The sequence below is a fragment of the Perna viridis genome, chromosome 1 (assembly GCF_037379345.1).
Source record: "Perna viridis isolate PV_CMFRI_1.1 ecotype Kerala chromosome 1, ASM3737934v1, whole genome shotgun sequence".
In the NCBI taxonomy this organism is placed as follows: Eukaryota; Metazoa; Mollusca; class Bivalvia; order Mytilida; family Mytilidae; genus Perna; species Perna viridis.
In genome coordinates this window covers 516,838-641,516 of record NC_142445.1, presented here as the reverse complement: position 1 = coordinate 641,516, position 124,679 = coordinate 516,838, and the positions used below count along the sequence as shown (strand labels likewise).

At 33.0% G+C, this 124,679-nt stretch overlaps 2 protein-coding genes and 2 long non-coding RNA genes across 16 annotated transcripts; all 4 read left to right on the top strand.

Moving 5' to 3' along the window:
- Positions 1-67,680: 67,680 nt before the first annotated feature.
- LOC148626761 (uncharacterized) lies at positions 67,681-71,868 on the top strand. The gene is made up of 4 exons (XR_015919293.1): positions 67,681-67,740; positions 68,268-68,407; positions 68,988-69,104; positions 70,558-71,868. It is a non-coding gene; the product is annotated as an uncharacterized LOC148626761 (long non-coding RNA).
- Positions 71,869-80,940: 9,072 nt separating this feature from the next.
- LOC148626760 (uncharacterized) lies at positions 80,941-83,503 on the top strand. Of its 5 annotated transcripts, XR_015922492.1 has the most exons (5): positions 80,941-81,171; positions 81,986-82,064; positions 82,406-82,464; positions 83,124-83,209; positions 83,451-83,488. XR_015922492.1 is itself a non-coding variant. In XM_088585087.1 (4 exons), exons 1-4 carry the CDS (start codon positions 81,114-81,116, stop codon positions 83,465-83,467), a joined length of 213 nt encoding a protein of 70 aa, XP_088441213.1. In that variant the 5' UTR covers positions 80,941-81,113; the 3' UTR covers positions 83,468-83,501. The 5 variants fall into 5 exon arrangements, 4 of the variants coding, with proteins under 4 accessions (XP_088441213.1, XP_088441109.1, XP_088440934.1 ...); XM_088585087.1 differs by lacking the exon at positions 83,124-83,209 and having other exon boundaries at positions 83,451-83,501; XM_088584983.1 differs by lacking the exon at positions 83,451-83,488 and having other exon boundaries at positions 83,124-83,444.
- A 19-nt stretch (positions 83,504-83,522) lies between these two features.
- On the top strand, positions 83,523-111,502 carry LOC148626759 (uncharacterized). Of its 5 annotated transcripts, XR_015922448.1 has the most exons (11): positions 83,523-85,181; positions 88,628-88,756; positions 93,467-93,650; positions 96,268-96,895; positions 98,203-98,338; positions 99,444-99,578; positions 100,695-101,322; positions 102,632-102,767; positions 103,874-104,008; positions 105,121-107,184; positions 109,539-111,498. It is a non-coding gene; the product is annotated as an uncharacterized LOC148626759 (long non-coding RNA). The 5 variants fall into 5 exon arrangements; XR_015922455.1 differs by lacking the exons at positions 93,467-93,650; positions 103,874-104,008; XR_015922453.1 differs by lacking the exons at positions 99,444-99,578; positions 103,874-104,008.
- Positions 111,503-112,183: 681 nt separating this feature from the next.
- On the top strand, positions 112,184-123,584 carry LOC148626758 (uncharacterized). Of its 5 annotated transcripts, XR_015922297.1 has the most exons (4): positions 112,289-112,656; positions 113,733-113,771; positions 115,971-116,236; positions 119,112-123,584. XR_015922297.1 is itself a non-coding variant. In XM_088583699.1 (2 exons), exons 1-2 carry the CDS (start codon positions 118,594-118,596, stop codon positions 119,363-119,365), a joined length of 324 nt encoding a protein of 107 aa, XP_088439825.1. In that variant the 5' UTR covers positions 116,260-118,593; the 3' UTR covers positions 119,366-119,396. The 5 variants fall into 5 exon arrangements, 1 of the variants encoding a protein (XP_088439825.1); XR_015922247.1 differs by having other exon boundaries at positions 112,184-112,656; positions 113,733-116,236; positions 119,112-119,396; XR_015922302.1 differs by lacking the exon at positions 113,733-113,771 and having other exon boundaries at positions 112,293-112,656; positions 115,971-116,165; positions 119,112-119,396.
- The last annotated feature ends 1,095 nt before the right edge of the window (positions 123,585-124,679 follow it).

The window sequence follows — 124,679 nt, the reverse complement described above, 5'->3', positions numbered from 1 at the left end:
AGAAATGATGAGCATCCTCAACATCTCCGCATCTACATAAAGAACTACTTACGATATTGACTCTATATAAGTCATGGTTTAAAGAAGAAGCAGAACATCTTAATTGTGTCCACATAATATTCAATTTTCGTTCACCAATATAATAATAATTAGGCACCAGTGGTTTGTGTGTATCCTTCTTTAACTTTAAAGTTGGAAATAGTGTCTAATTGTGGATACATCAAGTTTATTCCATTCTTTAATAGTAACAGGGAAAAACGACTCGCTTGTTACAGATAATCTACAAAATGGCTGTGCTATGTCATCTCCGTTTCTAAGGGGATAATTAGTAAGGGATTGTACTTTGGGTGGTATTATGTCAACCAAATAAGATGGAGCATTTTTATGTTTAATGTTATAAATCATTTGTAACTCTCTTCTTTTGCGTCTAATATCTAGTGGTTCCCACTTAACTTCTTGATATATTTTTTTCTATCTTTGTAACAATAGGTAAACCCGTGACAACTCTCGCTGCTTCTAATTGAAGTCTTCCGAATTTGGAAGTATTACATACACCACAATTATTCCAAACTTCAGGTGCATATTCAAGTAAAGGTCTTATATATATTAAATATAACTTCTCTAAAGTGTTTCTAGTAAGTTGATACTTCAACTTCCAAAAAATATTTAGATGTCTTTTAACACTAGCAATAATATTTTCTACATGGTTGTTCCACTTGGCATTACTGCTAAATGTTACTGCTAAATGTTTATGTTGGTTTTTGATTTGAATGTCTATTCCATTCAAGAAAACGTGAAATTGGGAGTTTCATAATTGGAGAATATCATAATTTCGGTTTTATCTGGATTAAAGGACATCAGTTACTTTTTGGACCATTCATCCAATTCACTCAGATTGTGACTGATTACAGAGAGGATCTGTTCACTGTCCGAATCTGAGTAATTGAAGGAAGTGTCGTCTGCGAAAAGTCTGCACAAGGATGTCAAGGATATACAATAAAAAGAAGATGTTCAAGTACAGATCCCTGTGGAACACCAGCTGAAAGATGGCAATCATCTGAGGATGCTGTATTCAACATTACCTTTTGACGTCTATCATCTAAGTAACTTTTAAACCAACTGAATAAATTTCCTGAAATACCATATGTTTTAATCTTTTTTAATAAACCTTTGTGCTAAACTTTATCAAACTTTTTTCAAAAAATCACAAAAAAAAAAAACAGTTCATTTTCTTTTCTCAGGAGAATTTAAAATGTTACTGTATATCTCAAGAAGTTGATGCACGGTAAAGTATTTTGGCAGAAAACCAGATTGGTACTGATAAATTAGCTTATTACTATATAGATGATTATATGCATGTTTAAATATAATTCTTTCCATGACTTTGCCAACACAACTTATTAACGATATTGGTCTATAGTTTGAAGGCAAAGAGGGGTCTCCTTTCTTGAATAAAGCAGTAACATTTGCCATCTTCCAGCTAGTTGTTGGATTGATTTATTAAAAAATTTCTTTAAGGGGATAGCGACTTTTTCTGGACAAAGCTGGAGCATCCTATGACTAACAATATCTGGTCTCGATGCTTTGTTGGGTTTTAAGGTCTTTAATATATCAACGATTTAGTTGTCATCTATTATAATATTTGAAATACAACTATTTGTCCTACTTTCGAAATCTGATAACTAATGGTTTTCCTCCTCTAGTTTTGAGAAAATATTTATTCAGTTATGTACATTTTTCATCATCTGTGTATACTATGTCACTTAATGCATCATCGTTTATTATATTTTGAAGGGGCGGGATAGAATTTGTACCTTTGTTTGATTTTATCAGCATTTTCACAATCTTCGAATACGCTTTAGGATTATTTACATTTTCTAAGATATAATTGTCAAGATTACTTTCAAATTTACCTATGGCAGCTTTTTTTAAATTATTGACTCTGTTTCTCTGCTTCTTGTACCTCAGAATATCACTTTCAATTTTTGATTTCAACGCTTTTTTTCTAGAACGGTCATGCTTTCTAATTTCCTTTCTAAGTTTGTTATTAAACCAACATTTATCATTTTTTTCTAATGATAACTGCTTTTGTTGGAATGCACTCCTTCGCGATGGACAGAAATGTTTCCGTAAACATTTCTGTGATAACATCCACATCTGCGCCATCGGGAAGGAGTGTATCCCAATCCAAGGCCTCTTGTTTCTCGGCAAATTTTTGATTGTCAGTTTGGTCGTAAACCCGGACAAGAGACAGGATCTTTGCTTGGACATACCAAATATACAATACATGCGTCGTGGTCACTTACAGATCTGGGAATATCAAAGACATCGGCAATGGTGTACGATGCTGTGTCGCTTATAATAATAAGATCTAATAAAGATCTTCGATTATCAGTTGTTCTAGTAGGCTTGTTAATCACATTTGTAAAATTAAACAGATTTATTTTGTCAACAAGTCTATTGTTATCAATCATAAATAGATGCGAATTTAAATCACCCGTGACCACAATGTTTTCAGTGAACTGGTAGCTCAACCCTATCGCATGATTTAATCGTGTAAAAAAATCAACATCAGTTCCCAGGGCACGATAAATATTACAGAGTACAAATCTTTGACCCTTTGCGCTGATCTCAACCCAAAGTGTTTCGTCGATATCATTTTCTAAAATATTCTGTTTTTTTACACGAATATCGCCTTTTGTATATATTAATATACCGCCACCAAAGTTACTACGATCTTTTCTGATGACGGATTTAGAAAAGGATTCAAGAAGTATATCTTCATCTTTTATATTTGGATCTAAGTGTGTTTCCGTTATGGTTATGATATCCAAATCCTCACAGAACATGTTTAAAAAATCTAGTTTGTTCCGAATACTTTGTATACTAATGTTATATAGTGAAAGGGAGTTGTCGTTACTGGAGGAGCTAATAGAAAACTTTGAGGAATTAATTATAGGAACTGGATTTATTTCAACATTTCCTTTAATGAGAATGAAGTGTAGTACAAAAAGCAGGAAAAAAACTATGTCTACTTTGGGGTGTACTGATTGAAGAAATGAAAGGCCGATGACGAAAAATGTACAATTAAAATTAATGAGAAGCTGATCAAGGTAGGTTGAATTTCTATAATTTAGGGATATTGATTTAATCAGTTTTCTGTTGTTAAATAAACCAATGGCTGCTCTGTAAGATCATTACCTGCCATCTAACACAGAGACAGAAGTTGCAGATATGATGATATAACAGCTACTGTCAAAGAGTATTAGACATGTCAATTCACCATCACCAACTTTAGAAACATAACATAAAACCCATACATTATATACAAAGCAAATTACAAAGACTTGAAGAAAATACATATATAACATATACGTCGTAGAGGCTGAGTGGGGATTGGGATTTGACTATGTAATATATTTACATATGTATTTAGGGACGTATCATTGTTTTAGCTGGGAGGCCTAGGGGATAGTCATTTAGAATTGAAAGTTGGAGAAAAAAACAAAGAACCACTCGCCTAAATATAGGGATATTTTTAGGTCCCCCCTCTTCAAGCTAGGGAAAATACTTTATCCCTCTTTTTCATTTAGTTATTGTACAGATATGTAAATTGCGGTAAACCCAAAGTAAAAATTCAGCGTCAATAATATGATGGGTGGACAGATACCGAGTGTGTTCCAATATTGGTAGCCATGTCATATTTGTTGGTAGCTTCATTACAATGAGGACATGCAAATATAAGACTTTTTATATAATTATACACTGTCATGAGTCTTTTTATATAATTTGCATCTCAGCAATTAGGAAAGTTTTGAGAAATGATCACCATCTATAGAGATAGATAAAAACCTGTACTCTCCTTTTCCATCAAAAGAAAACAGTGATATGCCCTATTTCTTGACCAGCCCCCCTCCCAGACAAAAAAATGATACGTCCCTTACGATTAATATGTTAACATTTTGTTGCTTAAAGTACATCAAATCTTAATCGACGATCGGAACGACTGTTTTATTACTTGAAGAGATGAACTGCCCTTATCAGAAATGTAGCATTCTGTCTTTCCCTGCCAAATGAAACAAAATAAAACAACCGAGTTCTTTGAATCGGATCGTGTCTTGGAGTCCAGTAAGCCAGGAAGGTTCATGGTGTGCCAGAGTGTGTCCTGTATGTCCGTATATGTTTGTATCTAAAACACAATAAGTTTAGTAAAGTTGTTGATGAGTGTGAACATCATTTTAATGTGAAGTTCGGTGTGATTAATATACTTGTAAATGAATAAATTCGCATATATCCACAGGAAATACAATAACTGATACCAAAATCTTATTATTTCATGTAGATTTACTGAATTCTTGAAAATAAACACCAAATTACCCCCAGCAAATACTAGCAAATACAATTTCTGATACCCTGGCAACCCCCTTATTAGGCACGAGACCGCAATTAATTTTCAAGTGCATTTCAATATACACATTTGAGCAGATTAAAAAAATTCCACCGGCGCAAACTTAATAAAACTTCTCTGGCCTAAAGATATGTACAAACAGAATTTTATATATATATATTGTAGAAAATTTTACCGTCATTTTCTGAAATTAATACATATAATTCGGAGATGGGGTAAACATGACAAATGAACTGAGTTAAAAGTCCTAAATTTTAACCTTCTTCCACTGAACCAAATCACAACTTTTAGTCAGAATTGATTAATGAAAAAAAATCCCATGTAATTTTAACCTATTTTCTACCAATTAGAGGCAAAACTTCAGCAGATAAGTTTCCAGTAAAAATATGAAAAAATGTGGAAGGTACCTACTACCAAAGTTGGAACTATACAACGAAAACCAAGGGGAATTAATTGTGTTCTCGTACCTAATTTATTAGTTCAATAAATGTGCTCAATTTGAATAAAAACTGCACTCATGTCAAGATGAACCTATTTTGACTTCAAGTACAAAGTTTCATCATGATTAGTTGAAAAATATATAAGTTATAGCAAATTTAGTATCAGTGGTACATTGCATGACTCGCATGTCCAATGGTCGAAGGAAATAAGGCCCCACTAAAATGTACATCTTTTTTTTTAAATGAAATATTTTTGTGATTTTTTACATTGGTTGCATCATATTATGTGTATTTGATGCAATACAGTTCAGTTTACTCAAGTTCCAGCTGCTTTAAGGCCAAAAATTGGGTTTTTATACATGCGGCCATGGTCAATGCACTTTTAGACCATGTATAGGGGTACACATATGAAAACTCATTTTATGATGCTGACAATGACTTAAATTGATCAACTTCAAACATAAAGTGCTCTACACATATCTAATGTACATTGAAAACAATAAGAAGTGGTTTCAAAGCTAAAACTGTCACTCCAGATCAATTTAAACCAGACCTGTACAGAGCTTGTTCAAGTGCGATTGTGTCCGATATTAAAAGTTAGCCTTTATTTGGGTTTTGAATGATGAAAAATCTGAAACAAATGTAAGATAATGTAAGGTTCTAGGCTTATCAGGTACATAAGCAGACAGTCAGCTGTATTTTTCCAGTTTTTCTACAAAAAATTTCATTTTTGAAACCTTATAGTGTATGCGGAACTCTAAAATTAGGTGTTTTTGAGACATCACAAGGTATATACATGTAGTGACTTACATTAGATGCATGAATATCAATGGAATGAATATATTAGTTTTTTTTTCACATTATTTATATTATTTACTAGCAAATACAAAAGATTCAGACCAATAAAACACATATCTGTGATTTTATAGATCCTAAGACAAGGCTGTGAAAACCCCTGATTTTGCCATATTTCATTGACTGGGTTCATAAAAATTACACTAAATTGTCAGATTTCTGCCTAAACCTTGTTCATAAAGTATGTTTTTTCTTGATTTGATGTTCCTAGTGTATAGTTAGAGGAGAAAAACTCAAAGCTGTACAATATTTTCCCCACTGGTCTATATTTCATACCTAGCACCTTAGCAAAAGTGCAATTTCAATGGAAAATCCCATAGAAATCATATTTTTTATTTTAATTTCAGAAAATAGAGAATAAAGGGCCAAAATCTTATTCTTTCATGTAGATTTACTGAATTCTTGAAAATAAACACCAAATTACCCCCAGCAAATACTAGCAAATACAATTTCTGATACCCTGGCAACCCCCTTATTAGATCAATAAATGTGCTCAATTTGAATAAAAACTGCACTCATGTCAAGATGAACCTTTTTTGACTTCAAGTACAAAGTTTCATCATGATTAGTTGAAAAATATATAAGTTATAGCAAATTTAGTATCAGTGGTACATTGCATGACTCGCATGTCCAATGGTCGAAGGAAATAAGGCCCCTCTAAAATGTACATCTTTTTTAGTAAATGAAATATTTTTGTGATTTTTTACATTGGTTGCATCATATTATGTGTATTTGATGCAATACAGTTCAGTTTACTCAAGTTCCAGCTGCTTTAAGGCCAAAAATTGGGTTTTTATACATGCGGCCATGGTCAATGCACTTTTAGACCATGTATAGGGGTACACATATGAAAACTCATTTTATGATGCTGACAATGACTTAAATTGATCAACTTCAAACATAAAGTGCTCTACACATATCTAATGTACATTGAAAACAATAAGAAGTGGTTTCAAAGCTAAAACTGTCACTCCAGATCAATTTAAACCAGACCTGTACAGAGCTTGTTCAAGTGCGATTGTGTCCGAAATTAAAAGTTAGCCTTTATTTGGGTTTTGAATGATGAAAAATCTGAAACAAATGTAAGATAATGTAGGGTTCTAAGTTTATCAGGTACATAAGCAGACAGTCAGCTGTATTTTTCCAGTTTTTCTAAAAAAATTTCATTTTTGAAATCTTATAGTGTATGCGGAACTCTAAAATTGGGTGTTTTTGAGACATCACAAGGTATATACATGTAGTGACTTACATTAGATGCATGAATATCAATGGAATGAATATATTAGTTTTTTTTTCACATTATTTATATTATTTACTAGCAAATACAAAAGATTCAGACCAATAAAACACATATCTGTGATTTTATAGATCCTAAGACAAGGCTGTGAAAACCCCTGATTTTGCCATATTTCATTGACTGGGTTCATAAAAATTACACTAAATTGTCAGATTTCTGCCTAAACCTTGTTCATAAAGTATGTTTTTTCTTGATTTGATGTTCCTAGTGTATAGTTAGAGGAGAAAAACTCAAAGCTGTACAATATTTTTCCCACTGGTCTATATTTCATACCTAGCACCTTAGCAAAAGTGCAATTTCAATGGAAAATCCCATAGAAACCATATTTTTTATTTTAATTTCAGAAAATAGAGAATAAAGGGCCAAAATCTTATTCTTTCATGTAAATTTACTGAATTCTTGAAAATAAACACCAAATTACCCCCAGCAAATACTAGCAAATACAATTTCTGATACCCTGGCAACCCCCTTATTAGATCAATAAATGTGCTCAATTTGAATAAAAACTGCACTCATGTCAAGATGAACCTTTTTTGACTTCAAGTACAAAGGTTCATCATGATTAGTTGAAAAATATATAAGTTATAGCAAATTTAGTATCAGTGGTACATTGCATGACTCGCATGTCCAATGGTCGAAGGAAATAAGGCCCCATTAAAATGTACATCTTTTTTTTTAAATGAAATATTTTTGTGATTTTTTACATTGGTTGCATCATATTATGTGTATTTGATGCAATACAGTTCAGTTTACTCAAGTTCCAGCTGCTTTAAGGCCAAAAATTGGGTTTTTATACATGCGGCCATGGTCAATGCACTTTTAGACCATGTATAGGGGTACACATATGAAAACTCATTTTATGATGCTGACAATGACTTAAATTGATCAACTTCAAACATAAAGTGCTCTACACATATCTAATGTACATTGAAAACAATAAGAAGTGGTTTCAAAGCTAAAACTGTCACTCCAGATCAATTTAAACCAGACCTGTACAGAGCTTGTTCAAGTGCGATTGTGTCCGATATTAAAAGTTAGCCTTTATTTGGGTTTTGAATGATGAAAAATCTGAAACAAATGTAAGATAATGTAAGGTTCTAAGCTTATCAGGTACATAAGCAGACAGTCAGCTGTATTTTTCCAGGTTTTCTACAAAAAATTTCATTTTTGAAATCTTATAGTGTATGCGGAACTCTAAAATTAGGTGTTTTTGAGACATCACAAGGTATATACATGTAGTCACTTACATTAGATGCATGAATATCAATGGAATGAATATATTAGTTTTTTTTTTCACATTATTTATATTATTTACTAGCAAATACAAAAGATTCAGACCAATAAAACACATATCTGTGATTTTATAGATCCTAAGACAAGGCTGTGAAAACCCCTGATTTTGCCATATTTCATTGACTGGGTTCATAAAAATTACACTAAATTGTCAGATTTCTGCCTAAACCTTGTTCATAAAGTATGTTTTTTCTTGATTTGATGTTCCTAGTGTATAGTTAGAGGAGAAAAACTCAAAGCTGTACAATATTTTCCCCACTGGTCTATATTTCATACCTAGCACCTTAGCAAAAGTGCAATTTCAATGGAAAATCCCATAGAAACCATATTTTTTATTTTAATTTCAGAAAATAGAGAATAAAGGGCCAAAATCTTATTATTTCATGTAAATTTACTGAATTCTTGAAAATAAACACCAAATTACCCCCAGCAAATACTAGCAAATACAATTTCTGATACCCTGGCAACCCCCTTATTAGATCAATAAATGTGCTCAATTTGAATAAAAACTGCACTCATGTCAAGATGAACCTTTTTTGACTTCAAGTACAAAGTTTCATCATGATTAGTTGAAAAATATATAAGTTATAGCAAATTTAGTATCAGTGGTACATTGCATGACTCGCATGTCCAATGGTCGAAGGAAATAAGGCCCCACTAAAATGTACATCTTTTTTTTTAAATGAAATATTTTTGTGATTTTTTACATTGGTTGCATCATATTATGTGTATTTGATGCAATACAGTTCAGTTTACTCAAGTTCCAGCTGCTTTAAGGCCAAAAATTGGGTTTTTATACATGCGGCCATGGTCAATGCACTTTTAGACCATGTATAGGGGTACACATATGAAAACTCATTTTATGATGCTGACAATGACTTAAATTGATCAACTTCAAACATAAAGTGCTCTACACATATCTAATGTACATTGAAAACAATAAGAAGTGGTTTCAAAGCTAAAACTGTCACTCCAGATCAATTTAAACCAGACCTGTACAGAGCTAGTTCAAGTGCGATTGTGTCCGATATGAAAAGTTAGCCTTTATTTGGGTTTTGAATGATGAAAAATCTGAAACAAATGTAAGATAATGTAAGGTTCTAAGCTTATCAGGTACATAAGCAGACAGTCAGCTGTATTTTTCCAGTTTTTCTACAAAAAATTTCATTTTTGAAACCTTATAGTGTATGCGGAACTCTAAAATTAGGTGTTTTTGAGACATCACAAGGTATATACATGTAGTCACTTACATTAGATGCATGAATATCAATGGAATGAATATATTAGTTTTTTTTTTTCACATTATTTATATTATTTACTAGCAAATACAAAAGATTCAGACCAATAAAACACATATCTGTGATTTTATAGATCCTAAGACAAGGCTGTGAAAACCCCTGATTTTGCCATATTTCATTGACTGGGTTCATAAAAATTACACTAAATTGTCAGATTTCTGCCTAAACCTTGTTCATAAAGTATGTTTTTTCTTGATTTGATGTTCCTAGTGTATAGTTAGAGGAGAAAAACTCAAAGCTGTACAATATTTTCCCCACTGGTCTATATTTCATACCTAGCACCTTAGCAAAAGTGCAATTTCAATGGAAAATCCCATAGAAACCATATTTTTTATTTTAATTTCAGAAAATAGAGAATAAAGGGCCAAAATCTTATTCTTTCATGTAGATTTACTGAATTCTTGAAAATAAACACCAAATTACCCCCAGCAAATACTAGCAAATACAATTTCTGATACCCTGGCAACCCCCTTATTAGATCAATAAATGTGCTCAATTTGAATAAAAACTGCACTCATGTCAAGATGAACCTTTTTTGACTTCAAGTACAAAGGTTCATCATGATTAGTTGAAAAATATATAAGTTATAGCAAATTTAGTATCAGTGGTACATTGCATGACTCGCATGTCCAATGGTCGAAGGAAATAAGGCCCCTCTAAAATGTACATCTTTTTTAGTAAATGAAATATTTTTGTGATTTTTTACATTGGTTGCATCATATTATGTGTATTTGATGCAATATAGTTCAGTTTACTCAAGTTCCAGCTGTTTTAAGGCCAAAAATTGGGTTTTTATACATGCGGCAATGGTCAATGCACTTTTAGACCATGTATAGGGGTACACATATGAAAACTCATTTTATGATGCTGACAATGACTTAAATTGATCAACTTCAAACATAAAGTGCTCTACACATATCTAATGTACATTGAAAACAATAAGAAGTGGTTTCAAAGCTAAAACTGTCACTCCAGATCAATTTAAACCAGACCTGTACAGAGCTTGTTCAAGTGCGATTGTGTCCGATATTAAAAGTTAGCCTTTATTTGGGTTTTGAATGATGAAAACTCTGAAACAAATGTAAGATAATGTAAGGTTCTAAGCTTATCAGGTACATAAGCAGACAGTCAGCTGTATTTTTCCAGTTTTTCTACAAAAAATTTCATTTTTGAAACCTTATAGTGTATGCGGAACTCTAAAATTAGGTGTTTTTGAGACATCACAAGGTATATACATGTAGTGACTTACATTAGATGCATGAATATCAATGGAATGAATATATTAGTTTTTTTTTTCACATTATTTATATTATTTACTAGCAAATACAAAAGATTCAGACCAATAAAACACATATCTGTGATTTTATAGATCCTAAGACAAGGCTGTGAAAACCCCTGATTTTGCCATATTTCATTGACTGGGTTCATAAAAATTACACTAAATTGTCAGATTTCTGCCTAAACCTTGTTCATAAAGTATGTTTTTTCTTGATTTGATGTTCCTAGTGTATAGTTAGAGGAGAAAAACTCAAAGCTGTACAATATTTTCCCCACTGGTCTATATTTCATACCTAGCACCTTAGCAAAAGTGCAATTTCAATGGAAAATCCCATAGAAACCATATTTTTTATTTTAATTTCAGAAAATAGAGAATAAAGGGCCAAAATCTTATTCTTTCATGTAGATTTACTGAATTCTTGAAAATAAACACCAAATTACCCCCAGCAAATACTAGCAAATACAATTTCTGATACCCTGGCAACCCCCTTATTAGATCAATAAATGTGCTCAATTTGAATAAAAACTGCACTCATGTCAAGATGAACCTTTTTTGACTTTAAGTACAAAGTTTCATCATGATTAGTTGAAAAATATATAAGTTATAGCAAATTTAGTATCAGTGGTACATTGCATGACTCGCATGTCCAATGGTCGAAGGAAATAAGGCCCCTCTAAAATGTACATATTTTTTTGTAAATGAAATATTTTTGTGATTTTTTACATTGGTTGCATCATATTATGTGTATTTGATGCAATACAGTTCAGTTTACTCAAGTTCCAGCTGCTTTAAGGCCAAAAATTGGGTTTTTATACATGTGGCCATGGTCAATGCACTTTTAGACCATGTATAGGGGTACACATATAAAAACTCATTTTATGATGCTGACAATGACTTAAATTGATCAACTTCAAACATAAAGTGGTCTACACATATCTAATGTACATTGAAAACAATAAGAAGTGGTTTCAAAGCTAAAACTGTCACTCCAGATCAATTTAAACCAGACCTGTACAGAGCTAGTTCAAGTGCGATTGTGTCCGATATGAAAAGTTAGCCTTTATTTGGGTTTTGAATGATGAAAAATCTGAAACAAATGTAAGATAATGTAAGGTTCTAAGCTTATCAGGTACATAAGCAGACAGTCAGCTGTATTTTTCCAGTTTTTCTACAAAAAATTTCATTTTTGAAACCTTATAGTGTATGCGGAACTCTAAAATTAGGTGTTTTTGAGACATCACAAGGTATATACATGTAGTCACTTACATTAGATGCATGAATATCAATGGAATGAATATATTAGTTTTTTTTTTCACATTATTTATATTATTTACTAGCAAATACAAAAGATTCAGACCAATAAAACACATATCTGTGATTTTATAGATCCTAAGACAAGGCTGTGAAAACCCCTGATTTTGCCATATTTCATTGACTGGGTTCATAAAAATTACACTAAATTGTCAGATTTCTGCCTAAACCTTGTTCATAAAGTATGTTTTTTCTTGATTTGATGTTCCTAGTGTATAGTTAGAGGAGAAAAACTCAAAGCTGTACAATATTTTCCCCACTGGTCTATATTTCATACCTAGCACCTTAGCAAAAGTGCAATTTCAATGGAAAATCCCATAGAAACCATATTTTTTATTTTAATTTCAGAAAATAGAGAATAAAGGGCCAAAATCTTATTCTTTCATGTAGATTTACTGAATTCTTGAAAATAAACACCAAATTACCCCCAGCAAATACTAGCAAATACAATTTCTGATACCCTGGCAACCCCCTTATTAGATCAATAAATGTGCTCAATTTGAATAAAAACTGCACTCATGTCAAGATGAACCTTTTTTGACTTCAAGTACAAAGGTTCATCATGATTAGTTGAAAAATATATAAGTTATAGCAAATTTAGTATCAGTGGTACATTGCATGACTCGCATGTCCAATGGTCGAAGGAAATAAGGCCCCTCTAAAATGTACATCTTTTTTAGTAAATGAAATATTTTTGTGATTTTTTACATTGGTTGCATCATATTATGTGTATTTGATGCAATATAGTTCAGTTTACTCAAGTTCCAGCTGTTTTAAGGCCAAAAATTGGGTTTTTATACATGCGGCAATGGTCAATGCACTTTTAGACCATGTATAGGGGTACACATATGAAAACTCATTTTATGATGCTGACAATGACTTAAATTGATCAACTTCAAACATAAAGTGCTCTACACATATCTAATGTACATTGAAAACAATAAGAAGTGGTTTCAAAGCTAAAACTGTCACTCCAGATCAATTTAAACCAGACCTGTACAGAGCTTGTTCAAGTGCGATTGTGTCCGATATTAAAAGTTAGCCTTTATTTGGGTTTTGAATGATGAAAACTCTGAAACAAATGTAAGATAATGTAAGGTTCTAAGCTTATCAGGTACATAAGCAGACAGTCAGCTGTATTTTTCCAGTTTTTCTACAAAAAATTTCATTTTTGAAACCTTATAGTGTATGCGGAACTCTAAAATTAGGTGTTTTTGAGACATCACAAGGTATATACATGTAGTGACTTACATTAGATGCATGAATATCAATGGAATGAATATATTAGTTTTTTTTTTCACATTATTTATATTATTTACTAGCAAATACAAAAGATTCAGACCAATAAAACACATATCTGTGATTTTATAGATCCTAAGACAAGGCTGTGAAAACCCCTGATTTTGCCATATTTCATTGACTGGGTTCATAAAAATTACACTAAATTGTCAGATTTCTGCCTAAACCTTGTTCATAAAGTATGTTTTTTCTTGATTTGATGTTCCTAGTGTATAGTTAGAGGAGAAAAACTCAAAGCTGTACAATATTTTCCCCACTGGTCTATATTTCATACCTAGCACCTTAGCAAAAGTGCAATTTCAATGGAAAATCCCATAGAAACCATATTTTTTATTTTAATTTCAGAAAATAGAGAATAAAGGGCCAAAATCTTATTCTTTCATGTAGATTTACTGAATTCTTGAAAATAAACACCAAATTACCCCCAGCAAATACTAGCAAATACAATTTCTGATACCCTGGCAACCCCCTTATTAGATCAATAAATGTGCTCAATTTGAATAAAAACTGCACTCATGTCAAGATGAACCTTTTTTGACTTTAAGTACAAAGTTTCATCATGATTAGTTGAAAAATATATAAGTTATAGCAAATTTAGTATCAGTGGTACATTGCATGACTCGCATGTCCAATGGTCGAAGGAAATAAGGCCCCTCTAAAATGTACATATTTTTTTGTAAATGAAATATTTTTGTGATTTTTTACATTGGTTGCATCATATTATGTGTATTTGATGCAATACAGTTCAGTTTACTCAAGTTCCAGCTGCTTTAAGGCCAAAAATTGGGTTTTTATACATGTGGCCATGGTCAATGCACTTTTAGACCATGTATAGGGGTACACATATAAAAACTCATTTTATGATGCTGACAATGACTTAAATTGATCAACTTCAAACATAAAGTGGTCTACACATATCTAATGTACATTGAAAACAATAAGAAGTGGTTTCAAAGCTAAAACTGTCACTCCAGATCAATTTAAACCAGACCTGTACAGATCTTGTTCAAGTGCGATTGTGTCTGATATGAAAAGTTAGCCTTTATTTGGGTTTTGAATGATGAAAAATCTGAAACAAATGTAAGATAATGTAAGGTTCTAAGCTTATCAGGTACATAAGCAGACAGTCAGCTGTATTTTTCCAGTTTTTCTACAAAAAATTTCATTTTTGAAACCTTATAGTGTATGCGGAACTCTAAAATTAGGTGTTTTTGAGACATCACAAGGTATATACATGTAGTCACTTACATTAGATGCATGAATATCAATGGAATGAATATATTAGTTTTTTTTTTCACATTATTTATATTATTTACTAGCAAATACAAAAGATTCAGCCCAATAAAACACATATCTGTGATTTTATAGATCCTAAGACAAGGCTGTGAAAACCCCTGATTTTGCCATATTTCATTGACTGGGTTCATAAAAATTACACTAAATTGTCAGATTTCTGCCTAAACCTTGTTCATAAAGTATGTTTTTTCTTGATTTGATGTTCCTAGTGTATAGTTAGAGGAGAAAAACTCAAAGCTGTACAATATTTTCCCCACTGGTCTATATTTCATACCTAGCACCTTAGCAAAAGTGCAATTTCAATGGAAAATCCCATAGAAACCATATTTTTTATTTTAATTTCAGAAAATAGAGAATAAAGGGCCAAAATCTTATTCTTTCATGTAGATTTACTGAATTCTTGAAAATAAACACCAAATTACCCCCAGCAAATACTAGCAAATACAATTTCTGATACCCTGGCAACCCCCTTATTAGATCAATAAATGTGCTCAATTTGAATAAAAACTGCACTCATGTCAAGATGAACCTTTTTTGACTTTAAGTACAAAGTTTCATCATGATTAGTTGAAAAATATATAAGTTATAGCAAATTTAGTATCAGTGGTACATTGCATGACTCGCATGTCCAATGGTCGAAGGAAATAAGGCCCCTCTAAAATGTACATATTTTTTTGTAAATGAAATATTTTTGTGATTTTTTACATTGGTTGCATCATATTATGTGTATTTGATGCAATACAGTTCAGTTTACTCAAGTTCCAGCTGCTTTAAGGCCAAAAATTGGGTTTTTATACATGTGGCCATGGTCAATGCACTTTTAGACCATGTATAGGGGTACACATATAAAAACTCATTTTATGATGCTGACAATGACTTAAATTGATCAACTTCAAACATAAAGTGCTCTACACATATCTAATGTACATTGAAAACAATAAGAAGTGGTTTCAAAGCTAAAACTGTCACTCCAGATCAATTTAAACCAGACCTGTACAGATCTTGTTCAAGTGCGATTGTGTCTGATATGAAAAGTTAGCCTTTATTTGGGTTTTGAATGATGAAAAATCTGAAACAAATGTAAGATAATGTAAGGTTCTAAGCTTATCAGGTACATAAGCAGACAGTCAGCTGTATTTTTCCAGTTTTTCTACAAAAAATTTCATTTTTGAAACCTTATAGTGTATGCGGAACTCTAAAATTAGGTGTTTTTGAGACATCACAAGGTATATACATGTAGTGACTTACATTAGATGCATGAATATCAATGGAATGAATATATTAGTTTTTTTTTTCACATTATTTATATTATTTACTAGCAAATACAAAAGATTCAGCCCAATAAAACACATATCTGTGATTTTATAGATCCTAAGACAAGGCTGTGAAAACCCCTGATTTTGCCATATTTCATTGACTGGGTTCATAAAAATTACACTAAATTGTCAGATTTCTGCCTAAACCTTGTTCATAAAGTATGTTTTTTCTTGATTTGATGTTCCTAGTGTATAGTTAGAGGAGAAAAACTCAAAGCTGTACAATATTTTCCCCACTGGTCTATATTTCATACCTAGCACCTTAGCAAAAGTGCAATTTCAATGGAAAATCCCATAGAAACCATATTTTTTATTTTAATTTCAGAAAATAGAGAATAAAGGGCCAAAATCTTATTCTTTCATGTAGATTTACTGAATTCTTGAAAATAAACACCAAATTACCCCCAGCAAATACTAGCAAATACAATTTCTGATACCCTGGCAACCCCCTTATTAGATCAATAAATGTGCTCAATTTGAATAAAAACTGCACTCATGTCAAGATGAACCTTTTTTGACTTCAAGTACAAAGGTTCATCATGATTAGTTGAAAAATATATAAGTTATAGCAAATTTAATATCAGTGGTACATTGCATGACTCGCATGTCCAATGGTCGAAGGAAATAAGGCCCCTCTAAAATGTACATCTTTTATTTTAAATGAAATATTTTTGTGATTTTTTACATTGGTTGCATCATATTATGTGTATTTGATGCAATACAGTTCAATTTACTCAAGTTCCAGCTGCTTTAAGGCCAAAAATTGGGTTTTTATACATGTGGCCATGGTCAATGCACTTTTAGACCATGTATAGGGGTACACATATAAAAACTCATTTTATGATGCTGACAATGACTTAAATTGATCAACTTCAAACATAAAGTGCTCTACACATATCTAATGTACATTGAAAACAATAAGAAGTGGTTTCAAAGCTAAAACTGTCACTCCAGATCAATTTAAACCAGACCTGTACAGAGCTTGTTCAAGTGCGATTGTGTCCGATATTAAAAGTTAGCCTTTATTTGGGTTTTGAATGATGAAAAATCTGAAACAAATGTAAGATAATGTAAGGTTCTAGGCTTATCAGGTACATAAGCAGACAGTCAGCTGTATTTTTCCAGTTTTTCTACAAAAAATTTCATTTTTGAAACCTTATAGTGTATGCGGAACTCTAAAATTAGGTGTTTTTGAGACATCACAAGGTATATACATGTAGTGACTTACATTAGATGCATGAATATCAATGAAATGAATATATTAGGTTTTTTTCACATTATTTATATTATTTACTAGCAAATACAAAAGATTCAGACCAATAAAACACATATCTGTGATTTTATAGATCCTAAGACAAGGCTGTGAAAACCCCTGATTTTGCCATATTTCATTGACTGGGTTCATAAAAATTACACTAAATTGTCAGATTTCTGCCTAAACCTTGTTCATAAAGTATGTTTTTTCTTGATTTGATGTTCCTAGTGTATAGTTAGAGGAGAAAAACTCAAAGCTGTACAATATTTTCCCCACTGGTCTATATTTCATACCTAGCACCTTAGCAAAAGTGCAATTTCAATGGAAAATCCCATAGAAACCATATTTTTTATTTTAATTTCAGAAAATAGAGAATAAAGGGCCAAAATCTTATTCTTTCATGTAAATTTACTGAATTCTTGAAAATAAACACCAAATTACCCCCAGCAAATACTAGCAAATACAATTTCTGATACCCTGGCAACCCCCTTATTAGATCAATAAATGTGCTCAATTTGAATAAAAACTGCACTCATGTCAAGATGAACCTTTTTTGACTTCAAGTACAAAGGTTCATCATGATTAGTTGAAAAATATCTAAGTTATAGCAAATTTAATATCAGTGGTACATTGCATGACTCGCATGTCCAATGGTCGAAGGAAATAAGGCCCCTCTAAAATGTACATCTTTTATTTTAAATGAAATATTTTTGTGATTTTTTACATTGGTTGCATCATATTATGTGTATTTGATGCAATACAGTTCAATTTACTCAAGTTCCAGCTGCTTTACGGCCAAAAATTGGGTTTTTATACATGTGGCCATGGTCAATGCACTTTTAGATCATGTATAGGGGTACACATATGAAAACTCATTTTATGATGCTGACAATGACTTAAATTGATCAACTTCAAACATAAAGTGCTCTACACATATCTAATGTACATTGAAAACAATAAGAAGTGGTTTCAAAGCTAAAACTGTCACTCCAGATCAATTTAAACCAGACCTGTACAGAGCTTGTTCAAGTGCGATTGTGTCCGATATTAAAAGTTAGCCTTTATTTGGGTTTTGAATGATGAAAAATCTGAAACAAATGTAAGATAATGTAAGGTTCTAGGCTTATCAGGTACATAAGCAGACAGTCAGCTGTATTTTTCCAGTTTTTCTACAAAAAATTTCATTTTTGAAACCTTATAGTGTATGCGGAACTCTAAAATTAGGTGTTTTTGAGACATCACAAGGTATATACATGTAGTGACTTACATTAGATGCATGAATATCAATGAAATGAATATATTAGGTTTTTTTCACATTATTTATATTATTTACTAGCAAATACAAAAGATTCAGACCAATAAAACACATATCTGTGATTTTATAGATCCTAAGACAAGGCTGTGAAAACCCCTGATTTTGTCATATTTCATTGACTGGGTTCATAAAAATTACACTAAATTGTCAGATTTCTGCCTAAACCTTGTTCATAAAGTATGTTTTTTCTTGATTTGATGTTCCTAGTGTATAGTTAGAGGAGAAAAACTCAAAGCTGTACAATATTTTCCCCACTGGTCTATATTTCATACCTAGCACCTTAGCAAAAGTGCAATTTCAATGGAAAATCCCATAGAAACCATATTTTTTATTTTAATTTCAGAAAATAGAGAATAAAGGGCCAAAATCTTATTCTTTCATGTAAATTTACTGAATTCTTGAAAATAAACACCAAATTACCCCCAGCAAATACTAGCAAATACAATTTCTGATACCCTGGCAACCCCCTTATTAGATCAATAAATGTGCTCAATTTGAATAAAAACTGCACTCATGTCAAGATGAACCTTTTTTGACTTCAAGTACAAAGGTTCATCATGATTAGTTGAAAAATATATAAGTTATAGCAAATTTAGTATCAGTGGTACATTGCATGACTCGCATGTCCAATGGTCGAAGGAAATAAGGCCCCTCTAAAATGTACATCTTTTTTAGTAAATGAAATATTTTTGTGATTTTTTACATTGGTTGCATCATATTATGTGTATTTGATGCAATACAGTTCAGTTTACTTAAGTTCCAGCTGCTTTAAGGCCAAAAATTGGGTTTTTATACATGCGGCAATGGTCAATGCACTTTTAGACCATGTATAGGGGTACACATATGAAAACTCATTTTATGATGCTGACAATGACTTAAATTGATCAACTTCAAACATAAAGTGCTCTACACATATCTAATGTACATTGAAAACAATAAGAAGTGGTTTCAAAGCTAAAACTGTCACTCCAGATCAATTTAAACCAGACTTGTACAGAGCTTGTTCAAGTGCGATTGTGTCCGATATTAAAAGTTAGCCTTTATTTGGGTTTTGAGTGATGAAAAATCTGAAACAAATGTAAGATAATGTAGGGTTCTAAGTTTATCAGGTACATAAGCAGACAGTCAGCTGTATTTTTCCAGTTTTTCTACAAAAAATTTCATTTTTGAAACCTTATAGTGTATGCAGAACTCTAAAATTAGGTGTTTTTGAGACATCACAAGGTATATACATGTAGTGACTTACATTAGATGCATGAATATCAATGGAATGCATATATAAGTTTTTTTTCACATTATTTATATTATTTACTAGCAAATACAAAAGATTCAGACCAATAAAACACATATCTGTGATTTTATAGATCCTAAGACAAGGCTGTGAAAACCCCTGATTTTGCCATATTTCATTGACTGGGTTCATAAAAATTACACTAAATTGTCAGATTTCTGCCTAAACCTTGTTCATAAAGTATGTTTTTTCTTGATTTGATGTTCCTAGTGTATAGTTAGTGGAGAAAAACTCAAAGCTGTACAATATTTTCCCCACTGGTCTATATTTCATACCTAGCACCTTAGCAAAAGTGCAATTTCAACAGAAAATCCCATAGAAACCATATTTTTTATTTTAATTTCAGAAAATAGAGAATAAAGGGCCAAAATCTTATTATTTCATGTAAATTTACTGAATTCTTGAAAATAAACACCAAATTACCCCCAGCAAATACTAGCAAATACAATTTCTGATACCCTGGCAACCCCCTTATTAGATCAATAAATGTGCTCAATTTGAATAAAAACTGCACTCATGTCAAGATGAACCTTTTTTGACTTCAAGTACAAAGGTTCATCATGATTAGTTGAAAAATATATAGGTTACAGACCACCAATTCAACCAATGAGCATTTGGAACGTACACAAAAATAGTCCTACGCAGAAATTACCCCTGTTCCTCATAGTGCTGTGAAAAAAGTTCTCATCTTATTTAAAAGATTTAAAGAGTTTCTGAAAGGAAAAACATTTCTGTACATTTTATAGGTGTGTTTTGCTTCTTGTGATGTGAAGCCTAATCTCCATAATGATTTTTAAATATACCCCTATCTTGTGAAAACACTGGGATTTCCCATGCTATTTATAGACCCTTCACTTCCGGTGACCAGTACTGCACTGCAAGTCTGCTAACCCCACATGACATTCTGAGGATTGTGAGCTGACATATGTAGAATCATGCTGATATATAGTCCTCTGCAGGTTAAAGTTAAGGTAAAGTCCAGAGAAGCCATTGAATATTGTGAAATTAGCATAGAAGCCTATGGAAAGTGGAATTAGTGGTTTTTAATCTATAAGTTATAGCAAATTTAGTATCAGTGGTACATTGCATGACTCGCATGTCCAATTGTCGAAGGAAATAAGGCCCCTCTAAAATGTACATCTTTTTTTGTAAATGAAATATTTTTGTGATTTTTTACATTGGTTGCATCATATTATGTGTATTTGATGCAATACAGTTCAGTTTACTCAAGTTCCAGCTGCTTTAAGGCCAAAAATTGGGTTTTTATACATGCGGCCATGGTCAATGCACTTTTAGACCATGTATAGGGGTACACATATGAAAACTCATTTTATGATGCTGACAATGACTTAAATTGATCAACTTCAAACATAAAGTGCTCTACACATATCTAATGTACATTGAAAACAATAAGAAGTGGTTTCAAAGCTAAAACTGTCACTCCAGATCAATTTAAACCAGACTTGTACAGAGCTTGTTCAAGTGCGATTGTGTCCGATATTAAAAGTTAGCCTTTATTTGGGTTTTGAATGATGAAAAATCTGAAACAAATGTAAGATAATGTAGGGTTCTAAGTTTATCAGGTACATAAGCAGACAGTCAGCTGTATTTTTCCAGTTTTTCTACAAAAAATTTCATTTTTGAAACCTTATAGTGTATGCGGAACTCTAAAATTAGGTGTTTTTGAGACATCACAAGGTATATACATGTAGTGACTTACATTAGATGCATGAATATCAATGGAATGCATATATAAGTTTTTTTTCACATTATTTATATTATTTACTAGCAAATACAAAAGATTCAGACCAATAAAACACATATCTGTGATTTTATAGATCCTAAGACAAGGCTGTGAAAACCCCTGATTTTGCCATATTTCATTGACTGGGTTCATAAAAATTACACTAAATTGTCAGATTTCTGCCTAAACCTTGTTCATAAAGTATGTTTTTTCTTGATTTGATGTTCCTAGTGTATAGTTAGTGGAGAAAAACTCAAAGCTGTACAATATTTTCCCCACTGGTCTATATTTCATACCTAGCACCTTAGCAAAAGTGCAATTTCAACAGAAAATCCCATAGAAACCATATTTTTTATTTTAATTTCAGAAAATAGAGAATAAAGGGCCAAAATCTTATTATTTCATGTAAATTTACTGAATTCTTGAAAATAAACACCAAATTACCCCCAGCAAATACTAGCAAATACAATTTCTGATACCCTGGCAACCCCCTTATTAGATCAATAAATGTGCTCAATTTGAATAAAAACTGCACTCATGTCAAGATGAACCTTTTTTGACTTCAAGTACAAAGGTTCATCATGATTAGTTGAAAAATATATAAGTTATAGCAAATTTAGTATCAGTGGTACATTGCATGACTCGCATGTCCAATGGTCGAAGGAAATAAGGCCCCTCTAAAATGTACATCTTTTTTAGTAAATGAAATATTTTTGTGATTTTTTACATTGGTTGCATCATATTATGTGTATTTGATGCAATACAGTTCAGTTTACTCAAGTTCCAGCTGCTTTAAGGCCAAAAATTGGGTTTTTATACATGCGGCAATGGTCAATGCACTTTTAGACCATGTATAGGGGTACACATATGAAAACTCATTTTATGATGCTGACAATGACTTAAATTGATCAACTTCAAACATAAAGTGCTCTACACATATCTAATGTACATTGAAAACAATAAGAAGTGGTTTCAAAGCTAAAACTGTCACTCCAGATCAATTTAAACCAGACTTGTACAGAGCTTGTTCAAGTGCGATTGTGTCCGATATTAAAAGTTAGCCTTTATTTGGGTTTTGAATGATGAAAAATCTGAAACAAATGTAAGATAATGTAGGGTTCTAAGTTTATCAGGTACATAAGCAGACAGTCAGCTGTATTTTTCCAGTTTTTCTACAAAACATTTCATTTTTGAAATCTTATAGTGTATGCGGAACTCTAAAATTGGGTGTTTTTGAGACATCACAAGGTATATACATGTAGTGATTTACATTAGATGCATGAATATCAATGGAATGAATATATTAGTTTTTTTTTCACATTATTTATATTATTTACTAGCAAATACAAAAGATTCAGACCAATAAAACACATATCTGTGATTTTATAGATCCTAAGACAAGGCTGTGAAAACCCCTGATTTTGCCATATTTCATTGACTGGGTTCATAAAAATTACACTAAATTGTCAGATTTCTGCCTAAACCTTGTTCATAAAGTACGTTTTTTCTTGATTTGATGTTCCTAGTGTAAAGTTAGAGGAGAAAAACTCAAAGCTGTACAATATTTTCCCCACTGGTCTATATTTCATACCTAGCACCTTAGCAAAAGTGCAATTTCAATGGAAAATCCCATAGAAACCATATTTTTTATTTTAATTTCATAAAATAGAGAATAAAGGGCCAAAATCTTATTATTTCATGTAAATTTACTGAATTCTTGAAAATAAACACCAAATTACCCCCAGCAAATACTAGCAAATACAATTTCTGATACCCTGGCAACCCCCTTATTAGATCAATAAATGTGCTCAATTTGAATAAAAACTGCACTCATGTCAAGATGATCTTTTGTTGACTTCAAGTACATAGGTTCATCATGATTAGTTGAAAAATATATAAGTTATAGCAAATTTAGTATCAGTGGTACATTGCATGACTCGCATGTCCAATGGTCGAAGGAAATAAGGCCCCTCTAAAATGTACATCTTTTTTAGTAAATGAGATATTTTTGCGATTTTTTACATTGGTTGCATCATATTATGTGTATTTGATGCAATACAGTTCAGTTTACTCAAGTTCCAGCTGCTTTAAGGCCAAAAATTGGGTTTTTATACATGCGGCAATGGTCAATGCACTTTTAGACCATGTATAGGGGTACACATATGAAAACTCATTTTATGATGCTGACAATGACTTAAATTGATCAACTTCAAACATAAAGTGCTCTACACATATCTAATGTACATTGAAAACAATAAGAAGTGGTTTCAAAGCTAAAACTGTCACTCCAGATCAATTTAAACCAGACGTGTACAGAGCTTGTTCAAGTGCGATTGTGTCCGATATTAAAAGTTAGCCTTTATTTGGGTTTTGAATGATGAAAAATCTGAAACAAATGTAAGATAATGTAGGGTTCTAAGTTTATCAGGTACATAAGCAGACAGTCAGCTGTATTTTTCCAGTTTTTCTACAAAAAATTTCATTCTTGAAATCTTATAGTGTATGCGGAACTCTAAAATTGGGTGTTTTTGAGACATCACAAGGTATATACATGTAGTGACTTACATTAGATGCATGAATATCAATGGAATGCATATATAAGTTTTTTTTTCACATTATTTATATTATTTACTAGCAAATACAAAAGATTCAGACCAATAAAACACATATCTGTGATTTTATAGATCCTAAGACAAGGCTGTGAAAACCCCTGATTTTGCCATATTTCATTGACTTGGTTCATAAAAATTACACTAAATTGTCAGTTTTCTGCCTAAACCTTGTTCATAAAGTATGTTTTTTCTTGATTTGATGTTCCTAGTGTATAGTTAGTGGAGAAAAACTCAAAGCTGTACAATATTTTCCCCACTGGTCTATATTTCATACCTAGCACCTTAGCAAAAGTGCAATTTCAATGGAAAATCCCATAGAAACCATATTTTTTATTTTAATTTCAGAAAATAGAGAATAAAGGGCCAAAATCTTATTATTTCATGTAAATTTACTGAATTCTTGAAAATAAACACCAAATTACCCCCAGCAAATACTAGCAAATACAATTTCTGATACCCTGGCTACCCCCTTATTAGATCAATAAATGTGCTCAATTTGAATAAAAACTGCACTCATGTCAAGATGAACCTTTTTTGACTTCAAGTACATAGGTTCATCATGATTAGTTGAAAAATATATAAGTTATAGCAAATTTAGTATCAGTGGTACATTGCATGACTCGCATGTCCAATGGTCGAAGGAAATAAGGCCCCTCTAAAATGTACATCTTTTTTTGTAAATGAAATGTTTTTGTGATTTTTTACATTGGTTGCATCATATTATGTGTATTTGATGCAATACAGTTCAGTTTACTCAAGTTCCAGCTGCTTTAAGGCCAAAAATTGGGTTTTTATACATGCGGCAATGGTCAATGCACTTTTAGACCATGTATAGGGGTACACATATGAAAACTCATTTTATGATGCTGACAATGACTTAAATTGATCAACTTCAAACATAAAGTGCTCTACACATATCTAATGTACATTGAAAACAATAAGAAGTGGTTTCAAAGCTAAAACTGTCACTCCAGATCAATTTAAACCAGACTTGTACAGAGCTTGTTCAAGTGCGATTGTGTCCGATATTAAAAGTTAGCCTTTATTTGGGTTTTGAATGATGAAAAATCTGAAACAAATGTAAGATAATGTAGGGTTCTAAGTTTATCAGGTACATAAGCAGACAGTCAGCTGTATTTTTCCAGTTCTTCTACCAAACATTTCATTTTTGAAATCTTATAGTGTATGCGGAACTCTAAAATTGGGTGTTTTTGAGACATCACAAGGTATATACATGTAGTGACTTACATTAGATGCATGAATATCAATGGAATGAATATATTAGTTTTTTTTTCACATTATTTATATTATTTACTAGCAAATACAAAAGATTCAGACCAATAAAACACATATCTGTGATTTTATAGATCCTAAGACAAGGCTGTGAAAACCCCTGATTTTGCCATATTTCATTGACTGGGTTCATAAAAATTACACTAAATTGTCAGATTTCTGCCTAAACCTTGTTCATAAAGTATGTTTTTTCTTGATTTGATGTTCCTAGTGTATAGTTAGTGGAGAAAAACTCAAAGCTGTACAATATTTTCCCCACTGGTCTATATTTCATACCTAGCACCTTAGCAAAAGTGCAATTTCAACAGAAAATCCCATAGAAACCATATTTTTTATTTTAATTTCAGAAAATAGAGAATAAAGGGCCAAAATCTTATTATTTCATGTAAATTTACTGAATTCTTGAAAATAAACACCAAATTACCCCCAGCAAATACTAGCAAATACAATTTCTGATACCCTGGCAACCCCCTTATTCGATCAATAAATGTGCTCAATTTGAATAAAAACTGCACTCATGTCAAGATGAACCTTTTTTGACTTCAAGTACAAAGGTTCATCATGATTAGTTGAAAAATATATAGGTTACAGACCACCAATTCAACCAATGAGCATTTGGAACGTACACAAAAATAGTCCTACGCAGAAATTACCCCTGTTCCTCATAGTGCTGTGAAAAAAGTTCTCATCTTATTTAAAAGATTTAAAGAGTTTCTGAAAGGAAAAACATTTCTGTACATTTTATAGGTGTGTTTTGCTTCTTGTGATGTGAAGCCTAATCTCCATAATGATTTTTAAATATACCCCTATCTTGTGAAAACACTGGGATTTCCCATGCTATTTATAGACCCTTCACTTCCGGTGACCAGTACTGCACTGCAAGTCTGCTAACCCCACATGACATTCTGAGGATTGTGAGCTGACATATGTAGAATCATGCTGATATATAGTCCTCTGCAGGTTAAAGTTAAGGTAAAGTCCAGAGAAGCCATTGAATATTGTGAAATTAGCATAGAAGCCTATGGAAAGTGGAATTAGTGGTTTTTAATCTATAAGTTATAGCAAATTTAGTATCAGTGGTACATTGCATGACTCGCATGTCCAATTGTCGAAGGAAATAAGGCCCCTCTAAAATGTACATCTTTTTTTGTAAATGAAATATTTTTGTGATTTTTTACATTGGTTGCATCATATTATGTGTATTTGATGCAATACAGTTCAGTTTACTCAAGTTCCAGCTGCTTTAAGGCCAAAAATTGGGTTTTTATACATGCGGCCATGGTCAATGCACTTTTAGACCATGTATAGGGGTACACATATGAAAACTCATTTTATGATGCTGACAATGACTTAAATTGATCAACTTCAAACATAAAGTGCTCTACACATATCTAATGTACATTGAAAACAATAAGAAGTGGTTTCAAAGCTAAAACTGTCACTCCAGATCAATTTAAACCAGACTTGTACAGAGCTTGTTCAAGTGCGATTGTGTCCGATATTAAAAGTTAGCCTTTATTTGGGTTTTGAATGATGAAAAATCTGAAACAAATGTAAGATAATGTAGGGTTCTAAGTTTATCAGGTACATAAGCAGACAGTCAGCTGTATTTTTCCAGTTTTTCTACAAAAAATTTCATTTTTGAAACCTTATAGTGTATGCAGAACTCTAAAATTAGGTGTTTTTGAGACATCACAAGGTATATACATGTAGTGACTTACATTAGATGCATGAATATCAATGGAATGCATATATAAGTTTTTTTTCACATTATTTATATTATTTACTAGCAAATACAAAAGATTCAGACCAATAAAACACATATCTGTGATTTTATAGATCCTAAGACAAGGCTGTGAAAACCCCTGATTTTGCCATATTTCATTGACTGGGTTCATAAAAATTACACTAAATTGTCAGATTTCTGCCTAAACCTTGTTCATAAAGTATGTTTTTTCTTGATTTGATGTTCCTAGTGTATAGTTAGTGGAGAAAAACTCAAAGCTGTACAATATTTTCCCCACTGGTCTATATTTCATACCTAGCACCTTAGCAAAAGTGCAATTTCAACAGAAAATCCCATAGAAACCATATTTTTTATTTTAATTTCAGAAAATAGAGAATAAAGGGCCAAAATCTTATTATTTCATGTAAATTTACTGAATTCTTGAAAATAAACACCAAATTACCCCCAGCAAATACTAGCAAATACAATTTCTGATACCCTGGCAACCCCCTTATTAGATCAATAAATGTGCTCAATTTGAATAAAAACTGCACTCATGTCAAGATGAACCTTTTTTGACTTCAAGTACAAAGGTTCATCATGATTAGTTGAAAAATATATAGGTTACAGACCACCAATTCAACCAATGAGCATTTGGAACGTACACAAAAATAGTCCTACGCAGAAATTACCCCTGTTCCTCATAGTGCTGTGAAAAAAGTTCTCATCTTATTTAAAAGATTTAAAGAGTTTCTGAAAGGAAAAACATTTCTGTACATTTTATAGGTGTGTTTTGCTTCTTGTGATGTGAAGCCTAATCTCCATAATGATTTTTAAATATACCCCTATCTTGTGAAAACACTGGGATTTCCCATGCTATTTATAGACCCTTCACTTCCGGTGACCAGTACTGCACTGCAAGTCTGCTAACCCCACATGACATTCTGAGGATTGTGAGCTGACATATGTAGAATCATGCTGATATATAGTCCTCTGCAGGTTAAAGTTAAGGTAAAGTCCAGAGAAGCCATTGAATATTGTGAAATTAGCATAGAAGCCTATGGAAAGTGGAATTAGTGGTTTTTAATCTATAAGTTATAGCAAATTTAGTATCAGTGGTACATTGCATGACTCGCATGTCCAATTGTCGAAGGAAATAAGGCCCCTCTAAAATGTACATCTTTTTTTGTAAATGAAATATTTTTGTGATTTTTTACATTGGTTGCATCATATTATGTGTATTTGATGCAATACAGTTCAGTTTACTCAAGTTCCAGCTGCTTTAAGGCCAAAAATTGGGTTTTTATACATGCGGCCATGGTCAATGCACTTTTAGACCATGTATAGGGGTACACATATGAAAACTCATTTTATGATGCTGACAATGACTTAAATTGATCAACTTCAAACATAAAGTGCTCTACACATATCTAATGTACATTGAAAACAATAAGAAGTGGTTTCAAAGCTAAAACTGTCACTCCAGATCAATTTAAACCAGACTTGTACAGAGCTTGTTCAAGTGCGATTGTGTCCGATATTAAAAGTTAGCCTTTATTTGGGTTTTGAATGATGAAAAATCTGAAACAAATGTAAGATAATGTAGGGTTCTAAGTTTATCAGGTACATAAGCAGACAGTCAGCTGTATTTTTCCAGTTTTTCTACAAAAAATTTCATTTTTGAAACCTTATAGTGTATGCAGAACTCTAAAATTAGGTGTTTTTGAGACATCACAAGGTATATACATGTAGTGACTTACATTAGATGCATGAATATCAATGGAATGCATATATAAGTTTTTTTTCACATTATTTATATTATTTACTAGCAAATACAAAAGATTCAGACCAATAAAACACATATCTGTGATTTTATAGATCCTAAGACAAGGCTGTGAAAACCCCTGATTTTGCCATATTTCATTGACTGGGTTCATAAAAATTACACTAAATTGTCAGATTTCTGCCTAAACCTTGTTCATAAAGTATGTTTTTTCTTGATTTGATGTTCCTAGTGTATAGTTAGTGGAGAAAAACTCAAAGCTGTACAATATTTTCCCCACTGGTCTATATTTCATACCTAGCACCTTAGCAAAAGTGCAATTTCAACAGAAAATCCCATAGAAACCATATTTTTTATTTTAATTTCAGAAAATAGAGAATAAAGGGCCAAAATCTTATTATTTCATGTAAATTTACTGAATTCTTGAAAATAAACACCAAATTACCCCCAGCAAATACTAGCAAATACAATTTCTGATACCCTGGCAACCCCCTTATTAGATCAATAAATGTGCTCAATTTGAATAAAAACTGCACTCATGTCAAGATGAACCTTTTTTGACTTCAAGTACAAAGGTTCATCATGATTAGTTGAAAAATATATAGGTTACAGACCACCAATTCAACCAATGAGCATTTGGAACGTACACAAAAATAGTCCTACGCAGAAATTACCCCTGTTCCTCATAGTGCTGTGAAAAAAGTTCTCATCTTATTTAAAAGATTTAAAGAGTTTCTGAAAGGAAAAACATTTCTGTACATTTTATAGGTGTGTTTTGCTTCTTGTGATGTGAAGCCTAATCTCCATAATGATTTTTAAATATACCCCTATCTTGTGAAAACACTGGGATTTCCCATGCTATTTATAGACCCTTCACTTCCGGTGACCAGTACTGCACTGCAAGTCTGCTAACCCCACATGACATTCTGAGGATTGTGAGCTGACATATGTAGAATCATGCTGATATATAGTCCTCTGCAGGTTAAAGTTAAGGTAAAGTCCAGAGAAGCCATTGAATATTGTGAAATTAGCATAGAAGCCTATGGAAAGTGGAATTAGTGGTTTTTAATCTATAAGTTATAGCAAATTTAGTATCAGTGGTACATTGCATGACTCGCATGTCCAATGGTCGAAGGAAATAAGGCCCCTCTAAAATGTACATCTTTTTTTGTAAATGAAATATTTTTGTGATTTTTTTACATTGGTTGCATCATATTATGTGTATTTGATGCAATACAGTTCAGTTTACTCAAGTTCCAGCTGCTTTAAGGCCAAAAATTGGGTTTTTATACATGCGGCCATGGTCAATGCACTTTTAGACCATGTATAGGGGTACACATATGAAAACTCATTTTATGATGCTGACAATGACTTAAATTGATCAACTTCAAACATAAAGTGCTCTACACATATCTAATGTACATTGAAAACAATAAGAAGTGGTTTCAAAGCTAAAACTGTCACTCCAGATCAATTTAAACCAGACGTGTACAGAGCTTGTTCAAGTGCGATTGTGTCCGATATTAAAAGTTAGCCTTTATTTGGGTTTTGAATGATGAAAAATCTGAAACAAATGTAAGATAATGTAGGGTTCTAAGTTTATCAGGTACATAAGCAGACAGTCAGCTGTATTTTTCCAGTTTTTCTACAAAAAATTTCATTTTTGAAACCTTATATTGTATGCGGAACTCTAAAATTAGGTGTTTTTGAGACATCACAAGGTATATACATGTAGTGACTTACATTAGATGCATGAATATCAATGGAATGCATATATAAGTTTTTTTTTCACATTATTTATATTATTTACTAGCAAATACAAAAGATTCAGACCAATAAAACACATATCTATGATTTTATAGATCCTAAGACAAGGCTGTGAAAACCCCTGATTTTGCCATATTTCATTGACTGGGTTCATAAAAATTACACTAAATTGTCAGATTTCTGCCTAAACCTTGTTCATAAAGTATGTTTTTTTCTTGATTTGATGTTCCTAGTGTATAGTAAGAGGAGAAAAACTCAAAGCTGTACAATATTTTCCCCACTGGTCTATATTTCATACCTAGCACCTTAGCAAAAGTGCAATTTCAATGGAAAATCCCATAGAAACCATATTTTTTATTTTAATTTCAGAAAATAGAGAATAAAGGGCCAAAATCTAATTATTTCATGTAAATTTACTGAATTCTTGAAAATAAACACCAAATTACCCCCAGCAAATACTAGCAAATACAATTTCTGATACCCTGGCAACCCCCTTATTAGATCAATAAATGTGCTCAATTTGAATAAAAACTGCACTCATGTCAAGATGAACTTTTTTTGACTTCAAGTACAAAGGTTCATCATGATTAGTTGAAAAATATATAGGTTACAGACCACCAATTCAACCAATGAGCATTTGGAACGTACACAAAAATAGTCCTACGCAGAAATTACCCCTGTTCCTCATAGTGCTGTGAAAAAAGTTCTCATCTTATTTAAAAGATTTAAACAGTTTCTGAAAGGAAAAACATTTTTGTACATTTTATAGGTGTGTTTTGCTTCTTGTGATGTGAAGCCTAATCTCCATAATGATTTTTAAATATACCCCTATCTTGTGAAAACATTGGGATTTCCCATGCTATTTATAGACCCTTCACTTCCGGTGACCAGTACTGCACTGCAAGTCTGCTAACCCCACATGACATTCTGAGGATTGTGAGCTGACATATGTAGAATCATGCTGATATATAGTCCTCTGCAGGTTAAAGTTAAGGTAAAGTCCAGAGAAGCCATTGAATATTGTGAAATTAGCATAGAAGCCTATGGAAAGTGGAATTAGTGGTTTTTAATCTATACGTTATAGCAAATTTAGTATCAGTGGTACATTGCATGACTCGCATGTCCAATGGTTGAAGGAAATAAGGCCCCTCTAAAATGTACATCTTTTTTTGTAAATGAAATATTTTTGTGATTTTTTACATTGGTTGCATCATATTATGTGTATTTGATGCAATACAGTTCAGTTTACTTAAGTTCCAGCTGCTTTAAGGCCAAAAATTGGGTTTTTATACATGCGGCAATGGTCAATGCACTTTTAGACCATGTATAGGGGTACACATATGAAAACTCATTTTATGATGCTGACAATGACTTAAATTGATCAACTTCAAACATAAAGTGCTTTACACATATCTAATGTACATTGAAAACAATAAGAAGTGGTTTCAAAGCTAAAACTGTCACTCCAGATCAATTTAAACCAGACTTGTACAGAGCTTGTTCAAGTGCGATTGTGTCCGATATTAAAAGTTAGCCTTTATTTGGGTTTTGAATGATGAAAAATCTGAAACAAATGTAAGATAATGTAGGGTTCTAAGTTTATCAGGTACATAAGCAGACAGTCAGCTGTATTTTTCCAGTTTTTCTACAAAAAATTTCATTTTTGAAACCTTATATTGTATGCGGAACTCTAAAATTAGGTGTTTTTGAGACATCACACGGTATATACATGTAGTGACTTACATTAGATGCATGAATATCAATGGAATGCATATATAAGTTTTTTTTTCACATTATTTATATTATTTACTAGCAAATACAAAAGATTCAGACCAATAAAACACATATCTGTGATTTTATAGATCCTAAGACAAGGCTGTGAAAACCCCTGATTTTGCCATATTTCATTGACTGGGTTCATAAAAATTACACTAAATTGTCAGATTTCTGCCTAAACCTTGTTCATAAAGTATGTTTTTTTGTTGATTTGATGTTCCTAGTGTATAGTTAGAGGAGAAAAACTCAAAGCTGTACAATATTTTCCCCACTGGTCTATATTTCATACCTAGCACCTTAGCAAAAGTGCAATTTCAATGGAAAATCCCATAGAAACCATATTTTTTATTTTAATTTCAGAAAATAGAGAATAAAGGGCCAAAATCTAATTATTTCATGTAAATTTACTGAATTCTTGAAAATAAACACCAAATTACCCCCAGCAAATACTAGCAAATACAATTTCTGATACCCTGGCAACCCCCTTATTAGATCAATAAATGTGCTCAATTTGAATAAAAACTGCACTCATGTCAAGATGAACTTTTTTTGACTTCAAGTACAAAGGTTCATCATGATTAGTTGAAAAATATATAGGTTACAGACCACCAATTCAACCAATGAGCATTTGGAACGTACACAAAAATAGTCCTACGCAGAAATTACCCCTGTTCCTCATAGTGCTGTGAAAAAAGTTCTCATCTTATTTAAAAGATTTAAACAGTTTCTGAAAGGAAAAACATTTTTGTACATTTTATAGGTGTGTTTTGCTTCTTGTGATGTGAAGCCTAATCTCCATAATGATTTTTAAATATACCCCTATCTTGTGAAAACATTGGGATTTCCCATGCTATTTATAGACCCTTCACTTCCGGTGACCAGTACTGCACTGCAAGTCTGCTAACCCCACATGACATTCTGAGGATTGTGAGCTGACATATGTAGAATCATGCTGATATATAGTCCTCTGCAGGTTAAAGTTAAGGTAAAGTCCAGAGAAGCCATTGAATATTGTGAAATTAGCATAGAAGCCTATGGAAAGTGGAATTAGTGGTTTTTAATCTATACGTTATAGCAAATTTAGTATCAGTGGTACATTGCATGACTCGCATGTCCAATGGTTGAAGGAAATAAGGCCCCTCTAAAATGTACATCTTTTTTTGTAAATGAAATATTTTTGTGATTTTTTACATTGGTTGCATCATATTATGTGTATTTGATGCAATACAGTTCAGTTTACTTAAGTTCCAGCTGCTTTAAGGCCAAAAATTGGGTTTTTATACATGCGGCAATGGTCAATGCACTTTTAGACCATGTATAGGGGTACACATATGAAAACTCATTTTATGATGCTGACAATGACTTAAATTGATCAACTTCAAACATAAAGTGCTTTACACATATCTAATGTACATTGAAAACAATAAGAAGTGGTTTCAAAGCTAAAACTGTCACTCCAGATCAATTTAAACCAGACTTGTACAGAGCTTGTTCAAGTGCGATTGTGTCCGATATTAAAAGTTAGCCTTTATTTGGGTTTTGAATGATGAAAAATCTGAAACAAATGTAAGATAATGTAGGGTTCTAAGTTTATCAGGTACATAAGCAGACAGTCAGCTGTATTTTTCCAGTTTTTCTACAAAAAATTTCATTTTTGAAACCTTATATTGTATGCGGAACTCTAAAATTAGGTGTTTTTGAGACATCACACGGTATATACATGTAGTGACTTACATTAGATGCATGAATATCAATGGAATGCATATATAAGTTTTTTTTTCACATTATTTATATTATTTACTAGCAAATACAAAAGATTCAGACCAATAAAACACATATCTGTGATTTTATAGATCCTAAGACAAGGCTGTGAAAACCCCTGATTTTGCCATATTTCATTGACTGGGTTCATAAAAATTACACTAAATTGTCAGATTTCTGCCTAAACCTTGTTCATAAAGTATGTTTTTTTGTTGATTTGATGTTCCTAGTGTATAGTTAGAGGAGAAAAACTCAAAGCTGTACAATATTTTCCCCACTGGTCTATATTTCATACCTAGCACCTTAGCAAAAGTGCAATTTCAATGGAAAATCCCATAGAAACCATATTTTTTATTTTAATTTCAGAAAATAGAGAATAAAGGGCCAAAATCTAATTATTTCATGTAAATTTACTGAATTCTTGAAAATAAACACCAAATTACCCCCAGCAAATACTAGCAAATACAATTTCTGATACCCTGGCAACCCCCTTATTAGATCAATAAATGTGCTCAATTTGAATAAAAACTGCACTCATGTCAAGATGAACTTTTTTTGACTTCAAGTACAAAGGTTCATCATGATTAGTTGAAAAATATATAGGTTACAGACCACCAATTCAACCAATGAGCATTTGGAACGTACGCAAAAATAGTCCTACGCAGAAATTACCCCTGTTCCTCATAGTGCTGTGAAAAAAGTTCTCATCTTATTTAAAAGATTTAAAGAGTTTCTGAAAGGAAAAACATTTCTGTACATTTTATAGGTGTGTTTTGCTTCTTGTGATGTGAAGCCTAATCTCCATAATGATTTTTAAATATACCCCTATCTTGTGAAAACACTGGGATTTCCCATGCTATTTATAGACCCTTCACTTCCGGTGACCAGTACTGCACTGCAAGTCTGCTAACCCCACATGACATTCTGAGGATTGTGAGCTGACATATGTAGAATCATGCTGATATATAGTCCTCTGCAGGTTAAAGTTAAGGTAAAGTCCAGAGAAGCCATTGAATATTGTGAAATTAGCACAGAAGCCTATGGAAAGTGGAATTAGTGGTTTTTAATCTATAAGTTATAGCAAATTTAGTATCAGTGGTACATTGCATGACTCGCATGTCCAATGGTTGAAGGAAATAAGGCCCCTCTAAAATGTACATCTTTTTTTGTAAATGAAATATTTTTGTGATTTTTTTACATTGGTTGCATCATATTATGTGTATTTGATGCAATACAGTTCAGTTTACTCAAGTTCCAGCTGCTTTAAGGCCAAAAATTGGGTTTTTATACATGCGGCCATGGTCAATGCACTTTTAGACCATGTATAGGGGTACACATATGAAAACTCATTTTATGATGCTGACAATGACTTAAATTGATCAACTTCAAACATAAAGTGCTCTACACATATCTAATGTACATTGAAAACAATAAGAAGTGGTTTCAAAGCTAAAACTGTCACTCCAGATCAATTTAAACCAGACGTGTACAGAGCTTGTTCAAGTGCGATTGTGTCCGATATTAAAAGTTAGCCTTTATTTGGGTTTTGAATGATGAAAAATCTGAAACAAATGTAAGATAATGTAGGGTTCTAAGTTTATCAGGTACATAAGCAGACAGTCAGCTGTATTTTTCCAGTTTTTCTACAAAAAATTTCATTTTTGAAACCTTATATTGTATGCGGAACTCTAAAATTAGGTGTTTTTGAGACATCACACGGTATATACATGTAGTGACTTACATTAGATGCATGAATATCAATGGAATGCATATATAAGTTTTTTTTTCACATTATTTATATTATTTACTAGCAAATACAAAAGATTCAGACCAATAAAACACATATCTATGATTTTATAGATCCTAAGACAAGGCTGTGAAAACCCCTGATTTTGCCATATTTCATTGACTGGGTTCATAAAAATTACACTAAATTGTCAGATTTCTGCCTAAACCTTGTTCATAAAGTATGTTTTTTTCTTGATTTGATGTTCCTAGTGTATAGTAAGAGGAGAAAAACTCAAAGCTGTACAATATTTTCCCCACTGGTCTATATTTCATACCTAGCACCTTAGCAAAAGTGCAATTTCAATGGAAAATCCCATAGAAACCATATTTTTTATTTTAATTTCAGAAAATAGAGAATAAAGGGCCAAAATCTTATTATTTCATGTAAATTTACTGAATTCTTGAAAATAAACACCAAATTACCCCCAGCAAATACTAGCAAATACAATTTCTGATACCCTGGCAACCCCCTTATTAGATCAATAAATGTGCTCAATTTGAATAAAAACTGCACTCATGTCAAGATGAACTTTTTTTGACTTCAAGTACAAGGGTTCATCATGATTAGTTGAAAAATATATAGGTTACAGACCACCAATTCAACCAATGAGCATTTGGAACGTACACAAAAATAGTCCTACGCAGAAATTACCCCTGTTCCTCATAGTGCTGTGAAAAAAGTTCTCATCTTATTTAAAAGATTTAAACAGTTTCTGAAAGGAAAAACATTTCTGTACATTTTATAGGTGTGTTTTGCTTCTTGTGATGTGAAGCCTAATCTCCATAATGATTTTTAAATATACCCCTATCTTGTGAAAACATTGGGATTTCCCATGCTATTTATAGACCCTTCACTTCCGGTGACCAGTACTGCACTGCAAGTCTGCTAACCCCACATGACATTCTGAGGATTGTGAGCTGACATATGTAGAATCATGCTGATATATAGTCCTCTGCAGGTTAAAGTTAAGGTAAAGTCCAGAGAAGCCATTGAATATTGTGAAATTAGCACAGAAGCCTATGGAAAGTGGAATTAGTGGTTTTTAATCTATAAGTTATAGCAAATTTAGTATCAGTGGTACATTGCATGACTCGCATGTCCAATGGTTGAAGGAAATAAGGCCCCTCTAAAATGTACATCTTTTTTTGTAAATGAAATATTTTTGTGATTTTTTACATTGGTTGCATCATATTATGTGTATTTGATGCAATACAGTTCAGTTTACTCAAGTTCCAGCTGCTTTAAGGCCAAAAATTGGGTTTTTATACATGCGGCAATGATCAATGCACTTTTAGACCATGTATAGGGGTACACATATGAAAACTCATTTTATGATGCTGACAATGACTTAAATTGATCAACTTCAAACATAAAGTGCTCTACACATATCTAATGTACATTGAAAACAATAAGAAGTGGTTTCAAAGCTAAAACTGTCACTCCAGATCAATTTAAACCAGACTTGTACAGAGCTTGTTCAAGTGCGATTGTGTCCGATATTAAAAGTTAGCCTTTATTTGGGTTTTGAATGATGAAAAATCTGAAACAAATGTAAGATAATGTAGGGTTCTAAGTTTATCAGGTACATAAGCAGACAGTCAGCTGTATTTTTCCAGTTTTTCTACAAAAAATTTCATTTTTGAAACCTTATAGTGTATGCGGAACTCTAAAATTAAGTGTTTTTGAGACATCACAAGGTATATACATGTAGTGACTTACATTAGATGCATGAATATCAATGGAATGCATATATAAGTTTTTTTTTTCACATTATTTATATTATTTACTAGCAAATACAAAAGATTCAGACCAATAAAACACATATCTGTGATTTTATAGATCCTAAGACAAGGCTGTGAAAACCCCTGATTTTGCCATATTTCATTGACTGGGTTCATAAAAATTACACTAAATTGTCAGATTTCTGCCTAAACCTTGTTCATAAAGTATGTTTTTTGTTGATTTGATGTTCCTAGTGTATAGTTAGAGGAGAAAAACTCAAAGCTGTACAATATTTTCCCCACTGGTCTATATTTCATACCTAGCACCTTAGCAAAAGTGCAATTTCAACAGAAAATCCCATAGAAACCATATTTTTTTATTTTAATTTCAGAAAATAGAGAATAAAGGGCCAAAATCTTATTATTTCATGTAAATTTACTGAATTCTTGAAAATAAACACCAAATTACCCCCAGCAAATACTAGCAAATACAATTTCTGATACCCTGGCAACCCCCTTATTAGATCAATAAATGTGCTCAATTTGAATAAAAACTGCACACATGTCAAGATGAACCTTTTTTGACTTCAAGTACAAAGGTTCATCATGATTAGTTGAAAAATATATAGGTTACAGACCACCAATTCAACCAATGAGCATTTGGAACGTACGCAAAAATAGTCCTACGCAGAAATTACCCCTGTTCCTCATAGTGCTGTGAAAAAAGTTCTCATCTTATTTAAAAGATTTAAACAGTTTCTGAAAGGAAAAACATTTCTGTACATTTTATAGGTGTGTTTTGCTTCTTGTGATGTGAAGCCTAATCTCCATAATGATTTTTAAATATACCCCTATCTTGTGAAAACACTGGGATTTCCCATGCTATTTATAGACCCTTCACTTCCGGTGACCAGTACTGCACTGCAAGTCTGCTAACCCCACATGACATTCTGAGGATTGTGAGCTGACATATGTAGAATCATGCTGATATATAGTCCTCTGCAGGTTAAAGTTAAGGTAAAGTCCAGAGAAGCCATTGAATATTGTGAAATTAGCACAGAAGCCTATGGAAAGTGGAATTAGTGGTTTTTAATCTATAAGTTATAGCAAATTTAGTATCAGTGGTACATTGCATGACTCGCATGTCCAATGGTTGAAGGAAATAAGGCCCCTCTAAAATGTACATCTTTTTTTGTAAATGAAATATTTTTGTGATTTTTTACATTGGTTGCATCATATTATGTGTATTTGATGCAATACAGTTCAGTTTACTCAAGTTCCAGCTGCTTTAAGGCCAAAAATTGGGTTTTTATACATGCGGCAATGATCAATGCACTTTTAGACCATGTATAGGGGTACACATATGAAAACTCATTTTATGATGCTGACAATGACTTAAATTGATCAACTTCAAACATAAAGTGCTCTACACATATCTAATGTACATTGAAAACAATAAGAAGTGGTTTCAAAGCTAAAACTGTCACTCCAGATCAATTTAAACCAGACTTGTACAGAGCTTGTTCAAGTGCGATTGTGTCCGATATTAAAAGTTAGCCTTTATTTGGGTTTTGAATGATGAAAAATCTGAAACAAATGTAAGATAATGTAGGGTTCTAAGTTTATCAGGTACATAAGCAGACAGTCAGCTGTATTTTTCCAGTTTTTCTACAAAAAATTTCATTTTTGAAACCTTATAGTGTATGCGGAACTCTAAAATTAGGTGTTTTTGAGACATCACAAGGTATATACATGTAGTGACTTACATTAGATGCATGAATATCAATGGAATGCATATATAAGTTTTTTTTTCACATTATTTATATTATTTACTAGCAAATACAAAAGATTCAGACCAATAAAACACATATCTGTGATTTTATAGATCCTAAGACAAGGCTGTGAAAACCCCTGATTTTGCCATATTTCATTGACTGGGTTCATAAAAATTACACTAAATTGTCAGATTTCTGCCTAAACCTTGTTCATAAAGTATGTTTTTTTCTTGATTTGATGTTCCTAGTGTATAGTTAGAGGAGAAAAGCTCAAAGCTGTACAATATTTTCCCCACTGGTCTATATTTCATACCTAGGACCTTAGCAAAAGTGCAATTTCAATGGAAAATCCCATAGAAACCATATTTTTTATTTTAATTGCAGAAAATAGAGAATAAAGGGCCAAAATCTTATTATTTCATGTAAATTTACTGAATTCTTGAAAATAAACACCAAATTACCCCCAGCAAATACTAGCAAATACAATTTCTGATACCCTGGCAACCCCTTTATTAGATCAAGAAATGTGCTCAATTTGAATAAAAACTGCACTCATGTCAAGATGAACCTTTTTTGACTTCAAGTACAAAGGTTCATCATGATTAGTTGAAAAATATATAGGTTACAGACCACCAATTCAACCAATGAGCATTTGGAACGTACGCAAAAATAGTCCTACGCAGAAATTACCCCTGTTCCTCATAGTGCTGTGAAAAAAGTTCTCATCTTATTTAAAAGATTTAAACAGTTTCTGAAAGGAAAAACATTTCTGTACATTTTATAGGTGTGTTTTGCTTCTTGTGATGTGAAGCCTAATCTCCATAATGATTTTTAAATATACCCCTATCTTGTGAAAACACTGGGATTTCCCATGCTATTTATAGACCCTTCACTTCCGGTGACCAGTACTGCACTGCAAGTCTGCTAACCCCACATGACATTCTGAGTATTGTGAGCTGACATATGTAGAATCATGCTGATATATAGTCCTCTGCAGGTTAAAGTTAAGGTAAAGTCCAGAGAAGCCATTGAATATTGTGAAATTAGCATAGAAGCCTATGGAAAGTGGAATTAGTGGTTTTTAATCTATAAGTTATAGCAAATTTAGTATCAGTGGTACATTGCATGACTCGCATGTCCAATGGTCGAAGGAAATAAGGCCCCTCTAAAATGTACATCTTTTTTTGTAAATGAAATATTTTTGTGATTTTTTACATTGGTTGCATCATATTATGTGTATTTGATGCAATACAATTCAGTTTACTCAAGTTCCAGCTGCTTTAAGGCCAAAAATTGGGTTTTTATACATGCGGCAATGGTCAATGCACTTTTAGACCATGTATAGGGGTACACATATGAAAACTCATTTTATGATGCTGACAATGACTTAAATTGATCAACTTCAAACATAAAGTGCTCTACACATATCTAATGTACATTGAAAACAATAAGAAGTGGTTTCAAAGCTAAAACTGTCACTCCAGATCAATTTAAACCAGACTTGTACAGAGCTTGTTCAAGTGCGATTGTGTCCGATATTAAAAGTTAGCCTTTATTTGGGTTTTGAGTGATGAAAAATCTGAAACAAATGTAAGATAATGTAGGGTTCTAAGTTTATCAGGTACATAAGCAGACAGTCAGCTGTATTTTTCCAGTTTTTCTACAAAAAATTTCATTTTTGAAACCTTATAGTGTATGCGGAACTCTAAAATTAGGTGTTTTTGAGACATCACAAGGTATATACATGTAGTGACTTACATTAGATGCATGAATATCAATGGAATGCATATATTAGTTTTTTTTTTCACATTATTTATATTATTTACTAGCAAATACAAAAGATTCAGACCAATAAAACACATATCTGTGATTTTATAGATCCTAAGACAAGGCTGTGAAAACCCCTGATTTTGCCATATTTCATTGACTGGGTTCATAAAAATTACACTAAATTGTCAGATTTCTGCCTAAACTTTGTTCATAAAGTATGTTTTTTGTTGATTTGATGTTCCTAGTGTATAGTTAGAGGAGAAAAACTCAAAGCTGTACAATATTTTCCCCACTGGTCTATATTTCATACCTAGCACCTTAGCAAAAGTGCAATTTCAACAGAAAATCCCATAGAAACCATATTTTTTTATTTTAATTTCAGAAAATAGAGAATAAAGGGCCAAAATCTTATTATTTCATGTAAATTTACTGAATTCTTGAAAATAAACACCAAATTACCCCCAGCAAATACTAGCAAATACAATTTCTGATACCCTGGCAACCCCCTTATTAGATCAATAAATGTGCTCAATTTGAATAAAAACTGCACACATGTCAAGATGAACCTTTTTTGACTTCAAGTACAAAGGTTCATCATGATTAGTTGAAAAATATATAGGTTACAGACCACAAATTCAACCAATGAGCATTTGGAACGTACGCAAAAATAGTCCTACGCAGAAATTACCCCTGTTCCTCATAGTGCTGTGAAAAAAGTTCTCATCTTATTTAAAAGATTTAAACAGTTTCTGAAAGGAAAAACATTTCTGTACATTTTATAGGTGTGTTTTGCTTCTTGTGATGTGAAGCCTAATCTCCATAATGATTTTTAAATATACCCCTATCTTGTGAAAACACTGGGATTTCCCATGCTATTTATAGACCCTTCACTTCCGGTGACCAGTACTGCACTGCAAGTCTGCTAACCCCACATGACATTCTGAGGATTGTGAGCTGACATATGTAGAATCATGCTGATATATAGTCCTCTGCAGGTTAAAGTTAAGGTAAAGTCCAGAGAAGCCATTGAATATTGTGAAATTAGCACAGAAGCCTATGGAAAGTGGAATTAGTGGTTTTTAATCTATAAGTTATAGCAAATTTAGTATCAGTGGTACATTGCATGACTCGCATGTCCAATGGTTGAAGGAAATAAGGCCCCTCTAAAATGTACATCTTTTTTTGTAAATGAAATATTTTTGTGATTTTTTACATTGGTTGCATCATATTATGTGTATTTGATGCAATACAGTTCAGTTTACTCAAGTTCCAGCTGCTTTAAGGCCAAAAATTGGGTTTTTATACATGCGGCAATGATCAATGCACTTTTAGACCATGTATAGGGGTACACATATGAAAACTCATTTTATGATGCTGACAATGACTTAAATTGATCAACTTCAAACATAAAGTGCTCTACACATATCTAATGTACATTGAAAACAATAAGAAGTGGTTTCAAAGCTAAAACTGTCACTCCAGATCAATTTAAACCAGACTTGTACAGAGCTTGTTCAAGTGCGATTGTGTCCGATATTAAAAGTTAGCCTTTATTTGGGTTTTGAATGATGAAAAATCTGAAACAAATGTAAGATAATGTAGGGTTCTAAGCTTATCAGGTACATAAGCAGACAGTCAGCTGTATTTTTCCAGTTTTTCTACAAAAAATTTCATTTTTGAAACCTTATAGTGTATGCGGAACTCTAAAATTAGGTGTTTTTGAGACATCACAAGGTATATACATGTAGTGACTTACATTAGATGCATGAATATCAATGGAATGCATATATAAGTTTTTTTTTCACATTATTTATATTATTTACTAGCAAATACAAAAGATTCAGACCAATAAAACACATATCTGTGATTTTATAGATCCTAAGACAAGGCTGTGAAAACCCCTGATTTTGCCATATTTCATTGACTGGGTTCATAAAAATTACACTAAATTGTCAGATTTCTGCCTAAACCTTGTTCATAAAGTATGTTTTTTTCTTGATTTGATGTTCCTAGTGTATAGTTAGAGGAGAAAAGCTCAAAGCTGTACAATATTTTCCCCACTGGTCTATATTTCATACCTAGGACCTTAGCAAAAGTGCAATTTCAATGGAAAATCCCATAGAAACCATATTTTTTATTTTAATTGCAGAAAATAGAGAATAAAGGGCCAAAATCTTATTATTTCATGTAAATTTACTGAATTCTTGAAAATAAACACCAAATTACCCCCAGCAAATACTAGCAAATACAATTTCTGATACCCTGGCAACCCCTTTATTAGATCAATAAATGTGCTCAATTTGAATAAAAACTGCACTCATGTCAAGATGAACCTTTTTTGACTTCAAGTACAAAGGTTCATCATGATTAGTTGAAAAATATATAGGTTACAGACCACCAATTCAACCAATGAGCATTTGGAACGTACGCAAAAATAGTCCTACGCAGAAATTACCCCTGTTCCTCATAGTGCTGTGAAAAAAGTTCTCATCTTATTTAAAAGATTTAAACAGTTTCTGAAAGGAAAAACATTTCTGTACATTTTATAGGTGTGTTTTGCTTCTTGTGATGTGAAGCCTAATCTCCATAATGATTTTTAAATATACCCCTATCTTGTGAAAACACTGGGATTTCCCATGCTATTTATAGACCCTTCACTTCCGGTGACCAGTACTGCACTGCAAGTCTGCTAACCCCACATGACATTCTGAGTATTGTGAGCTGACATATGTAGAATCATGCTGATATATAGTCCTCTGCAGGTTAAAGTTAAGGTAAAGTCCAGAGAAGCCATTGAATATTGTGAAATTAGCATAGAAGCCTATGGAAAGTGGAATTAGTGGTTTTTAATCTATAAGTTATAGCAAATTTAGTATCAGTGGTACATTGCATGACTCGCATGTCCAATGGTCGAAGGAAATAAGGCCCCTCTAAAATGTACATCTTTTTTTGTAAATGAAATATTTTTGTGATTTTTTACATTGGTTGCATCATATTATGTGTATTTGATGCAATACAATTCAGTTTACTCAAGTTCCAGCTGCTTTAAGGCCAAAAATTGGGTTTTTATACATGCGGCAATGGTCAATGCACTTTTAGACCATGTATAGGGGTACACATATGAAAACTCATTTTATGATGCTGACAATGACTTAAATTGATCAACTTCAAACATAAAGTGCTCTACACATATCTAATGTACATTGAAAACAATAAGAAGTGGTTTCAAAGCTAAAACTGTCACTCCAGATCAATTTAAACCAGACTTGTACAGAGCTTGTTCAAGTGCGATTGTGTCCGATATTAAAAGTTAGCCTTTATTTGGGTTTTGAGTGATGAAAAATCTGAAACAAATGTAAGATAATGTAGGGTTCTAAGTTTATCAGGTACATAAGCAGACAGTCAGCTGTATTTTTCCAGTTTTTCTACAAAAAATTTCATTTTTGAAACCTTATAGTGTATGCGGAACTCTAAAATTAGGTGTTTTTGAGACATCACAAGGTATATACATGTAGTGACTTACATTAGATGCATGAATATCAATGGAATGCATATATTAGTTTTTTTTTTCACATTATTTATATTATTTACTAGCAAATACAAAAGATTCAGACCAATAAAACACATATCTGTGATTTTATAGATCCTAAGACAAGGCTGTGAAAACCCCTGATTTTGCCATATTTCATTGACTGGGTTCATAAAAATTACACTAAATTGTCAGATTTCTGCCTAAACCTTGTTCATAAAGTATGTTTTTTGTTGATTTGATATTCCTAGTGTATAGTTAGAGGAGAAAAACTCAAAGCTGTACAATATTTTCCCCACTGGTCTATATTTCATACCTAGCACCTTAGCAAAAGTGCAATTTCAATGGAAAATCCCATAGAAACCATATTTTTTATTTTAATTTCAGAAAATAGAGAATAAAGGGCCAAAATCTTATTATTTCATGTAAATTTACTGAATTCTTGAAAATAAACACCAAATTACCCCCAGCAAATACTAGCAAATACAATTTCTGATACCCTGGCAACCCCCTTATTAGATCAATAAATGTGCTCAATTTGAATAAAAACTGCACTCATGTCAAGATGAACCTTTTTTGACTTCAAGTACAAAGGTTCATCATGATTAGTTGAAAAATATATAGGTTACAGACCACCAATTCAACCAATGAGCATTTGGAACGTACGCAAAAATAGTCCTACGCAGAAATTACCCCTGTTCCTCATAGTGCTGTGAAAAAAGTTCTCATCTTATTTAAAAGATTTAAACAGTTTCTGAAAGGAAAAACATTTCTGTACATTTTATAGGTGTGTTTTGCTTCTTGTGATGTGAAGCCTAATCTCCATAATGATTTTTAAATATACCCCTATCTTGTTAAAACACTGGGATTTCCCATGCTATTTATAGACCCTTCACTTCCGGTGACCAGTACTGCACTACAAGTCTGCTAACCCCACATGACATTCTGAGGATTGTGAGCTGACATATGTAGAATCATGCTGATATATAGTCCTCTGCAGGTTAAAGTTAAGGTAAAGTCCAGAGAAGCCATTGAATATTGTGAAATTAGCATAGAAGCCTATGGAAAGTGGAATTAGTGGTTTTTAATCTATAAGTTATAGCAAATTTAGTATCAGTGGTACATTGCATGACTCGCATGTCCAATGGTCGAAGGAAATAAGGCCCCTCTAAAATGTACATCTTTTTTTGTAAATGAAATATTTTTGTGATTTTTTACATTGGTTGCATCATATTATGTGTATTTGATGCAATACAGTTCAGTTTACTCAAGTTCCAGCTGCTTTAAGGCCAAAAATTGGGTTTTTATACATGCGGCAATGGTCAATGCACTTTTAGACCATGTATAGGGGTACACATATGAAAACTCATTTTATGATGCTGACAATGACTTAAATTGATCAACTTCAAACATAAAGTGCTCTACACATATCTAATGTACATTGAAAACAATAAGAAGTGGTTTCAAAGCTAAAACTGTCACTCCAGATCAATTTAAACCAGACTTGTACAGAGCTTGTTCAAGTGCGATTGTGTCCGATATTAAAAGTTAGCCTTTATTTGGGTTTTGAGTGATGAAAAATCTGAAACAAATGTAAGATAATGTAGGGTTCTAAGTTTATCAGGTACATAAGCAGACAGTCAGCTGTATTTTTCCAGTTTTTCTACAAAAAATTTCATTTTTGAAACCTTATAGTGTATGCGGAACTCTAAAATTAGGTGTTTTTGAGACATCACAAGGTATATACATGTAGTGACTTACATTAGATGCATGAATATCAATGGAATGCATATATTAGTTTTTTTTTTCACATTATTTATATTATTTACTAGCAAATACAAAAGATTCAGACCAATAAAACACATATCTGTGATTTTATAGATCCTAAGACAAGGCTGTGAAAACCCCTGATTTTGCCATATTTCATTGACTGGGTTCATAAAAATTACACTAAATTGTCAGATTTCTGCCTAAACCTTGTTCATAAAGTATGTTTTTTGTTGATTTGATATTCCTAGTGTATAGTTAGAGGAGAAAAACTCAAAGCTGTACAATATTTTCCCCACTGGTCTATATTTCATACCTAGCACCTTAGCAAAAGTGCAATTTCAATGGAAAATCCCATAGAAACCATATTTTTTATTTTAATTTCAGAAAATAGAGAATAAAGGGCCAAAATCTTATTATTTCATGTAAATTTACTGAATTCTTGAAAATAAACACCAAATTACCCCCAGCAAATACTAGCAAATACAATTTCTGATACCCTGGCAACCCCCTTATTAGATCAATAAATGTGCTCAATTTGAATAAAAACTGCACTCATGTCAAGATGAACCTTTTTTGACTTCAAGTACAAAGGTTCATCATGATTAGTTGAAAAATATATAGGTTACAGACCACCAATTCAACCAATGAGCATTTGGAACGTACGCAAAAATAGTCCTACGCAGAAATTACCCCTGTTCCTCATAGTGCTGTGAAAAAAGTTCTCATCTTATTTAAAAGATTTAAACAGTTTCTGAAAGGAAAAACATTTCTGTACATTTTATAGGTGTGTTTTGCTTCTTGTGATGTGAAGCCTAATCTCCATAATGATTTTTAAATATACCCCTATCTTGTTAAAACACTGGGATTTCCCATGCTATTTATAGACCCTTCACTTCCGGTGACCAGTACTGCACTACAAGTCTGCTAACCCCACATGACATTCTGAGGATTGTGAGCTGACATATGTAGAATCATGCTGATATATAGTCCTCTGCAGGTTAAAGTTAAGGTAAAGTCCAGAGAAGCCATTGAATATTGTGAAATTAGCATAGAAGCCTATGGAAAGTGGAATTAGTGGTTTTTAATCTATAAGTTATAGCAAATTTAGTATCAGTGGTACATTGCATGACTCGCATGTCCAATGGTCGAAGGAAATAAGGCCCCTCTAAAATGTACATCTTTTTTTGTAAATGAAATATTTTTGTGATTTTTTACATTGGTTGCATCATATTATGTGTATTTGATGCAATACAGTTCAGTTTACTCAAGTTCCAGCTGCTTTAAGGCCAAAAATTGGGTTTTTATACATGCGGCAATGGTCAATGCACTTTTAGACCATGTATAGGGGTACACATATGAAAACTCATTTTATGATGCTGACAATGACTTAAATTGATCAACTTCAAACATAAAGTGCTCTACACATATCTAATGTACATTGAAAACAATAAGAAGTGGTTTCAAAGCTAAAACTGTCACTCCAGATCAATTTAAACCAGACTTGTACAGAGCTTGTTCAAGTGCGATTGTGTCCGATATTAAAAGTTAGCCTTTATTTGGGTTTTGAGTGATGAAAAATCTGAAACAAATGTAAGATAATGTAGGGTTCTAAGTTTATCAGGTACATAAGCAGACAGTCAGCTGTATTTTTCCAGTTTTTCTACAAAAAATTTCATTTTTGAAACCTTATAGTGTATGCGGAACTCTAAAATTAGGTGTTTTTGAGACATCACAAGGTATATACATGTAGTGACTTACATTAGATGCATGAATATCAATGGAATGCATATATTAGTTTTTTTTTCACATTATTTATATTATTTACTAGCAAATACAAAAGATTCAGACCAATAAAACACATATCTGTGATTTTATAGATCCTAAGACAAGGCTGTGAAAACCCCTGATTTTGCCATATTTCATTGACTGGGTTCATAAAAATTACACTAAATTGTCAGATTTCTGCCTAAACCTTGTTCATAAAGTATGTTTTTTGTTGATTTGATGTTCCTAGTGTATAGTTAGAGGAGAAAAACTCAAAGCTGTACAATATTTTCCCCACTGGTCTATATTTCATACCTAGCACCTTAGCAAAAGTGCAATTTCAATGGAAAATCCCATAGAAACCATATTTTTTATTTTAATTTCAGAAAATAGAGAATAAAGGGCCAAAATCTTATTCTTTCATGTAAATTTACTGAATTCTTGAAAATAAACACCAAATTACCCCCAGCAAATACTAGCAAATACAATTTCTGATACCCTGGCAACCCCCTTATTAGATCAATAAATGTGCTCAATTTGAATAAAAACTGCACTCATGTCAAGATGAACCTTTTTTGACTTCAAGTACAAAGGTTCATCATGATTAGTTGAAAAATATATAGGTTACAGACCACCAATTCAACCAATGAGCATTTGGAACGTACGCAAAAATAGTCCTACGCAGAAATTACCCCTGTTCCTCATAGTGCTGTGAAAAAAGTTCTCATCTTATTTAAAAGATTTAAACAGTTTCTGAAAGGAAAAACATTTCTGTACATTTTATAGGTGTGTTTTGCTTCTTGTGATGTGAAGCCTAATCTCCATAATGATTTTTAAATATACCCCTATCTTGTTAAAACACTGGGATTTCCCATGCTATTTATAGACCCTTCACTTCCGGTGACCAGTACTGCACTGCAAGTCTGCTAACCCCACATGACATTCTGAGGATTGTGAGCTGACATATGTAGAATCATGCTGATATATAGTCCTCTGCAGGTTAAAGTTAAGGTAAAGTCCAGAGAAGCCATTGAATATTGTGAAATTAGCATAGACGCCTATGGAAAGTGGAATTAGTGGTTTTTAATCTATAAGTTATAGCAAATTTAGTATCAGTGGTACATTGCATGACTCGCATGTCCAATGGTCGAAGGAAATAAGGCCCCTCTAAAATGTACATCTTTTTTTGTAAATGAAATATTTTTGTGATTTTTTACATTGGTTGCATCATATTATGTGTATTTGATGCAATACAGTTCAGTTTACTCAAGTTCCAGCTGCTTTAAGGCCAAAAATTGGGTTTTTATACATGCGGCAATGGTCAATGCACTTTTAGACCATGTATAGGGGTACACATATGAAAACTCATTTTATGATGCTGACAATGACTTAAATTGATCAACTTCAAACATAAAGTGCTCTACACATATCTAATGTACATTGAAAACAATAAGAAGTGGTTTCAAAGCTAAAACTGTCACTCCAGATCAATTTAAACCAGACTTGTACAGAGCTTGTTCAAGTGCGATTGTGTCCGATATTAAAAGTTAGCCTTTATTTGGGTTTTGAGTGATGAAAAATCTGAAACAAATGTAAGATAATGTAGGGTTCTAAGTTTATCAGGTACATAAGCAGACAGTCAGCTGTATTTTTCCAGTTTTTCTACAAAAAATTTCATTTTTGAAACCTTATAGTGTATGCGGAACTCTAAAATTAGGTGTTTTTGAGACATCACAAGGTATATACATGTAGTGACTTACATTAGATGCATGAATATCAATGGAATGCATATATTAGTTTTTTTTTCACATTATTTATATTATTTACTAGCAAATACAAAAGATTCAGACCAATAAAACACATATCTGTGATTTTATAGATCCTAAGACAAGGCTGTGAAAACCCCTGATTTTGCCATATTTCATTGACTGGGTTCATAAAAATTACACTAAATTGTCAGATTTCTGCCTAAACCTTGTTCATAAAGTATGTTTTTTGTTGATTTGATGTTCCTAGTGTATAGTTAGAGGAGAAAAACTCAAAGCTGTACAATATTTTCCCCACTGGTCTATATTTCATACCTAGCACCTTAGCAAAAGTGCAATTTCAATGGAAAATCCCATAGAAACCATATTTTTTATTTTAATTTCAGAAAATAGAGAATAAAGGGCCAAAATCTTATTCTTTCATGTAAATTTACTGAATTCTTGAAAATAAACACCAAATTACCCCCAGCAAATACTAGCAAATACAATTTCTGATACCCTGGCAACCCCCTTATTAGATCAATAAATGTGCTCAATTTGAATAAAAACTGCACTCATGTCAAGATGAACCTTTTTTGACTTCAAGTACAAAGGTTCATCATGATTAGTTGAAAAATATATAGGTTACAGACCACCAATTCAACCAATGAGCATTTGGAACGTACGCAAAAATAGTCCTACGCAGAAATTACCCCTGTTCCTCATAGTGCTGTGAAAAAAGTTCTCATCTTATTTAAAAGATTTAAACAGTTTCTGAAAGGAAAAACATTTCTGTACATTTTATAGGTGTGTTTTGCTTCTTGTGATGTGAAGCCTAATCTCCATAATGATTTTTAAATATACCCCTATCTTGTGAAAACACTGGGATTTCCCATGCTATTTATAGACCCTTCACTTCCGGTGACCAGTACTGCACTGCAAGTCTGCTAACCCCACATGACATTCTGAGGATTGTGAGCTGACATATGTAGAATCATGCTGATATATAGTCCTCTGCAGGTTAAAGTTAAGGTAAAGTCCAGAGAAGCCATTGAATATTGTGAAATTAGCATAGAAGCCTATGGAAAGTGGAATTAGTGGTTTTTAATCTATAAGTTATAGCAAATTTAGTATCAGTGGTACATTGCATGACTCGCATGTCCAATGGTCGAAGGAAATAAGGCCCCTCTAAAATGTACATCTTTTTTTGTAAATGAAATATTTTTGTGATTTTTTACATTGGTTGCATCATATTATGTGTATTTGATGCAATACAGTTCAGTTTACTCAAGTTCCAGCTGCTTTAAGGCCAAAAATTGGGTTTTTATACATGCGGCAATGGTCAATGCACTTTTAGACCATGTATAGGGGTACACATATGAAAACTCATTTTATGATGCTGACAATGACTTAAATTGATCAACTTCAAACATAAAGTGCTCTACACATATCTAATGTACATTGAAAACAATAAGAAGTGGTTTCAAAGCTAAAACTGTCACTCCAGATCAATTTAAACCAGACTTGTACAGAGCTTGTTCAAGTGCGATTGTGTCCGATATTAAAAGTTAGCCTTTATTTGGGTTTTGAGTGATGAAAAATCTGAAACAAATGTAAGATAATGTAGGGTTCTAAGTTTATCAGGTACATAAGCAGACAGTCAGCTGTATTTTTCCAGTTTTTCTACAAAAAATTTCATTTTTGAAACCTTATAGTGTATGCGGAACTCTAAAATTAGGTGTTTTTGAGACATCACAAGGTATATACATGTAGTGACTTACATTAGATGCATGAATATCAATGGAATGCATATATTAGTTTTTTTTTTCACATTATTTATATTATTTACTAGCAAATACAAAAGATTCAGACCAATAAAACACATATCTGTGATTTTATAGATCCTAAGACAAGGCTGTGAAAACCCCTGATTTTGCCATATTTCATTGACTGGGTTCATAAAAATTACACTAAATTGTCAGATTTCTGCCTAAACCTTGTTCATAAAGTATGTTTTTTCTTGATTTGATGTTCCTAGTGTATAGTTAGAGGAGAAAAACTCAAAGCTGTACAATATTTTCCCCACTGGTCTATATTTCATACCTAGCACCTTAGCAAAAGTGCAATTTCAATGGAAAATCCCATAGAAACCATATTTTTTATTTTAATTTCAGAAAATAGAGAATAAAGGGCCAAAATCTTATTATTTCATGTAAATTTACTGAATTCTTGAAAATAAACACCAAATTACCCCCAGCAAATACTAGCAAATACAATTTCTGATACCCTGGCAACCCCCTTATTAGATCAATAAATGTGCTCAATTTGAATAAAAATTGCACTCATGTCAAGATGAACCTTTTTTGACTTCAAGTACAAAGGTTCATCATGATTAGTTGAAAAATATATAGGTTACAGACCACCAATTCAACCAATGAGCATTTGGAACGTACGCAAAAATAGTCCTACGCAGAAATTACCCCTGTTCCTCATAGTGCTGTGAAAAAAGTTCTCATCTTATTTAAAAGATTTAAACAGTTTCTGAAAGGAAAAACATTTCTGTACATTTTATAGGTGTGTTTTGCTTCTTGTGATGTGAAGCCTAATCTCCATAATGATTTTTAAATATACCCCTATCTTGTGAAAACACTGGGATTTCCCATGCTATTTATAGACCCTTCACTTCCGGTGACCAGTACTGCACTGCAAGTCTGCTAACCCCACATGACATTCTGAGGATTGTGAGCTGACATATGTAGAATCATGCTGATATATAGTCCTCTGCAGGTTAAAGTTAAGGTAAAGTCCAGAGAAGCCATTGAATATTGTGAAATTAGCATAGAAGCCTATGGAAAGTGGAATTAGTGGTTTTTAATCTATAAGTTATAGCAAATTTAGTATCAGTGGTACATTGCATGACTCGCATGTCCAATGGTCGAAGGAAATAAGGCCCCTCTAAAATGTACATCTTTTTTTGTAAATGAAATATTTTTGTGATTTTTTACATTGGTTGCATCATATTATGTGTATTTGATGCAATACAGTTCAGTTTACTCAAGTTCCAGCTGCTTTAAGGCCAAAAATTGGGTTTTTATACATGCGGCAATGGTCAATGCACTTTTAGACCATGTATAGGGGTACACATATGAAAACTCATTTTATGATGCTGACAATGACTTAAATTGATCAACTTCAAACATAAAGTGCTCTACACATATCTAATGTACATTGAAAACAATAAGAAGTGGTTTCAAAGCTAAAACTGTCACTCCAGATCAATTTAAACCAGACTTGTACAGAGCTTGTTCAAGTGCGATTGTGTCCGATATTAAAAGTTAGCCTTTATTTGGGTTTTGAGTGATGAAAAATCTGAAACAAATGTAAGATAATGTAGGGTTCTAAGTTTATCAGGTACATAAGCAGACAGTCAGCTGTATTTTTCCAGTTTTTCTACAAAAAATTTCATTTTTGAAACCTTATAGTGTATGCGGAACTCTAAAATTAGGTGTTTTTGAGACATCACAAGGTATATACATGTAGTGACTTACATTAGATGCATGAATATCAATGGAATGCATATATTAGTTTTTTTTTTCACATTATTTATATTATTTACTAGCAAATACAAAAGATTCAGACCAATAAAACACATATCTGTGATTTTATAGATCCTAAGACAAGGCTGTGAAAACCCCTGATTTTGCCATATTTCATTGACTGGGTTCATAAAAATTACACTAAATTGTCAGATTTCTGCCTAAACCTTGTTCATAAAGTATGTTTTTTGTTGATTTGATGTTCCTAGTGTATAGTTAGAGGAGAAAAACTCAAAGCTGTACAATATTTTCCCCACTGGTCTATATTTCATACCTAGCACCTTAGCAAAAGTGCAATTTCAATGGAAAATCCCATAGAAACCATATTTTTTATTTTAATTTCAGAAAATAGAGAATAAAGGGCCAAAATCTTATTATTTCATGTAAATTTACTGAATTCTTGAAAATAAACACCAAATTACCCCCAGCAAATACTAGCAAATACAATTTCTGATACCCTGGCAACCCCCTTATTAGATCAATAAATGTGCTCAATTTGAATAAAAACTGCACTCATGTCAAGATGAACCTTTTTTGACTTCAAGTACAAAGGTTCATCATGATTAGTTGAAAAATATATAGGTTACAGACCACCAATTCAACCAATGAGCATTTGGAACGTACGCAAAAATAGTCCTACGCAGAAATTACCCCTGTTCCTCATAGTGCTGTGAAAAAAGTTCTCATCTTATTTAAAAGATTTAAACAGTTTCTGAAAGGAAAAACATTTCTGTACATTTTATAGGTGTGTTTTGCTTCTTGTGATGTGAAGCCTAATCTCCATAATGATTTTTAAATATACCCCTATCTTGTGAAAACACTGGGATTTCCCATGCTATTTATAGACCCTTCACTTCCGGTGACCAGTACTGCACTGCAAGTCTGCTAACCCCACATGACATTCTGAGGATTGTGAGCTGACATATGTAGAATCATGCTGATATATAGTCCTCTGCAGGTTAAAGTTAAGGTAAAGTCCAGAGAAGCCATTGAATATTGTGAAATTAGCATAGAAGCCTATGGAAAGTGGAATTAGTGGTTTTTAATCTATAAGTTATAGCAAATTTAGTATCAGTGGTACATTGCATGACTCGCATGTCCAATGGTCGAAGGAAATAAGGCCCCTCTAAAATGTACATCTTTTTTTGTAAATGAAATATTTTTGTGATTTTTTACATTGGTTGCATCATATTATGTGTATTTGATGCAATACAGTTCAGTTTACTCAAGTTCCAGCTGCTTTAAGGCCAAAAATTGGGTTTTTATACATGCGGCAATGGTCAATGCACTTTTAGACCATGTATAGGGGTACACATATGAAAACTCATTTTATGATGCTGACAATGACTTAAATTGATCAACTTCAAACATAAAGTGCTCTACACATATCTAATGTACATTGAAAACAATAAGAAGTGGTTTCAAAGCTAAAACTGTCACTCCAGATCAATTTAAACCAGACTTGTACAGAGCTTGTTCAAGTGCGATTGTGTCCGATATTAAAAGTTAGCCTTTATTTGGGTTTTGAATGATGAAAAATCTGAAACAAATGTAAGATAATGTAGGGTTCTAAGTTTATCAGGTACATAAGCAGACAGTCAGCTGTATTTTTCCAGTTTTTCTACAAAAAATTTCATTTTTGAAACCTTATAGTGTATGCGGAACTCTAAAATTAGGTGTTTTTGAGACATCACAAGGTATATACATGTAGTGACTTACATTAGATGCATGAATATCAATGGAATGCATATATTAGTTTTTTTTTTCACATTATTTATATTATTTACTAGCAAATACAAAAGATTCAGACCAATAAAACACATATCTGTGATTTTATAGATCCTAAGACAAGGCTGTGAAAACCCCTGATTTTGCCATATTTCATTGACTGGGTTCATAAAAATTACACTAAATTGTCAGATTTCTGCCTAAACCTTGTTCATAAAGTATGTTTTTTGTTGATTTGATGTTCCTAGTGTATAGTTAGAGGAGAAAAACTCAAAGCTGTACAATATTTTCCCCACTGGTCTATATTTCATACCTAGCACCTTAGCAAAAGTGCAATTTCAATGGAAAATCCCATAGAAACCATATTTTTTATTTTAATTTCAGAAAATAGAGAATAAAGGGCCAAAATCTTATTATTTCATGTAAATTTACTGAATTCTTGAAAATAAACACCAAATTACCCCCAGCAAATACTAGCAAATACAATTTCTGATACCCTGGCAACCCCCTTATTAGATCAATAAATGTGCTCAATTTGAATAAAAACTGCACTCATGTCAAGATGAACCTTTTTTGACTTCAAGTACAAAGGTTCATCATGATTAGTTGAAAAATATATAGGTTACAGACCACCAATTCAACCAATGAGCATTTGGAACGTACGCAAAAATAGTCCTACGCAGAAATTACCCCTGTTCCTCATAGTGCTGTGAAAAAAGTTCTCATCTTATTTAAAAGATTTAAACAGTTTCTGAAAGGAAAAACATTTCTGTACATTTTATAGGTGTGTTTTGCTTCTTGTGATGTGAAGCCTAATCTCCATAATGATTTTTAAATATACCCCTATCTTGTGAAAACATTGGGATTTCCCATGCTATTTATAGACCCTTCACTTCCGGTGACCAGTACTGCACTGCAAGTCTGCTAACCCCACATGACATTCTGAGGATTGTGAGCTGACATATGTAGAATCATGCTGATATATAGTCCTCTGCAGGTTAAAGTTAAGGTAAAGTCCAGAGAAGCCATTGAATATTGTGAAATTAGCATAGAAGCCTATGGAAAGTGGAATTAGTGGTTTTTAATCTATAAGTTATAGCAAATTTAGTATCAGTGGTACATTGCATGACTCGCATGTCCAATGGTCGAAGGAAATAAGGCCCCTCTAAAATGTACATCTTTTTTTGTAAATGAAATATTTTTGTGATTTTTTACATTGGTTGCATCATATTATGTGTATTTGATGCAATACAGTTCAGTTTACTCAAGTTCCAGCTGCTTTAAGGCCAAAAATTGGGTTTTTATACATGCGGCAATGGTCAATGCACTTTTAGACCATGTATAGGGGTACACATATGAAAACTCATTTTATGATGCTGACAATGACTTAAATTGATCAACTTCAAACATAAAGTGCTCTACACATATCTAATGTACATTGAAAACAATAAGAAGTGGTTTCAAAGCTAAAACTGTCACTCCAGATCAATTTAAACCAGACTTGTACAGAGCTTGTTCAAGTGCGATTGTGTCCGATATTAAAAGTTAGCCTTTATTTGGGTTTTGAATGATGAAAAATCTGAAACAAATGTAAGATAATGTAGGGTTCTAAGTTTATCAGGTACATAAGCAGACAGTCAGCTGTATTTTTCCAGTTTTTCTACAAAAAATTTCATTTTTGAAACCTTATAGTGTATGCGGAACTCTAAAATTAGGTGTTTTTGAGACATCACAAGGTATATACATGTAGTGACTTACATTAGATGCATGAATATCAATGGAATGCATATATTAGTTTTTTTTTCCACATTATTTATATTATTTACTAGCAAATACAAAAGATTCAGACCAATAAAACACATATCTGTGATTTTATAGATCCTAAGACAAGGCTGTGAAAACCCCTGATTTTGCCATATTTCATTGACTGGGTTCATAAAAATTACACTAAATTGTCAGATTTCTGCCTAAACCTTGTTCATAAAGTATGTTTTTTCTTGATTTGATGTTCCTAGTGTATAGTTAGAGGAGAAAAACTCAAAGCTGTACAATATTTTCCCCACTGGTCTATATTTCATACCTAGCACCTTAGCAAAAGTGCAATTTCAATGGAAAATCCCATAGAAACCATATTTTTTATTTTAATTTCAGAAAATAGAGAATAAAGGGCCAAAATCTTATTCTTTCATGTAAATTTACTGAATTCTTGAAAATAAACACCAAATTACCCCCAGCAAATACTAGCAAATACAATTTCTGATACCCTGGCAACCCCCTTATTAGATCAATAAATGTGCTCAATTTGAATAAAAACTGCACTCATGTCAAGATGAACCTTTTTTGACTTCAAGTACAAAGGTTCATCATGATTAGTTGAAAAATATATAGGTTACAGACCACCAATTCAACCAATGAGCATTTGGAACGTACGCAAAAATAGTCCTACGCAGAAATTACCCCTGTTCCTCATAGTGCTGTGAAAAAAGTTCTCATCTTATTTAAAAGATTTAAACAGTTTCTGAAAGGAAAAACATTTCTGTACATTTTATAGGTGTGTTTTGCTTCTTGTGATGTGAAGCCTAATCTCCATAATGATTTTTAAATATACCCCTATCTTGTGAAAACATTGGGATTTCCCATGCTATTTATAGACCCTTCACTTCCGGTGACCAGTACTGCACTGCAAGTCTGCTAACCCCACATGACATTCTGAGGATTGTGAGCTGACATATGTAGAATCATGCTGATATATAGTCCTCTGCAGGTTAAAGTTAAGGTAAAGTCCAGAGAAGCCATTGAATATTGTGAAATTAGCATAGAAGCCTATGGAAAGTGGAATTAGTGGTTTTTAATCTATAAGTTATAGCAAATTTAGTATCAGTGGTACATTGCATGACTCGCATGTCCAATGGTCGAAGGAAATAAGGCCCCTCTAAAATGTACATCTTTTTTTGTAAATGAAATATTTTTGTGATTTTTTACATTGGTTGCATCATATTATGTGTATTTGATGCAATACAGTTCAGTTTACTCAAGTTCCAGCTGCTTTAAGGCCAAAAATTGGGTTTTTATACATGCGGCAATGGTCAATGCACTTTTAGACCATGTATAGGGGTACACATATGAAAACTCATTTTATGATGCTGACAATGACTTAAATTGATCAACTTCAAACATAAAGTGCTCTACACATATCTAATGTACATTGAAAACAATAAGAAGTGGTTTCAAAGCTAAAACTGTCACTCCAGATCAATTTAAACCAGACTTGTACAGAGCTTGTTCAAGTGCGATTGTGTCCGATATTAAAAGTTAGCCTTTATTTGGGTTTTGAATGATGAAAAATCTGAAACAAATGTAAGATAATGTAGGGTTCTAAGTTTATCAGGTACATAAGCAGACAGTCAGCTGTATTTTTCCAGTTTTTCTACAAAAAATTTCATTTTTGAAACCTTATAGTGTATGCGGAACTCTAAAATTAGGTGTTTTTGAGACATCACAAGGTATATACATGTAGTGACTTACATTAGATGCATGAATATCAATGGAATGCATATATTAGTTTTTTTTTCCACATTATTTATATTATTTACTAGCAAATACAAAAGATTCAGACCAATAAAACACATATCTGTGATTTTATAGATCCTAAGACAAGGCTGTGAAAACCCCTGATTTTGCCATATTTCATTGACTGGGTTCATAAAAATTACACTAAATTGTCAGATTTCTGCCTAAACCTTGTTCATAAAGTATGTTTTTTCTTGATTTGATGTTCCTAGTGTATAGTTAGAGGAGAAAAACTCAAAGCTGTACAATATTTTCCCCACTGGTCTATATTTCATACCTAGCACCTTAGCAAAAGTGCAATTTCAATGGAAAATCCCATAGAAACCATATTTTTTATTTTAATTTCAGAAAATAGAGAATAAAGGGCCAAAATCTTATTCTTTCATGTAAATTTACTGAATTCTTGAAAATAAACACCAAATTACCCCCAGCAAATACTAGCAAATACAATTTCTGATACCCTGGCAACCCCCTTATTAGATCAATAAATGTGCTCAATTTGAATAAAAACTGCACTCATGTCAAGATGAACCTTTTTTGACTTCAAGTACAAAGGTTCATCATGATTAGTTGAAAAATATATAGGTTACAGACCACCAATTCAACCAATGAGCATTTGGAACGTACGCAAAAATAGTCCTACGCAGAAATTACCCCTGTTCCTCATAGTGCTGTGAAAAAAGTTCTCATCTTATTTAAAAGATTTAAACAGTTTCTGAAAGGAAAAACATTTCTGTACATTTTATAGGTGTGTTTTGCTTCTTGTGATGTGAAGCCTAATCTCCATAATGATTTTTAAATATACCCCTATCTTGTGAAAACACTGGGATTTCCCATGCTATTTATAGACCCTTCACTTCCGGTGACCAGTACTGCACTGCAAGTCTGCTAACCCCACATGACATTCTGAGGATTGTGAGCTGACATATGTAGAATCATGCTGATATATAGTCCTCTGCAGGTTAAAGTTAAGGTAAAGTCCAGAGAAGCCATTGAATATTGTGAAATTAGCATAGAAGCCTATGGAAAGTGGAATTAGTGGTTTTTAATCTATAAGTTATAGCAAATTTAGTATCAGTGGTACATTGCATGACTCGCATGTCCAATGGTCGAAGGAAATAAGGCCCCTCTAAAATGTACATCTTTTTTTGTAAATGAAATATTTTTGTGATTTTTTACATTGGTTGCATCATATTATGTGTATTTGATGCAATACAGTTCAGTTTACTCAAGTTCCAGCTGCTTTAAGGCCAAAAATTGGGTTTTTATACATGCGGCAATGGTCAATGCACTTTTAGACCATGTATAGGGGTACACATATGAAAACTCATTTTATGATGCTGACAATGACTTAAATTGATCAACTTCAAACATAAAGTGCTCTACACATATCTAATGTACATTGAAAACAATAAGAAGTGGTTTCAAAGCTAAAACTGTCACTCCAGATCAATTTAAACCAGACTTGTACAGAGCTTGTTCAAGTGCGATTGTGTCCGATATTAAAAGTTAGCCTTTATTTGGGTTTTGAATGATGAAAAATCTGAAACAAATGTAAGATAATGTAGGGTTCTAAGTTTATCAGGTACATAAGCAGACAGTCAGCTGTATTTTTCCAGTTTTTCTACAAAAAATTTCATTTTTGAAACCTTATAGTGTATGCGGAACTCTAAAATTAGGTGTTTTTGAGACATCACAAGGTATATACATGTAGTGACTTACATTAGATGCATGAATATCAATGGAATGCATATATTAGTTTTTTTTTCACATTATTTATATTATTTACTAGCAAATACAAAAGATTCAGACCAATAAAACACATATCTGTGATTTTATAGATCCTAAGACAAGGCTGTGAAAACCCCTGATTTTGCCATATTTCATTGACTGGGTTCATAAAAATTACACTAAATTGTCAGATTTCTGCCTAAACCTTGTTCATAAAGTATGTTTTTTGTTGATTTGATGTTCCTAGTATATAGTTAGAGGAGAAAAACTCAAAGCTGTACAATATTTTCCCCACTGGTCTATATTTCATACCTAGCACCTTAGCAAAAGTGCAATTTCAATGGAAAATCCCATAGAAACCATATTTTTTATTTTAATTTCAGAAAATAGAGAATAAAGGGCCAAAATCTTATTATTTCATGTAAATTTACTGAATTCTTGAAAATAAACACCAAATTACCCCCAGCAAATACTAGCAAATACAATTTCTGATACCCTGGCAACCCCCTTATTAGATCAATAAATGTGCTCAATTTGAATAAAAACTGCACTCATGTCAAGATGAACCTTTTTTGACTTCAAGTACAAAGGTTCATCATGATTAGTTGAAAAATATATAGATTACATACCACCAATTCAACCAATGAGCATTTGGAACGTACGCAAAAATAGTCCTACGCAGAAATTACCCCTGTTCCTCATAGTGCTGTGAAAAAAGTTCTCATCTTATTTAAAAGATTTAAACAGTTTCTGAAAGGAAAAACATTTCTGTACATTTTATAGGTGTGTTTTGCTTCTTGTGATGTGAAGCCTAATCTCCATAATGATTTTTAAATATACCCCTATCTTGTGAAAACACTGGGATTTCCCATGCTATTTATAGACCCTTCACTTCCGGTGACCAGTACTGCACTGCAAGTCTGCTAACCCCACATGGCATTCTGAGGATTGTGAGCTGACATATGTAGAATCATGCTGATATATAGTCCTCTGCAGGTTAAAGTTAAGGTAAAGTCCAGAGAAGCCATTGAATATTGTGAAATTAGCATAGAAGCCTATGGAAAGTGGAATTAGTGGTTTTTAATCTATAAGTTATAGCAAATTTAGTATCAGTGGTACATTGCATGACTCGCATGTCCAATGGTCGAAGGAAATAAGGCCCCTCTAAAATGTACATCTTTTTTTGTAAATGAAATATTTTTGTGATTTTTTACATTGGTTGCATCATATTATGTGTATTTGATGCAATACAGTTCAGTTTACTCAAGTTCCAGCTGCTTTAAGGCCAAAAATTGGGTTTTTATACATGCGGCAATGGTCAATGCACTTTTAGACCATGTATAGGGGTACACATATGAAAACTCATTTTATGATGCTGACAATGACTTAAATTGATCAACTTCAAACATAAAGTGCTCTACACATATCTAATGTACATTGAAAACAATAAGAAGTGGTTTCAAAGCTAAAACTGTCACTCCAGATCAATTTAAACCAGACTTGTACAGAGCTTGTTCAAGTGCGATTGTGTCCGATATTAAAAGTTAGCCTTTATTTGGGTTTTGAATGATGAAAAATCTGAAACAAATGTAAGATAATGTAGGGTTCTAAGTTTATCAGGTACATAAGCAGACAGTCAGCTGTATTTTTCCAGTTTTTCTACAAAAAATTTCATTTTTGAAACCTTATAGTGTATGCGGAACTCTAAAATTAGGTGTTTTTGAGACATCACAAAGATATATACATGTAGTGACTTACATTAGATGCATGAATATCAATGGAATGAATATATTAGTTTTTTTTTTTCACATTATTTATATTATTTACTAGCAAATACAAAAGATTCAGACCAATAAAACACATATCTGTGATTTTATAGATCCTAAGACAAGGCTGTGAAAACCCCTGATTTTGCCATATTTCATTGACTGGGTTCATAAAAATTACACTAAATTGTCAGATTTCTGCCTAAACCTTGTTCATAAAGTATGTTTTTTCTTGATTTGATGTTCCTAGTGTATAGTTAGAGGAGAAAAACTCAAAGCTGTACAATATTTTCCCCACTGGTCTATATTTCATACCTAGCACCTTAGCAAAAGTGCAATATCAGTGGAAAATCCCATAGAAACCATATTTTTTTTATTTTAATTTCAGAAAATAGAGAATAAAGGGCCAAAATCTTATTATTTCATGTAAATTTACTGAATTCTTGAAAATAAACACCAAATTACCCCCAGCAAATACTAGCAAATACAATTTCTGATACCTGGCAACCCCTTTATTAGATCAAAAAATGTGCTCAATTTGAATAAAAACTGCACTCATGTCAAGATGAACCTTTTTTGACTTCAAGTACATAGGTTCATCATGATTAGTTGAAAAATATATAAGTTATAGCAAATTTAGTATCAGTGGTACATTGCATGACTCGCATGTCCAATGGTCGAAGGAAATAAGGCCCCTCTAAAATGTACATCTTTTTTTTTAAATGAAATATTTTTGTGATTCTTTACATTGGTTGCATCATATTATGTGTATTTGATGCAATAAAGTTCAGTTTACTCAAGTTCCAGCTGCTTTAAGGCCAAAAATGGGTTTTTAAACATGCGGCCATGGTCAATGCACTTTTAGACCATGTATAGGGGTACACATATAAAAACTCATTTTATGATGCTGACAATGACTTAAATTGATCAACTTCAAACATAAAGTGGTCTACACATATCTAATGTACATTGAAAACAATAAGAAGTGGTTTCAAAGCTAAAACTGTCACTCCAGATCAATTTAAACCAGACTTGTACAGAGCTTGTTCAAGTGCGATTGTGTCCGATATTAAAAGTTAGCCTTTATTTGGGTTTTGAATGATGAAAAATCTGAAACAAATGTAAGATAATGTAGGGTTCTAAGTTTATCAGGTACATAAGCAGACAGTCAGCTGTATTTTTCCAGTTTTTCTACAAAAAAATTCATTTTTGAAACCTTATAGTGTATGCGGAACTCTAACATTAGGTGTTTTTTAGACATCACAAGGTATATACATGTAGTGATTTACATTAGATGCATGAATATCAATGGAATGAATATATTAGTTTTTTTTTTTTTTTTCACATTATTTATATTATTTACTAGCAAATACAAAAGATTCAGACCAATAAAACACATATCTGTGATTTTATAGATCCTAAGACAAGGCTGTGAAAACCCCTGATTTTGCCATATTTCATTGACTGGGTTCATAAAAATTACACTAAATTGTCAGATTTCTGCCTAAACCTTGTTCATAAAGTATGTTTTTTCTTGATTTGATGTTCCTAGTGTATAGTTAGAGGAGAAAAACTCAAAGCTGTACAATATTTTCCCCACTGGTCTATATTTCATACCTAGCACCTTAGCAAAAGTGCAATTTCAATGGAAAATCCCATAGAAACCATATTTTTTTATTTTAATTTCAGAAAATAGAGAATAAAGGGCCAAAATCTTATTATTTCATGTAAATTTACTGATTTCTTGAAAATAAACACCAAATTACCCCCAGCAAATACTAGCAAATACAATTTCTGATACCCTGGCAACCCCCTTATTAGATCATTAAATGTGCTCAATTTGAATAAAAACTGCACTCATGTCAAGATGAACCTTTTTTGACTTCAAGTACATAGGTTCATCATGATTAGTTGAAAAATATATAAGTTACAGCAAATTTAGTATCAGTGGTACATTGCATGACTCGCATGTCCAATGGTCGAAGGAAATAAGGCCCCTCTAAAATGTACATCTTTTTTTTTTAAATGAAATATTTTTGTGATTCTTTACATTGGTTGCATCATATTATGTGTATTTGATGCAATAAAGTTCAGTTTACTCAAGTTCCAGCTGCTTTAAGGCCAAAAATTGGGTTTTTAAACATGCGGCCATGGTCAATGCACTTTTAGACCATGTATAGGGGTACACATATAAAACCTCATTTTATGATGCTGACAATGACTTAAATTGAACAACTTCAAACATAAAGTGGTTTACACATATCTAATGTACATTGAAAACAATAAGAAGTGGTTTCAAAGCTAAAACTGTCACTCCAGATCAATTTAAACCAGACCTGTACAGAGCTTGTTCAAGTGCGATTGTGTCCGATATTAAAAGTTAGCCTGTATTTGGGTTTTTGAATGATGAAAAATCTGAAACAAATGGAAGATAATGCAGGGTTCTAAGTTTATCAGGTACATAAGCAGACAGTCAGCTGTATTTTTCCAGTTTTTCTACAAAAAAATTCATTTTTGAAAGCTTATAGTGTATGCGGAACTCTAAAATTAGGTGTTTTTTAGACATCACAAGGTATATACATGTAGTGACTTACATTAGATGCATGAATATCAATGGAATGAATATATTAGTTTTTTTTTTTTTTTTCACATTATTTATATTATTTACTAGCAAATACAAAAGATTCAGACCAATAAAACACATATCTGTGATTTTATAGATCCTAAGACAAGGCTGTGAAAACCCCTGATTTTGCCATATTTCATAGACTGGGTTCATAAAAATTACACTAAATTGTCAGATTTCTGCCTAAACCTTGTTCATAAAGTATGTTTTTTGTTGATTTGATGTTCCTAGTGTATAGTTAGAGGAGAAAAACTCAAAGCTGTACAATATTTTCCCCACTGGTCTATATTTCATACCTAGCACCTTAGCAAAAGTGCAATTTCAATGGAAAATCCCATAGAAACCATATTTTTTTATTTTAATTTCAGAAAATAGAGAATAAAGGGCCAAAATCTTATTATTTCATGTAAATTTACTGAATTCTTGAAAATAAACACCAAATTACCCCCAGCAAATACTAGCAAATACAATTTCTGATACCCTGGCAACCCCCTTATTAGATCAATAAATGTGCTCAATTTGAATAAAAACTGCACTCATGTCAAGATGAACCTTTTTTGACTTCAAGTACAAAGGTTCATCATGATTAGTTGAAAAATATATAAGTTACAGCAAATTTAGTATCAGTGGTACATTGCATGACTCGCATGTCCAATGGTCGAAGGAAATAAGGCCCCTCTAAAATGTACATCTTTTTTTTTTAAATGAAATATTTTTGTGATTCTTTACATTGGTTGCATCATATTATGTGTATTTGATGCAATAAAGTTCAGTTTACTCAAGTTCCAGCTGCTTTAAGGCCAAAAATTGGGTTTTTAAACATGCGGCCATGGTCAATGCACTTTTAGACCATGTATAGGGGTACACATATAAAAACTCATTTTATGATGCTGACAATGACTTAAATTGATCAACTTCAAACATAAAGTGGTCTACACATATCTAATGTACATTGAAAACAATAAGAAGTGGTTTCAAAGCTAAAACTGTCACTCCAGATCAATTTAAACCAGACCTGTACAGAGCTTGTTCAAGTGCGATTGTGTCCGATATTAAAAGTTAGCCTGTATTTGGGTTTTTGAATGATGAAAAATCTGAAACAAATGGAAGATAATGTAGGGTTCTAAGTTTATCAGGTACATAAGCAGACAGTCAGCTGTATTTTTCCAGTTTTTCTACAAAAAAATTCATTTTTGAAACCTTATAGTGTATGTGGAACTCTAAAATTAGGTGTTTTTTAGACATCACAAGGTATATACATGTAGTGACTTACATTAGATGCATGAATATCAATGGAATGAATATATTAGTTTTTTTTTTCACATTATTTATACTATTTACTAGCAAATACAAAAGATTCAGACCAATAAAACACATATCTGTGATTTTATAGATCCTAAGACAAGGCTGTGAAAACCCCTGATTTTGCCATATTTCATTGACTGGGTTCATAAAAATTACACTAAATTGTCAGATTTCTGCCTAAACCTTGTTCATAAAGTATGTTTTTTGTTGATTTGATGTTCCTAGTGTATAGTTAGAGGAGAAAAACTCAAAGCTATACAATATTTTCCCCACTGGTCTATATTTCATACCTAGCACCTTAGCAAAAGTGCAATTTCAATGGAAAATCCCATAGAAACCATATTTTTTTTTATTTTAATTTCAGAAAATAGAGAATAAAGGGCCAAAATCTTATTATTTCATGTAAATTTACTGATTTCTTGAAAATAAACACCAAATTACCCCCAGCAAATACTAGCAAATACAATTTCTGATACCCTGGCAACCCCCTTATTAGATCAATAAATGTGCTCAATTTGAATAAAAACTGCACTCATGTCAAGATGAACCTTTTTTGACTTCAAGTACAAAGGTTCATCATGATTAGTTGAAAAATATATAAGTTATAGCAAATTTAGTATCAGTGGTACATTGCATGACTCGCATGTCCAATGGTCGAAGGAAATAAGGCCCCTCTAAAATGTACATCTTTTTTTTTAAATGAAATATTTTTGTGATTCTTTACATTGGTTGCATCATATTATGTGTATTTGATGCAATAAAGTTCAGTTTACTCAAGTTCCAGCTGCTTTAAGGCCAAAAATTGGGTTTTTATACATGCGGCCATGGTCAATGCACTTTTAGACCATGTGTAGGGGTACACATATAAAAATTCATTTTATGATGCTGACAATGACTTAAATTGATCAACTTCAAACATAAAGTGGTCTACACATATCTAATGTACATTGAAAACAATAAGAAGTGGTTTCAAAGCTAAAACTGTCACTCCAGATCAATTTAAACCAGACCTGTACAGAGCTTACCGTGATAACCTTACAGATATCATATAGGTACAGAAATCTGAAACATTTCTCTTTCAGACTCTTAAAACCTGCAATGTGGAAAGTACTTAGAACTGTTATAAAAGGTGAAAATTAGGTATACTTTTAGAGAATTAAGCACAACTATTAACATAATACAAGTCATTGTTATTATTTACAATGAGTTTGTATTATCAATTAGAAAATGTGACTATGAATAGACAAAACAAGGAAATACATGTAAAGGAACTAAAATGGTTACTAAGGAAAAGGTCACAGTGCTCGTGTGATGGCGTTAATATCCTTTATAATAGTACCAATGCTAATTTTATTTAATAACATTATTCTAGAGAATGATATATGAAATGATGATTTTCTGAGCAGTTTGATTCCATGACAGTGCTTGATTCAAAAGTCACACCAAACACATGTAGAATGGATTACTGATTTGGATTTATACATGCACACTATTTTCTTTTGGTATATAGCTAACATAGATTTGTGGCTATTTTTTATCATATTTGTTTTTTTTAAGTTTGTCTCACCCAAAATCATACTTTGTCTTCACTTTACCTTACTTTCTAACAATATCCTTTCATTTCTTCACACCAAAGGATCCCAGACTGTATATTGTACAATTTTCAGTAAAAATAATTGCTGAAATCAAACTGTAACCAAGGAAAGATGAGGAATTTAACAAGTACAAGTAAAGGGAAAGGCAGAAACAAATCACGGAAGTTATTTGCATAAAGTGGCATTAGAGGGCAGCGGTAGATGTTATTACTGTAAGTGGTATGGAACATTGAAAGACTGGTAAAATTATTCCGAATCACTTAACAATAGAAAAGTTGTTTCAAAGTCAAATAACTTCCATATAACTAATTAAGTTTTTGATGTTTGAAATATGTTTCATTAGCTATGAACTGTAATGTGAATGACAGTTGATGATAACATCATAAACACGCTATATGGAATAAATGTAAATATATCTAAGTTGAAGAAAATACATAAAGTTATATTGGATAAGATGTCAACAGTTATAAATACTTGACTGTCAAAAGCAATGATAGAAAAGGCTTGTTCTTACAGTTTGATGAATAATTCTTCTTTGTCAACTTTGACCAAAGGTTTCTTGGAACCATGATTTGGTTATAATATATTTCTGTCTTTACACCATGGTCTTTTTGGTTTTGTTAAGTAAATATCAGAACAACAGAAAAGAATTATTTGATATCAGAAAATTTGATCTGAAGTCACAAGTATATGTCAAGGGAGGTAATACTGATAACATTAATGATATCATATTTTATTTGTATCTTTTATACTGGAGTATGTATTCTAAATAGTATTTCATTTCTTTTTCAGACTTTAAAATACATATTCTCTGTAATAAAAACTTAGATTAGAACTGTGGTTCGTACAAGTTATAAATCCTGGGAGTAAACCTTAGTTTTTAGCACAAACTGTGGTTTAATAGTCAAGGTATGTATTAGGATGATAGGCTTTAGTTTTTAGTGATTGTAGTAAGAATTAGTTCCAAGGTTAAATGTTAAATTAAAACATGCAATTAGTTAATTTAATGACATCATGATTTTCAAACAGATTTGAAATTACAGCGATAAAGACTTTGGATGTAAACAACGTGTTAAGTAAGCTGTAAGGAATCCTTGTAAATACCTGTATACAAAATGTTGAAGAAAAAATATCATAAAGCAGTGATATCATATAAATAACAAGACAGTTAAACCTTTGATGAATAGATTTGCTTTACATGAGGGTTATAAAAAGGTTCATTAAGTAGTGATTTTCTCCATTGATGTTTATACAGTAGTTTGTAAACTTTATCGGAAGTGTTTTGTAATCATATAAACAATTCACTTTCTATGAGAACAGCATTCTGTTCATAATTTTAGCATGTTATTAAAACCACGGCATTTGTAAATTATTGTAAATATGTTTGTGCCATTTATTATTATTATTATTATTATGGATTCTGTTTTTCTCCCATTCTAAGCCTACACTGTGAGTTTTCCGCTACCAATTAAAAAGTGCCAACATTTGTTAAATACAGACTTGATCCTTGGGAATGTTTACGGCGACTGACCACGAGGGTCTTGCTCTTGCTGTAACCCAATATCCCCAGGATCATGTACCAATTGACCAGTCAGATGAATGCATGTACATGATCACGCATGTATCATGCATGCACATCAGAGATAAATCGATCTTACACTCATGACCCATAGAAATCCGATACAATAATTAATAGATTGACCAATCTATTATGACATGTATTTTACGGACAAACATTATTTTATTTTCCTATAAATGTTCTTTCCGTGAGAGACCATATTTATATTGCTGGTTGTTCCAATGTTAAACATGAACATCATACATGTAGTTATGTTGCTACAAGATTGAAGTCATCACTACAGAAGTTTTATGGTCGTCATCATGAACTCGTGGATCGTTATGGTGTATCCAACAGCACCATGAAAACTGATTTATTCAACGGGTCATAGTTTTCCTTTCCTCGTTTGTCTACCCCGGACTTGGCTTTTTATGAGCAACTCGGCGGGTGTTTCTAGAAAGGCAGAGGACGATTACCCTACCGGTGCACCTGGTCCATGCTTCCAGTTTTTAGTGGAGTCCGAGTTGCTCATTTAATTTTGTTACTTTGTATGTATGATTTTAGTTACTTTATGTTCTTTGTTTTGTATTTCTGTTTTCCATGTCTTGTCTTTGTCCCTGGATTATATTCTTTTGATTACCGCTATAACCTTGGTTGCCTTGATTACTCTTTCTAACATTTAATGAAAGAAAACCTGTCGAAGATGTCCTTTATTTTTTATCACAGAGGTATTTATTTCTCGTTATTTGAACATTGTTATCTGAGTTAATTGACTAAAGTGAATTCAATATTTTTGTATGACAGACATTGGATTATTTATCTGTTTAAAGTACCACTCGTGTTAAGCCTGACGCTGGACTTCCTGAACAAGATGTGTGACAACGGAGGTAATATTGATAACCCTACAGATTTCATTTATGTACAGAAATCTGAAACATTTCACTTTCAGACTCTTAAAATCTGCAATGTGAAAAAAACTTGGAACTGATGTAGAAGGTGAAGATTAGGTATACTTTTAGAGAATTAAGCACAACTATTGACATAATACAAGTCATTGTTAATTTTTACAATGAGTTTGTATTATCAATCAGAAAATGTGACTATGAATAGACAGAACAAGGAAATACATGAAAAGGAACTAAAATGGTTACTAAGGAAAAGGTCACAGTGCTCGTGTGATGGACTTAATATCCTTTAAAGTAGTAACAATGCTAATTTTATTTAATAACATTATTGTTCTGGAGAACGATGTGAGAAATGATGATTTTCTGAACAGTCTTGTCCCATGTTAGTGCTTGATGAAAATGTTAGACCATATACATGTAGAATGGATTACTAATTTGGATTTATACCAGCGAACTACTAGTGTTTTCTTCAGGTATATAGCAAAAATATACTTTTTGTGGTCTATTGTTTATCATATTTGTTTTTTAAAAGTTTGTTTCACACAAAATCATACTTTTTAACAATATCTTTGAATCACTTTACATCAACTGATCTCAAACTGAACAGAATTATTTGATATGATGATATCTGAGCTTAAGTTACAAAATGTATGTCAAGGGAGGTAGTACATGTACTGATAAAATTAATGATATCAGATTTCATTTGTATATTTCATACTTGAATATGTATTGTAAATGGTATTTCATTTCATTTTCAGACTTTTAAATAAAACATTTGTGTAATGAAAAACAAGTGTTAGAATTGTGGTTACGACAAGTTATGTATCCTGGGAGAGAGTAATCAAGGGAACCAAGGTTATAGGGTAATCAAAAGAATGTAGGGACAAAGACCAGACATGGAAAACAGACATTCACAACAAAGAACATAGAGTAACTAAAATCATACATACAAAGTAACAAAAGCAAATTAGCAACTCGGACTCCACTAAAAACTGGGAGCATGGACCAGGTGCACCGGTAGGGTAAGCGTCCTCTGCTTTTCTAGAAACACCCGCCGAGTTGCTCATAAAAAGTCAAGTACGGGATAGACGAAAGAGGAAATTATAACACGTTGAACAAATCAGTTTTCATGGCGCCGATGGATACACCGTAACGATCCACGAGTTCATGATGACGGCCATAAAACTTTTGTAGTGATGACTTCAATCTTGTAGCAATATAAGTTGGGTCAATCTTGTAGCAATATAACTTAAGTAAGCCTTAGTTGGTAGCACAAACTGTGGTTTAAAAGACGAGGTATGTATTATTATTTCAGCTGATTAAGTAATGATGTTCTCTATCGTGATTTAAGCAGTAGTTTGTAAACTGTATTGAAAGTATCTTGTAATCATATAAACCATTGACCTTATTTTAGAACAGTATTATGTTGTTAAAACCAGACAAATATTGTAATTATGTTTGTGCCAATTAATTATTACTTCTGATTATGTTTTTTTCCCTATTCTAAGCCGCCACCATGATTAAAGTGCACATAAATTTATATTACTGGCTGCTTTAATTTTCTATCAGAAAAGGTGTTTATTTCACGTTCTTTTGACATTGTTACCCTAGTTGGCTAACTAAGGTGAATATTATTAAACATTGAGTTTATGACTTTAACTCGGCTTAATTTATAATAAAGACAAAATGGCTATATATGGTAGGCATTTGAAGTTTCAAAATCCTTAACACATTTACCCAACAATGACACCTCATATATTTGGTCACAATAGGCATAATACACTACATGTGAAGAAGTGCATTTTTGATGCATCAAAACTGATTTTACTGAGCATCTGATGAAGTGCCATTGTAGTTTACCTAGTATAGTATCACAATTGTTTGCTTTGATACAGCTTAAACAATATACTGTAGCTACAGCTATAAAAATGATAAATTAATATTGCATGATATTTGGCAGAAATGAGCAAAGTATAGCCTCCCCCCTTTTTCTTTTATTTTCTATTGGATCTGTCACCCCACCCTCGACATCTGACCCTGAGTCACAACAGTTGGAAAAAGTATGTATTATTGTATACCGTTTGAAATATTGTTTGTTTAGGTCAAATTTAAAAAAAAAAAGATAGGTGTTTCCCATTACCCTACTCATCCTATTTTTTCAGCTAAATTTAAAGTAACCTAACTTCTCAATAACACTGTTTAAGTCAGAATAATTCTTCCATAGACGTAATGTAAATATAAAGTGAACAAATCCTTACTTACCTACCCTTTTTTAAAGTGTAATACTGGAAACACATATTTTGTTTGCCGTAGCATAGTAATAGCATACATTTACTTGTACATGTATCAACTGCAGTTCATATGATTTATGCATATATGGTTTAAAAATAAAATATTCTGATTGCACAAATCCGGCATATATTTGGTATTTTCAAAATAACAGACTATATATTTATTTTTATATGGATTCCATGAAATTACACAAAGGTCTCGTAAATAAACTAAGCAGCAGGACTTTATTTTACTGCATACAAGTACATATTTTCCGCTGTAGACTAACCCCTAATAAGGGTTGGGAGATCCTTGGTCTTATCTCGAAAATGGGTAGAAATATTTGCTTAGTCTTGTGATTAGCAAGGTATGGGAACCAATCTATCCACTGCGGTAGTCTACATAACCACCATACCATTACTTTACCGAATATCTGCGAAGACAAAGAAAATATAAATATCTTTGAAAAAAAAAATATGTTCTAGATTTAATAAGGCTAAACAATTTCCCTTGTTTTTAATTGTGCAGAATTTCCCTTTCTATGAAAAAAGAGGTACGTAAATTTTGCTATATGTTCACCTGTAAATCAGTTTAGAAAAATACTCATCTAAATACATTTGGACACACGCATAGGTAAATTTGCGCTTTATCCTGAACAAATGCTAACTTACATATTGTGCAAATTTACACAAGAGTAGATGCATTCACATGGACGGATTTGCATTTTTGAATTCACATATATGCAAATAAATTTGCATATGTGAACTTTGTTCATTAGAACAGGACTTAAGATAATGTCATTTAATTGAAATGTATACATGTATGTATATCGATTCTAATCAGGAATCAAATCTTTTATTTCTATTTTTGTAAAACAGCTGTTTGTTTAAACTGCAGGAAGCTATTTAACTAGCAAGTGTTCTAGGTGAAGATAAAGTATCTCATACGGTACAGAATGAGAAAATCCTTGCCCCTGCTTCAGCCTCAGCTTTACCTTCACCGTTATCTGAGCAGCCTGAGGTATTGATCCTATACCTTAAAATTCTTAAAACAAATTGAATGTGGCTTAAAATTTGCCCTTTATATGTCTATTCTCATGCATGATATTACATACAGTATCAACAACCTATCAAGGTTTTACATATTAAATCTTGTAAGTGCAACTACTCCTTAACCGCTCAATGGAGTTTGATGAAACTTTATAGTAAGGTTGTGTATCATATGTAGATGTGAAGGAATGTAGTAAGTGTAGGATAACTCCAAAGGGAGTAATTAAACTGATAGGTTATTTATTTAACTTCATTTACGTAGGGCATTTCCTTTAAATTTCTTGTTAAATGTTTTCTGAATGTAACAGAAATGTAACAAAACTTCAAGAATCATATAATATATTTTGGTATGGAGGCAGAAATATTTAATTAAGTTTTACTGTGTTGTGTGCACGTGGAGACACTGTGACTAGCGGGACAAACGTCTCAGAATGTGACGACTCTATTCTGCATCGCAAAATGGACAGTTCTAACATTAATTGGAATTTTTCAGACTCTTATATATATATACGTTTAGAATATGGAGACTGTATTCACTACACTGCTCCATCGAATCAAATTGATACAGGGAAGATATGTAAACGTATAGAAAGGTTTGAAAAATTCCCAATGATGTTAGAACTGTCAAATTTGCGATGCAAATTTTTGGTCGTTCCCTCCGCGGGACTCGAACTCGTACCGCTGTTACATCTATGGCAACACCCCCTGCACAAAGTCCAGCGCTCCAGACCACTCGGCCAGCTAGGTTATATAGAAATATAGCTTTCGCTGGCCAGGTAATGGGTACTTAATGGGTATCGGATCGTCCAGTCATGACGATGCAGCACAGACAAAAACAAATATATAAGTCTAAAGGATTTTACAACGATACCGATAAAGATGTTAATACACTACAATATATATATATATATATATACAACGTCTCAGAATGTGACGACTCTATTCTCTACAATGCTCCATCGGATCAAATTGATACAGGGAAGATAACGTAAACTTATAGAAGGGTCTGAAAAATTGCCAACGATGTTAGAACTGTCAAATTTGCGAAGCAAATTTTTGTCGTTCCCTCCGCGGGACTCGAACTCATACCGCTGTGACATCTTTGGCAACACCGCCTGCACTAAGTTCAGCGCCCTAGACCACTCGGCCAGCTAGGCTATATAAAATATTTACATTAAATAAAATATTGCTTAAGGCATAATAAACCAATATTATCTTGAGTTGCAAGACTTGTAAAAGTCAAAATATAACCAGAGTTTGTCACATAACAAAAATGTAGAAGGGTTCTAAAGCTAGATAAATTAACTGTGACCTACAGAAACATCCCATTAGTTTTGATGGCCTGTTCTGGGGTATTAATTAATTTGTCATTTTTTAAAGGGTATAAGTAGCAATTTTCCTCAAGTCTATTCAACAACAAGTACGGAGACCGATACTTTTATTACCAATCAAGGATCAAGTGTATTAAAGGAGAATTGGAAAGCCTGAACTCACTTCTAGCCACAGTAAATGAAAAATCTTTTTCTCATCGAGACTCATCCAAAAGAACTCAGATGTGCTACTAACTCCTTGCAATACATCATGGCTGCTGTGCGTGAAGCCATTTTTTCCGGGAGAGGGTGACATGATATAACAGTTCAAATGTGTAAACTGTTGACAAAAGTAATCCTTATACATGACCAATTTTTGAAAAATAATTACCTCTTTGGGGTTTTCTTAGGGTTTGGTAAGAATAGAAAAAAAAACTTTTTACCTACTGAATTTTTATTGATTTTGGTAAGGATAATGATTAAAACATTTACTAATATCGGTGCATTTGTTAGCTTTAAAAAAAACACACTAAAAATAGGACTTCTTTCTTCTTGAAAATGTAAAAAAGGGGGGTTACATTACCGTCATGGTATAAATAAATGAGTTGTCAAAAAGTATTTCTATATATCGATTTGTAATGATAAAATATTGCTTTGATCTTGTTTGTAATGCGACTATTATATCAATAATGTATAATTCATAACAATTGATGGAAAATTCTTGCATTTTGGTCCAAAATCACCACGGCCGGTTGCGATGGCAACCGTCATGACTTTTTTTACATACAAAGTCTTCTAAGTTGCTGCATGGTGATAATAGTCAATGTCTACAAAAATCATCCAATTCTGAGACTATGTATGTCTGACCCCCTATGTCCATACAGAGAATTTGTATTATTTCGTATATGATTGATGAGTTGCTGGTCTGTGGATGTGTGTGTGTGTGTGTTTGTGTTGAAGCTATGCAAACATATCATGTTTGGTAAAAACAAACATTTGGTCAGTCAAAACTTTTCTTGTGTCACATTTATTGGTGAATAAAAGCAAGAAGCGGCCATGAGGAATTTTGGAGAAGTGTTTTGAGTTCAGAAACCTGGGAAGAACTTAAAACAGAGTACAGAGATGAAATAAACGAATTTTTTACCATGCTTGAACTTAAAAAAAGAAGCTACAAAGACAGAGAAAACGTCATTTTAATTTTGCCTGAATGCATTGAAGAAATCGGGAACAACTACTCTATGGACCACAGTGTTTTAAAGTTAATTACAAAAAAAATGATGTCATTAAATTATATTTGAATGGTTGTTTACAAATGTATTCTTATATATGTATATAGACACACATTAGAGGTAATTGAAGGAGGAACCATTGTTTTGGGCAGGGGGTTCACATTAGATGTAATTCAAGGAGAAACCTGTGTTTAGAGCAAGAGGTGCACATTAGAGGTAATTGAAGGAGAAACCAGTGTTTGGAGCAGGAGGTGCACATTAGAGGTAATTGAAGGAGAAACCAGTGTTTGGAGCAGGAGGTGCACATAAGAGGTAATTGAAGGAGAAACCAGTGTTTGGAGCAGGAGGTGCACATTTAATCAAAACACATCTTCAATAATCATATATATATAGCATTTAGCATGTATCAGCACAGAATTTGACACTGACCTCCAAACGAATTCATGTCATAATGAACGTACATGTATGAAATGAAGGATTTTATAGTAAAGAAAATTGTAATAAGAAGAAAGGAAAAAAATCCGCAAGCCATCCTGGCGCAAATTGTAAATAATACTTTAAGTGACTCCCAGAGAAGGAAGCGTGCTTTACAAGCGGGATATAGTAACACTATACCGTGACTGAAGGAACCTAGATTCCATCTTCAATTAAAACTGAGTACATGTACCTATAAAAAAGATATGAATTTGTTCATGAGCTTAAAAGTTCAAGTAATGTCAAATGATTATATTTTTGTAATTCTTTAATGGCTAAAATTTATTTTCACTTGCATCACAGACTAAGTGGTGGATCCAGGGTGTGCAGAGTGTTTGCCACCCCATTTTAATGGAAAATTATTTTCTTTTAAAAAATTGACAAGAAATGGCAAAAAATGCCTTATCACCCCACCTTTTCTGATGAATCCTGGCTGGCACCGCTCCGTATGAAAAGCGGACCATTATGGCAAGCCAAAGTGGACAAAAATGAGTATTTGCTAATATTTAAAAATGATTTTTTAATATTACAAATTCATTTTCGAATATTACAAATTAAATTTCTAATATCCCAAAACACTTTTTGATATTAAAAATTCCCTTTGTAATATCAAAAATTCAATTTAATTTCTAATATTTAAAAACGATTTTCTAATACTAGAAATTGATTTTCTAATATTAGAAAATGGGTTTGTTGTATTCAATTACGATTAAAAAATATATATATAAAAAAATGATTGAATTTCTAATATTAAAACGTAATCAAAGGAACCAACGCCACAGCGACAATTAAAAGAACACAACCCACGGACAAAGACCAGATATAGAAAACAGACATACACAACAAAGAAAACAAAGCAACTAAAATCATACATACAAAGTAACAGAAGCAAATGAGCAACTCGGACTCCACTAAAAACTGGGAGCATGGACCAGGTGCACCGGTAGGGTAAGCGTCCCCTGCTTTTCTAGAAACAGCCGCGTTGCTCATAAAAAGTCAAATCCGGGGTAGACAAACGAGGAAAGGAAAACTATGACCCGTTGAATAAATCAGTTTTCATGGTGCTGTTGGATACACCATAACGATCCACGAGTTCAGTGATGACTTCAATCTTGTAGCAACATAACATGTTCCAGAAGTCTATTTGTTAGAGTTCTAGCGCGATACAAACAATCTGCGTAGTTTCAGTAAGCTCTGGCATAACGGATGAGTTGTGATATGAACAATCCATACGCAGGCGCCGAAAAGTCATTACGTTTGTCGTAAAGTTTGGTCAATAGTTTTCCTTTACCATCGATTTCTAAGTGTAGGTCAAGCTATGAGTCTGACTTCACAGCGTCTGTAGTATCCTTTATCTCAAAGTCTTTTGGGTAGATGCGATGTATCAAATCTCCGAAATTAGGATTGTTTAAAGATAATACGTCATATATATAGCGGAAACTGTGATTGAAGGATCTGGCCAAACGATATTCTTTCTTTCTGATCAGATCAGCTATAAAGTCAGCCTCATGAGAGTGAAGGAATGGGTCAGCAAGTAAAGGAGCACAAATTGTTCCCATTGGAATGCCGACCGTTTATTAAAAAACACGCCCACCACACTGGACAAATATGTTGTCGATTAAAAATTCCAGCATTTTGTAAAGATCTTCCTCTGTATATTTTGAAGATGATGTGGAATTATCTTTTACAAAGTATGAGGAATCTCTACCAAGAACTATATATTTGTATCTAGATGTACCATCTGTTTGAAAAAAAAAACAACGATGTATAATGTTTTTAAGTCGGGATTTTAACTGAATATGGGGAATAGAAGTATACAGTGTTGAAAAATCATAGGTTTTAATGCTATTATATTCAGATAATAGTCTTGAACTGATTGTCTCCAAAAGATTTTTCGAATTTTTCAGGATCCACATTGAATTGATACCACTACGGGAGTAACAAGTGTTGTGGTAAGACTGCAGACTCTCTTTGACAGTTGTAAGTATAGAAGTTAAAAGTTTTGAAAGAAGCTTGGTGATACATTTTGCAGATCCAGCTATGAAACTTTGTTTGTATGGATTCTTGTGGAGTTTATGAATCCAGTACATAGACGGTAAATCACAATCATCGTCCTTGGTAGAGATACCAAAGGAGGATAGCACAGATTTATGGTTTGCCACAATCTCTTCTTTGGAGAGAGTGGTAGCAGTATATGTTTTATCACTGCTATTATTTTCTACGTCTACCTCTGATAATAAATATTGGACGTAGAACGTGTTGCTTTGGACTTTGTCTGCTGGTACAACATATTTTTCAACGTATTACAAACATTTTGTAACCTTCACGTATTTCTTCTGACAATTCTAAATACATATCATTTATCATTAATTCCGAAAGTATTTTTGTCTTTCCGGATATCTGTGTGTAGGCTAGATTTAAAACATTAAAGAACACAAATGATATGTTGTTAAGTAACAAATACTCGATGAAAGAGGTATTGTTTTTAACAAACCATACAAAGTTAGTGGCCACACATTAAATAGTGCAACCTAGACTAATACAGCTTGTCAAAATAGCAGAGCAGTAGACACACCTGTGAACCTAGACCAACATGAGCTTACAATCAAGCTGTCAACAAAATATAGACCAAGAGCCGTCTTTTTTATTGAATGATTCAGATTAGTTAGATAAATCAATTGATCTTTTCGAGGACAATATATATGGATTAATTTGTAAATAAAGTAATATATAAATAATTCTCAAACTTGTCTGGACTCAGCAAACCCTATTGTGGAAAAAATTTTAAAAAAATCCAAAATTAAATTTGGTGCCGGAAATATAAGAAATTCACCTCATTTTAAAGAAGATATCGGCAATAATCATTTTCAGCTCGCGGAAGTTGAGTTCGGGCTCGAGCTCGGGATACACGAAATACTGACTCCATGAAAATATGTAAACAAAAAAGCCAGTATAAACACTGTTTCTGAGTAGTTGGAGTTCGCACGTATACAACCGCAATACCATTATTGGGTCTATATAGTAACAGGGGTTTCATTATTTTTTGCAATTCAGGTACATTTTCTTTTGTAGGGTAATTTTCATTATTTTTTGTTTTAAAACTTTAAGAAATTTTAAATTTCTAAAGGTAACTTTCAGTAGCTGGGTATAAGTAACTGGTACCGCCTCTTAAAGCATTAGAAATGAAATTATAGTCATCTTTCAGTGGTCTTAGCTGCACACAGGTCAGTTGTCAGGAGCAATTTCAAAACGTCAGTTAAGTACAGCTGATCGGGAAAAACTCTCTATCCCAGTTTCACTCATTCGTGAAAGTAACCTCCGGTTTGCCTTAAACCCGGAACCTGTTTCCACCACACATTTTTCATTTCTGACAAATCAAAATTATTCATTGAAACATCCAATTGTTTTATAATATATTCGACACAAGCATACGGAGTTCGAATAACATCTTAGCGTAAATCTTGCATGATATTTGTCTTGTTTCAAAAGCACATATACACAGAAAAAAAAAAAAAAAACAGTCAAATAGTTAGTTTTCCTATATTGGGTATGTAGGATAAGTTGACTTTGTATTTTTTTTGTCTGTCTATGATAATTACCATACACACATTGAATCAATATAAATTTTATGTCATTTAACCATTGTTTTGATTAGTTAAACGCGGCTCATAGCCATTTCCATAATAAACAAGAAACTATCAACACAAATTTGATGTAAACTATCAGTATTTGTCCTTGTCTCTATTTGTTGGATGATCATGTAGAGGAAGAAACTTTAATTTACATTACCTGGTAGAATAAAGACATTTTAAGGGATATATTAAAGAAACATTTCAATTGCATTACTATGCGTTGCTCACTGTATTTGTAGTGGGGTTCTTAGTAAAACCTATGAACGTTTTAGTGCTTTCTAGTTAACCATTTCAATTGGTCCTTAGCTATACCTCTAGAACTTTATGTTGCTTCGTTTATTGTACATTTTTTAGGCTTTAGGTTTTATTTAGGCCGTTTAAGTGCGTTTTTAGGATAATGTTTTTTTGGTTTTAAGATATTAAATGGACACGTGTTAAATCACATGATACAGAAATGGTAGATTTCATTTTGATTTGACAAGAACCATCCATGAACTCCCCTGCAAGAACTCACGAAACTGTAAACAAAAGATGTATATGCTTAGCAAGTAAGTTTCCAGATTCATAATCTACGAATGTTCTATTTTTTGATTTGTTGAATGGCCTTTGGATGTGTTTTCGACGGACGGGCACGTGCAATCAGACACGTAAATAAGATGCGCCATCTGATGTGGAACCCCGTATTACCGAAAACCTGTCTTTTCCCGAAAACCAAGTGTATATATTTTACAACCTCAATAACATACGTTTCGTGGTATTGTTGATTCCTACGTTATTTAAATATACATGTAAATACGTTTTTGGATAGAAAATTGTTTTTATGCATATTACAACACTTTCCAAGTATCCAAGAAAGTATACATGTAATAATCAACATCAGGACACATATTTTCAATCTCTACAAAGTTTTTTTTCTCCAGTGGCTACGATATGATTCAACAGCTCATAACTCCATAGAAATATCTATTTCGTAAACATTGTTTATCATGATTGTTTGGATTCTTGTTGGGACCTTAGTCTTTGTATCCTTATACGTTTGAACACTCTGTAATGGCTAAATCCAACAGAGTAATACTTTATGTTCATATCAGAGATTTTAGAATTAAACAAATAAAAACTTCTCCATTTCTATTTGTGAATTTGTGAACCTCAAAAATGCATGTCTTAGAACTCTGAATTTCCCTGTCTGTTCGTCTGCAAACTTACTTGGGTCATGGTGTCATAAAATCATGGCGCAGTTCTGACCAGTGAAATTTTCTGTTTTCAACAAGGATCTAAAAGAGAAGGATTAGCTATATATATTTCATTTATTTTTCTACTTATTATTATTATGAAATACATGTACTTTAATCTTTTTTGCAGCAGTGATTGAACAGAACATGGCACATGCTTTTGTCCTTGACTTCTGTATTAATAGTGCCAGCCAATTTAATGAAGACTGGTAAGATACTCCTCAACTCCACTGAACACTAAAAGTGTGAAAAATGGTACTCACAAAATTGATTTTTAACACTATATTAGGCCAAACATTTTTCAGTTAGCGAAAACTGATACCAGCTAATATGTTCACTTGACAGAATTCGCAAAAATTAGCAGCCGTTAAAATGAATATGTTTACAGTAAATGTACATGTAGGACCATTGATTATTGTACTATTTTTTCTGGCCTTTACCAAACTGTTCTAAGTAGAAATCCTTCAAACTATCTATTCATCCAATATATTCAGAAGACATGATATATTTCCACTTAATACTGTTGGACGTGTTTTTATTGATATTTCAGTTTGAGGAAATATGATGTGTTTATCAGTAGCTTACAGAAAAAGCAAGTACTCCTTGGTGGTAGATACATGTACAGCTTGTCATTTTTGTCTTTTTTGATAATGTGGTTGTATTGTGCATCAATCTCAAGAGTTAAATCTGATTTTCGTAGTTGGTTTTATTGTTGTATTTTCCCACCACTATCCCGGGTTAGGGAAGGCTCAGGCTTGTTCTAACCCTGCAACATACTTATTGTGCTTGTTCCAAGCCAGGAACCTGTAGTCCAGTGGTTGTTTTTTTTTATGTTCATTGTTATTTCTTTTTTTATAGATAAGATAAATTTTCTTCTTTTTTAAATAGTTTCACTTTATTTATTTTGGGGCATTTAAAGCTTGTTTAATGGCATGAGTTTTACCTAACATTGTGTCACTGAAGACCGTGTGGTGATTTGTTGCATGGCTTCTGGAGGAGGACTGTCTCATTGGCAATCATACCACATCTCCTGTTTTTATATTTCCTTTAAGTATATTCAAGGATTCGAGATTCTAGCGACAATCAAAAGAATGTAATCCAGGGACAAATATCAGACATGGAAAACAGACAAACATAACAAAGAATATAAATAACCAAAATAATACATACAAAGTAACAAAAGTAAATGAGCAACTCACTCCTTAAAAAAAAAAAAAAAACTGGAAGCATGGATCAGGTGCACCGGTCATCATCCTCTGATTTTGTAGAAGACCTGCCGAGTTTCTCATAAAAAATCAACTCCGGGATAGACAAAATAGGCTGTTACTGTTCACTGAATTACCAAATTTGTCAAGTAAGTACTCATCTGCTACATTAAGTTGTGAGTTTATCATTAGTATACTGACATGTTACCATTGACTATAATTTGGTGGAATATTTATTATAAAAATATTGTGTATAAAGGGATGAAATATTCATCTGATCTATTATTACGTCTCATTAAAGGTGATAATACTGATAAAGTAAGTAAAATTATTTTTCTGTATATAGAAAAGATTCCATGATTAATATCACGAAATTCTTCTCTTTTACAGATTTGAGGTCAATATGAAATATAAAGCACAAGCTGTGGTTTAAAAGTCAAGGTATGTATTTGGAGGATAGGCTTTAGTTTCTAGTGATTGTAGTAAGAATTAGTTCTAAGGTTAAATGTTAAATTAAAACATGTAGTTAGTTAGTTTAATGACATCATGATTTTCAAACAGATTTGAAATTACAGCAATAAAGACTTTGGATGTAAACAACGTGTTAAGTAAGCTGTAAGTAATGCTTGTAAATACCTGTATACAAAATGTTGAAGAAAAAATATCATAAAGCAGTGATATCATATAAATAACAAAACAGTTAAACCTTTGATGAATAGATTTGCTTTACATAAGGGTTATAAAAAGGTCTAAAATACTATCACAAGAGATTACAGTTCATTAAGTAGTGATTTTCTCCGTTGATATGTATGCAGTAGTTTGTCAACTTTATCGGAAGTGTTTTGTAATCTTGTAAACAATTGACCTTCTATGAGAACAGCATTCTGTTCATACTGTTAGCATGTTATTAAAACCACGGCATTTGTAAATTATTGTAAATATGTTTGTGCCAATTAATATTATTGTTATTATGGATTCTGTTTATCTCCCATTCTAAGCCTACACTGTGAGTTTTCCGCTACCAATTAAAAAGTGCCAACATTTGTTAAATACAGACTTGATCCTTGGGAATTTGTACGGCGACTGACCGCGAGGGTCATCTCTTGCTGTAACCCAATAATCCCAGGATCATGTACCAATTTACCAATCAGATGAATGCATGTACATGATCACGCATGTATCATGCATGCACATCAGAGATAAATCGATGTTATACTCATGATCCATAGAAATCCAATACAATCATTTATAGATTGACCAATCTATTATGACAAGTAATTTTACGGACAAAAAATATTTTATTTTCCTATAAATGTTCTTTCCGTGAGAGACCATATTTATATTGCTGGTTGTTCCAATGTTAAACATGAACATTATACATGTAGTCAGTTCATACATACACACACACACACACACACACACACACATATATATATATATATATATATATATATATATATACTCGCCCTTGCCATTTTGGGCGAATACAAAATTTTTCCGACGTTAGGAGAATTTATTTGGTCGAAATTTTCCATCAAGTTATAAAGCATTTTTTTAATATCGGGGGTTATATAGTATTAATTTTTGCTGGTCAATCGATTGGTCAGTTGTATTTTTTTTAAAACTTTATAAATAAGAAATTCCCCCGATCAAATTTCGCCCTTAAAATATAATACTCAAGAAAAAAAAGATGTTTTGAAAAATGGATAGGTCGGGGGAACCAGGAAAAAAGGTCCATTTTAAGGATAAGTGCAACTCATTCATCAACACCAGCATTTTCATTAGGATTTTACCATCATTTCAATGAAGAGAGACATTTACTTAAATGATTGAAGAGCTAAAATTTCTCATGAAAAATTTTGCGATTATTTGGGAACTTCAATGTTCCACAACTGAACCTCAAAAGAATAGCCACGCCCGAAAAGGATTGTTTTCTGACTGTTATCCGAACATTGTCGTTCCAAACAGGTAACCATCCTTTGCTATTAGGAATTTATCGGACCTTGTCATTATCGAGGACGATTAGACCTGAGACTATTTGTATGTGCAATGGCTGTATAAGTGGTAGTTCATGGGTTGCTGACTTACAGAATGTACCCTGCGCTCACAGATTCATAAGCGGTAAGACGTCACTAACCTATATTTCGACGACGTCCATATAACATTTAAGGTCATTTTTTTTTCTGTTGACCGAGTTAGTTAAAGGATTGATTCAGACCCCTTAAGGCTTAACGCCCCGACGGCCCGAGCTGCCGAGGCCAAGCCCGTCCAATATGATCGTAATGCTGTAGTATTGCCTTTTTGTCAGACAGTGTTAAAAATGCATGGGTGTTAAGGTACTTTTAGGGATTTTGTTGCTAACTCTTTATTTCTTTTCTGGACGTCGTGGCGTTTTGATGAGAAAACAATAAAATTCCATTGTACATGAAAGTCAAAGCAATGCACTTCTTTTCCTGTTGTGTGCATTATTTATGAAGATGTGCAACTCAGATTGATGACTGATTGCTTGGTGTTGCAGGTGTGAACAGTTTGTTGAATGGATGACCCCTCCTTTTGGTCAAACATCTATATATGAAATTAAACCTTGTTCAGACACTTATGTGACAAGATAAAGAGTAGTTATGCAACAAAGATTGTATTATTTGTACAAGGCACATTGACCAGTTTAGTTTGTCTACACATGTGTACATGTATATTAATTCCTACATATTAAAATCTACATGTATCTACGAAAATTCACGTAGAGTAGATGTAAGATAGAAATAATGTCAATTGTTAATAAATAGTCCAAGAATTAGTTTGCAGTTCTCACTATTACTTGTCTTCACTGTTTGTCCTAACTTTAAAAAGTTCTAGAGGATTTTATCAAACAACTTCATACATGTACATCATTTACAACTGGTCATTACGAATCAGAAATTCCTACAGCTGGTCATTACGAAATCACAACCATGCATTACGGTATGGGGCATCAATATGGGACCATTCAAAATGGTGAACATTTTTTGCATTAAATAAGTGACAACTTTAATTAAGAGTAACTTAATACACTACTGTCAACACAAATTTTATTTCTCCACTCTCCACAGTGGAGATATTTTGAGTGCAGTCACAGTGTCTCCACTCTCCACAGTAGAGTCACCATCTCCAAAATTGTCTGTAATTAACTTCTGTCTTTATGCCAAGATATATTTTATGGTTTTAGTAGTTTAATAACATTTCTGTAAAGGGTAAATATTGAAATTTGACAAGTTTATCCTGGTTTCTACTTTGGTGGAATCACAGTGGAGGACATGAGTGACTCCACTGTGAAGAGTGGAGAAATTAAAATTATGGTTGATAGTAGAGTAATTCAATTCATCAGATTAGGAGATTTAAAGTTGCCGAAAGATGGTACTGGGACTGAGTATATTGAATTATTTGGTATGTTTAATCTTGTAGTGTAAATTTACAATTTTTTAATGGGGGGTGATTATTAGAGAAGACAACAAAATCTTCGTGATTTAATTTCATACATATTTGATTCATCGAGATATAGACTTAATTAAAATTAAGGTGAAATTATATGTTTTATTATTAACCAGCTACCCAAAATATGTTAAAATATGTCAAAAACTGACCAATTAATATGAATTCAAACCGGGGCCAATATGGATTAAACCATAACTTCCAGTCTTTTGATACCGCCATTTTGAGTTAGAATTGGATTTCATGAACTCTGATAAAAAAAAAATATTTAAAAGCTGCAGAAACACAAAAAATCTTCCATTTTATACAAAAAAGAAATACTTAATATGAGTTTGATCACCATAATTTGAAGGCTTTATGTACAGTTCAAATGTACATGTAGCTTATTGAATGTACATACAGTATCAACAGTCTGTGCATAAACATGAACATGTAGATACCTTATCAAAGCAGCAAATGTAAATGTACATGTACATTGTAACAAAACATGCATTAACAATTTTACATGAGCATATTCACATTTTTCTTTGATCCTTATTGTACATTTTGGTACATTTGTAAACATTTAGTGCAGCACTGCTTCAGAGTATGAAGAATAAAAATCATAGGAAAATATGATTATTTTCAGGCTAATAACTGATAGAATTCCTGTACACATATATTTTATGTTGTCATGGTTGTCAAATTATAAACAGAATTTTTATAGAATTTTATGCTATCGGTTAATATGTGGGATATAAATTGCTCCTGGTAAGTTTCTAATATTATAGACCAGCATAGAACTGAAGTGAGACTCTCAGTGTTTTATTTGGGCTTATGATAAGGAAGTTATTTGTAACAAATCCTTGGAACTCTGTAAAGTATGGTTTATACATTCTGATGGTTGTGTACAAGTTACTGTGCATCTTCATAGATAACATACAGTACCTTTAAAAGATCAGAGATACTAAGAACAAATTCATAACATAATAGCATAAGTCCTGCCATGTCATAATTCATTTTTTGTAAGTACACACGCATACACATACTTTTTAGTTCAAGATTTTACAAATCATTTCCATAGACTACTGTGAAAAATATGAATTGTCATCAAGTAGTATAAACAGATCTGGAGTTATTGCCCTTGAAAAACGAAAAATATTTCCAGGTGAGCGATTCAGGCCCCAATGAGCCTCTTGTTGATGATTCTTAAAGGCTGGGGAGTTTCTTTTTTAATCGAAAATCATGTACATGTATACTATTTTGATATTCAGGTATACATGCATGCATGCAAGATAGTGGAAAAAATAATGTGCTTTATTTAAAAGCAATGTACATTTAAATTTTATTTAATATATTTACACAGTGCTATAAATAACAGACAATACTGAAATATCTTATTTCAGATGCAAATTTTACTTTAACTGCAATTAATTTACATAACCTGGGAAAGTACTAGTCCCATGGCATTTCCAAAATAGTTCCCAATGGAAAATTCTGCAATTAGCAAAGCTTAATTCAAAAATTGAACTAAATAAGCAATTTCCAAAAATTGTGAATTTTGGTCTATTAGATTTGCAGTTAATCAGAGAGAAAGAGGCTTTACTAGAGGTCCTAAATATGGTCGTTTGAAAGTTAAATGGCCTGGTGGCAGGATAAATTATTTAGCTCACATATGATGTATATGCTTGTGCATCATATAGAAATACCCCACACTTACATGTTTCACACATTTGCCATAACAGTTTATGTATAAACTCTGAACATTTGTCCCTTGAACTGCCAGAAATTGATAATAGCAGACACATTTGGACCCCCTAGCATGCTAGCATCATTCAACTTACCCAGATTGTGTTTTTTAGTTGTAGAATGTAAGTTTTAAGTCCTAACAAAGTCTCATTTTCCTTTTGAATATCCATGTTCATCACATGTATTCTTTTGTGTTTTCATTTGCATCACTTTGCAAGAGTCAGCTAGTCCTTTTTTATATGTTTCAAGCTCATTTGGTATTGAGTCATAAGTCATAAAATTCCTGTTTGAAGAAACAACTCTAGCTTTTTTCACTTTTGGTGTCTTTTGTCTCAGTCTATCATATTAAGTTTCTAATTTTGTCTTTTCAGCTTGGTGACTGGATGCGAGTTTGATAGAAGTGTTACATCAAGAGCCTCACACTTCAGAAGTGCAGATTCCCCTGGTCCATGATTAATCCTGTTTGCACTTGAATGAGTACAAGCAGAATAGCGTCTTGGGTGAGTGAATTCTTCTGGATCTGACTTTCAATAGCCTCAGATTACAGCAACACACTTTTGTGTCATTGTCCCAAAACGAGTCTTAAGTAACCAAGTTTGTCTGACCAAATCGAATGCTGATTATGTTACACACATTATCTCTCATCATCCTCTGTCATGTACCAGCATTTTGCTTCCTCATCTGGCATAAAGTTTTTGCCCCAGTGATCTTGCTCAGTACCTTTACATACACAGGAGTATGATTTGTACTTTCCTAAACAATGTCCTGTATTAACATGCAATGATACTGTGCTGGATAGCTAAGTCTGTTCACAAGTTTGTTCATATCTCCTGCACACTAAGAGCAAAGTTGAACTCTGTTGTGCATCTGTTGCTTAAGTCAATAGTAAATTGTCTTTGGAGCATAGTGTGGTCTGCTTTAGTTACAAACTGTAGAATCATTTCACTGAATGTGGCATTGTCACAGGCTTGCACTTGTGATTTGGCTAATTAAGTGTCTGCCGTCACGAAGGTTCTCAGGTATGAAATTTAAATTTTCTTGTTGTTTCTGGCAAAATATTCTGACTCACCATCTGTTGTTAAGGTCTCAGTATCGTATTAATTTTCCCATAGACTTCTATAGTGAAGTGCATATTTTTAGGATTCTTTTAAAAAATATGTAAATTGATTCAATAAAACTTTCACTTATGTAGCATTTCTAAGGACATGTGAAAAAATAATTTCCCGCAAAGAAAATAGGGTGAGTCCACGAAGATCGGACAGAAAAGTAGTCTCGAACTATAAATAGCCATTTTCCCTACTTTAGCTTTCGTTTTGCACTCACCAAACCAACCTTTTCAGTGGAACATTTTTAAGATATTATGTTAGATTTTCTTTTAAAAAAGTTCTTCATTTTACAGTGTGATGTTTGCTCTATTTTATAAGTCATTGTTCATATCTTTTGACAAAATATTAGTTTGTAGAGAGGCAAAAAGAAAATGCACTATATTTTTATAGCATCCATGTTTTGACGTACACCTGCTCAGGGATATGCAATACGATACTGGTACCTTAATTGTCCAATGATAAGTGGTTCTTCATCTTTATTTCACATATCAGCCAGTATTTCACCGTACCTCTCTTCATTGCTTATTGTAGCACTCCATTTTATGTTAGTTGAACAGTAACCAGGATGGCCTGGACACTCTGGATCTCCTCCAAGTGATCTTAAATAGCTTGCTGTCTTACAATGTTTGTTTTATGGTCGTCATCATGAACTCGTGGATCGTTATGGTGTGCCCATCAACACCATGAAAACGGGGTCATAGTTTTCCTTTCCTTGTTTGTCTACCCCGGACTTGACTTTTTATGAGCAACTCGGCGGGTGTTTCTAGAAAAGCAGAGGACGCTTACCCTACCGGTGCACCTGGTCCATGCTCCCAGTTCTTAGTGGAGTCCGAGTTGCCCATTTGCTTTTGTTATTTTGTATGCGTGATTTTAGTTACCTTATGTTCTTTGTTGTGTATGTCTGTTTTTCATGTCTGGTCTTTGTCCCTGGATTACATTCTTTTGATTACCGCTATAACCTTGGTTCCCTTGATTACTCTTTCTAATAGTGCGATTAAACGCCTCAACGTTTTGAGTATTAGTATTTTTAGCAAGCATCCTAGGCAGTAGTTTCTAATTTGTCACAGAACATGTTTGGACTGCATTTGATTCAATTTCAAAATTTCCCCTCTTTAAGTAAGCCTTTTTTTCAATCCAGTTTACATTTTGAATGGTTTCCATAGTAACAGTCCACTACAGCATCAGTAACATATGATAGTTTTGATAGAACCCTATCAGGATTTTTTAGATTCTTGCATGTGCCTGTGTGTGTTCTGCTTGGGCAAAAAAAATATGTGTATTTACGGTCACCTGACCTGCCCTCATTTTATCACCGCGATCCAAGCTTTTTTAATCGCCAATTTTCTGAAATTCTGGAAATTACGGCCTTTTCCGTCACCGGTATTGGTATTTATTATATTAAACAACAATGGCGGCCTCCAGTGCCAGCTCTGCCAGCATTTTGTTGCAAACTTTTAAACAGTGTACCCATTTATAAGCAGACAAAAATGTCATAGCTCCGTTTAGCAATTCAAGAACTTTTATTGATATATTTATTGAATATTACGATAGTGAGGATTTTCATTTGAAAAACAATGATTCATGTAAGTAATGTCTCCAAATAATTTTGAGATTACTTCTACATTGTCAGCTGGAGAAGTAGTGACATCATCTTCCGGTACGGAAGTAGACTCCACAAGGAGTGTGGAACCTCCCGGAACTTGCAGTGCTATATGCATGAAAATCGTGGTCAGATATTTAACGTTAAAAGACAAGTTCACAATTCATTACAATTAATGTTAAAATGTATAACATAAAAGTTAAACATATTTACATTATGTACAGTGGTTGGGGTTATTTTATTTTATTATTTAGCTAGATAATGTCCTTCAAATGTTAATGTGGAGATACCACTTTTTTCTAGGGAAGGTGACATACAGATATATTCTTGGAGATTGTTCCAATCTGTTATAGTGTTTGGGTAGAAGAAATACTTATAGAATTCTTTGTTTGTATAAATTTGAGCATATTATTTGTAACTTCCACTAACCCCCCCCAATTTATCTTATGAAGTAAAAAAGCCTGAATCTGCTCAAGTTGGACAATTTGGTTTTGTTTATAGGGATCTCAAACTGGCAAGGAGTACTGTACGATATGATGCACAAGACATCTTTACGTAAGGCTTTTAACCTTATGTGTGCAGTGTTTCATATTTCTATGTAAAAAGCCTAAAGTTTTATTTGCTTTCGCAGTTACATTGTTAATATATTGACCCCAATCAAGATCACTACTTAAAGTGACATCTAGATACATGCTGTCTGGTACAGTCTCAGATATGTGGTTATGCAGTTTATATTGAAATGAATTTGGTTTAGCTTTTTTAGAAATATTTATGACATACATTGTAGCATTTTTCTGCATTAAATTTCATTTGCCATTCTGATTCCCACAATTCAAGATTTGTGATATCCTTTTGTAATTCATTAGATTCACTTATCTTATTTGTTTTCCAGTATAATAATCAGTCATCAGCAAAAAGACAAGCTTTACTAGATACATTGTCTGGCAGATCGTTAATAAAAAAATAAAAATAGGGTAGGGCCCAGTACAATACCCTGTGTGACACCTGAATCTACAGATAATTTAGAAGATTGAATGCCATTTTTTTAAGATGACCTGTTGTTGTTTGTTCGATAAAAAATCTTTTATCCAATTAAGATTATTATTTCTAATTCCATAATAGTTTAGTTTGTTCATAAGCCTTTCATGCGGCACTTTATCAACGGCCATTGAGAAATCTAAAAGAACTGCTTCTACTTGGCTGCCTTCTGATAATGATTTGGCTATGTCCTGAACACAAGTTATTAGTTGTGTTTCTCATGAGCATTTACTTCTAAAGCCATGTTGACAATCACTTAAAATATTATTTATGTCTAGATGTTTCCTGATGTTACTTGTTAATACATGTTCAAGGATCTTACAACAAATAGCTGTTAAGGATACAGGCCTATAGTTTATAGCGTTATGTTTGTCACTCTTGGGTATTACATTAGCTTGTTTCCAGTCTTCTGGAATTTTACCATCATTTATAGTTTTTAGAAAGAAAAATTGAAGAAATGGAGATAACTCTTCTGAAAATTTATTCAAAAACATGTTTGGAATATTATCTGGGCCTGTAGCTTTATGGGAATTTACGTTTTAAAGACATTTTTTGTGTTAGACAGTTTACTTTTATCTGTTTGAATGAGCCTAATGAAGCTAATATTGTTGGAACATAATTCTTATGAGTAATTGCATGTTGTATCCAAAACAGTAAAACTGTCATATATTATAAAACCATTTACATGTAATAATGAAAACAAATTACAATATAAAAAGAAAACTTGCTGATAGAAAAGCATGTGCACTATTACAGTGTCTTCTGTTTTTTTTTTATCTTGTAGCTTATTAGAAAACTACTATTGAACTCCCCCCCACCCAAAAAAAAAATGTGACAGTAAACACTCATTTTTTTTTGGCCTTGGCACCTTGCTGCTATGTTAGATGCAAACAGTTCATGGAGGTGTTTTTTCTGGGTTTTCAACCGAGCTGGCATTATATCGCACACACTTGACAGATTTGTCACATACTTCCTATGGTTGGCTGACACATGTCTTGTGTCGAATAATGTACTGGTTCAGTTGAATTAAGGCCTTCATTGACTATGCTTTCTGTGTCTTTATACGCACTACTGTCTGGGTCTGTGGTTACTCGCAAGAGTTTTTCGAAACACTCACTTGCCCAGAATACTGTCTTGCATGTTAATGTTAGCATTACACAATCCAGCATGTTCACCTTTTTAAATTTTTGCTGTATGCTTTTTCTTTTTAGATGAGCACAGCTTTGATTTTGGATTTGTGGCTACAACATTATGTTTGAATGTTTTATTTTCAGTTACAGAGAAGTTAGACTGCATTGCTGGTTGGAATGGTGTTTTTCCAATTCCTGAACATATTCTATTGTTATAGACTCCATTGGCCTGGACATTTATTTTCTTAGGATCCAGGCTGCATAGTCTTTTTACTCTTTCTACCGTTTCTCTCTGCATTTTCATGTCTTTTTTATTTTTATTTTCCATTATTTTAGCCACTTTATTTGATGTGTACTGCATGCCTGATACAGATGGGGGGGGAATATTTGATGCCATACAGACTTGACGGTAACTTCTTGTACCTAGTGGTGTGTGTTGAAGACCCACTTGCATGCCTACATTATTTTGGCTGTACGACGACCACGCTTGTTGCTTTCAACCTCTTCATACAAGTTGAAGGTTTTTTATTAAAGTCTTATCTTTCGGCAAATGCAGAAGGGGACTTCGGTTTGCACTCCATCCGTCCGTCAGTCTGTCACATTGTCTGTCTGTCAGTCCATCAGTCACACTTGGTTTTCCGGCCTTTTTTTGTAATGCCTCATCCAATTGATTTCATATTTTGTATATAGTCTTATCATGACAAGTTACAAGTTAAGTTTGAATGACATTATTGTTGAACGATATTTACAGAAGTTATGGCCCTTGGACATAGAAAATTTCATAAAATTTTATGTTTTCTGGACTTTTTTTTGTAATGCCTCATCCAATTGATTTCATATTTGGTATACAGTCTTATCATGACAAGTTACAAATTAAGTAGCACTCCAGCTAAGAATCATGCAAAATGTGATTCATGCGTAAAAAGCCTACATATTTTTATTTTTGAAATTTTGTTTGAAATGTCGTAGTAAACAGAAATTAGCATGTGGTTTTTCATATAACCCGTGCTCTTAGGAGATAAAAATTGTATATAATGCACTGTAGATTTCAAAATTAAGGGAGATAACTCTGTAATTGACGCTCAAATACAATAGAATCTACTGGATTTTCAATGTTGATTACCTTCTAAGAGCAGGCATATTGAAATGAATAATTGCACATTTCATAGTATAGACCCATAAAACAACTTAATTACAAAAATAAAAATATGTAGCCTTCTTTAGGGTGTATCACATTTTTCAAATTTTGCATGATTCTCACAAAGACAGCTTCTTAAGTTTGAATGATGTTACGGTTGAATGATTTTTACAGAAGTTGTGTCCCTTGGACATAGAAAATTTCATAAAATTTTATGTTTTCCAGACTTTTCTTTGTAATGCCTCATCTAATTGATTTCATATTTATTAGCTACTCTTATCATGACAAGTTACAAGTTAAATTTAAATATTATTGCGGCAAAATGGTTTATATGGAACTTATGGCCTTTGACATAGAAATTCACATACAATTTTGTTTCATCATTTTGATGCAAATTGCTGCTGTCATTCTAGAGTTATTTGCCCTTTAATTCATAATAACAAAGTTTTTTTCAACTTTCCAGGTGATAGAAAGAGAATGTCTTTATGCAGCTTTCTGTAATGCAAAAATGTTATTATATACTGTAAAAGTAAGATCAGGTTTGATTTGGATGGAATTGGCTTTTGCTGTTCAAGAGTTATTTTCTCATGATTGTTAAAAATAACACCATCCATTGTTATTTCACATATATAAAAAAAAATCTCATAAAGTCAATGAGTTCAAAGGCGGAAAGGGGACACTGTATTGCATCAGCAATACATCTCCATCTGTTGTGGCATAACTGATAAGCATACCTTTCAGTGCAAACTGATTACCATTGTCTTTTCCCATGCCATATTCTGATATTGGTATAGTTCTATGAAGGGTAGCAGTACAGCCTTCATGGTATGGGCACTCTGCATCAAATCCCTTTCCTCTGAACCAAGGTCCCTTCCAACATAGCTGGTTTAGTGAAGATGCTGCGACTACAAACTTCCATGGAGTATTTTGTTCAGTCGCAAGCATCTGTGCCTGTGATGCATTTAACCCTGGTTTCTTCCTGCTGGACTTTGTTGCAGTTGGGTACCTGCCATCTAAGGTCACATCTATCACATTTTCTGGTTGTACCTTCTTTTTGTTGTATGCCTTCACTAGTTCAACCTTATCTTTCATGTTGTCCTTGTTCTGCTTTACCCTAACTTAAGAAATGTGGTCAGTGTTTCTTTGCATACCACTCTTGCATGGAGATGGAACACTTACACACGCTATAATATCCTGGGTCTTGGTGCTTCCTATTGGACTATCTAGTCCTGCTGAAACTAGTGCAATGTTAGTACCGGCTGGATTTGGCCCTGGCTTGTTGTTTTCAACTTTTGAGTACAACTTTGCTAGTGTTGGAGTCGCAAACCAATAGTTTGCACACCATACTCTGTACATGATACAGGCACCCCAATTTCTGTTCTATGTGGCTCCATCCATGGTCTCTTGCAAGTTTTTGGTGTTTCCCTGTGCTGTTGGTATGCCAAGTTGAACATGTCAAACATCTTTTCACTCTCAATAATATGAGAATTATTAGATGTCACCTTTTCTTTGTCTGCTTTCATGAACCGTGGCCACAGGATCATACTGGATTTATTCACACCACTTCCATCTTCTTTTACTACCTGTGAGCTGTCAGTCCTGGATACGGAATCAGCTTTTGTTACTTTGTATGTGTGATTTTAGTTAAGTTATGTTCTTTGTTGTGTATGTCTGTTTTCCATGTCTGGTCTTTGTCCCTGGATTACATTCTTTTGATTACTGCTATGACCTTGGTTCCCTTGATTACTCTTTTTATGAAGTAGAAGTATTTTTAATTTTAGCTTCATTTGATTCAATTCTATTTTTTTTCCATATTTGGAATTTGGAAAAAAAATTAAACAACTTTGAACCTATTTTGATAAAAGAAAATTTGTAATTCAAATACTATAATTATTCAAGAGAAAAAAAAACACTTTAGTGTGTGAAAATATCTCAAAAAGTAAAATAGTTATTGCAATATTGATAAAAGTAGTCATACCTAACTTTTTGAATTTTTCAGATAAGAAAGAAGAGCTGAAAACAGTTTTGGGTAGCTGTCTTTGAAGCTGGTTGGTGGACATGATAATGGACCTATTTGATCAAAACTTTGCAGAATGATTGGAAACATGATAAAATAACAGAAGATGGGTTTTTATTACAATATTTTAACTTTAACGCATCTAATAGGTACAAGACCACAATTATCTGCTCTTAGCTTTTCGTTGTATACGAATATAGTTCCTATAAAAATAAGGGATTTTTCAAAAATTTTTTAGAAACACTTCCTTTCAGAATTTCTCATACTTTTTGTGCTCAAATGGAAGAGGAATAATGAAATTATTTTATTAGATGTGTTGAAATGAGAAATTTGACATTTAGGTTGTGATTTGGTGAGGTCAAAAAAGGTCAAGTTTGTGACATCCAGAAGCCATTTTGGGTCATTTTTTAGGGTATCTCTGTGTTTATGCATAAAATTTGAAAAAATAATGGTAAATTTTTTTATATTTTTTATATAAGTTGTTGGAAGGTTCAAATTAACGTCCCTGAAAATCTGAATTGAATTGCGCCGGTGGAATTTTTTTAAATTACAGAAAGGCTATAAAGAAGACAGTGGGAAAATTAATTGTGGTTTCGTGCCTAATAGAGAGGTATGTTTGCATACAAAAACAGCTGATATGGCTACATTTTTATATTGGTGAGTATTTTTATGTTTCATATGTGTAGTAGAGGTACAGTACTATTGAAATATATCAAATTTACTATATTTTGAGGAAATTTTGCATAATTTAGCCATTTTTCAAAAGATAGGGGTTGGATATCTCAAATTTGGACTTTTTTTGTGGTTTTGAGGAGTACCAAATCCTCGTTTTGAGAAATATTCCTACTCAATCTTGCTTGAAAAAGTAACTTTACAAAATGGATGCCTTTTTTCAGAAGTACCATCAAAAGCTAGAGGAAAAATGTGCCCTTGGGCTAAATGGAGAGTGTTTTATTTGGACAGGGTCATGTACACCAAATGGCAAATATGGGGTCATAAATTGTAGATTTCCTGGTGCCATTGGGTGGAAATTATTATATGTGCACAGGCTTGCATACATGATACAGCATAGGGCTGCACAGTTAGCAGCTGTTGATGTATCACACCTGTGCCACAATACCAAATGCATAAATGTAGCTCATCTGGTGTTGGAACCACATGGTATCAACAACAGTAGGCAAACGTGTGTCGAAAGGGGAATGTATAGGTCACATTGCCCCTTTTCCGCCCTGTTTAGTGGACCTTAAGATACCAGATAATAATTTAGGTATTTTAATGGATTTAAAAGAAAATGGGCAGGGGAAAGTGTTCATTTATTCATTAAATTTCATTTTATCCGTATCAATATAAGAAATCTTTTTGAAAGATTTGGGTGGTCCTTAAAAGGACCTTTGATTTTTTTAAGCTGTCTGTCTTTTACTTAGGCATCTTCTTCTTGCAGTATGCATCATGCATCAGCTCATCTGGTACAGGATCTAGTTGCCCTTTTACATAGTCTGGTCTCTTTTTGTGGAGCTCTTTATGAATCTTGTGTTCCTCCAGTCTGACAGCTGTCTGTTGTAACCTTCTTATCTTTACTTCAGGTTTCTGCTCATAATTCCTTTTGTAAGTATACTCTCTCTCCATTTTATCAAAGAAGGTCTCACAGTCTTCGGACACTTTAATGTTCAACTCTTTGCTTTTCATCTTGGCTGATGTACCAGGTCTGTTGTTGGTCCTGTGTATTGCAGAATGAAGTCTGCCTTCCATGTTTTTTCCATGAGTTACATTTTTTGGTAAACTCACACTCAATGCACGATGAACTCCTTCATTTTTATTTGTTGTGTGGAACATTCTCATGCTATTGACTACTTCCTCACTAAGTATCATTTTCAGTAGTTCTAGCAGTATAATTTCATCAATTTCATCTATTTTCAGCACAGTGATGTTGTAAGTGCTTAGGTAAAAGGATCTGGTCCACCAGTTATCACTGACTGTACCTTTGCATACCACAGACTCCTTAAGGCAAGATGAACAGTCTCCACCATAACACTGGACTGTAGTTGAAAGGATGGTAGGTAATTTTTTACATACTTTTTCTGTGTCCTTGTTATATTCATTCATTAACTGGTTCAATATCATGGAACTGCGACACTTCAAGTCCAGGCTAAATATTTTCTTCAAGTCTTTGTTCTCTTCTTTAGTTTGTCCATGAAACATGGTCTCACTAAACTCAGCTCGCATTCCCGCTCGGAATTGATGTTGGCTTAGATGTACTGGGTCCGCCAGTCTCTGCACTTTTCACATAGGATACAGTACATGTATGGCATCTTCTACTCCTTTAGCGGAACGTGCATCTCCATCTGTTGTGGCATAACTGATAAGCATACCTTTCAGTGCAAGCTGATTTCCAATTTCTTTTCCCATGGCAAATTCTGATATTGGTATAGTTCTATGAAGGGTAGCAGTACAGTCTTCATGGCCTGGGCACTCTGCATCAAATCCCTTTCCTCTGAGCCAAGCTCCCTTCCAACATAGCTGGTTTAGTGAAGATGATGTGACTACAAACTTCCATGGAGTATTTTGTTCAGTCGCAAGCATCTGTGCCTGTGATGCATTTAACCCTGGTTTCTTCCTGCTGGACCTTGTTGCAGTTGGGTACCTGCCATCTAAGGTCACATCTATCACATTTTCTGGTTGTCCCTTCTTTTTGTTGTATGCCTTCACTTGTTCAACCTTATCTTTCATGTCGTCCTTGTTCTGCTTTACCATAACTTTAGAAATTCGGTCGGTGTTTCTCTGCATACCACTCTTGCATGGAGGTGGAACACTTACACGCGCTAAAATCTCCTGGGTCTTGGTGCTTCGTATTGGACTATCTAGTCCTGCTGAAACTAGCGCAATGTTAGTACCGGCTGGATTTGGCCCTGGCTTGTTGTTTTCAACTTCTGAGTACAACTTTGCTAGTGTTGGAGTCGCAAACCAACAGTTTGCACACCGAACTCTGTACATGATACAGGCACCCCAATTTCTGTTCTATGTGGCTCCATCCATGGTCTCTTGCAAGTTTTTGGTGTTTCCCTGTGCTGTTGGTATGCCAAGTTGAACATGTCAAACATCTTTTCACTCTCAATAATATGAGAATTATTAGATGTCACCTTTTCTTTGTCTGCTTTCAGGAACCGTGGCCGCAGGATCATACTGGATTTAATCACACCACTTCCATCTTCTTTTACCACTTGTGAGCTGTCAGTCCTGGATACGGACTCAGCTGTGATGTCGTCTTGTTGGTGATCTTGCAGATTCATTCGGATGTAAGCTTTTGACTCTTTTTCATCTGATGAAACTGCATTCTCAAAAACGAGACCTTTCGACCACGGAGTATGACCTTTCTTGAACCGTCCAGCATTACTAACCTTGTGGCTTCCTGCTAGACCAGTTTTGCCTTTGTTGTGTGGAGTATTACCATCAGTAAACATATTTGAATCTTCTTCTTGTATGGTTCCGCAACAAAATTTGGTATGATTTTAGTCTCAAAAGGGCTACTATTTGTACTTTTTGGTTCTTTTGATAGTTTAGGTGAGAATTTCTAGATGCTGACAATGTTTACTTAGTTCTAATAAGGCTCAGGGTGCAGTCTTTTACTCATTAGATCAGATAATTTGATCCTAATAGGATACTAGACTGCCCCCTGAGTGATGGGGGGTTTTCAAAGAATCATCAAAAGAAAGCCAATATGGTGGTTTAATTCCGTATTATTGATAACAAATATTTGATTTGGGATTGTTTTTGTACTTTTTAAGTAGATACTAGTAAAAAAAATAAAATGCCTTTAGAAAAAAAAAAAAAAAAATTAAATTGACCATTTTTGCACCACTATATTATAATTTTCGTTCTTTGAGACCCAAATGTGATAAATCAATTTTGTTTTCTTTAAAATGTGAAGAAAAAAACTTGCTGTGATGAAAATTTCCTAAAATACCTGTGTAATTATTCAAAAATTTTCTTATCTGAAGAACTTTATGTATGAGTATGCAACCCTGAGCCTTTAGATTATTGGTCGTATTGGCACCTGTAGAAAATAATTATTTACACAAATACTTTTCAACTTATCAAGAATCTGTAAATTGGGGCTGTTTTCTGAATTATTAAAGTAATTTACAATATTTTTTCTATTTTTTTTTATGAAGTAGAAGTATTTTTAATTTTAGCTTCATTTGATTCAATTCTATTTTTTTCCATATTTGGAATTTGAAAAAAAAAAAAATTAAACCACTTTAAAACTATTTTGATAAAAGAAAATTTGTAATTCAAATACTATAATTATCCAAGAGAAAAAAACACTTTAGTTTGTGAAAATATCTCCAAAAGTAAAAAAGTTATTGCAATACTGATAAAAGTGGTCATATCTAACTTTTTGGATTTTTCAGATAAGAAAGAAGAGCTGAAAACAGTTTTGGGTAGCTGTCTTTGAAGCTGGTTTGTGGACATGATAATGGACCGATTTGATCGAAACTTTGCAGAATGATTGGAAATATGATGAAATAACAGAAGATGGTTTTTTATTACAATATTTTAACTTTAGCGCATCTAATAGGTACGAGACCACAATTATCTGCCTTTAGCTTTTCGTTGTATAAGAATATAGTTCCTATAATAATAGGGGATTTTTCAAAAAATTTTTAGAAACACTTCCTTTCAGAATTTCTCATACTTTTTGTGCTCAAATGGAAGAGGAATAATGAAATTATTTTAGTAGATGTGTTGAAATGAGAAATTTGACATTTAGGTTGTGATTTGGTGAGGTCAAAAAAGGTCAAGTTTGTGACATCCAGAAGCCATTTTGGGTCATTTTTTAGGGTATCTCTGTGTTTATGCATAAAATTTGAAAAAATAATGGTAAATTTTTTTATATTTTTTATATAAGTTGTTGGAAGGTTCAAATTAACGTCCCTGAAAATCTGAATTGAATTGCGCCGGTGGAATTTTTTTAAATTACAGAAAGGCTATAAAGAAGACAGTGGGAAAATTAATTGTGGTTTCGTGCCTAATAGAGAGGTATGTTTGCATACAAAAACAGCTGATATGGCTACATTTTTATATTGGTGAGTATTTTTATGTTTCATATGTGTAGTAGAGGTACAGTACTATTGAAATATATCAAATTTACTATATTTTGAGGAAATTTTGCATAATTTAGCCATTTTTCAAAAGATAGGGGTTGGATATCTCAAATTTGGACTTTTTTTGTGGTTTTGAGGAGTACCAAATCCTCGTTTTGAGAAATATTCCTACTCAATCTTGCTTGAAAAAGTAACTTTACAAAATGGATGCCTTTTTTCAGAAGTACCATCAAAAGCTAGAGGAAAAATGTGCCCTTGGGCTAAATGGAGAGTGTTTTATTTGGACAGGGTCATGTACACCAAATGGCAAATATGGGGTCATAAATTGTAGATTTCCTGGTGCCATTGGGTGGAAATTATTATATGTGCACAGGCTTGCATACATGATACAGCATAGGGCTGCACAGTTAGCAGCTGTTGATGTATCACACCTGTGCCACAATACCAAATGCATAAATGTAGCTCATCTGGTGTTGGAACCACATGGTATCAACAACAGTAGGCAAACATGTGTGTCGAAAGGGGAATGTATAGGTCACATTGCCCCTTTTCCGCCCTGTTTAGTGGACCTTAAGATGCCAGATAATAATTTAGGTATTTTAATGGATTTAAAAGAAAATGGGCAGGGGAAAGTGTTCATTTATTCATTAAATTTCATTTTATCCGTATCAATATAAGAAATCTTTTTGAAAGATTTGGGTGGTCCTTAAAAGGACCTTTGATTTTTTTAAGCTGTCTGTCTTTTACTTAGGCATCTTCTTCTTGCAGTATGCATCATGCATCAGCTCATCTGGTACAGGATCTAGTTGCCCTTTTACATAGTCTGGTCTCTTTTTGTGGAGCTCTTTATGAATCTTGTGTTCCTCCAGTCTGACAGCTGTCTGTTGTAACCTTCTTATCTTTACTTCAGGTTTCTGCTCATAATTCCTTTTGTAAGTATACTCTCTCTCCATTTTATCAAAGAAGGTCTCACAGTCTTCGGACACTTTAATGTTCAACTCTTTGCTTTTCATCTTGGCTGATGTACCAGGTCTGTTGTTGGTCCTGTGTATTGCAGAATGAAGTCTGCCTTCCATGTTTTTTCCATGAGTTACATTTTTTGGTAAACTCACACTCAATGCACGATGAACTCCTTCATTTTTATTTGTTGTGTGGAACATTCTCATGCTATTGACTACTTCCTCACTAAGTATCATTTTCAGTAGTTCTAGCAGTATAATTTCATCAATTTCATCTATTTTCAGCACAGTGATGTTGTAAGTGCTTAGGTAAAAGGATCTGGTCCACCAGTTATCACTGACTGTACCTTTGCATACCACAGACTCCTTAAGGCAAGATGAACAGTCTCCACCATAACACTGGACTGTAGTTGAAAGGATGGTAGGTAATTTTTTACATACTTTTTCTGTGTCCTTGTTATATTCATTCATTAACTGGTTCAATATCATGGAACTGCGACACTTCAAGTCCAGGCTAAATATTTTCTTCAAGTCTTTGTTCTCTTCTTTAGTTTGTCCATGAAACATGGTCTCACTAAACTCAGCTCGCATTCCCGCTCGGAATTGATGTTGGCTTAGATGTACTGGGTCCGCCAGTCTCTGCACTTTTCACATAGGATACAGTACATGTATGGCATCTTCTACTCCTTTAGCGGAACGTGCATCTCCATCTGTTGTGGCATAACTGATAAGCATACCTTTCAGTGCAAGCTGATTTCCAATTTCTTTTCCCATGGCATATTCTGATATTGGTATAGTTCTATGAAGGGTAGCAGTACAGTCTTCATGGCCTGGGCACTCTGCATCAAATCCCTTTCCTCTGAGCCAAGCTCCCTTCCAACATAGCTGGTTTAGTGAAGATGATGTGACTACAAACTTCCATGGAGTATTTTGTTCAGTCGCAAGCATCTGTGCCTGTGATGCATTTAACCCTGGTTTCTTCCTGCTGGACCTTGTTGCAGTTGGGTACCTGCCATCTAAGGTCACATCTATCACATTTTCTGGTTGTCCCTTCTTTTTGTTGTATGCCTTCACTTGTTCAACCTTATCTTTCATGTCGTCCTTGTTCTGCTTTACCATAACTTTAGAAATTCGGTCGGTGTTTCTCTGCATACCACTCTTGCATGGAGGTGGAACACTTACACGCGCTAAAATCTCCTGGGTCTTGGTGCTTCCTATTGGACTATCTAGTCCTGCTGAAACTAGCGCAATGTTAGTACCGGCTGGATTTGGCCCTGGCTTGTTGTTTTCAACTTCTGAGTACAACTTTGCTAGTGTTGGAGTCGCAAACCAACAGTTTGCACACCGAACTCTGTACATGATACAGGCACCCCATTTTCTGGCACTATGTGGCTCCATTCATGGCCTCTTACAAGTTTTTGGTGTTTCCCTATGCTGTTGGTACACCAAGTTGAACATGTCAAACATCTTTTCACTCTCAATAATATGAGAATTATTTGATGTCACCTTTTCTTTGTCTGCTTTCAGGAACCGTGGCCGCAGGATCATACTGGATTTAATCATACCACTTCCATCTTCTTTTACCACTTGTGAGCTGTCAGTCTTGGATACGGACTCAGCTGTGATGTCGTCTTGTTGGTGATCTTGCAGATTCATTCGGATGTAAGCTATTGACTCTTCTTCATCTGATGAAACTGCATTCTCAAAAACGAGACCTTTCGACCACGGAGTATGACCTTTCTTGAACCGTCCAGCATTACTAACCTTGTGGCTTCCTGCTAGACCAGTTTTGCCTTTGTTGTGTGGAGTATTACCATCAGTAAACATATTTGAATCTTCTTCTTGTATGGTTCCGCAACAAAATTTGGTATGATTTTAGTCTCAAAAGGGCTACTATTTGTACTTTTTGGTTCTTTTGATAGTTTAGGTGAGAATTTCTAGATGCTGACAATGTTTACTTAGTTCTAATAAGGCTCAGGGTGCAGTCTTTTACTCATTAGATCAGATAATTTGATCCTAATAGGATACTAGACTGCCCCCTGAGTGATGGGGGGTTTTCAAAGAATCATCAAAAGAAAGCCAATATGGTGGTTTAATTCCGTATTATTGATAACAAATATTTGATTTGGGATTGTTTTTGTACTTTTTAAGTAGATACTAGTAAAAAAAATAAAATGCCTTTAGAAAAAAAAAAATTAAATTAAATTGACCATTTTTGCACCACTATATTATAATTTTCGTTCTTTGAGACCCAAATGTGATAAATCAATTTTGTTTTCTTTAAAATGTGAAGAAAAAAACTTGCTGTGATGAAAATTTCCTAAAATACCTGTGTAATTATTCAAAAATTTTCTTATCTGAAGAACTTTATGTATGAGTATGCAACCCTGAGCCTTTAGATTATTGGTCGTATTGGCACCTGTAGAAAATAATTATTTACACAAATACTTTTTAACTTATCAAGAATCTGTAAATTGGGGCTGTTTTCTGAATTATTAAAGTAATTTACAATATTTTTTCTATTTTTTTTTATGAAGTAGAAGTATTTTTAATTTTAGCTTCATTTGATTCAATTCTATTTTTTCCCATATTTGGAATTTGAAAAAAAAAAATTAAACCACTTTAAAACTATTTTGATAAAAGAAAATTTGTAATTCAAATACTATAATTATCCAAGAGAAAAAACACTTTAGTTTGTGAAAATATCTCCAAAAGTAAAAAAGTTATTGCAATATTGATAAAAGTGGTCATATCTAACTTTTTGAATTTTTCAGATAAGAAAGAAGAGCTGAAAACAGTTTTGGGTAGCTGTCTTTGAAGCTGGTTTGTGGACATGATAATGGACTGATTTGATCGAAACTTTGCAGAATGATTGGAAATATGATGAAATAACAGAAGATGGTTTTTTATTACAATATTTTAACTTTAGCGCATCTAATAGGTACGAGACCACAATTATCTGCCTTTAGCTTTTCGTTGTATAAGAATATAGTTCCTATAATAATAGGGGATTTTTCAAAAAATTTTTAGAAACACTTCCTTTCAGAATTTCTCATACTTTTTGTGCTCAAATGGAAGAGGAATAATGAAATTATTTTAGTAGATGTGTTGAAATGAGAAATTTGACATTTAGGTTGTGATTTGGTGAGGTCAAAAAAGGTCAAGTTTGTGACATCCAGAAGCCATTTTGGGTCATTTTTTAGGGTATCTCTGTGTTTATGCATAAAATTTGAAAAAATAATGGTAAATTTTTTTATATTTTTTATATAAGTTGTTGGAAGGTTCAAATTAACGTCCCTGAAAATCTGAATTGAATTGCGCCGGTGGAATTTTTTTAAATTACAGAAAGGCTATAAAGAAGACAGTGGGAAAATTAATTGTGGTTTCGTGCCTAATAGAGAGGTATGTTTGCATACAAAAACAGCTGATATGGCTACATTTTTATATTGGTGAGTATTTTTATGTTTCATATGTGTAGTAGAGGTACAGTACTATTGAAATATATCAAATTTACTATATTTTGAGGAAATTTTGCATAATTTAGCCATTTTTCAAAAGATAGGGGTTGGATATCTCAAATTTGGACTTTTTTTGTGGTTTTGAGGAGTACCAAATCCTCGTTTTGAGAAATATTCCTACTCAATCTTGCTTGAAAAAGTAACTTTACAAAATGGATGCCTTTTTTCAGAAGTACCATCAAAAGCTAGAGGAAAAATGTGCCCTTGGGCTAAATGGAGAGTGTTTTATTTGGACAGGGTCATGTACACCAAATGGCAAATATGGGGTCATAAATTGTAGATTTCCTGGTGCCATTGGGTGGAAATTATTATATGTGCACAGGCTTGCATACATGATACAGCATAGGGCTGCACAGTTAGCAGCTGTTGATGTATCACACCTGTGCCACAATACCAAATGCATAAATGTAGCTCATCTGGTGTTGGAACCACATGGTATCAACAACAGTAGGCAAACATGTGTGTCGAAAGGGGAATGTATAGGTCACATTGCCCCTTTTCCGCCCTGTTTAGTGGACCTTAAGATGCCAGATAATAATTTAGGTATTTTAATGGATTTAAAAGAAAATGGGCAGGGGAAAGTGTTCATTTATTCATTAAATTTCATTTTATCCGTATCAATATAAGAAATCTTTTTGAAAGATTTGGGTGGTCCTTAAAAGGACCTTTGATTTTTTTAAGCTGTCTGTCTTTTACTTAGGCATCTTCTTCTTGCAGTATGCATCATGCATCAGCTCATCTGGTACAGGATCTAGTTGCCCTTTTACATAGTCTGGTCTCTTTTTGTGGAGCTCTTTATGAATCTTGTGTTCCTCCAGTCTGACAGCTGTCTGTTGTAACCTTCTTATCTTTACTTCAGGTTTCTGCTCATAATTCCTTTTGTAAGTATACTCTCTCTCCATTTTATCAAAGAAGGTCTCACAGTCTTCGGACACTTTAATGTTCAACTCTTTGCTTTTCATCTTGGCTGATGTACCAGGTCTGTTGTTGGTCCTGTGTATTGCAGAATGAAGTCTGCCTTCCATGTTTTTTCCATGAGTTACATTTTTTGGTAAACTCACACTCAATGCACGATGAACTCCTTCATTTTTATTTGTTGTGTGGAACATTCTCATGCTATTGACTACTTCCTCACTAAGTATCATTTTCAGTAGTTCTAGCAGTATAATTTCATCAATTTCATCTATTTTCAGCACAGTGATGTTGTAAGTGCTTAGGTAAAAGGATCTGGTCCACCAGACTGTACCTTTGCATACCACAGACTCCTTAAGGCAAGATGAACAGTCTCCACCATAACACTGGACTGTAGTTGAAAGGATGGTAGGTAATTTTTTACATACTTTTTCTGTGTCCTTGTTATATTCATTCATTAACTGGTTCAATATCATGGAACTGCGACACTTCAAGTCCAGGCTAAACATTTTCTTCAAGTCTTTGTTCTCTTCTTTAGTTTGTCCATGAAACATGGTCTCACTAAACTCAGCTCGCATTCCCGCTCGGAATTGATGTTGGCTTAGATGTACTGGGTCCGCCAGTCTCTGCACTTTTCACATAGGATACAGTACATGTATGGCATCTTCTACTCCTTTAGCGGAACGTGCATCTCCATCTGTTGTGGCATAACTGATAAGCATACCTTTCAGTGCAAGCTGATTTCCAATTTCTTTTCCCATGGCATATTCTGATATTGGTATAGTTCTATGAAGGGTAGCAGTACAGTCTTCATGGCCTGGGCACTCTGCATCAAATCCCTTTCCTCTGAGCCAAGCTCCCTTCCAACATAGCTGGTTTAGTGAAGATGATGTGACTACAAACTTCCATGGAGTATTTTGTTCAGTCGCAAGCATCTGTGCCTGTGATGCATTTAACCCTGGTTTCTTCCTGCTGGACCTTGTTGCAGTTGGGTACCTGCCATCTAAGGTCACATCTATCACATTTTCTGGTTGTCCCTTCTTTTTGTTGTATGCCTTCACTTGTTCAACCTTATCTTTCATGTCGTCCTTGTTCTGCTTTACCATAACTTTAGAAATTCGGTCGGTGTTTCTCTGCATACCACTCTTGCATGGAGGTGGAACACTTACACGCGCTAAAATCTCCTGGGTCTTGGTGCTTCGTATTGGACTATCTAGTCCTGCTGAAACTAGCGCAATGTTAGTACCGGCTGGATTTGGCCCTGGCTTGTTGTTTTCAACTTCTGAGTACAACTTTGCTAGTGTTGGAGTCGCCAACCAACAGTTTGCACACCGAACTCTGTACATGATACAGGCACCCCATTTTCTGTCACTATGTGGCTCCATCCATGGCCTCTTACAAGTTTTTGGTGTTTCCCTGTGCTGTTGGTACGCCAAGTTGAACATGTCAAACATCTTTTCACTCTCAATAATATGAGAATTATTTGATGTCACCTTTTCTTTGTCTGCTTTCAGGAACCGTGGCCGCAGGATCATACTGGATTTAATCACACCACTTCCATCTTCTTTTACCACTTGTGAGCTGTCAGTCCTGGATACGGACTCAGCTGTGATGTCGTCTTGTTGGTGATCTTGCAGATTCATTCGGATGTAAGCTTTTGACTCTTCTTCATCTGATGAAACTGCATTCTCAAAAACGAGACCTTTCGACCACGGAGTATGACCTTTCTTGAACCGTCCAGCATTACTAACCTTGTGGCTTCCTGCTAGACCAGTTTTGCCTTTGTTGTGTGGAGTATTACCATCAGTAAACATATTTGAATCTTCTTCTTGTATGGTTCCGCAACAAAATTTGGTATGATTTTAGTCTCAAAAGGGCTACTATTTGTACTTTTTGGTTCTTTTGATAGTTTAGGTGAGAATTTCTAGATGCTGACAATGTTTACTTAGTTCTAATAAGGCTCAGGGTGCAGTCTTTTACTCATTAGATCAGATAATTTGATCCTAATAGGATACTAGACTGCCCCCTGAGTGATGGGGGGTTTTCAAAGAATCATCAAAAGAAAGCCAATATGGTGGTTTAATTCCGTATTATTGATAACAAATATTTGATTTGGGATTGTTTTTGTACTTTTTAAGTAGATACTAGTAAAAAAAATAAAATGCCTTTAGAAAAAAAAAAATTAAATTAAATTGACCATTTTTGCACCACTATATTATAATTTTCGTTCTTTGAGACCCAAATGTGATAAATCAATTTTGTTTTCTTTAAAATGTGAAGAAAAAAACTTGCTGTGATGAAAATTTCCTAAAATACCTGTGTAATTATTCAAAAATTTTCTTATCTGAAGAACTTTATGTTTGAGTATGCAACCCTGAGCCTTTAGATTATTGGTCATATTGGCACCTGTAGAAAATAATTATTTACACAAATACTTTTCAACTTATCAAGAATCTGTAAATTGGGGCTGTTTTCTGAATCATTAAAGTAATTTACAATATTTTTTTCTATTTTTTTTTATGAAGTAGAAGTATTTTTAATTTTAGCTTCATTTGATTCAATTCTATTTTTTTCCATATTTGGAATTTGAAAAAAAAAATTAAACCACTTTAAAACTATTTTGATAAAAGAAAATTTGTAATTCAAATACTATAATTATCCAAGAGAAAAAAACACTTTAGTTTGTGAAAATATCTCCAAAAGTAAAAAAGTTATTGCAATATTGATAAAAGTGGTCATATCTAACTTTTTGAATTTTTCAGATAAGAAAGAAGAGCTGAAAACAGTTTTGGGTAGCTGTCTTTGAAGCTGGTTTGTGGACATGATAATGGACTGATTTGATCGAAACTTTGCAGAATGATTGGAAATATGATGAAATAACAGAAGATGGTTTTTTATTACAATATTTTAACTTTAGCGCATCTAATAGGTACGAGACCACAATTATCTGCCCTTAGCTTTTCGTTGTATACGAATATAGTTCCTATAATAATAGGGGATTTTTCAAAAATTTTTTAGAAACACTTCCTTTCAGAATTTCTCATACTTTTTGTGCTCAAATGGAAGAGGAATAATGAAATTATTTTAGTAGATGTGTTGAAATGAGAAATTTGACATTTAGGTTGTGATTTGGTGAGGTCAAAAAAGGTCAAGTTTGTGACATCCAGAAGCCATTTTGGGTCATTTTTTAGGGTATCTCTGTGTTTATGCATAAAATTTGAAAAAATAATGGTAAATTTTTTTATATTTTTTATATAAGTTGTTGGAAGGTTCAAATTAACGTCCCTGAAAATCTGAATTGAATTGCGCCGGTGGAATTTTTTTAAATTACAGAAAGGCTATAAAGAAGACAGTGGGAAAATTAATTGTGGTTTCGTGCCTGCTTTCGACATTTGTCACATTTTGGTGGTAGATCTTAATTATCAAGACGCTTTATCTATACAAATTGGTAGGTAAAACAAGCGTCTGGGTAATAGAGATTGATGTTTGTCTAATGTCATGATAAGTTGCGATATGTTCCGATGGCTCTTCCCGCCATCGATTAACCAATGAGTGGTCGAGAGAGTGAGAGTTGCGTTTGTGAGGACCGTGGTCCTCATGAACATTTATTTTTCGGAAAATGTCAGATGCGTCCCGACAATTAAAATAGCCAACCGTAGAAGTGAGGACAACACCTTTGTCCTCACTTCTACATTTCTGTCCTCACCATGCGGTAAACGGGTCAACAATTGTCCTTATATTACGGTGAAAACCGTCCCTCTCTCTCTCTCTCAAAAAAAAAAAAAAATTGCCGAAATGACGTGGAAGCACGTGCTTCCGTGCGTCTGGCTGGCTACGCGCCTGGATATGTAAGTCTTGTTCTAGTTTCATTTTCTTCACCGGAATTTACGACGTGGAACGTATTGAAAACTGAAGACCAACCTGCATTTTATTGTTTACTTCCGGGTACTGGGAACGCTGTATAACAATGTGAAATCTTCCATTTTATGTTTTTTTCTTAATACCTTTATCATGTAGAAATAAATATTTGTTATTTTAATCGGTATTTTTGTTCACGAAAAATGTTTTGCCCTTAACATTAAACTCAATGCTCTCTAAATGACGAGTCACCATGCTTTTGAATGGTAGACTAGGACCCAATCTCATTAAATCACGGGGTCACATGAGGAAACTTACATATAAATAATAATACTTTGTAATTGTGCATACACTTATGAATACGCATATTTTATTTTTATGGTTCAAACCATTTAAAACGGATAAAATTCGAACAGAACAAATGTCTAACGATTTGTCGAACTTTCACTTTTTGAACGTTTGGAGCGTTTTTCGTCGATCTGGAAATGGGGAAATGAAACGGAAATAATTTTCGCTTTAAATAACAAGAACTAGACACTTATACTTGTCTCTGCAATTACAAGTACAGAAAATATGCAACTGAAAGAGACAAAAAAATCGAAATCAAAGGGATATAAAAAAAACTAAGAATATCTGTATTTTGTGTTATTAACAAACGAAAGAATAAACCAAAAAAAGTAAAAATGTATAGAAAAGCAGAATGCTAATAGATAAAATGAATGCAGAAAAGGGAGTCATAAACATTTTTTTTTTATTTTGGAAAACGCAAATGAGCAAATGAAAAGAAAATCAATCAACTATCTAATGGGTGTTGATGAAACCCCGATTTTCAGATGGATAGAAAGCTCTTTCAATCGAAATACTAAGTTGTGAAAGGTCCAAATTCTTCTATTGGTACTTGTAACATAAAATCATACATTATATCAAAATGCACATTTTAACTTATTGTGGGAGAAAGTTCTTATGTTCCCTCTCTAGACAGACATAGTGTACATATATGTGGCAGTTGCATTCCACGCATTTGCAAATTTAATTTACCGGTAGTACTGATAATCAAATTTATTAATCTTTTCGATTTTTTAAGAAATGTTCAAGATGTTTTAATTTCTACCAATAAAAAATATTGTATATCTTGCTTTACAATACACGTGTTTCAATAAACAAGCAAGCAAGAAATGAAATGAAAAGTGTCGACAAACGTCGAATTCTGATGTTATCGAATGTGCCGCAATAGCGTGTGTAACGTCTATGGTGAAGACCTGTATTAAATATTGTACAGTTCATAAAATGCACCGAAAAATCAGTATTACCTAATTTCAGCCCAGCCAACTATAAAAAAAATTTTAAATCATCAACAAAACCTGTTAAAATTAACATACAGAATCCTCTTAAGTATGTGCAAGGGGTGTATTATGTTGCTCCACATATCTCATCGATTCCATATAACATCAAACACTTTTGAACTCTAATAAAAGTACTTTACCACACACACAAAAAAAGATGACAATGATAAGTATATTACATATGAAACCAATCAAATGTTAATTTCTCTATAATATAATAATTGAATTCATATTGAAAACTATGGCCTCAACGACTATGGCCGAGATGGACTATGGCCGAAAAGTGCTGTGGCCGAAACATTCTATGGCAATACACATGCGCACCACATGTTACAACTCAAGATGGCGTCAGCCTCGGCCGTATCCACATTAGACAGGTTGTTGTCAGCTGATTATGTTTACTTTGGCGACTTTTGGACCATTCCGTATCTATATTTAGCAGTGAAAGACTGTAATGCGAATACATTCGCAAATTTTTCAACGGATGTTACGTTGACATTAGATATTTCTTCGAAATATTCAGAGCGTACGTATTTAGGAACATATTTATCCGAGATCTATATGAATGGACTACTGAAAGTCTTGTGTAAAGCAAAAGGAAATTACTCTAATATTGTCAACCAAAGGCAAAGAAAAGCTGTAGAAGGTTTTTTACAGTATGTGGAAGTTCTGACTTCTGGTAATTATTGTAAATATAAAAGTAAAATCTAACTGTTTTTCACCGTTCAAAATCACATTACATACAATGTACATGTACATAATAAATGCACATGTATATTTTTTGTACTTCTGCTAAAATGGCTGTCTCTAGCTTACATTAAATTTCAATTTAATTTTAAGTTAAATATATCACAGTTTACTGCTTGACTATCACTTGATTAATTATGATTTAATGAATATACACAGTCACAGGTACAAATGTATCAACATCAAATTTTTATACTTCTAATGAAAACAACACAATAAACATTCAAACTCCAAACATGTATTTCTACATTGGCTTCCGTCCAAGCTTGAGAAGTGAAATAACCCTAGTATTCCTTTTTTTTTTTAAACATGTAACTACGTGTGCATATCACTTCTTCATTGGTAGCTACAGTTATCCCTTTTGGGATTCGGCGCTGGAGATATTTTTTGTTTTCACCGTGGTCAAAACAAAATATCTCCAGTGCCGAATCACAAAAGGGATTAGTAGCTACAGTACACCCAAAGAGTATAGATTCTCATTAACTCCCATTTTGAAATCACTTTTCTGGAGACTTCAGGAAATTCCCCAAATTGCCTTAAAAATCATAGAGTGATCTTGGCGTACTTCCTCCAAAAGGCAATAAAATACTCCCAGCTGGGAGTTTTCTATTGCCATGATTATCCTTTGAAGCACCACCTACATCCTGTTTTGCCTATCAGGCAAAAGGCTATTAAATACTCCCAGATGGGAGAGACCGCTTGGAAGATTTTAGGAGTTGACTCTGTAAAGCTCTGTGATCCACTGGACACAGAAATAAAAAGAGAATCCTCCCTCTCTGGGTGGATTGTACAGTACATGCATAGCTTGGAGCTTTATTCATATTAACTTTGGAGAACCCACTTTTCTTTCGAATATGCTTGCAACATTTCTTTATATAAATGTACTCTCCAGCAATAACCTTTTGTCTTTGATGTGCAACTTCTTTCTTTAGGATAAAATTTTTATAATAGCTCAGTTCTTTTCAGTTAGTGAGTGATGATGCTTTATTATTGTTAATTTCATTTCAGGATGAACTGAGCATAATGCAATCAATCAAAGACCAGATGGTATATTTATCACCTACATGTACATGTATTTCACCTTTTTCTTTAATCCAAACATCAGTGTTCTCCCCAGGATTTTTTTTCTTGTGTTGAAACATGCCACTTCATATTTAATGAATTATTTAAAAATTGATATGTGTACTCAAAATGTACATGTACATTGCTGTTTATGTTCATATGAATTATATATGGGTACGTCTAAACACCTCAAAGTCGTTTCCTTTATAGCTCACCTGGCTGTTGTCGTCATCATTAACAATTTCTTCAAACATCTTCTCCTCTTAAACTATTGAATGGATTTGGATGAAACTTAAGATGAGTGTTCCTTAGAGTATCCTACACAAAATAGCTGTTTGGATTTTTTATTTGTTCAAAAACATGGCCACTGTTACTAAAAATATAACGTAGGGGTCAGAAAGCAGATTTTTGCATATACAGTCGAACCTCCTTAAGTCGAAGTAAAAGGGACCATGGGGAAATATTTGAATTATCCGAGGTTCGAGTAATCCGAGGTCGAAGATAAACCGGAAATACTAGCAGTTCGGTCAATGATTTACATCGTGTTGTGCTTGTACATGTGTTTATACACTACTGTCAACACTAATTTTAATTTCTCCACTTTCCACAGTGGAGATATTTTGAGTGGAGTCACAGTGTCACCACTCTCCACATTGGAGTCACCATTTCAAAAATTGTCTGTAATTAACTTCTTCTGTCTTGAAACCAATGTATACCAAGGTATATTTAATGATTTCAGTAAAGGACAGAAACAAATATTGAAAACTATTGAAATGGAGTAACTTTATGCCGTTTTTTACTTCAGTGGAGTCACAGTGTGGAGAAATTAAAATTTTGGTTGACAGTAGTGTACTTCACTTTACATGGTACTTGGTAATGTCTTGCGTTTCATATCAGAAGATTTTTTTTTTTATATCATTTAGTACAGTTTGTAATTGCAATGCAAGTCGTTGGAAGAATTGAGCTGAACCAGCAGACCATGAATAGCACAAGTCATGGAAGGATTTCTGAATCTGCAAACCATGTCTTCATACAAAAATAAGCATGTTCTTAATTTGGCTAGTCTAGCAAGCAGGGGCATCATAAGTGACTTACAAATACATTTGATTCACTAAAAAATTGTGACTAACAAATGATGCAGGGATTTAAGTGACAGATCTTCTAGTTTTTAATACCCCATGCAACAAAGTTGCGAACGGTACGGTAGGTTTTTGAAAAATGACCAAAATTACCTTGAACTTAAAAAAATTCACAGAAATAACAGTTTTCCTGACTTTTTTCTAAATGCTTGCGGATATTGACATTATTTTTAGTATTTGAATTCACCATGATGAGTTATAGGACAAGGCTGTATAATTACATGTAGTTCTGTTCCAATGATTTTTACCAAAATTATGGGCCTTGAACCTAGCTAAATTCACAGAAAAAAAAAATGTTTTTCCAACTTTTTTGTTTAAACATGTGTAGATTATGGCATGATTTTTGGTATATACATAAATTTACCATGATAAGTTCCAGGTCAAGTGTACATTTAATTCTGCTACAATGATATTTACTTTGTATTATATGTGTATCTATAACACAAAGAAATCACAATCTGGAATTTTAAACTACCATTCTGAGTAACAGAAGTTAGTTAAAAGATAAAGGTCTAAAGCCTAAAAAAACACTCTTATTCCTTTTTTTATCGGGTCTTCCACATTTATTTCTCTTACGAAAAAAATTTACTTTAGTACCCAACATGAAAATGTGTGGGGTCTTTAATTATAATATGAATACCTGATGGAAATCTGAGATGCCCTCTATTGATTATACATGTACATGTATGATTCTTATGACAATAGACTAGTACAGTAGGGTCAAGAGTCCCAATTTGGAGTTATTGCTTTAGAAGGTTTGAAAGAATATTTTTGATCAAGTGAGCGATGTAGGGTCTCTAGAGCCCCTAGTTTGAATTTAATATCACATTTATCACTTAACTACTAGAAAGCATTTTTTTAAAAATGAAAGTTGATATGATGATTCCATGGTACATGTATAAGCTTTTGGAACTTTTATTTGTGAAAAAAACATGGCCACTTTTACAAAAAACAGAATGTTGCTTATTTAGCTAGGTGAGCTATTAAGATTCTTTAGAGCCTCTTATTCCTCATGTTAATTTACATGTAATTTGTTTATTTTTAGGAGGGAGCCACGTACAGTGTTTGAGAAAATTGCAGTGCTTAATTGATGACAATAAAGCTCTTGATGAAGAATCAATTAAGCATACATAATCAGTTATCCAAGCAGTTCTTGCCTGTCATGTTTTTTCTCCACTTCTGTGTGAAGGAAGAGTGATTGTTGATAATAAATGTTACAGATCCTCTCGTAGCAGTTCTAGTAAATATCCAAAACCTGAGGCTGAATGTGTATTTTGTAAAAAACGCATAAATCAGGCTAATACAAATTTGGTAGGATACACATGTATTTAGCTCACTTGGCTAAATGCCTGTATGAGATATCATACATCTAATACATTCTATAATTCTTTAGTTTGCCTAACTGTTGAGAACAGAATTATAAATCACTAGTGTCTATTGATCTTCAAATGCTCCATCTTATTTAGAACATTTAGAAAATTTTCGTAAGGTTTTAATTTTCGCTATATTCGTGAGGTTGGGGGAATTGCAAAAATAAAAGATTGCCAAATTTTAGTCCTGATATTTCACAGTTATCTCCCATAGACTGAATCTTTCATCTACCCCTGGTATCTTGTGTCTTAATTTCGTAAATTTATAACTTTAGGGCTTTTGGATTATTGACAAGTGAACACTTTTTAAAACTACATGTATCTCATGCACGTAGTACTCTTTAATATCAGAATTTTTTTGTGGTTCGAACAGTCAACATGTCCTTGCTGAAATTTTTGACAAAAGACTAAGAAAAGAATCAAATTCCCGATGGACTGCAATTCGATCAAACTAGGGAGTTGTTAGACAGTGCCAAATCTCCAACGCCATTTAAAAGAGGATCATATAAAACGTATTCTCCAAAACATAGATTTGATTTTGGGATATATGCCGTCGAAAATGGCAATTCTAGAGCTGTGACAAAGTTTAGTCCACTTTTCGAAAAAAAGTTGAGTAAGAGCACTGTGAGGGATTCAAAGCTCAATATCGATATTGAGGTACAAAATTTCAAACTAATTATGAACAAGCTAAAATTAAAGATCGCACAAAATTAATGCCCCCCTTTATCAAGCATATCGCAAAATTTGCCAGCCACAAAAATTACCCGCTATACATTAAAATTTGTTTCTGAATTAAATCCTTACCACTTACAAAATGCCATAAACAATGCTTATTCCTAAACATAAAACAGAACTATTCATTACTACTTTTGTTTACTCTGGCCTATTTCATTGGATATTCCATCCCAAATGAAATAAGAAGTGCCTATGGAATAAGTTTTTTCAGCAGATATTAAAAATCATCTTATTGGAACAACAGGCTAAAGAATAATTCAACTGTTTTTACATGTACTATTATGTAAAATAACTTTGTAGACAGTAGTTTTTGGCATATATGTCCAAAACAGTTAGGTTAAGCTAAATTCTTGCAGAAGACCTAATGAAAAAACGTAAACATGTATTTTATTATCAAACCATGCAGGAGTTATAGCCGTTGATATATCATACTAAAGTTTTGAAAATTTATATGTCAAGAACTGAAATTGTAGAGACAAGAGACCTTCATCAATAATCTTTGGTGCATGTGACTTTTCATTATCATCCACGGTCAAAGGTCACAGAGTGCTATTTTTTGTTTTGTTCCAACTTTTACTTTGACATGGCCCTGTTTCATGATATCATTTGAATTTCAAATTTGGACCATCAATAGAACTCATTTGTGACTTAAACAGGATGATGAATTTCATCAACCATTGTAGAAGTGATCTCCAGTTTATTAGAATTTTTTCAAAATAGTCAACATGGTCCCCCAAACTAATTTTTCAGGATATTTTGATCACACTTAGTGAACTTGTAGATGTCATCATGTTCTATTAGAAAATGACCCTGCTAAGGATTTCATTATCATCTTTTAGAGTTATGTTCCCTTAAAACAATTTCTTTCAATCGCTCACATCTTGAAACCATAATAAATAGAATCAACCTGAAAAAAGTTTCATGCACCCAAACAGAAGACCTGACAAATAAACATGAACATGTATTTTGTTATCAAATCCTACGGGAGTTGTATCCCTTGAAGAATCGTACTAAAGTTTTGAAAATTTATATTTTGAGAACTGGAAGTTGTAGAGACATGGGATCTTAATCAATGATCTTTGCTTCATGTGACCTTTCATTTGCATCCAAGGTCAAAGGTGATAGAGTGTTAGAAGGTCTTCTCACTGCAAACTCCAGGCCTTGATCTTAAGAAATATTAAGAGATAAGTGCATACATACAGATAAGCCTTTATTTTGTGGCCAATTTTACATCTGTCAGACTTTCTGTTCAAAGGTTATGACAATTTAAATGTTTTGTGACTTCAACATAATTGTCTGACCTTGACCGTATGATTTAGTCAAGTAATCTTAAGATGTATGGTGTAGTTTCAAGTCTGTACGACTTCTGGTTCTGAAGTTTGTTATTGCGTCTTATTTCAATAATTCTTGTGCTCAAAATGAACTCTGCAATTGCCCAAATTGTTTTGTAATTTTCTTGTGTATCTTCTGTATATTATTATACAGTTTTTAGTTTTGGATCTATTGAAATTTTAGTTTTTCAGGGTGGGAGTATATATTTTAAAATCCACAATAGACACATAAATGATCAGTACACGGAATGAAAAGTCTGCTCAAGTACAACTGTTTGACAAAATGCCAAAGTCCCCAGAAAGTAAGGTTCTTGTATATCTAATGAAAGGTCTTCAAGTTTACATTTCAAATCATGGCTGAAACATTGACAATTGCATTTGACCAGGTTGCCAAGTGCAAAAAAACAAATCTGTAGAAGGTTGCATGTTATGTATCAAACCAATGTCTTTGTGTACATGTATATGACAAAGAGATAGTTTTCAAGGGAAAGACCTTTCAATTGTTTAACAATTGACATACTAGTTAGTTTTTTTTTTCTGATTTCGGTGTATTTTTAATTGGACTTAAAAATTTTATATGACCCACAAAAAAATTGTGGTTGTTTAATATTATGGTGCAGTTGTCTTTGTTGATCACTAAAATTTCTGTTTGCATTTTTAACGTATCAGACATTTACTTTCAATTAATATGAATCTTCAATTGTGGTTATTTGTGTCCTTATCTGCCGCATTCTTTATTTATTTCATTAGGTTGTAAAGATTTGTGGCATGGAAGAGCTGATATAGTCATCAAAACTGAGAAGTCATCCCAAATTGTTAAAGTAACTTGTAATTATAAAGAGATGGAAGAGGAAGACGGGTCTGGTGAACCTTCATCAAAAAGTACGAAGCTAGAATCTGCTGACTGCTCAACAGCAGGAGTTCAGCCAGAAACCTATTGGTTTTGCCTAGCTGAGGTGAAACCTATTTTTGAAGAAGATTTTTGTACATATTTAACTAAATAGGCCTATAAGCAAGTGATAAGTCAGACTATGGTTAATTCATTCCTTGCTTCAAAACTACATAGTAGTTCAGGAAATCTGCTTGTTCCTTCTTTTCTGGTATGTCAGAACAGTGTATTCATAAATTTTTATGATGCAGAGAATGATGTTCTGCTTGTTCAGAGTAAGCCAATGCATTTGTTTGAAGGAAAAGATGAGATAAATATAGATGCCTTTTTTTCTTTGTGGATGGCATTAAACTCTGCACTTTTTCCATCAGAAATGTGTGCAGATTTTTATAGAACTGCAGAAAAGTCAGGATTTAAAGTCTTGCTGGAAAATTTTGGTGTGTTAAAAAAGTATCAGAATGAAATATGCTCTGATTTTCCAAGAGCACAAGAAGTAAAAACTGAGAAACTACCCCAAAAATATGGCATAGATCCTGACAAACAAAAGCTTATTGAACCATTTTTTACATCAATAGTGTGAATGGTAAATATCCATAAATGTTGATCAACATGCTATATTTATTTTTACACTATGGCCTGAATATAGCTGAAATATTGCTGCTCGGGTGTTAAACCCCAACAATCAATCAATCCTTTTTTTACACTTACCGATATTTAATTATGTACATTTTATCCAGTGCATTGATTTATAAGTGCATCTGATAAATTTAATTCAAGACTACACCTAAAAAAATTTCTGATTAACAATCAGTGTTATGGAGACTCTTAGTTGTTGCCTTTCTGCTTATCATACCTGTACTCCATTTTTTGGTTCAAAAGGGAAAAAAATGAAGGATGAGCTATTACTTATTCTTTTTTTTTTATTAGACAAAGAGGAGGCACAATTTAGTTTTTTTTATATATATTTTAACTTAAACAAACGATGATAAATTATATTTTTTATTTTTCTATGAGCATATTTTATGGAAATTTGATGAAAAAATCGTGAGCAGTGCTAGAATTATATTTTTGTCCAAGTTGCCTTTAAGAATTCTTTTAATTTAGGGCAACTTCTCATATTTTGATCCTCTTAGTCACAAAACAAAACAGTTGTTGCAAACCCTATTGGGTGAAAGATATCCAGTGATTGTACTTCAGAATATCTAATGTTTGCCTTATATGGTTTTAATTTGTTACAAATGGGGGTGTGCCAATTTCTAGCACTGCTTCAGGATCTCTTCCACAGTATTTGAGGTTATCAGGCTTTTATATTGAAAAGGAAAAAAAGAGTGATTATGTATATTTTATTTAAAGAGTATTAACTTGTTATTGTTACAATATTCTTAGTTTATCGTTGAATTTTTTATGGTCAATGGATTGATTGTTTTTTAATCCAATACATAATATAGGATATATAATGTATCCATGTATGTAGGCTACAGCTGCCCTCTTAAATTTTGTCATAATCTGTCATGAAAACTGTTCTATGACAGCAGATAAAACAGAAATTCTGATAGAGGATGTCCTGGGTCAGGATAAACTTTGCTTTATTCCCTGACCAGTCATGACAGCATGACAAAGAAATATAAAAACTGTTCTAAATTGTCATACCCCTGGAATAGTTCCTGACGCTTAATTCTGTTGTGATGTAATTTAGGACAGGAAGTCTAATTGATAGTAGATATTGTTTTTAATAGTAAATCTTTTCTGTGTGTAGTAATTAAGATTAGCAAAAACAGTTGAAAAAAAATTAAGAGTACAGTGAATCATTAAAACTTTCTGATATATAATAGCACTCATTGCTCAAGTTTCAATAATCATCCCCTCAAAGTCACTTGAGTGAGCACTTTCGATTGACCCAGGTGGTGTATTAAGTGTAGTATAAAGTCCCTGGTTTACCTAATAGTCTTAAATCAATGTAGAAATTGTAAATGTTAGTATCATATTAGTGACTATGACACCTGTATTTCAATCAAATCCAAAGATAGACATATTCATGCAAAATATATGAATGCAGGTAGTTTTAATTTCCATAAGAGTGTAAAATTATTGTAGATATATGCAAAAAACACTTCTGTCTGACACTGTTATGTCTTCAGTGTTTTTTTGTTTTTTTATATAGATATATATAAAATTATCGAATGGATGTGTGCGACACACAGATTCCAGTCAAAATTCTTTAAAAAATACAAAGTTATGCAGGCTTTTTATAAGAATTTTGACTGAAATTAATGTGTTGCCTACATCCATTTAATGGTTCTATAGATCTAATGTGGAAATCTGTGATCTGTTGAAAAACATTGACACCATTACTAAATTAGGGTAACTACAAAATTACCCAACACTAATCCAATTTATAATCAAGTCAAGTCCTAAATAAATATGGCAAAATAGATATTACATTACCAGAGCAGCTGGTGAAAATGGTCCTGATTTTGTACAGGCACTTCAAACAGAATGGTTGGTTATATCTAGGTTTTACGGTGATCTGAACCTCCCTCTTTTATTGCAGTGTGACTAGATCAGTGGTGATTGAAAAGCATATGCATGCTTTTGTCATAATCAGTAAATCAGTGGTCACATCAGCACAAAGAACTTTTTACAAAAAAAAAATCATTTTAAATGATTTTAATACTAATTGAATTAGGGACTGATATCTAAAAAAGAATTTTGTAAGAGACCTTTTTAAGACACATTTCCTCATACATAAAAATTGAGGTTTGACAGAAGGTTTTCGGATATACATACATATCCAAAACCTTCAGTTTAGCCATTTTTTTCAACTGCGTACTGGTTCTTTTGAGAAGACATATAGAAGTCTGCATTGGATCAAAGATTTTGGCCAAAAATGCATTACTTACTATACAGATTTTAGCCAATATCTTGATAGATCAAAGATGTTGGACAACTCCTTGTTATAGTTATTGCCCTTGAAAGGAGAGAATTGGTGTTTTTTTTTGTTTTTTGTGGACATTGAAATGCCGGGTGTCCATCTGTCTGTAATGCTTCCACAAAATAAGTTTGTTTTTGGTATGTGGCCTTATTATGAAGAGTTACAGATTAAGTTCGATTTTGGTTATGGTTGAATGATTTTTACTGAAGTAATTACCCTTGGACTTAGAAAATTTCTGTGAATTTCCAGTTTTCTGCACTGTTTTTTTGTAATGCTATTACCAGTTGATTATAGTCTTACTATGAGAAGTTACAGATTGACTTCATCTTTGGTTATGGTTGAATGCTTTTAACGGATTTAACAGCCCTTGGACTTAGAAAATGTCAGTGAATTTTCAGTTTTCTGCACTATTTTTGTAATGATTTTACCAATTGATTTTATCAATAACTGAAATTGTGTCCACACTTGTCCAACTGCTCAGGGTTCAACTACTGCAGTTGTACCATTCATGAATATGTTTATGTAAGTCTACACTGTATGTTTAAGGCTGTTTTAGCTTTTATTTTCGTAAATTGTTGTTGCTTCGTCTCCTGCACAGGCAAATGTGCCACACATGAGAATCATATGATTTGCATCCTATGATTATCATGAATCGAGCACCATATAATAATCATATGTTTCAGTTAACATATGATAATCACACGTTTTTCACAAACGTGATTATCACGTTCTCAAGCCCATATTATCATATGAGAATCATGATAATCATATGACTACCACATGATAAATTTCATATGGTTTTCATATGATTATCATATGTGGCACATTTGGCTGTGTAAATTGTACTTTTCCTGTATATTTCTGTTTGATATGGTCAAATAAAATGCATTAAATACATGAAATAAGTGTCTATACAAGTGCAATATATTGTCTTTCAAGACAAGATAGTCTAGATAAAATTTGTATGCATGTAACTTCTGGTGACTTTAATCCGTGCATATGCTGTAAGGGTGGGTTCTTTTTAAAAAATTCTGATTGCAAAGCGAAAGTGGTTAATAAAAGGCAAGGAAGACCCATGCTTTGATGGACGTAAAAGAAAAAAGTTTGATTATAACTCAGAGAACCTTTTGTAATTTACTTATAGTGATATATATCTTTAATATTAAACAGTAACTGTTTGATTATTCTTAAAGCCATAATTGAATATATAAATAAATGTTTAGCCTTGTCAATATGGTTATTGTTTATTGTCATTTATTGTATGTTTAGATTTGTGTATTGTGTCATAACCATTTATTGTAATTGTATTTGATATAATATGGCACAAATGTGGTCAGTAATTGTCATTATTTATTTGAAAACTAATCAAGAAATGGATGAAATAAAATGTAAACAAGACTCATGCTTACCTGTGTAATGTGGTTATTTTTAATCAAGTTGGAAGTATTTTTTATACCAGGAGAATGTCCTGTCATCAATCCTCGGAAGTAATGGCGAAAAATAATTTAATCAGAGCTATTGATCCTCTATGATAAAAAAAACAACATTTACATAACATTCAGTAGGTATTATCAGCATTTATTGCTTCAATTACATTTCTACCAACTTATTTCATTAAATCAGCAAAGTTCAGTAGAATCAAAACTGAACAAATTTGTCAACTATAGCAGCTTTAAATGTGAATATCTTGTATAGTTGCTGGTACATTGTACTTTTTAGGTTTTTGATCCTTCACCAGATCATCAGATAAACTTTCCTACTATTTGTGAACACTTCACAAAATATAGCCCATATGTAGTTTGTATAAAATTTGAAACCTTGTTTAAAAACTCCTATTATCACTGAAAATTACTTTCTAAAATCTCACTTATTACTGGAACTATGGTGATCACTAATAAATATTCCAAGTTAACTATTAATGTTGTTGTCTTTATAAGCTGTCTTTTACGATGGAATGTATTAACGTATGGTCTGTCCATCTGTCATTTACAATTCTAACAAGATTTGAAAAATGCTGCTGTAATTTTTTGTTACTTCAATGCATTGTTTATTTTGATTTATTGATTTTCTTATAAATTTCCAATTTTTATGCCCCCGCGACAAACTGTCAGGGGGCATATTAATTTACCCTTGTCCGTCCGTTCATCTGTCTGTCAGTCCATCCGTCCAGAGTACACATGATCATGGCTTGTCCAGCTGTCTCTTTGAACTACATCTAAAATATTTTACAGGATATTTTTACACAAGATGAAGGTGTGCAGAACCAAAGGATTTTGATGTTCGTGAAATATTACATAAATTGGTGATAGATGCACTTAGTTATTTTACTCAGAAACAGGGCTATATGACTTGTCCGGCTATCTCCTTGTATAGTTTTTGAACTACATCTAAAATATTTTACAGGATATTTCTACACAAGATGAAGGTGTGCAGGGCCAAAGGATTTTGATTTTCGTGAAATATTACAGAAATTGGTGATAGTTACAATTAGTATTTT

Coding starts and splice junctions, on each gene's coding strand:
- LOC148626758 (XM_088583699.1), top strand. CDS start 118,594: ATGATCAGTACACGGAATGAAAAGTCTGCTCAAGTACAACTGTTTGAC. Junction 118,664..119,111: donor AATGCCAAAGTCCCCAGAAA/GTAAGGTTCTTG, acceptor TTATTTCATTAG/GTTGTAAAGATTTGTGGCAT.
- LOC148626760 (XM_088584808.1), top strand. CDS start 81,114: ATGAACTCCCCTGCAAGAACTCACGAAACTGTAAACAAAAGATGTATA. Junction 81,172..81,985: donor AAGATGTATATGCTTAGCAA/GTAAGTTTCCAG, acceptor TCTTTTTTGCAG/CAGTGATTGAACAGAACATG. Junction 82,065..82,405: donor AGCCAATTTAATGAAGACTG/GTAAGATACTCC, acceptor TTGATATTTCAG/TTTGAGGAAATATGATGTGT.